At 41.0% G+C, this 137458-nt stretch overlaps 16 protein-coding genes, 2 long non-coding RNA genes and 3 pseudogenes across 29 annotated transcripts; 13 read left to right on the top strand and 8 right to left on the bottom strand.

The window, feature by feature from the left end:
• Positions 1-7286: 7286 nt before the first annotated feature.
• Positions 7287-9542, top strand: LOC115735928. Of its 2 annotated transcripts, none has more exons than XM_030667421.2 (2): positions 7287-7749; positions 8537-9542. In XM_030667421.2, exons 1-2 carry the CDS (start codon positions 7365-7367, stop codon positions 9025-9027), a joined length of 876 nt encoding a protein of 291 aa, XP_030523281.1. In that variant the 5' UTR covers positions 7287-7364; the 3' UTR covers positions 9028-9542. The 2 variants fall into 2 exon arrangements, with proteins under 2 accessions (XP_030523281.1, XP_030523362.1); XM_030667502.2 differs by having other exon boundaries at positions 7291-7749; positions 8540-9542.
• Positions 9543-9554: 12 nt separating this feature from the next.
• Positions 9555-15737, bottom strand: LOC115735700 (calponin homology domain-containing protein DDB_G0272472). 3 transcript variants are annotated; one of them, XM_030667184.2, is made up of 10 exons: positions 15539-15737; positions 13842-15374; positions 12938-13373; positions 12160-12815; positions 11907-12065; positions 11582-11761; positions 11226-11420; positions 10917-11015; positions 10246-10830; positions 9555-10160 (listed from the first exon to the last, which is right to left on the bottom strand). In XM_030667184.2, the coding sequence occupies exons 2-10, from the start codon at positions 15351-15353 to the stop codon at positions 9828-9830; spliced, it is 4155 nt and encodes a 1384-aa protein (XP_030523044.1). In that variant the 5' UTR covers positions 15354-15374; positions 15539-15737; the 3' UTR covers positions 9555-9827. The 3 variants fall into 3 exon arrangements, with proteins under 3 accessions (XP_030523044.1, XP_030522984.1, XP_048129580.1); XM_030667124.2 differs by having other exon boundaries at positions 12938-15374; XM_048273623.1 differs by lacking the exon at positions 15539-15737 and having other exon boundaries at positions 12938-14383; positions 14536-14684.
• A 9181-nt stretch (positions 15738-24918) lies between these two features.
• On the bottom strand, positions 24919-39909 carry LOC125313731. The gene is made up of 3 exons (XR_007197321.1): positions 39768-39909; positions 29451-29455; positions 24919-24929 (listed from the first exon to the last, which is right to left on the bottom strand). It is a non-coding gene; the product is annotated as an uncharacterized LOC125313731 (long non-coding RNA).
• Positions 31577-32137, bottom strand: LOC115736062 (calvin cycle protein CP12-3, chloroplastic-like). Its single transcript, XM_030667597.2, has one exon. It carries the CDS (start codon positions 32125-32127, stop codon positions 31696-31698), a length of 432 nt encoding a protein of 143 aa, XP_030523457.1. The 5' UTR covers positions 32128-32137; the 3' UTR covers positions 31577-31695.
• On the top strand, positions 32510-35915 carry LOC115735840 (mitotic spindle checkpoint protein BUBR1). Its single transcript, XM_030667297.2, has 11 exons — positions 32510-32793; positions 32898-32957; positions 33266-33410; positions 33532-33689; positions 34153-34234; positions 34315-34381; positions 34454-34508; positions 34816-34975; positions 35104-35186; positions 35391-35459; positions 35550-35915. Exons 1-11 carry the CDS (start codon positions 32597-32599, stop codon positions 35611-35613), a joined length of 1140 nt encoding a protein of 379 aa, XP_030523157.1. The 5' UTR covers positions 32510-32596; the 3' UTR covers positions 35614-35915.
• LOC115734386 (splicing factor U2af small subunit B-like) lies at positions 36485-38629 on the top strand. Of its 2 annotated transcripts, XR_004014649.2 has the most exons (3): positions 36485-37651; positions 38326-38374; positions 38455-38629. XR_004014649.2 is itself a non-coding variant. In XM_030665140.2 (2 exons), the coding sequence occupies exon 1, from the start codon at positions 36760-36762 to the stop codon at positions 37603-37605; it is 846 nt and encodes a 281-aa protein (XP_030521000.1). In that variant the 5' UTR covers positions 36485-36759; the 3' UTR covers positions 37606-37651; positions 38326-38629. The 2 variants fall into 2 exon arrangements, 1 of the variants encoding a protein (XP_030521000.1); XM_030665140.2 differs by having other exon boundaries at positions 38326-38629.
• Positions 39910-44101: 4192 nt separating the features above from the next.
• LOC115740107 (bZIP transcription factor 60) lies at positions 44102-46502 on the top strand. Its single transcript, XM_030673487.2, is given in 4 exon segments — positions 44102-44591; positions 44999-45222; positions 46130-46354; positions 46357-46502. Coding segments are annotated over 4 exon segments (924 nt in total). The 5' UTR covers positions 44102-44181; the 3' UTR covers positions 46422-46502.
• Positions 46503-47500: 998 nt separating this feature from the next.
• LOC115740098 (pyrophosphate--fructose 6-phosphate 1-phosphotransferase subunit alpha-like) lies at positions 47501-54369 on the top strand. Its single transcript, XM_030673475.2, has 19 exons — positions 47501-47639; positions 48260-48432; positions 48826-48938; positions 49379-49453; positions 49527-49640; positions 49740-49807; positions 50023-50106; positions 50788-50841; positions 51126-51206; positions 51303-51396; positions 51480-51553; positions 51816-51926; positions 52020-52064; positions 52157-52213; positions 52771-52875; positions 52950-53066; positions 53177-53280; positions 53508-53673; positions 54235-54369. The coding sequence occupies exons 1-19, from the start codon at positions 47550-47552 to the stop codon at positions 54361-54363; spliced, it is 1854 nt and encodes a 617-aa protein (XP_030529335.1). The 5' UTR covers positions 47501-47549; the 3' UTR covers positions 54364-54369.
• Positions 54370-55939: 1570 nt separating this feature from the next.
• LOC115740079 (protein FAR1-RELATED SEQUENCE 5-like) lies at positions 55940-59926 on the top strand. 4 transcript variants are annotated; one of them, XM_030673464.2, is made up of 2 exons: positions 55940-58279; positions 59412-59926. In XM_030673464.2, the coding sequence occupies exons 1-2, from the start codon at positions 56171-56173 to the stop codon at positions 59568-59570; spliced, it is 2268 nt and encodes a 755-aa protein (XP_030529324.1). In that variant the 5' UTR covers positions 55940-56170; the 3' UTR covers positions 59571-59926. The 4 variants fall into 4 exon arrangements, with proteins under 4 accessions (XP_030529324.1, XP_030529313.1, XP_048129593.1 ...); XM_030673453.2 differs by having other exon boundaries at positions 59406-59926; XM_048273636.1 differs by having other exon boundaries at positions 55940-58283; positions 59406-59545.
• A 5024-nt stretch (positions 59927-64950) lies between these two features.
• LOC115740122 (AT-hook motif nuclear-localized protein 25) lies at positions 64951-66535 on the bottom strand. The gene has a single exon (XM_030673515.2). It carries the CDS (start codon positions 65911-65913, stop codon positions 65056-65058), a length of 858 nt encoding a protein of 285 aa, XP_030529375.1. The 5' UTR covers positions 65914-66535; the 3' UTR covers positions 64951-65055.
• Positions 66536-75971: 9436 nt separating this feature from the next.
• On the bottom strand, positions 75972-88067 carry LOC115740142. Of its 2 annotated transcripts, XM_048273645.1 has the most exons (5): positions 88034-88067; positions 80031-80240; positions 79847-79918; positions 79665-79738; positions 75972-76150 (listed from the first exon to the last, which is right to left on the bottom strand). In XM_048273645.1, exons 2-4 carry the CDS (start codon positions 80193-80195, stop codon positions 79685-79687), a joined length of 291 nt encoding a protein of 96 aa, XP_048129602.1. In that variant the 5' UTR covers positions 80196-80240; positions 88034-88067; the 3' UTR covers positions 75972-76150; positions 79665-79684. The 2 variants fall into 2 exon arrangements, with proteins under 2 accessions (XP_048129602.1, XP_030529428.1); XM_030673568.2 differs by lacking the exons at positions 75972-76150; positions 88034-88067 and adding an exon at positions 77459-78392 and having other exon boundaries at positions 80031-80221.
• LOC115740130 (3-hydroxy-3-methylglutaryl-coenzyme A reductase 1) lies at positions 83125-103778 on the bottom strand. 2 transcript variants are annotated; one of them, XM_048273640.1, is made up of 5 exons: positions 103750-103778; positions 86071-87089; positions 85403-85584; positions 84123-84469; positions 83125-83820 (listed from the first exon to the last, which is right to left on the bottom strand). In XM_048273640.1, the coding sequence occupies exons 2-5, from the start codon at positions 87027-87029 to the stop codon at positions 83581-83583; spliced, it is 1728 nt and encodes a 575-aa protein (XP_048129597.1). In that variant the 5' UTR covers positions 87030-87089; positions 103750-103778; the 3' UTR covers positions 83125-83580. The 2 variants fall into 2 exon arrangements, with proteins under 2 accessions (XP_048129597.1, XP_048129596.1); XM_048273639.1 differs by lacking the exon at positions 103750-103778 and having other exon boundaries at positions 86071-87131.
• On the top strand, positions 90776-128541 carry LOC115732264 (cinnamoyl-CoA reductase 1-like). 3 transcript variants are annotated; one of them, XR_007197318.1, is made up of 8 exons: positions 90776-90929; positions 92024-92193; positions 92716-92901; positions 93337-93499; positions 94049-94238; positions 94427-94609; positions 112112-112159; positions 128370-128541. XR_007197318.1 is itself a non-coding variant. In XM_048273641.1 (7 exons), the coding sequence occupies exons 1-6, from the start codon at positions 90818-90820 to the stop codon at positions 94563-94565; spliced, it is 960 nt and encodes a 319-aa protein (XP_048129598.1). In that variant the 5' UTR covers positions 90776-90817; the 3' UTR covers positions 94566-94609; positions 128370-128541. The 3 variants fall into 3 exon arrangements, 1 of the variants encoding a protein (XP_048129598.1); XR_007197319.1 differs by lacking the exon at positions 128370-128541 and having other exon boundaries at positions 94427-94623; XM_048273641.1 differs by lacking the exon at positions 112112-112159.
• Positions 98273-100577, top strand: LOC125313729 (cinnamoyl-CoA reductase 1-like). Its single transcript, XM_048273643.1, has 3 exons — positions 98273-98508; positions 99740-99909; positions 100432-100577. The coding sequence occupies exons 1-3, from the start codon at positions 98391-98393 to the stop codon at positions 100552-100554; spliced, it is 411 nt and encodes a 136-aa protein (XP_048129600.1). The 5' UTR covers positions 98273-98390; the 3' UTR covers positions 100555-100577.
• Positions 102000-105076, bottom strand: LOC115732107 (3-hydroxy-3-methylglutaryl-coenzyme A reductase 1-like). The gene is made up of 3 exons (XM_048273534.1): positions 104986-105076; positions 102765-103599; positions 102000-102267 (listed from the first exon to the last, which is right to left on the bottom strand). Exons 1-3 carry the CDS (start codon positions 105074-105076, stop codon positions 102000-102002), a joined length of 1194 nt encoding a protein of 397 aa, XP_048129491.1.
• LOC115732108 lies at positions 108330-112101 on the top strand (annotated as a pseudogene).
• LOC125313730 (cinnamoyl-CoA reductase 1-like) lies at positions 114405-116725 on the top strand. The gene is made up of 2 exons (XM_048273644.1): positions 114405-114890; positions 116122-116725. Exons 1-2 carry the CDS (start codon positions 114773-114775, stop codon positions 116370-116372), a joined length of 369 nt encoding a protein of 122 aa, XP_048129601.1. The 5' UTR covers positions 114405-114772; the 3' UTR covers positions 116373-116725.
• LOC125313728 lies at positions 118075-120142 on the bottom strand (annotated as a pseudogene).
• On the top strand, positions 123867-128541 carry LOC115732263 (cinnamoyl-CoA reductase 1-like). Its single transcript, XM_048273646.1, has 6 exons — positions 123867-124033; positions 125129-125298; positions 125822-126007; positions 126443-126605; positions 127843-128032; positions 128221-128541. Exons 1-6 carry the CDS (start codon positions 123922-123924, stop codon positions 128357-128359), a joined length of 960 nt encoding a protein of 319 aa, XP_048129603.1. The 5' UTR covers positions 123867-123921; the 3' UTR covers positions 128360-128541.
• A 3063-nt stretch (positions 128542-131604) lies between these two features.
• On the top strand, positions 131605-136916 carry LOC115740136 (annotated as a pseudogene).
• LOC115735982 lies at positions 132526-133085 on the top strand. Its single transcript, XR_007197320.1, has 2 exons — positions 132526-132556; positions 132747-133085. It is a non-coding gene; the product is annotated as an uncharacterized LOC115735982 (long non-coding RNA).
• Positions 136917-137458: the final 542 nt, after the last annotated feature.

Below are 137458 nucleotides of genomic sequence, written 5' to 3'. Positions count from 1 at the left end.
AAAAAAAAAAAAAAAACAAAGAAAGGAAATAAAAGACAAAAAGATAAAAAATAAAAAAAAAATCCACATGAATTTTGGCTAAACGTGAAAATATTTATGACTCAATCGACATAGTTAAATTTTTTAAGATTAAATTGGCAAAAATACAATTGATTTATGACTTTTTCGAAAATTTCTCCTAAGCTAGCCATAACTAACGAGTCTACATCCGGTGAGGTCGAGTCGAGGTAGAACCCTAATTAATTAACTTGCGATTTCGAAGTTTGCTTACTATGTAAACCTTCGAAAGTCTCTGACCCAAAAAAAAAAAAAAAAAAAGACTTCGAAAGTCCGGAGCGGACGAACGCGTGATCGAGGAAAACGAAAAGACCGTTGTACAGCAAAGCGGATGAGGAAAAATGGTCTTTCTGTACCTAATCACAGGACAGACAGCAGGATTGTAGCGTGGAAATACTTGATTACGGCATTTTAGGACAGCCCAAAAGCCATCAATGAGTCAACAACGGGTCTTAACTCGTTCCAAAAAGGCAATCATCGTGCGACCTTCGCCCCCTCGTTTTGACCAGAAAATTGATTGGCCTTGAAGCCCCCCGTTCTTATAGAAATCGATCGACGAATACGATCGGTGTCCGTCGACCCGGATGGGATGGATCGGGGATGGGGTCGGAAGCATTAGACCCGTCTGCCACTCCGATCACATTATTGGTTATGGTCATGGTCTGCACCGCAGGTTATAATAACAAAAAACGTCGGAATAATTTCGGAGTGAATTATGATTTTGCTTGTTCTGTCGGAACAACGAAACGCATGGCCCCGAAGATTGCACGGAACCGACACCAGTCCACCGAAGACTGTGCAGACACTGTTCACGCGACTTCATTTTGCCATTTTCGCAAAATTGTCGGCAAGAAGGCTCCCCGCAGCTCGGGGACCATCTTCGTGGGAAAGATCGCTCGTATGCTATCCAGAAATAAGATCTCCTTTTTTATTTAGGCGTGTCGAGATTTAAGTCGAAATCGATATGGACAAACGGCGCTAATCTCAGCGAACTCAGATACACGGTGGAGTTTTCCTTTCCTTCTTCTTTCCTGGTTCTTTTTGCCGTCGTCTCTTTTGTTTGTCCACGACTAACATCGCCCGAAATCACGAGCCGCAAACCCAACTTGTAATCAAGAACCGTCTTGCTAAATTGGTGGCCCCTCCTTTTGACATGATATAACATAGGCAACTCTACAAAAGGAACGTATCCAATGACGCAAAAGCACGGGGTTTTCTTTCTTGACATGACTTTTTATTGAAGCCAGCAAACAATCATTTGATTGGTTCGCCCTCGCTTCTTTTTTTATTTTTGGCTTATTAATTAGATAAAGCAAGAAAAAGTTAAGAAAAAAAAAGAAATGAAACTAAAATAGTTTTAAGGAACGAGTGGGGTGGGGTTGCTTTGCTGACTGCTAACCATTGCTTTGGAAGGGGGGCAACATTTGGCAGCTGGCGAGGGAAAGAAACGATGTTTTTATTGCCATTTGCCGTTGGACAGTGATGACTTTAACTTGGGTGACCGATTCTTCATTGGCTTTTCCTCTTTTGGTTTTTTTACCATTTCTACCTCTTCTCTTCTCTTTCGCGACGAGCATGGGCGTAAGGCTCCGCCAAATCTGAATGCTCGTGAAATATCATGCAAATCTAAAAATCGGGTAAGTCTGGGCTTTGAGTCATAGTAATTTGCACACGATTGTTGAGATTTGAATAGATGACGTCTCGTTCTCAAGCTAAATATGACCCGACACATTAATCCAATCACCCAGCAATCATCTATTCTTTCTTTCTTTTGCTTTTTCTTTTTTTTTGGGTTTCCTTCTTTTGAATACAATATAGGATGTCGATAATCCATTAGCTCTATCCGGAATTCCTATCAAATCTTTGAAGATAATATATAGCAGCAGTAATATATTGATCTTTTAACTTTATGAACAAACAAGGCGACTCAAGTGCGTATATAGAGATTAAACACACAAGCTCATTTCCAACAGCATAATACTATCTTTCTCTCTCTTCCACTTGATCATTTCCTGCCTTCTTTTGAGCAAGAGGTGAAGGTACTTTCCATTTTTAAGTAAAAAAGAATATCCATTAAAATGAAAAAGAAAAAAAGCAAATAAAGAATGGAAGTTAATTACTTCTTTCGTATTACAAAGAACTCATAAAATAAAAAAAAGGCTACAGTATAAAAGGGCTTTCTTCTTTGTGACATTAGTTCACATGAATTGGGGAAAACCATGAAGGACAATGAAAAAACCGTAGTCCCATTTGTCTATTCTGAGTTTAAGACATTGAACATCCACTTTTTGTACCTTTAGATTTTGGACAAACTTACACTTTGCACTCTCCAATTGTAAAATCCTATAAATATGCAAAACTCCTAACAAATTATGGTTTCAATCCGAGAATCACGTAAATCTCTGATGATTTTTTTTATATTTTATATTAGGGGTGGGTATTAAAGCGTGGGGTAAAGAGCCTTCAAAATCGTAGGATGCAAAGCGTAATATTTTCAGACTTAGGGACTGAGACGTTATCTTTCCTTCCCTGTATTGGACCAACTAAAAAATTTGCATCAGATCAAGGCATCAAAGAATGGGCCTTGTTTACCCTTTTCTTCTTTGCTTCTTCTTTTACCAGCCAAGTCCTTTGTCTTCGGCATGATCTTATTCTTGCCCAAGATGGATCTTGCTCATGTTTAATCCTAGGTTCACAATGCCTCGACCAAACAGCAGAAATCCGATTACATTCACCCGATATATCGCCAAAAGGGAATCCGAGCCCGACAACATATCAAGTCGGACCTACCTTTCACTCAAAAACTCAAGCTGGTGAGTTATGGATCAACTTATATATATTAATTGCTTTACGTCACACTAATTCTCCGATATGAAACTTGTCTAACACAACTCGCATATGCATCCTAACAACTACATGTGTGCCAAACACTATTAATAAAATTGTCTGAAACATCAAATCTCACGAAGTGAAAAAGAAAACATTAATGATGAGGAATCAAGAGTCTTTTCATCTTCAAATCAGCAATCTCTACGCCTTCAAAGCACCCTTTTAATCCTCTTCCTTAGCACTTTAACCGGGGTTGTTTGAGCCCAAGGTCTTAGTTGTTTGACCAAGTACCCTGGTGCGGCATAAATTTCTATAGTGAAATTATGCGATGCTCTCTCTCGTGGACGTATGTCACGCCGATCGAATCACGTAAATTCGATGTCCAACTTGTTATCTCTTGTTCTGTCTATTTTACTGTTCAATCGCTTGCTTTCCGCAACAATAGCGATATCGTAAGAGTCTTTCCCTAGAAGCTGCAAAGATGAGATGGCATGAGTTTGGTCATCATCTTCTTCCAAGAATTGGTTTAGCATAAAGAATCGACCAACTTCACGATGTCATTCATATTGGTTCTAAGGTTTCTCTACAAATCATTCTGAATTGAAAACGACAATTTGTACTGAGCGAAAAAATGTTGCTAAAAATGACAGACAATAAATCATTTATAACAGTTTGAAAGCATCTTGGAGGCTGTCTCGCAACGAATAATCACACTCTACTCAAAATGATCTGAAGATAGGAGATGTCTGCATCTTCGAAACGGGTTCGGAGAGAAGATATTGCGCTTTTTTAGTTACCATATTTCGAGTTCCCTGAGATTGGCGAAGCCGATGTATGGCGAGCAGGCTAGTTCTCTATCTCTCTATTCTCCCATTGAAATGACAAAGAAACCACTGTATTGCGTTTTTCGGAGGCCGATGATCGATTCTCTGAGACTCTTTGATGCATAGTTATGGAGGTACTTAAGACATTGACCTGTCCGAGAAAAGCATGGATAGATCTAGCACTGCTCATTATGAAGTTGGAGAAATATAAAAGCAAGGTGTAACGCAGTTAGTCTAAATTGATGTTCGTGCGGTCACATAAATTAAAAACAGAAACGTAGCTTAACTCGGGCATCCTCATTTCAAGCGTCCATGTACCGGATGTATCTATGGTCCCCGTCTTGAGGGAAGAATCCTTTTTTTGGTCTCGAATTTGGATTGTTAAAGGTACAATGGCGTCGTAGGGACAGGACAGTCTACTTTGAAGGCGGCCGGCGAGAACACGTGGAGGACATCTCGATTGAGGCTGGGGACTTCACGGCGTCCTGTTACCGGGGTCGCGGCGTGCCCCCATGAGGACGACACGGAACAGGCCGCCACTGCGGTAACAGAACACGGTGAAGTCCGCAGCTTCAATCTAGATGTCCTCCACGGGTTCTTGCCGGCCGTCTTCAAAATAGGCGTCCCGTCGTCTCTCCCGAGGGCAGCCTGTCAGGAAGGCACGGCAGGAAACTCCTAGGACGCGGCGTGAAATCAAAGCAGCCGCACGCGAGTCATTGAACGGAACGATTTTGCTGATACGAAAGCAGTTCAGAAGCGAAAGAGTCTCAAGTCATCCTCCTGACCGTTCATCATTCACAACCATCTGCACTTTGAAGATGCAGCAATCTCCATCTTCTTCAGTGGAAGGCGACATTAGAAAGAGAGCAGAAGGACACGTAGGACGTGTTAATGAAGAGGGAGGAGGAGGAGGGGGAGGAGGAGGAGAGGTGGTCAATCTGCTCCTGCTTTAATGTCAACAACAACTTCTCTTCTCCGGCATAGAATGGCTAATGAATGATCAATAAAAGAAGTTGGTCGGAGACAGCTCACCTCTTTACCCGTCGAGAGCTCTGGCCTCCCGTTCCTCACCTCCACCTCTCAATCTTGTCCGTTGGATTTTAGCTCTCCGAACCGCTCGTGCTTCATCGACGGCTCCTGTTCATGGTTTGGTTGGATCATTTCTTTCCCTTTTCCGACAACAGATTATTTGATGTATGATAAATTTGTCCGTGTACTAAACCTCCCTATGAACTACCTCAGATGTTGACGTATTACACAGACAATTTTATCAAACATCCGGACACATCTCGCTGACATAGAAAAGGAAAGGAAACAAGAGAAAAAAAAAAACCCCACCTCGGTTACTAATTGATTTGAACGATTATGGTCTTAAGAATCTACTCGGTGCACAAATTAAGCGCCAGAAGAAAAATCAATGACAATGTAAACGGCCTATTCAAAAAAGAAATAGGAATATATCATCAATTGTTACCATTGAAGATTTTTTTAGATAAGCGCCGGTTTTGGGGTCTTTTCGAAAAGGAGAATGCTTTCCTAACAAGACCGCCAGTTATTTCTGATCATAGATATATACACCATCACTGCGTGTTTTGCATAAAACACTCACTAATTGAAATATCGTGGGGTTAGAAATAATGACAGTCTTTGTTAGATCACGAGCTACCGACTTCCTTTTCCAAAAAGCCGTTCGAAACGAGGGATTCATTGAAATTTTCCCAATAAGATCGATCATGGAATATCTCTCTTTTCCATCTGTTGTCGCCTTTTCTTTTTTGTGTTGTTTTTTCCTTGGCGTGATGAACTAAAAGCACGGACATAGGGAATCATTTGTAAAATACGTAATAACAAGACCGCCGATTATTTCTGATCATAGATCTATACACCATCACTGCGTGTTTTGCATAAAACACTCACTAGTTGAAATATCGTGGGGTTAAAAATAATGACAATACTGTCGGGATGTCGGGCTACCGACTTTCTTTTCCAAAAAGCCGTTCGAAACGAGGGATTTATTGAAATTTTCCCAATAAGATCGATCATGGAATATCTCTCTTTTCCCACTATTGTCACCTTTTCTTTTTTGTGTGGTTTTTTCCTTGGCGTGATGAACTAAAAGCACAGACATAGGGAATCACTTGTAAAACACAGAATAATTATTGGGCATCCGCCACCCCCAAGTCAAGATGTTGCAGAACAGCATCCACTTAAAAGCGGAGGACAATCACAAGATGCCGCCCCCCAACGTAGAAAACCAAGAAATGATGGATTTGCTTCTCTCGTGAATTTGAAAAGAAAGCAAAAAAGGGCTGACGGTCTTTCTTTCTTTTGGTTAAATATTTTGAGACTATAATTGACATCACTGGCCATAAATTGTTAGGGTTTGGCGTACGGCTACAACGAAATATAGCGTAAAAGCGAGAAAGAGAAATTGAGACGTGAGATTTATTTTGATTCAACCTTGAACTCGGGCCACATTCAGCAAAGGATTCCACAATAATTAACACATTCCATCTATTTGTTACAATCCATAACATATAATAATGGCTATTTACGGGCTCAAGCCCCAACTGCTAATAAATTACGGGCTCAAACTATAAAAGCCCTCTAGTAGCTAGAGGTGTTGCCACTCTCACCGAGATGGGTACCCCCGAACCTCCGTTCGGGCGAGACCCTCATGCTTTCCTATTGATGAGCAAGATGAACCACACTCCAACAGAAATTTAGATCCATATAGGAAAGAAAGCATTCCGTAAATTAATGATCAAAAGCCACATGAAAACGCTTGTCAACAACGATTGAATCATGGACATAAGTACGTGCTTAAACTACTTTGAACCCGAGTATGTCCTTAACTTGTTTCATCCGACTTTTGGGATGTAAAATTCGAGGGCATTCCCTAAAATGAGATGAAGAAAAAATATTTTCTCTCAACTTAGAATGGTAACGAAGGAAAGAAAAATATTTTCTTTCAACTTGAAAGGTGACGCTGGAAAAGGTAGACTCCACGTCAACTTCGGTAGCCTTCCGTGCCTACGGTGAGTCATTGGAATATCGGCTCTTGCGTTGTCTACATGTGCTTCGCACGGTGTCTTTTAATCGATTTGTAGACAGCGTATCTCTAGTTAAAAGACACCATAAGTTGGAAGAATAGTTTCATTCTATCTCGAAGAGCGTGCCATGACTTACAAATTTGTTGCTTCTTCTTATTGTCCTCAATTCAAGGGTTGTTCATAGTGTCTTCATCCGCAGATGAGACTCGCTCAACATTTCTCATGTAAGGATGGGGTAGAATGTAATGGAGGATCATCCAAATAGAAACCAAACAAATGATTTGTCAATCGTGATACAAAGAACATATAGCTCGATCGAGTACTCTCGAATTGCTTGTCATTTTCCATCAAATAGGAGGAAAAATTCGTAGCAAAATACTTAAGCACATGCAAATCCAAACATGAAAATAATAATAATAATAATGATGATGATGATGATGAAAGAGTTGGTCTGGCTGGCATCCTCTTTGTGCATGGTTCCTTCTTTGCAAAACAGTACCAATCTTTTCCTCTCCCACGTTAAATATTCTCCTCCCTGTTCTCCAATTTGCGCCCAGGCCCTCACTTTTAGTTCGGAGGGATTTTTGCACATTCCACCACCATGTTGAGAGCAAAGTCCATGATCAAGTCCAAAACGCACAGCCTCGAGAGGTCTCCATCAGCGGAAAAACCTCCCTCCCCTCCTCCTCCTCCTCCTCCTCCTCCTCCGAGGAAGCCACCTCTGGTCGAGTTCCCGACGTCTCCTCAGCTGATTCTCGGGGAGGAGATAATCCACTCCGGCCACCCGCAGCACCTCCTGTCCAAGATCGACCTGCCCGACCTCTTCACGTGCGCGGGGTGCCGGGAGTACGGTGCGGGCAAGCGGTACACGTGCCAGCTGTGCGACTTCCAACTGCACGACTTCTGTGCCCTGGCCTCCCCTTATCAGGTCCGCGAGAGCCATCCGTTCCACTACCAGCACCAGCTCTTTTTCCACTCCAAGCCAGGTGAATTACTGCTTGTTATGAATGTTTAACCCATGCACATGTTGCACTCTGTAGCTGATCAGCCACAGATATAATGTAACGTGAGAGTTTCTCAGACTACATGCAATTCGCGCACAGAGAGGTAGGCCGAGGAATTACATTCGATAGGCTGCCGGCCGCGCACACCCTATGCTCGAGTCTTACCTGCTCAAATATTCCTCAATCTGTCTGTCTATCTATCTATCTATCTGTCTGTCTATCTATCCAGGAGAAGGCCTGGGAGAGTTCCACCCAACTCCACAACATAAACGTAAGATGGGGAAAATAGAAAAGTACAACCTTGGTTGTGAATTGCACTTGGCAGCCCATACCCTTGAGACTTTACGTTAGTACCTTCGAGAAAAGTAAACCTAGATCGGATGGTCGTACTGGATTTGAACGTCTTCGTGTCCTATGTAGGGCCGGCATTCACTCCACTTTCACTTTCACTTTCATATCTGGAACGACCGTCGAATCATGTAGTCAATTTTTCTTTTTTTCTTTTTGTTAGAGAGATGACATTTCTATAAAAACACTCGCGTGTTGAATATGGACAGCCAGGTGAAATATGCTCCATCGAATGACAATATAAGTTCAAGGTGCAAAATGTTAGTTCTCAACTTAGGGATGATACTCTCTTTAAGCGAAGTTAGAAATTCAGCAACCGGAAAGGAGAGATGGTTCGGCAAGTTAATTCTATCGTTTTCATGTTGGCCAATACTTCGTCTGGGACTAATGTCATTTTTGACTTTGCGCTGGAAATTTCAAGCAGTGAAAAGTGGAATAGCAAAATCGGGGTGCCATGCTTGTGGGAAACCCATCAAGGGCTACGCTTTCCGTTGCGGAACTTGTAGTTTCCAGATGCACCCGTGCTGCGAGAAGCTACCGGAGGACCTCGTCTTCTTGAACCATCCTCACACACTGCAGCTTCTGCCATCGACGGCCTCGTCAAGCGCGGACCCTGGTTTCATCTGTGGGGAATGCAGGAGGAGGAGGTCGGGCCGAGTGTACCGATGCACGGCCTGCGACTACCATCTCCATGTGGTTTGCGCTAAGAGCATCGTCAACGGGCTCCACGATCATGGCATCAAAGGAATCGAGAAGCCGAGCATGTTTGGGGCTGCAGCTCGGCTGGCCTCGCGAGTGGTCTTGGACTTTATCGGAGGGCTAATTCAGAGCCTCGGGGAAGGGGTTGGGGAAGCTTTGGTTCAGAATGTCGCCAAAGGGAGGTGCAACAGCAGTAGAAGAAGAGAAGAATAAGAACTGCAAAGATAAGCCCCGACCCATGTGCCGGACCAGTCTCTCTAGTTGGCCAAGTCTGCAAAAGAGCCTCCCAGGTTTTTTTAAGAATGGATTGTCACCATTTCAAAATTTGCCTGCTCAAAGAGGCAGGAGTTTCTAAGATGACAAAAGTGAATCTTGGATCGTTTTACGATTAATGAATCACACCGTGCGTCCTTTTACATATGGATTTTGTTAATGGAAGGATTGTAACTTTTAGCACACTAACTCAATGCATTCGAATCAAAACATTTCATTTATTAAATATACTTGACAAGTGTCCCAAAAGCACACGTTCGCCAGACCCCTTGCACATTTACGTGAATGTCCAGCTGACAGATGACAAATGACTATTCTTCGAGCGATTGTGTGCGCCCTATATACGCGACCAGTAATAGCGAAACAGCTGAAGGCTCACATACCAGTGTTGTTACTGTTGCCTTCAGCTGAAACTTTACATTGCACAGAGGGAAAGAGAGGCACCAGAATTATTAGAGCTCGGAATAATAACAAATAGAAGCAAACAACTTTCTGGTTCCTTTGAATATCTGCTTACAGTAATAAATACTAACAAGAGGACAAGACCAACCAATCTATATGCCGTATGTGAGGGCCAAAAGGCCTCTTTATAATAAAAAGAACACGAGTTTAGCTCAAAACCTTCCCTGAATATATAAAAGAATCACTTGTGTATATCTTACCTATATAATACCCTGATGAAACCCTCATGTAAAACCGAAGTCCAGATGCACTCGCAAAAGCAAACTACCGACCCCTGACTAGAAGAGATTCCAGCCATTGCTCACCAAAAATAGGGCAAGCACAAGCAGCACAGTAAGGACAGCCCACATCCAAGGCTGCATCTTTCTCTTTCCCCTGTTGCGGAGAGTGGGAGGAATGGGCTTTACTTTGGTTTGTTTTACGAAATGCGATGGTTTTTGAGTTCGCTTCACCATCAGTGCAGGCTTGTCTTTAGTATCGAAATCTGCTAAAGCCTCGGCAGTCATTTCCGAGAACGAAGCGGGTTCTCCTTCAATGCCATTGTCTGAAGGCGTTGCAATGGCGCCTCCGCCATTCTTCCTTTCCTTTTTCTTTGCCTTCTTCTCCCTTTCCTGCACAAGAATACGAGGCAGTGAGAATCTTGGTATCAAAAAGAGATAACTACACCCTACGCTAAGTGATATTGAAACGCTTTACCTTCTCCTTCTGCTCAGCTTCCTTCTGCGCCTTCAAAGCAGCTCTTGCGAGGGCCCTCTCAGCATTTCGTTTCTTCCTCTCCAAAGCCTCCTTAGCTTTGGCCTTTTCCTCTAATCGCCGTTGCTCCGTCAACATAGCGGCCTCCTCCGCCTTCCTCAATTCTTCCGCCTTCTTTGCCAATTCCACTTCCTCCTTTGATAGCTTGGGCTCTTCCATTTCCACAGTGGCCACATCTCTGCTTGAAACTGTTACCAAGTCCTCGACCTGGGCAACAGGTTTTGCAGAATTCTTGGCTTTCTGTTTCTTTTGCTCCACCTCTTTCACGGGTAACTTATCATCTGCTGCTGGTCTAGCTTCCACAACAATAGATGCCTTTTCTTGCTCTATACTTGGAAGAGCAGACATGGACTTATATCTAAGTGCTGTTTGATTTACAGCAGTAGGCATAGCAGGCATCACCTCATCGGGTCCAAGGGAACGACCATCAGCTGTGCCGAGTCTCCTTAACGTTCTAGGGTGATTGCATCTAACATACTCTTCCCTGAAATCAATATTTTCATTCCATGATTCCATGACCGTCTCCACCTGAAGAATTATCAACATTATCGATGGTCAAAACCAGGTGGATCATCCAGATAACAAGGACAACGACTAAATAAAATGCACTTTACTTGATCAATGCAGAACCGAGAGAGTGCCTCCCTATCTCCCTTTGACGCCAAGTCAATCGACATCTTCATATCATCCTTGTATTTCCAGAAGTACTTGTTCTGCCAAATTAGAACAGTAGTGTAAACAGTATTTCGCTAAAATTAGCAGCCTTTTCCACATACCAGTTTCTCGAGATCTTGGTTTCAAAGGTTATTGTCGTCATGAAGCTTGTCATGACACTATCTATTTGTTGTGTGTTCTGCAAATATTAATTGACATACCAGCAAGACTGGACAAAATGTCGAGAAAAAAAAATGAAAATCACATACCTTCTCATATGATTGCTTCCTTAAATTCTTTAGATGAATATATGCCTCTTGGCGTATTTTATCGGCATCTCTAAACTGACCCTGCAATTCACGAAGCCTATCTCTCTCATCGGAGTACTTTCTCTTAGCAGATTTCGTGACTGCCTCAGCTTTTAAGACGTTTTCTCTCAGCAGATCTGCTTCCCTCCTAAGAGACTGCATATAAAACCTCACAATTTAGCATCCCATGCCTCGCACACACTGAACGAGGAAGAATGCACCAAGTGTACAAAAGCTATTTCTGTGATTTTATGAAAATATTGTAACGACTTCTGGACCTACTTCAAAAAAGTAATTTGAGGCTATTAACAGGATACCTTCAGACGCTCCTCAGTTTGCTCTCTTTGATCCAAAGCCAGCTTGAGTTCATCAAGCCCTCCCATATTGTTAGTAAGCTGCTCTCGTGAATGCTTTAGTTGCTTAATATCACGGACCAATTGCTTTTCTTCCTTTAAAGGCAGGGTTTCATGCTGTATCTTTTGTTCCATATTCTGTATCTGCAGAAAATACAGACGTCACACATTAAGAAATGCACAAATAGATCCAAAGTATTTTTTTTTTCCTCTCTGCCAGTTCTCTCCTTCTCTGGATTTTCTTTCGTGACTCTGGGAGTTGATGCTTGGAGCAAGAGCAACCACTTACCCTTACATCATAGTCACCCACTGTAATTGCATTCTTCACTTTGTTAATAACAGATTGAACAGACTCTATTTCCTCCCTTTTAGACTTGAACAACTCCCGTGCAGCATTCTCTTCGGATAAGGCAGCTTCAATATTTTCACTGTGCTCCTTGCAAGAAGCCTAGCCATAGAAAAAGTTCAATCAAATAATATCAGAGAGAGAAATCTTAGGGAAGAGATTGTAGGAAATCATGTGATGTAAAAAAGGTTCATACCTTTATAATCTGGATTTCAGCTTGAATAGCATCCCGACTTTGCGTCTTCTCAGTCACTTGCAACTGAGCTTCGTTGATCTGTTGTTTCAAATTTTCGTCATCATATCGGGGAATCTTTATGATAAAGTTAAATAGTTTCTTTTCCCCCTCACTGCCAACATTTTGTTCTTCAGAAGGAGGGATACGAGAAACCTCTGCCAGTGCTGCATCATTCTGGGCAACTCCGTCAACACCTTCTGCTTGTGAACATGGCGGTTTATCATTCTCAATGGTGGATTGATCTTCTCTCTTCTCATCCAATACAGCATCCAGCTCGTTCTTTGATCCCAATTTGCTATCTTGAGCAGAGAAACTTCCATTTTCAGCTGTATCATTTGAAGGGCATTCCGTAGTACGGGTATGATGGCTTCCAGCAGAGTGGGAAAGAGAATCTGAACCTCTTGGCTCTGCAATAATGTCGTCTGAAGGAATGGAAGATATTTCTATCTGGCTGATGGAACCAAAACATATCTTTGTGGTTGCACTTAAATTAGTAGCAGAACAACTTGACGATACATCTACTACAGTTGAATCATTCTCTTCTCTGACTCCCAAATGGGAATCCACACATTGAGGAATGCCAGTCTGGTTTTCTTCAGCATTCACTTCTTCAAGTTCTGCAATTAGTTTCACATTATTAACAGCCAAACAAGAAACATAATTAGTCGGGTTGCAAGTCTTTTTCCTACCATCTATGTCCGACAAAAATCATCATTAGCCGAGATGAGAAAGCCCTTACCAATTTGAACAGGTACATTGCCACAACTGACTGAGGAAGGGTTGCTTTCAGTGTTCTCTGATGTAGGAGCCTCTTCATTTATCTCTTGACTGGAATCGAGGGTGTCCATCACAGCCTCATGCTCAACATTCTTGGAAGCAATATGATCAGGTGCAGAGGCAGTTGGCTCAACATCACCAGTGTCATCAGAAAAAGGGCCAGCCCTCGTGTCCGCCGTAGCAATCTTATTAGATTTCATGCTCATGTCCTCTGGGGCTGCTTGTGAAGAAGAATCATTGACCATTTTTGTTGATGAGTTATCTTTGTCTGAAACAAGTTCCCTCATCGAAATCACTTCAGGTTCAGGATTCTGCTCTGTATCTACGTCTGAACAAGAAATGCTTTCCTCCATAACCTTTTCATCCTCGTTACCAACCCTGTCATCAATCTTGCCGACCTCACCCTCACCAGAGTCTGCAATTGTTAACTCAGACTTCTGATCCTCATCCACTTGGCCAGAAGAGTCCGCTTGGTTGGCCTGTGGAACTTCAACTGTTCTCTCAGGTTCATGGTTCTGCTCTGGTTCAATGTCTGGACAAACAAGTTCCTTCGTCAAAATCACTTCAGGTTCAGGATTCTGCTCTGTATCTACACCTGAACATGAAATGCTTTCCTCCATAACCTTTTCATCCTCGTTACCAACCCTATCACCAATCTTGCCGACCACAGCCTCACCAGAATTCACAATTGTCAACTCAGACTTCTGATCCTCATCCACTTGGCCAGAAGAGTCTGCCTGGCCAGGCTGTGGGACTTCAAATGTTCTCTCAGGTTCATGGTTCTGTTCTTGTTCTATGTCTGGACATGATTTTCTTTCCTCCACAACCTTTTCATCCTCGTTACCATGGTCATCAATCTTGAGGACCTCACCCTCACCAGAATCCGCAATTGTCAACTTAGACTTCTGATCCTCGTCCACTTGGCCAGAAGAGTCCGCCTGGTCGGGCTGTGGGACTTCAAATGTTCTCTGAGGTTCATGGTTCTGTTCTGGTTCTATGTCTGGACATGATTTTCTTTCCTCCACAACCTTTTCATCCTCGTTACCACAGTCATCAATCTTGAGGACCTCACCCTCACCAGAATCCGCAATTGTCAACTTAGACTTCTGATCCTCGTCCACTTGGCCAGAAAAGTCCGCCTGGTCGGGCTGTGGGACTTCAAATGTTCTCTGAGGTTCATGGTTCTGTTCTGGTTCTATGTCTGGACATGATATTCTTTCCTCCATAACCTGTTCATCCTTGTTACCACCGTCATCAATCTTGAGGACCTCACCCTCCCCAGAATCCTCAATTTTCAACTCAAACTTCTGATCTTCGTCCACTTGACCAGAAGAGTCTGCTTGGTCAGCCTGTGGAACTTCAGATGTTCTCTCACATTCAGATGCCACAACAGTTGCATCACAAGACCCTGAAAGTTCTTCTGAAGCCTCCAGAGAGGGATCCACTTCTAAAGAGGACTTCTGATCTCCGCCCATTTGTCCAAAAGAGTCTCCTTCGTCAGCCTGTGGGACTTCAAATGTTTTCTCGCATTTGGATGCCGCAACCATTGCCTCGCATGACCCCGAAAATCCATCGGATATGTCTAAAGAGAACTCCACCGCAGGTTGCTTTTCAATGTGAAAATCCCCCTCATGCAATTTATAGAGAGTAGATTCCGCAATACCCGCCTCACGATTTTGCTCTTCAGCAGAAGTACTGCCAGCCAGCATGCTCTCGATGAATTCACCCTGCGAATCTTCCACTCCAGTGCCATTGTCCACAAGATGATCCTCAACATGACACTCGCCATCATTCAGGTCAACAGCTTTGCCATGACCTGCATCAGTGTCAGCCTCATCAACCACGGTCTCCTCATTTTTTTCTTCAATATGCACATCGTTGCCTTCCTGTTCCACTAGTTCAACCTCGTTCACAACAATATGCTCGTCAAAATGATGGTCCCCATTTTCTCTATTCACCAACTTGCCTTCCCCATCTCCATTCTCTCCATTAACAGCTGCCTGCTCGACATCACAATTACCATTTTCAGCACTAACCTTGGAGCCCCCCACATCAATATCACTCGCTCTACCCTCGACGCTCTCTTCCCTCAGATCGGCATCAACAAAACCATTGCCGACTCCCTCACCAACAGCCTCACTCCCTTTGACGAAAACATTGGCGCCATCAGCATCGTCCTTGCTGTGCCCATTGCCATTCACGATTCCATTATCAACCGCCTCCTCCTCTCGGCGGTGCGACGCGCCATTGCAATCGCCTACGCTCTTCACCAGATCCTGCTGAGCTCTCACGCCCATCCCGCACTCCTCATCGATTTTGCCATTCACCGACGAGACGACCGCGGATGCCTCGCGGTGCCCGTCGACATCGCCCGTCATCCTCGCTCGCACGCGCGATCTCTGAAAACACAGAGGCAACAACTCAAACCAAGTACGCAAAATTCACTAATCCTACAGGCAGCCAGGGCGAATGAAAACGGCAGCGAGAGATCGAATTCAGCGCAACGAACCTCAAAACGAGAAGCGAACGAAAAGGAAAAGCGCGAGAGATCGGGCGGACTTACGGATCGGAGGCTCGAACGCGCCCGTACGAATCGCCAGGTGGAGAGCGAGATCCGCCGGACAGGAGCGCAATGCGGCGAGGCGAAGCCAATCCCCCAGATCGCAGCTCCGTCGGTGGAATCGGAATGGCGACCGGGGAAGAGAGAGAGAGAGAGAGCGAGGAAACAGCTGTGACAGGAGAGAGAGAGAGGGAGAACGAAGATCGGATTTGCGTCGATTTGAACACTAAATACACAAACACATCCCAAACAACGCTCACTCTTTGACGTCTCTCTTTGTCTCTTCACCGCATCTCTCTCGCGCTCCGCTCCCTCTCCTATTTCCACTAGTAAATGGCAAAAAAAGAAAAAAAAAATCTGAAATTTTTAATTAGTTTGGCTCCCGGGTAATTTAAAAATCGCTGGTAATGCTGGTATCATTGCCAATGATTTGCTTTGGGGAGGGCTGTGGGGTGGTGGGGATTAACGCAGATCCGACGTCGTTGTGACCTGTATTCGGTGACAATCCTCGGCCTAAGTTAGATCTGAGGACGAGCGGCATAATGCGTATTGCAATTTTCTTTTAATTCAAATATTAATAATTAGGAGGAGGGAAGTATAAGTAATGCCTATTATTTGGGGCCTTTTCGACGTCACAAGTGACGTCATGCAATTATGACTCGGTTTAGGTGTGTGAACAAGAGCACCCCCTCATCACATGATATTGATAGGAGCTGGAAGGGAGGTGGCCGCTGGCGCTGGCGGACCCTCAATCGCGGCCCATCGACGGAAAAAACCAAAAAAAAAAAACAAAACAAAACAAAACGGAACGGAACGGAACGGAGGTTTAGAAACACGATTCTCTCTTATCCATTTTTTCTCAATTCCAACCCCCCAACCCCACCTTTTCCGTGATTTTGCCTAAGCGGGACATCCCGGTTTCCTCATCAAGTCCCCTTATTGCTTTTCGGATTTTGCAAAACTTATGCGATGAAATATTCATATTTTATCCACGGTTTGATGTCCCGTTGAATTCGAAAGAAAGAAAAATCTAAAGCAGGATCAATCTTACAGTCACGACCCTCACAAGAACGAATCCTAAAATACCCATTTCTACATCGAGCTATCAGTCTGTTCATAGTAAATTTTTCGCATCGAGCGTTTAGCATCACAGATGATTTTTTTTTACGCGAGACATCCGGGATTCTTTATCACACCCCCTTGTTGCTTTTCAGATTTTTGCAAAACTTATTATGTTGAGAGATTGAAATTTTATCTACCGTTCGATGTCCCCGTTAGATTCGAAAGAAAGAAAAATTTAAAGTCGGACCAATCTTACGGTCTCAACCTTCCGTAAACGAATTTGAAAACACTCATTACTATACCAAACGATCGATTGCTCGTGGCAGCTTTTACGCATCGAGTATTTAGCATCACGGATGGAGATTTGCATCGTCTCGTGCCAAGTTCATCAACGACGGGTCTCTTGTGGAAGATTACCGATTTGGATTGGGAATCCAGTTTAAAAAAAAAACTTCGGAGGGGAGCGTGAAGGTTAAGTAGTTTGACAGATTTAATTTAACCCCCTTTGGATGACGGACCGTGTGATTTGGAACAGCGTACGATTCGCGAAAGGATGAAACATAATTGAGTTCGCATGACAATTCATTAGTAAGCGGTCACTTCAGCTTACTGTCCTTTTGTTAATGAGAAAGACAATCAGGAGAAGTGGGCCGCGTACGCACGAAAACGACTTCTCCCGCCGTATAAGTATGGCTCTCCCGACCTTTTCTCATATGGGAGGATTCTAATTCGCTAGCGACCGCCATTTTTATCTATTGATAATCCTTTTATAGTATGGAAAAATTGCCTGCGAAGATACGTGTCAATGCTTAGGAGGTATTTTGAAAATTCCCACATATTTCCGGATGGATAACGATAACAAATGTAAGTTTCGAAAGAATCGATGTAATTCAAAATGCCGAATCGTTTTATAGCGATCCTAATTGAATTCGAGTGCGCAAATGTTCAAAATATACGTCGCATTAAACTAAAATAAAAGCATATACTATTTCGGCGCATTAACACATCTTCTCCAAGTGTCGTGTTCAAACTTTAAATTTTTGAGTGCGACATGAGATATATATAAATCCATGATTTGGCGTAAATTTTCTTCTCCCGAAATAATTGGTACGGCATTTAAATTCTAAATAAATCGAGACAGATGAGGATCAATGCATCCTAAAAGGACTCGTCAATTTCGTTGCAATCAAGCACCTATGAACAAGACTGAGGCACCACTAGCGCATCCATAGAGTGATGTTAGATTCTTTTCAGAAAATTATGAAAAGGTTATATAGATAAACTTACTTGTCAACATTTTAAGAGTCTCGAAAATATGAGAAGTTTCGGATTATAAAAAGATATTCGAAATGCACGAGTCGCAAGATTTTACGATGAATAAAAAAAAAAACCCCGATCGAACATGTCTAAGATTTGCATCCTCACGAGATCTATTTATGTGGGTTGTGCTAAAGTAGCTCCGGCAGATCTCACATATGTCGAAGTTAAAAAGGGATTAAAAAAGCATGTATTTACCCAAACAAAAGTGAGCAATTAATATAAGGTCCCTAAATAAACTCAGTTAAGACTTGATTAATGGGCGAACCCGAATGGATGGGGTCTAATGTCGTGCATGAGAATGATCGCCCAGGTTCCCTCGTGGCTAAAGTCACTTAAGGTTCGATGCCAAATTGGTCGAATTTGGACGGAGGCAGTCCAAGGTGGACACATCAAGCATGAGAAAGGAATTACTTACTTAGGTTCCGTTTGCTTCACGAAAAATGAATTATGTAGAAAATATTTTCCTAAATACATATCGATCGTATCGCTTGACATAATTAGTTAATATATTAATTATCGACAACGAATTACGTTTAAACCTTTTCGTAGACGATGAAATCGTTTTCTATTCATTCATTATCGTGAGCGATTAAATCGATTATTTTTAGAGAACTATTTTTCAAACCATTTATTTTTCACGAAAATAAATATAACATTAAACTTGTCTTTTCCCTTTCGGGCTTATCGGGCCACCGGGTCCATGATGTCAACCAAGTCTCCTCGATTGAAGCACCGTGAAATGATAGCTCATTTTCTCTCCGTAATCATATTTAATACATGCTTAACCTAAATCCTCTCGCAAGCCGCAGTAAATCGCGCGCACGAGATAAATTGAGCCAAGTCTAGAATCCTAAGAAATAAGAATCCCTACTCCAAAATGAATTTATTTACTGAAATTACGATTTTCATTTTTCGGTCGAACCAAAAAAAAAATGAACGGAATGATTTGTTTTTTTTTTTTTTTGTCAAATGAAATACGGAATGAATTAAGTGTCCGTAATTCCCTGCGAAGAAAAAACAATAATAATACGGAGCGGAGATAATGTCAAAGAGCCTTTCAGTTAGATGTGGGGCGGGGTGGGCCCGACGCAAAAACGGGGGGGAAACCGCGTGATAGAGGGGTTGGCCCTTTCTGTGTTCTCGGTGTCAGCAACTTCACAGAAAGCTAAAAAGATGGCCCAGCGATTTTACGGATAAGGACGTCCCATTTTGTAATTTGCCGATAAGGACCTTAAAGAAACCACGAAGGGAAATTACACGAATCGTGTCAATTCTTTTTTTTTTTCTTTTTGGGTCGAAATATTAATCGGGACGATTCATCGTGCTCTAATCTGCGTTAGGTGGGGAGAACCTTAAGATCTGTAGGCCGAGGAGAGGGTCCTCTGAAGATTTAAAATGCAGTCGTTTTAAAAAGGTTTAAGAAGAGGGTCATCTTGCGGGACAACGAATCTATCGCATAACATCAATGGTCAAAATATGCGTATTTTAATGCGCAAAAGCCACTAAAAGCGTCAAATTATATTCCATGTAACACATATACCTTTTTATATATTTTTTAATATACAAAAAACCTTAAAGTTGTACATATGTCACATATTTACTCTCTGTCAAAGTTTTTTCAACAAGCACCTTTCAAAATCTGCAGAGACGTCGGAGAGCATATGGTGTTGACATGGGCACTGGCGTGACTTACGTGATCGTTCTTTTTCATCCGAAAAATTATCCGATGAAATCTCGACGGAGGGTGAGTGTCTCACATGTTTGGTGTTTTTTATGATGCAAGACATAATTTAGGATAAATACGTTACGGAGGACATACTTTAAGATTTTTTTTTGTCACAAAAAACATAATTTGAGGTCATTGTTAATCTTTCTGTAGGAGGCAAAAGGGGTTAAAAAAGGGAAAAAAAAAAACCCTCCTTGGTTGGAGGGAAAAAGACGCGAGTGGGCGGGCCCCGCCAGCTGTCTGGTCCGGTGGTGGTTCGGGTCATCTTCTTCTAGAGGATCTTTTCATTTTTCAAGTTCACATGTTCTTTTGATTTTTTCTTGCCGGGCATGAACATGTAAAATAGTATCAATTGCCGACCCGTTCGTTGTACCCATTCCTTGTCAGTGTCAATGGAGAGAACATTGCTTTCTGTCGTTCGCTTGCTCTTGGATCTATATCACGGACCCAAATACCACTAGCTGACGAGAACCGCATCGATGGCTGTCGTATGTTTTCCCTCACCCTCTTCAGAATTCTTATATCCATATGTTTCTTTTTCGTTTGTTCATTCCATCATGTTTTTTGACTGAATTTAGGCTTTGAATTGTAGGAATCACTAAGTTCCGGGTCTTACGTGATCTCCAAATTCACAAGAACATGGAGAATCGACAAAATTCAAGGATTACAGTGGCGACCCATGCTAAGAAACTTAGATAGATAAAAAAAGAAAAAAAAAGTTTCACCTCGACGAAGAGCTATACTTGCTGCCCTGTGTTCTCTCTATACGCTTATTTTTGTTCCTTAAACTGCCGTTCGTAAAACATATTGAAAGTGAAAGAAAAAGGAATCATGGTGCTTGAAAATTGACCGGAGCCATCCCATAAAGCGAGAAAAACAGAACACATATCAAATGAGATATGTAATAACGTTATTCTTTAGATTCCCGGTGCGAGATCTAATCAAGAGCATCGAGACAAAAAAGAGTGAGCAAACTGATTCGAAAAAGCACATCCTGACAATTTTTATCGTCACTCCATTCAATCGTCATCTTCAGATTTTCTTCCCCCGGTATCAACTCTTTCTGTGTCTGTCAATAGTTGCTGCTCCTTAGAACAGTGATCGTCTAGACCCACGATTTTTAAAATGACATGTGACTATGGGACGAAATTTTTTTTTTTGGGCCGCCTTCTCTAATCTCGAATATTGTCGATCCGCCGTGCCCACCTCTAAATTTGACATGACAGCCCAACGACTTGGCGACAAGTTACGGCATGAGAATATGCAAAGATTAGTCCTCCTCTACCAAAAGTCAAGGCCAACCTCATCTTGACGAGCTCAAGTTGGGGCACAGGACAGTAGCTTAGAGGGGAGGCGACCCATATGAATCGTGACCCTCGATTCCAAAATCCTCCACCTAATTATATCTTTTAGGTGATTTTAAGATTGACCCGATCCCGATCCCATTCAAAAACATGCAAAGATTGACTTTGATTAGGACTCGGAAATATCGTCGCCTTAATCGCGTCCTCATCAATCCTAAATGTCTCTCCACGTAATCGAGTGATTATCTTTCATGGGATGATTTTGCTTTATTCTTTCCATTCATTCGTTTTGACCCTTTCCAAAATGAGGGCCGCTCGTGCCTCTTCAATCAGCGCGTTGATCCAGCCAATCTCGTGCTGTCGGTGGTCGCATTATCGTTCGAAGCTGTATACGGAGACCCGGAAAGTTAGGCGGGACACCCTATTTCTAGACCAAGTACGAGAATTTTGAAAGGTCGCCCATGGAGTTATCTCGCGGAGTCAATCAATCGTGTGAGGGTTGGGTGAAATTGGTAGGTGGGGTCACCAATCTATGTATTTATTCTTAATTTGGACGGTCAAGCTTTTAATTAACCCCAACAGCTTCAATAATGTCCTGGAGATCGTATCTGAAGTGGAGGGCCATCGTAGTCAAGACAAAATTAATGCAGTCCCCCTATGTATACTTTAAATTCTAATCGTATTTTAAATTAAGATTTCTTATGTTGTCTCTAACCCAGAATCGTGGGAAGAAATTTTTTTTTTTTTACACCAAAAAATGATCAACTTTTAATTGTTATCCGGAAGTATTGAACTTAGCCGGTAAGAGCAAAGTTTGGTCAATAATGAACAGAATTATCTACAACTTGAAGGGAATCAAGAACTCGTCGGTGAAGTTATCGGCAGCACAATGTGAAGTTGTTGACGAGAGTGTTGAAGTTTCTCGTAAAATCATCGGTATCGATGGTGAGTGACCAACGCGAAGATAACCATTGGTCGTTTATGTTTTATCCATTCGTGCAATAACTTCCGGTAACCACCGAAAAGGAATTATTTGTTCTTTCTAACTTGGTAATCGTTATGTTTTATCGCCATTTGTAAAGATTATAAATAACCCATATGTACTCTTTGTAAACCTCCTTCGATTAATGATAGCACTCAACGTTATTTACTTTTATCTTTACTTTTCATAGTTTATCTTTTTTCGCAACTTTGCATTCTTGTATCTTTCAATTCTCGCACTTTAGTCCTCGTTTTTTTTATACTTTGTCATCAATTAAATTTCGATGTTGTATCTATCTATCATCATATATTGTCGTTGATTAAATTCTGACAAAGTGTTTTGTACTTCGTTGTCAATTAATTTTCGACAAAGCATGCTCGTTCCTTATGATCCATTGAGATTCTTATCCGGAATCGACATAGAATTCGTCTCCTCTTAAGAAAAATCGAAAATCCGATTTCGGCGAAAGGTATTTCTTCGACGATTGTTTTCAAAGAAACAAGTCTCAAACTTTCACAAGAAATTTCAATGTAGTCCATCCATTCAATTTTCGCCGGGATCGCCGACGTGACGAAGACGACCGGTGATAACTAGATCACTACGTCTGAAATTTTCTTTTTTTGTAATCGAGATTTCCCACGTGCAATGGACAATTCTCGAGGTGGTGGGGGTATGAGCGCCAATGCCACCGGTTAAGTCCTCCAAGACGCGGCCGAGGAGATTCGAACCCGGGACCTCATTAGTTTAACTGTCTAAGGCCTAGAGATTTCACCAACTTAACCAACGCTTCATCGGCAATTCCACGCAAATGTTTATGAGCACAATAATGGAAACCGTGTTGCTTTAATAAGCCCGAACTGCCTCGAGCCTTGTCGCTTTGTCCGTGTAACTCGATTTAATCAGATTGGCGGAAAGTACTCCAAACCTCTTACACATTCTCTATGGTCGAACTTTCCAGCGGGCAGTGAGTGGGGTCTCGACAAGAACAAGATTGCCATATCGATTTCTACTTTTTTTTTTTTTGGTCAGAATATCAATTTCTACTTTGACGACCGCAGCTTATTCAACTTTTATGGTAAAAAAAACAACAACATTCCTCTTGCTAAAAAGCAACGACCCTTGGCGTGGTTGAAGAATTTGTTATTATTCTATGTCATTATGACCATATGATTCCCCGTAAATTGTAATTCTCTGGCAAAATTTGGAATTCTACCTCAATGATTTGGTTGAAGATAGAACATCTCATCTAGCAAAAACAGACGACCATCCATGCATGTGTGTCCCACGACATGTTATGGACAAACCTTGAGCATAAGCAACTCAATCTACCGTTGGTCACCGGAATTAGTTAGTAATTCGATCAAAGGGAATTGATAAGATATTAAAAAATGTCGGTAGCTTATGAATGATACGATAAATTTTTTTTTTGTGGGTTTAAGAGAAGAGAAGTTGATCTAAGAAGAAATCAAACGAAGGTCGCTAGCTAACTCAAATGAGAATTTAAGACACAAAATTTATTGTTAACTTGACTGGATAAATTTGTTATTTACTCAAATTGAGGTTAGTAATTTTTAAGAGGAGTTGATAAAAAAAAATTTTTTTTTTGGTCGAAAGAGTTGATAAATTTGAGGAGTTAGTAAGTAACGCAAATAAAGTCGATGAAGAAGTTGCTAATTCTTAAAAGCTTTAGTAAATGACAAAAAAAAAAAATACTGAAAAATCAGGGGACTGGTATATAGATCTTTTACCACTAATATTTTGATACTTACGCATTCTTTTAAAAGTTTACCAACGCGGAAGAAAACGTAAAAAAAACAAATGAACTAGCACCCTTGACATTTGTCGCGTATCGCATTATTCGTCACGCTCCGTAGGGCTCGACCAACTATATGATCTTCATAATCAATATAGACTTTCATCTTGATTACGATGCCGTTCAACCATCAAAGATAGAGTTCGCGAAACGACATTAGTTTTGGACAAATAACAAGTAACGAGCAAAATATATGTGAAAAAGTTAGTCATTGAATTGAGGGCAAAATTATCAAAAAAGAAAAAAAATCTTAAACTTGTTGTATTTTTTTTCCAATTCGATCATAAATCTTTAAATTGCGCCATTTCGGTTGTAAGCCTTTTTATCGTTTGTTAATCGAGCCAATCCGATCGATTTTGGCTGGAAATCGCCGACATGGACGCCAGATATCCTACGTGGCATGGTAGGCATTGACATAGGAATTTTTTTAATAATATTTTATTTATTTTGAATTGTTTATTTTTTTTATTTTTCTCTTTTTTCCCCCGCCAGCCTCAGAAGAGGGCGCCCTTCGCTAGATCGAGCGAGAGCAGCCCTCGCTTGAGGCCCATGGCATTCACTGGCCATAAATATAAAAAAGAGAAAGAAGCAAAAGAGAAGAACATAAAAACAAGAAAAGAAAAAAATAATTTAAAATTCAAAGATAAGTAAATAAAAATCTATGGGTAATTTCCGGCCAAAATTCAACGGGTATACTCAATTAGCAAAAAGTTGAAAGGCTTATAACTCAATTGATACAGCCAAAAAATTATTGACTTGAATTAATAAAAATACAATAAGTTTCGAAATTTTTTAAATATTTTTTTCTTGATCTAGCCATATCCAGCCCACGATGAAGTTCGAGACAGCTAAAGGATGGTCCAACGTTACGAACGTATGCATCCCACGACCAAAAAGAAAAGAAGAGAACGGGAGAAAAGCTAAAAATATCGGGACAAGGGACCGTGGCAACAGTAGTATCATTCGATCGTCGCGCGCATCCTTTGCGGTCCAAGCTTTTCACCATTCATCACTTCATCAAACACATGCTACTTACGGGTGGAAAAAAAAAAAGAATTCGAAATGCGTGGATTGTTTTGAATTTCCGTACTTTGAAGGCGCCCGATTCATAAAATCATGGGATTCATGAATCCTCTGCCAGAGTCGCAAATCGAAAAACAAAGACAGCGGACCAAATTTCTTTGTGCCTTGCTAGCATAGCAATCTTAGATCTCTTGCGGTCGTATTACCAAGGATTGCATCCCGATAATCTGGATGTTATGAGTCATAAATCCTTAAAAGAATAGACATCATAATAATTTTTAATTAATTTTTATTTGCCTTTTTGCCATCTAAAACAGTCTGTTAGTTTTGGGTGCGCATGAAATCACTTCTACTCCTGGATTTCTCCGCCAGTAGTCAATCTGGCAGGGAAATCCGTTTGGTAAAAACCTTGCCGAAGTAGAAATCCATTTGGTAAAAAAATTGACTTCTGGTAGGATTTTCAACTTTTGGTAGAATTTTCAACTTCCGGCAAGATTTTTTGCCAACTTTGAGAAGTAATTTTTTTTTACTTCTCCACCTTAGAATCACTTCTTCGATCACATTGACCTCCACCGACCGCCCATCGCCGCCCGCCACCAGCCGCCCGCCCGCCGGTCGCCACCCGCCACCGGCACCCGGCCGCCCGCCGCCGACCGTCCGTTGAAGATTTTGTTAATAATGTTCTAGAAGTAGAAATTTTCAATCATAATCAAACGAATTTTTCTGATCGGAAGTTAATCCGAAGTAAAAGTAGAAAAATCATCTTCTGCTTTGAAGGAGAAGTTGAGAAGTTAATCTGAAGTGTTACCATGCGCACCCTTTACGATTATCTAAAAACTATCAAATATTTAATTTTTTTATGATTTTTTTTTGGGGTGTGTGGTGGTGGGTTCGAAAGAGAGGCACGGTGGCCAATGGAATAAAAGTGGCGTACGATGCTCATTAACTTTTGAGTTGGCTGGCTGATCAGGACATGGTGATGATCCGGCGGGACCATTTTGGATTTTTTTTTGTTTTTCCAGAAAAGCAACGTAATTCGGATGTGAATTCATCAAAGGTCGATTTTTGGGTTACTTATGGCTTCCAACATCGTTGCGTCACCCATGAACTCCCTATGTCATATTCTGTGCCACCTTGAGTTCATGATTTTTTTGTGTCCGGCTTCTTTGTACCTAGCTTTTTGGATGATTAATACATACTTACCTTATCAAAAAAAAAAAAAAAAACATCGTTGCGTCACTCTACACGTCGGTCTCTGGCACGTGGGCTTTGGCCACTGGTCTAGGTAGCATTCCGTTGGTTTCACGTGTCTTCGTGCTCTCCTAATCCGACGCCCGTGACATGAATTAGAAGCAACAAAAAGAGGTTCGAAAGCGAGGGATCTTAATAATCCCGCAAATGGTCCCCGCGGGTCTTGTCCCTAGCGTTGTTGCTTCACGCCTCAAAAGGCTCCATCGCAGACAAGGCCCACACGAGTACACGCGGGAAAGTATTTCCGGGTGGTGAACCAAACTCAATTGCTTTCTAATACGACCATCCCGATTCGCATAAGTCATGTCGTAACGGATTTTCGAAACCAAACTACAAGTTTTTTTTTTTTTTTTAAATTTGTGAATTCTTCACCAAAGCCGTTAATAGATATATAGCGAGTGGGATTTTGTAATTTCCGAGCACGTTTTATCGAGATTGATATGAGTGAGAACTAATGTGCAGTGATTTCACGAGATTCTTCGAAAGCGATTCATCTTGTACCTCAATAAAATCTTACTTTGTGTCGAAGTACTGATATTTTATTTCCTTGATTGAGTAAGAAGAACTCTTGAATGGTATCATCATTTGGGAACACGAGTGGAAGGATAACCGCAGTCTTATGTCTACACGATCAAGATCATATCCTCATTTGTGCTGTATTTGCCAAAAATAAAATAAAATCAAGGGGCATCCCTTTTTCACTCGAAAGGGTTTTTGGTCTCTCCTTTTTCAAATTCTAAATTGATGTGCCCTTTAAGAAAACCGCGACTCATCATGCCATAATAAATTAAACCATTCTCTAGATAAATCGATTGAATTTATCGCGAAATGGCTTATGCATAATCAATGTGACCGAAGATAATCCTTACAACTCTTTACGATTGATTGAAAATCAACACACGTAAGTAAGTATCGATTGGATCGAAGAAATTAAGTAAGATGTTTCAAAAATTTGTCTAATATTATAAGAAGTAACATTTTCCTTTATTTTATGAAATAAGGCTGAACTTGAATATAGAAATTTAATGTCGCAAATTTAGTATTTCTGTCATCATAATTTTTCATGTTCTTTGTGATTTTATGTGGGAGTTGACACTCAGGCTGTCTAATCTCGAGCTAAAGAGTAAAGAGCCACCAAAAACATCGAGCGCACGTCTTTCGCACGTCAAATTGCACGTCATCGTGCTAAGATCGGGGAATCCGTTCGAAGGATTGCTTCCGAGTATCTCCCTGCATGATGCGCGTATTTTTGGAGCGACAGAAGTATTGATGGAGAAGCACACAAAGTCGGGGCTGTTGAGGGACCCACTTGGAGCTACTACGTGGCTCCTCTCCGGTCATGTGACGAAGCGGGGAGGAGAGAAAAAAAACGTGTTCTCTCCAGCGAGATCTCGCGCCTGCACGGCCCCACATGGGCCTTCGAAACGTGTTGCTGCATCGCACTTAGAAGAGGTTGGCCTCGGGAAGCCAATTTTGAGAAGAATTATAGAAGAAGTCTTGAATTTATTATAATTATTTCAATTCATTTTTAAATCTCTTATAATTGTGCTAATTCAGTCTATTCAATCGGCCAGTATTGATGTGGCCTCGCCGACGTGGTAAAATTTTAATAATATATTAATATTTCACGAACTATCAAATTATTCTTTTATGCTTTAATATTTTTTTTTTACTTTTTTTTTCTCTCTTTTGGATTTGGGCTGGCAGCCTCCTTTCGGCCACCGGCCCAACAAAAAAAAAAAGAAATGAGAAAAAGACAAAAAAATTATTAAAAAATTATTTAAAATATTGAAAATATTAATATGTTATTAAAAATGTGCCACGTCAGTATCGTTCGGTTAAATTGGCTGAATTGATATAATTATAAAAGTTTTAAAATTGAATTCGTATAATTACAATATGTTTAAGAGTTTTTTAGCAAATTTTCTAGCTAATTTTCCGACAACGCATTCAAGTGTTCCTCGCGACATCGTGTCGTCCATCACAAGCGATGTTTCAGACCAGAGGCATGGCTTCCCACGTGAACACACGTGAAATTCAAGTTCTCTCCACGACCCGCCGCGGAATCTGCATCGACTCGCTCCAATCTCGTTAATCAAGTTTTCGTTTTTGGTCGACGTTAATCAAGTTCAACGTAGCAAAATATGTGTGAATTCGCGTGTTGAGATGCCGCGATCCAAGCCCCGTATGTTGTCATTTCGGGCCCCATTTTTTTAAAACGAATCCCCGATCTAATGTTCGGAGAATGCGCTTTTGCACAGTCGCACTGCGGTCCGGATCCGGCGGGATCCAGATTCGGAATTTGACTGTAACCAGCTTATTTTATTGGACGATGCCAGCCATTTTTTTTTTCTTTAACCAGTGATCAAGAGATTCTCTTGTCTCCGCATTGTTTAGCAGTGAGTCAAGAGTGCATGACAACCATTCTATTCTAAAAATAGATTTCTAACAATTAATACATTTTTTAATTTCTGCTTCCGGACGAGTTTTTTAGCAAAAAAATGCGTTTGACAACGACATAAAATTTCTAATCCTGGAACAGAAGTTCATTTGACAACAGTAGAAAATGTATACTTTTAAAAATTATTATTTACTATTTAAAATTAAAAAATTATTATTTATGTTTTGTTCCGACGATGGTTGTTGCGACAAACGGAGGACCGTAGTTGGTGGGTGGCGGCGGTTGGCGGCGAGGCGAGGGGTGATGACGGGTGGCGGGAGACAAAGGACAGTGATTGGTGCTGGTGAAGGTTGATGACGGCGGTTGGCGATGAGTCAGGAGGCAACCGAGGGCGGCGGCATGTGGTGGTTGGTGGCGGCCGGTGGGCAACCAAGGGTAGTGGTTGGCGGCGGGGAAGGTGGATGGTGGGCGGTGGTTGGTGGCTACTTTGCCGGCGGTCGGCCATGGTTGAGGTTGTCGATAGAGGTTAAGGGCGGGCGGCGATGGTTGAGGCGGCCGGGGGAGGGTGGCGGTAGTTGGCAACCGCCGGGGATGGGTGGCGGCGTTTGGCGAAGGGTGGCGACTGCTGGCGGTGAGGCGGGGGACGACGATGGGCGGCGGTGGTTGGTGGTTGGCGGCAACGGGTACTTGAGAAAAAGTGAAGTGTTATTATTTATAGTTTCTGTTTCTCTAAGAAGCTAAAATTTTTTGTTTCTAATTTCCCTTCCAAATTTATTCTTGGAACAAATTTTTGTTTCAGAAATATAAGAATATAATTACATTACCAAACAAGTTTCGCTTCCAAACCTATTCTAGAAATAGGTTTGGAATAAAAATAGAGAAGTATAATGGTTGGCATGCATCCCCTCAGTGACTAGACCCGTTTGTTGGGTTGAGTTTAGGGTCGATCATAAATGGGCCGATCCGAATAGACCCATTTAACCATTCTATGATTTATTTTATTGCAATGCAAATGTAGTGATTCATACCCGACCCGACCTATATTCCTAAATTAAGGGTGCATTTGTTTTAGAGAAAGTATATTTCAGAATTAGTTTTCCAGGACTTTCATCCGTTTAGTTCACGGGAAATGATTTAGTCGGCGGAAAGTATTTTTCGATCATTAGAAATTTCATGCATAAAATTAGGAAAGTGAATTCTTAAATTTAAAGAGGTGAAAACACTTTCCAAATGTGTTCCTCTCGATGCTTAATATTATATATATTTTATTTTTTGTAATTTAATTTAATTTAATTTATTTATTTTTTCCCTCCTCCACTCGCGACGGCCGGCAAAGCCACGAGCGAGCTCAAGCTTGAGGTTCTTTAGCGTTGTCGCAATGGAGGAAGTAGAATGAAAAGAAAAGGAAAAAGAAAGAACAAACAAATAAATAAAATAACCAAAATACAAATTTTTTTTGCTTGAGATAAAGTCATGAGATTGAATCATTTTTCAAATGGAAACTAAATATAAAAAAAAAAAATTTCGGTCACATATTACAGATTAAAGGACGAGAAATCATTTTTTTAGAAGATGATTTTCGAAAAATCATTTTCCTTTTTCTTGAAGTTTTTTCGTGAAACAACGGCGCCCTAAGATTTACACTTTTAAACGGACAAAATTAGAGGCGAACTTGATTTCGGGGTAGAATCTAGAACATGAAATCGGACTGGTGGGGAACTTGCTTGGTTCTAAGTTTTAAGATATGCGGGATAGGATTCGAGTTCTTAAAAAAAGAGGACTTGTTTTGGCTGATAGGTTTTAGGTTTCAAATGAAATTTATATGGACCTGAAAATGCTCCCTCGTAGTTAAAACTTTTCCGTATAACACGGAATTAATTTTGAAAAGGCCAATGTTAGTGGCTCGATCCGAGCTTGTTGAGAGTGTATTGTTCGTGGCCGCTCGGTCAAGCGCATTTCCACATATACCAGGGGTATTTAGACAATTTACATTCTTAACTAGTAATCTCTAAATGGTGCCATCTCAAATGCACCTAATGTATATTCATGCTAAAAAAACATAATGCACGTAACGTGGACTCGTGCTAGGATAGGTAATGTCTGGAGAGCTCTTTGGGGATTCAACTGGTCAACCCTCCTATCGTGTTCGTCCCTCGTTTTGCACACTCGTGCGCCTGAGGATTGGGTTGTTGTGAGCTTGAGTTGGCTAATGTTCTACGTGGGACCAAGGGAGGACAATGCATGTGGCTCGGTCCTTTGAATTGGATCAAATATGTGGACCATGGCATTTGTATTAGAACTACAGTCACAACGAAAGACTTCGGAATGTTGCCGACACTTAGACTGATTGAAGATCGAAAAAACTGATTGAGAATTTGGAAACTAAAGTGAATGCCTTAGACGGCCTAGGGCAATTTCATGGAACTTGACGAGCAGATCGAGTTTATTGAGGGATCGCATTATGCTGGAGAACGATTGAATGGGTATTCTTGAGGACGGCATTCGAGAGACTGTTCACACCTGGAGTGAGGAGATAACACAAATTGATTGCGCAGTCGTTGTACCGGACGCGAGCCCCAAGTAATGCACCACACTTTGATGTAAATCGCAAACGATGGAACGATTGATTGACTATTGCTTCGAGAAGAAACATAAAAACTCCAGTGTTTCAAATTTGAGTAGGAAGAAGTCGTTCAATCTAGAGCAAATTCAAGAGTGCCAAAACCCAGCAGCAATGGATCAAGTTAGGAATTCACGCCTAGGGATTCTGTACCCGAGAAATGGCAAGATCCCGGTGAACAAACGGACACGACTACTACCTTGCTTCATATGTAATAAATCCTACAAAGTCCCGGAATGCGTGAAACATGCAGTGCACATAATCTTCACTCATTCGATTCGATTTCCTTTCGATCGGTGAATTTGATGGCTGTTTCAATCTCTTTACCTTTTTTTTTTTTTGGTGGTTGTTGGGATGTCGAATTCCAGCTTTGTGTAAACCGTGCGGGAAAGTAAAACAAGGCGATCGTCCAGTGGAAATGTGAACATTCGCTCCATTATCCGAAAGAAACAACTTACCATCTTCCCCCTTTTTCCATGTGAATCGTACAAGGGATCAACGCGAGTTGCATTACACACCCAAAAAGTAAATATATTACACATTCGGTTCGGGTTCACCAATCAAATCCATCCAACGGCCCACATCCTCCGATGCTTTTCATCACCTTTCACCAAATGACCGCACGATCACGCATCATCCATCGGTCCACCGGTCACTCTCACTCCTCGTCGCCGTCGAAGACGTGACACTCGTCGGTCTCGGGGTTGTCCCCACAGAAGGACTCGAGGGGATCCTGGCGCAGCACCTCCAGCTTGAGGCGGAGGTGGGCCTTGGCCTGGCTCGCCTCCTCCACCTCGTCCCACGCCACCCTGCACTCCGCCGACGCCGCCGCCTCCCCCTCGCACGCCTCCTTCGCCTCCGCCACCTTCTCCTCTATGATCTCCCTCAGTCGCGCCTCCCTCATCTTGGTCCCCTTGTACTTCGCTCCGCCGCCTCCTCCTCCTCCCATGGCCTTCACCGTCGCCGCGCGCGGCCTCTTCTCCTGGCGGCGAGTCGCGGCGCCGAGCGATGTGATTGTGCTCGGGGAGAGGATCGGCCTCGAAGAGAACGATGAGGAGAGGTTGAGAGGCGTGATGGATGAGGATGCCATGGCGATGGAAAAGAGCGAAGTTGCTCAATGTGATGATGGAGGCGAATGCAAGGTGGTGGTGTGACTGGCGTCCCTCTCCCCTCCATTTCTCGTCTCCTCCGTCGACCCGATGAACGACAAAGAGGGGTGAAAGGGGAAATTTGCTATGTAGAAATGCCAGTCTGGGACTCTGGAACATCGTTGTGGATTTTCAGATACAGTCAACAGTAAAACATTTTGGGCCTCATGGATTCAGCACGAGTGAGCCCCACGTTCTGTTCTTCCTCACAAACAGGCCCATCTGGAAAGAGCGAAGAAGCCCAATAACAATCCACAGTGCCCTAGACCTCCACTGCCAACGGTTATTAGGAAGCCACTGAAGCTCCCCTCATTTCAAAACATTTGAAATCCCTCCCCCACTTCTCTCCTCTCTCTCCTGTTCTCTCTACTCTCGCTCTCTACGAGTGCACAGGGACAGTCGACGTCGCCAATGGAGGACGCTCGGATCCAGAACGCGGACCCAGAAACGGCGTTTCTGGCCTCGAAACGGCAGACCGGCAACGAATGGGAGCTGTTCAAGGAGAACGTGAGGCCCCTGAAGAGGGGTCGCAACGTCAACCTCCTCAACGACTCCCTCAAGTCCCACACCGACAATCACCTCAAGAAATCCCTCCTCGACAAGCGAAGGTCTCTTCAACTTCACCTCGCAACCCTTTTCTTCCTTCCTTCCCTTTTTAACGTTTCGTGGCATCATTTGGTTTTTTTTTTTTTTCAATCATTGGGTTCTTTAGGAAGTTGATCGAGGCGATCGATGATTACAAAGGGGACGATCCTCTGCAATCGTGGCTTGAGTGAGTTATCATCACTTCCTCCATAGCACCGATCTTTTAAGCTTCTTTAGGGCGGTTCATTTTGAGCGCGCTTTAACGATTTTTCGAGATGCTCATTGCTTGAATTCGTGCTTGACTTTTGTTCTTGCTTGTATAATCAGCTGATAAGTTAGCCTAGGTCTAGCTCCGAGAGCTGAAGCAATTAATGGTTCCTCTAATTTCTTTTGATTAAATTTTAGTTTTGAAGTTCTAAGATTTGTAGCATATGTGGCGAATGGGAAGCGCTTTTGTGCAGCGGTTTTTATTTTCTGTTAAACTAATTTTCAAAGGTGTATCAAGTGGGTTCAAGAGGCATTTCCACCAGGTGGCGACTGCTCAGGACTACTTGTGATATATGAGCAATGTGTTCGTGCCTTTTGGCATTCGGACCGCTACAGAGATGATCTCCGCTATCTTAAAGTCTGGCTGGAATATGTAGGTTCTCATCACCAGTTGTCTGTTGGCTTTTGTGTATCGACTGCTGCATGTTTCAACAACTCTTCAAAAATGATTTAATTCATCAGTTGATAGGTGCTTGACTGGAATTTTACTGCAGGCTGACAACTGCCGTGATGCAGAAGTTATATACAACTTTCTGGATGCCAATGAGATTGGGAAGCCACATTCTCTGTTCTATATATCTTATGCTTTGCACATGGAAGCCAAGAATAAGATGAAAACGGCTAATGAAATTTTTAATCTCGGGATATCGAGGTAATTATTTCTGTAGTTTAGTGTGCGTGATATGCCATCTGCTTCTCTAGGCTATATGACTGGGTGGGCAATTAACCAGTAAATAATCTTCTGTCGTAGTAAGGTTGCATATGCTCTTTGATTACCATCTAGAGTGGCAATACTTAATAACCCTCGAAAGAATCTGGCTGAAATTCCATGCAGCATTGTTGAAAAAGCGCCTGCTTTTAGGGGAAACGCTTAGAATAAACATCTCTAGACTACTCATTCGATGTTAAGAGTAAAGAAGGCTGATTGCGGTGAGCCTTGCAGTATACTTTTGGGGACTATGTTATACTCAAAAGTACAGTCATGCACTTCTTTTTTCGTTACCAATCTTCTTATTCATGCACTCGTCAAATTTTCTCCATATCGAACTCAGGTTCATTATTTCATGTCTGTCACTTGCATAAAGTTTTGACGGTTTGTTTGTGCATTTTTATAGGAATGCTCAACCGATTAAAAAGTTGGAGGATGCTTACAGAAAGTTTTTGGCACGCTCAATGAGAAGACCGTTAGCTATAGATGTATGTAGCATCTTATTGAGAACTTATCGGACAAGTATTTTACTCCAGGTCTCTTATGTCTATGTTCTTGCATTGTCTAGGAGGAAAAAGCAGAGAATGGGCTGCCCGCACGAAGTTTTGGAACTGTCCTGGCAAAAGGAGAAAAGAGTAATCCTCATTTTGCTCTTTGTTTCTATTATGCATAACTTATTCTTAAGCCATTATTTTATGGTTTTGTAGCAAGGCAGGCTACATTGAGTTCCGATCTTGCCAGCAGGAAGCAGAAGCCTGAGAGGTGTGTAATTGTTCATTAACTTGGCCACATTCCACATTCTCCTGTAGTTTGGGAAATTTGGCAGATTGAAAATTTCTGTGTTATTGGAAATGCAGATCTTACAGAATTCTAAATTTTCACCCTGTTGATTGTCACTTATCATATGATATGTTTCCCCTTACCAGTCATCGAGACAAAATTAAAGCATATTATTATAGGAGCTTTTGATGTAAATTACACAACTTTTGCTATGATAGCTAATATTTGTATAAGTTGTTATACACTGTTGCTTTCCTACTTCCAATTTTCATTTTGTTACTTTATGTAGGGTTCCATTGGCCATTTGTAAGGATACAAATGTCGATAAGTCCTCGAGTCATCAGCCTGATATATCAAAGAAGGAACCGAATTTCTGGAATAATCTTGGAGGTCGAGCAGAGAGAAACAAAGAGAACAATGCACAACCTGCAAAATGGACATCATACAAGGTTCTGCCTCTCTCTATCTCTCCCTCCCCCCAAAGTAAAACCTTAGATATATTTCCAGATTTTTCTGATACTTGCAGTTTCTTCATTTCTTTTCAACCCCTAACATTTACCCCCTTCCTTTCTTTCAGATACCCCAGAAACTTGGGCAGAGGACTGGAGTGGCTGCAGCTAGTACCTGTATAGAGGTGTTTGTCGACGAAGAATGTGCAGAGTGAGTGACCATCACAGCTTTTGATGTAGAACCATGTTGCATCTGCAAATAAAGTAGTAGCGTATCGTTGAACATTTTACGCTTTTTCAATGATAGTTGTCAAATAATGCAGCAATTGATTGTGAAAAGTTATCCAATTTATACATAAACCGTCATGCTTCAAAGAGAAAAACTTTTGACCTCTGATTAAAAAAACTTGACCAGGACGGGCAAAGGTGGAGGCAAATCATCAACCTTGGAGCTCAGGCAAGGCGATGGCAAGGACCTTAAAGAGTAAGTCATCGCTGCGATGGCGGTTTCCAAGTCGATCACATACCTAAGTAATTCTGCTGACTTATGCTTATCCTGTCGAGTTTTGCGTAGGGCAACGGAGCTACTCAGAGAGAACCCGTTGCGCAATTTCCCTCCCAACAGTCTTCCCAGGTGATTAGACAGGCAAAATGGGAGGCTTGTTGTATACTATGTATTTATTGGGGTCAGCTTTTACCTCTAAGGCTGATTCAAACATGCCATTCATCTTGAGAAGGAATCTGGACATCCACCTTTCAATTTTTTCCCTTTTCAATGTTTGTAAGCAAGTCGAGCTAGCACATCTGTGCTTGCAACACAATGTCTGTTTATTTGGTAAGGTGAAGGATGTTTATGCCTCTGCATGCTGTTGCATTCTTGTGACTTGGACCGATAGTTCGAATTGGTTTAATGCAGCTTGTTCCATCTTTTTTCTCCCTTCACATTTGATCAAGGGCACATGGTTCTCGCATCTGATTGTAATGTGAATCGGAATATGTCCTTATTTCCTTTCATAGGATATAGGTGCGATGATCATCAATTTACACTGTGAGAATTTGAGTCGATTGGAAGAGCTATGAAGAATCACTCCTCTTTTGAAAAAAATTACTAAAATCGTATGGAGTAACTTGGTCGACTAATAGTGCGGGGTAGTATCATGCACAAAATACAGGCGGTCAAATCTAACCCGAAATTTCGAATTTTTTTAAAAAAAAATCACGCCCAAAATATCGAAATGAATATAATAATAGTTCACACGCTCGTTGCGGGCCTTAATCCAACAACTTATGGCACGAGGGGACGACGGCCATGCACGTGCTGAGTTCGCCTTAAGTTTGAACCTCTTGAATAGTAGGCCGAAAGGTAAAATGGGCTCCAATTCAATTGGGCCTCATCTTACCAACTGGGCCAGCTTCACTTTAACGTAAAAAATGCAGATGCACTCTACGGCCGCGATGCCTCGCACGCTTGACGCGGGACACGCATCTCTCTCTCGCTTCTGGCTCGTCTGTCTCTCAATCCAATACGCGCACAAAACCAGCAAAGTCGAGCAAAGAGATTTCGAAACTCGAGCGTCGAGCCTTCTCGTCCTTTCTTCTCTGTCCAATCTGAAATTAGGGTTTGGACCTGCGCGCAAACCCTAGAAAACCACCCCAGCTCACCTCCTTCACCTCCGATGAGATAGCTTGCTCAATCAATCATACGGTACGCGAATTGCCTTTTCACTTGGATTTCAGCTCAATCAATCTCCATTAGGGTTTAGTCTTCGCGGAGGAACCAGACCATGGCGGAGCACTTGGCATCGATCTTCGGCACCGAGAAGGACCGCGTGAACTGCCCCTTCTACTTCAAGATCGGCGCCTGCCGCCACGGCGACCGCTGCTCCCGCCTCCACAACCGACCGACCATCTCGCCGACGCTCCTCCTCTCCAACATGTACCAGCGGCCCGACATGATCACCCCCGGGGTCGACGCGCAGGGCCAGCCAATCGACCCCAGGAAGATCCAGGAGCACTTCGAGGACTTCTACGAGGACATCTTCGAGGAGCTGAGCAAGTTCGGCGAGATCGAGTCCCTCAACGTCTGCGACAACCTCGCCGACCACATGATCGGCAACGTCTACGTCCAGTTCAAGGAGGAGGATCAAGCTGCCGCGGCGCTGCAGGCCTTGCAAGGGAGGTTCTATTCTGGTCGCCCGATTATTGCCGATTTCTCGCCCGTGACTGATTTCCGCGAGGCCACGTGCAGGCAATTCGAGGAGAATAACTGCAACCGGGGTGGTTATTGCAATTTCATGCACGTCAAGATGATCGGAAGGGAATTGAGGAGGAGGCTGTTTGGGAGGTACTCATATCGTGGTTATCGAGGGGCAAGGAGCAGGAGCAGGAGTATGAGCCCTACTAGGCATAGGAGGGATCAGGAACGGCGTGAGAGGGACTATAAGGACCGTGATTACCGCGGCAATGGTAGGCGCGGAAGCAGGGAGCAGTATGATAAGCACGAGAGAGATGGAGGAGGTAGGAGGCATCATGGGAGCCTGAGGAGGAGCCGTAGTCCGATTAGGGAAGGGAGCGAGGAGCGTAGAGCCCGGATTGAGCAGTGGAATAGAGAGAGGGAAGAGAAGCAGTGATTTGAAAGTGAAGCTGGAGTTTTCATTTCGGTTCTTGAACTTGATGGTAACCATCCTAGGTTCGTGTGTTACTTTTTCGTTTTCCTGTTAATGTTCGAAAGCTGGAAGTTATTCTGTGCTGAGTAAGGCAGTGGGAACTGTTAAGCTGGTGGTTTAGCTGTGATTGGTAGATTCATAGTTGGTCGTGAGGATTTGAGTTGTCGGGACAACTCTTATTTCACGTGCATCGCGAACTCTATGCTCATTCAGCTGTCTTTGAAAACTCTGTTATTGAGCCCTTTCTCCATGCTAATCTGAGGAACTGGCATGTTTCACGGGCATCGAATACTCTATGCTCATTCAGCTGTCTTTGGAAACTCTGTTATTGAGCCCTTTCTCCATGCTAATCTGTGGAACTCAGCTTGTTTATGAGTGACTGTCGATGTTAATTCTCTTGGTCATTTGGAGCCTATCCTCAGTGAGATTATTGTGCCAATGTGGTGTATAGAGTTGGCCCATGTCTCTAAACCCATCCGACTGGGCGGGGATTGGACCTTTTTTGGGGTTGTCCTTACATATTGTTTTCTTTTCTAGTCCGATGTTAGGTGTAGTTACAACTTTGACTCTCTGTTCATGTGACTAGATGCTGTAAAGATAATAACTCAACTAAATACGCCATTTAATTTCTTCATCGATTCTTGGTTGAAAATTGGGATTGATCCTGTTGCATACATGTTGCAGCAATTTTTAGGTGTCACCGGGATCTCAAAGTTGGTGCTTCATGGACAGAGTATTTTATTTCTTTCCTCGCTTTAACTTGACTTTTCTCTGTTTTTTTCTTTCTCTAATATCGTTTCACCCATCTTTTAGGGCCATTTTTGGTAGCTTTCAGAGTTGGTTAGGTCGACACGAGTGGGTTCAAAAAGGAGAGTCGTCCCTGGTATCTGCTGTATATTATGATCCTATATCCTCCCGATCTTGAAACTCTGATTTTGCAGGGCACAGATTGACCTAGTGTTCTTTCTTAATACAACCTATCCATGTTCAAGTTTTTCCCTCTAGTCGCAGACAGGTTTTCAGGTTTTTGATGCTGAGAATTGTTTCCATTGCAAGGAGCCCATTTAAGTGCTGACTCTTTCTGTGTCTTTTAGCTGCAGTGCAGCAGTAGGATCATTTTTAAAGAGGCCAAAAGCTATGGCGCAATTTCCCTCCACAACTTAATAAAGTTATAACCTCCCTCTAATTAAAGCTGCAGAGGCTGTTCACTCCATCATCTGGACAAATGAGGTTAAAGGGAAGATGCATTTTATTGCGCTTTAGAACAGTGGGGGTTGGTTAATAAAGGTTGTGTGAGAAATGCAATAACCTCCTGCCGTGAGAGATGTTCAGACTAGTGAGTAATGATATCTTGAAAGGAGGACAGGCATGGCGGCGTAGTAGTCTCATTTCCTTTCCTTTTCTTTCCTTTCCTTCACTCTGGCCTAGACATCACTTGGCCACCCAACCGGCATTTCTTTCTTTGAAACGTATATATTCGAATAATTTTTTTGCACTACTTTCCTAATTGATCAAAATGAATTTTTTGTTGGTAGTGAATGGATTCTTGAGGTTTGATAAGCTCTTCTTCTTACTGTTTAGCAAAATTCATTGAATGCCATTTGAATGGTTTTTCACTTCCGGAAAAGGCCTCGTGCAATTTGCTGCCCACTGCTCATTATTTTGAGTATTGTTCGGTTTAGTAAAGCACCAAGTTCACAGCATTTACAACCCTCGATTGTTTACAGTCATTTTCCTTGTGAGACGCCTTTGTATAATTCGACAGCTAACATTGCCTGGGTATCTGTTATCGTTCTTAGGGGCATTGCTGGATAATTTAACTTTACTTGTTCTGAAACACCTGAAATTTGGACAATATAAAAATGTTGATTTGTAAATGAACATGTGATTTTTGGATAATTACTGACATTTTAATTAGATTAAAAATTTGGGAGGGAATGGAAAAAACTAATTTTGATTCTCTGTATGTTTTTCAGCAAGTCTTTGCTTAAGCCAACTCCTCTACTTATTTTCCTGTGTGATTTCTCTCTCTTTAACCTCTGCGAAGGATGTCACGTTGCCATTTTTACGCTCTTGTTTCTGTTGGAATTGCGATTTAGCCCATATGAGATCGTTGTTGGTACAACTTCTTGACTTGATGCATTATTCGTTGTGATTTCTGTGTTGAGTTTCTTCTGCTAAGTTTGGCGAGATGTATTAGCATTTACCATTAAAGTATGATTAACTTTAATGCAGTCGTGATAAGTCTGACATCAGTTTCTTCTCTAGCGATTCGCAGCTAGAATTTGAGCCATGGTCATTGGATTAGGTCCCTTCCCTTGTGCGTTCATTAAGTCCTGATCTCTTAGAAAATTTTTTGCCCCGGGTAAGTCGCAAGTCATTTCCTTCAGGATCATCTGTGGGACTGAGGAGCGTGTGCAGAAGACGTAAGTGTGGAGTTTGAGCAAGGATCAGAATGATGGTCTCTCTCCCATTTTTTATTTTTTATGTTGGTCAAAATGGTCTCTTTCCCTTCAGTAGTTAAAAATGGTCAAAACTTTTCAGAGTGGATGAGTTTGAAGGGCAGATAAATATATGGACGTTGACAGTGTTATGGTGTCTGGATAGTTATTTTCAGAGGGCCGGACGTCAATAGATGGTTGTGATATCACGAAGAATTGAAGTTAGGTTACGTTTGTCGATGTCAAATGTAATGTTGCACTACATTCGTCTTTGTAGAAAATTGCGGTTTCTTTATTTAAAGCTTTTTTAATTAGAGTTAATATCATGAAAAATCTTAAATTGGTAGTATATTTATGACAAATTTACCTCACAAAAAATTTCAAATTAGTATATTCGTGATAAATTTATTCTAAATTATTTTTTTATCACGAAAAATTTCAAAATGGTACACTTGTGATAAATTTACTTAAAGCTATTCTTTTGACCACTAAAAATCTTAAATTGATATATTTGTGATAAATTTATTCTAAATTAATTCTTTTGAGCTTGAAATATTCTAAATTGGTACATTTTGTAACAAATTTATTTCCCGTTAAATTGGTTTAATATTACGAAAAATCTCAAATTGATAAACTTGTGACAAATAGGTCAAAACCTCATATTGGTATATCCGTTAATTGTTACGTGTCACTAAATCAGTAATTTGATAGTTAAATTTAACGAAAATTAATGAAGGGTAAATTTGTTACAAGTGTACTAGTTTATGATAAATTTATCTTAGATGTACTAGTTTGAGATTTTTTGTGGTCGAAAAAATAGTTTGAAACAAATTTGTTACAGGTGTATCGGTTATTAACCCTTTTAATTAATGTCGCAAGAGAATGCAGCAAGACTCTGCGACTTTGCTCATTGACATCTCTCTTCTTTGAGCACCTATCTCTAGCGCCTCACAACAATCCGTAATCTAATTTTGGTCATCTAATTTGTGCACCCACGGATGCCGTCCTTCCTCGTGCATGTCCTGCCGACGACCTCTATTGCGTACGACGGGACATGTATAACGTGGGTGATTAGCACTCGCCGGCGCAGGGCGATGGATGCTGTACATGCAAGAAACACCTTTTGAGATGTGGAAGATGGCATGGCGAGGGTCGTCTCTGCATTATGTTTATCCGACAAGTCGAAAGCCAATAATAGTTGATGCGATAAGGAAAATTTATCTGCCTTCGTGTTGCGGTGTTTATGGCAATGGAGGTTTGATCCTGTTCCGAGGAATACAGTAGCGATCCGAGAAGCCGAGCAAGCAGCGGTTGGCGGGTTTTTACATGGGTGAATTTAATCCGATTTTACATTTCTCGACCGACAAAGATTAAGGACCTCTTTGCAAAAAAAAAAAAAAAAAAAAAAAAAAAAAATTCGCTTTCTGGTCAAAATTTAAAATACCATCTGGTGGTTCCGCATTTGAAGAGATTAGAAATGCATCATCATAAGTGAATTTGCATGAGGACATTTGTTATGAAAACGTTTAAGTGCGTCCGTCATGATATGTAAATTAAATATCAAGCAAAAAATAAAAATATGTATGTAGGGATGCCCTAAATGACATGGATTGCAATCGAATATGATATAGATTGGTTTAGTAGCATGTCTAGTAAGAACTATAATGTCTTCCAATGTCCGTATTTTTTATTTTTTTTGGCTCGATGATGTTATAGTAAAGAATGAACACGAACTCATATATTTAGCTCCTTACCCAAAAAAAAAAAAAAAACTCATATATTTAGCGTGTATACGTGAGGGCTGCAAGCGAGGTGCAACCAATATAGCTCTGTCTTTACACTTCAATTTAAGTCGAAGTGCTTCTTTTTTCTTTTTGCACCATGAAATATTATCATAGTTTTAAAAGATTATGAAGCATCGTTGCTATTTTACGTGTCGACTTTTATGTATTACAAAATTTTAGAATATTTTGATTGTCTCTAATGAAAAATTAAAACAGTTATAATTGATCCCGACACTCCAAGCTTTTTGATTGACTCTAAGGAAAAATATTTAGCGACAAGTATTCTCAAGACATTTATTAAGGGGAAATTTGTATAAAAATTACAAATCCTATTGTACTTTTGCCAATTCAGTTCTTAACCTTTTCGAATTTTGTTGACAGGGTCAATCCAACCAATCTTGACGGGTAATTGCTGACGTGAACGCCACTGCCTGTGGCGATGTAGATAATTTTAATAACATTTTAATACATTTTTCTTTTTTCTTTTTTTATCACTTTTTATTTTTTTGCTATGGCCGGGCTGGTGAGACTGGTCTTGCCCAAATCTTTGTGAGGCTGGTCTAACCCGCTGCCAACAAGGGCCTGGTGACCTTCATTGGCCACAATGAAGAAAAGTAAAGAAGAAAATAAAAATTTCGAAAATATATTAAAATATTATTAAAAATTGTCAATGTTAACTATTTTCGATCGGGATTGGGTAGATGGACTTAATTTTCAAAACTTTAAAAGATTTAAGACCGAATTAATCAAAATACAAAAAGTTTAGGATTTTTTGAGTAATTTTTTCCTTATTAAGGGATCTCGGTTTTTTGATGGAAAAAAAAGAGAAAGAGTGGGGGGGAGGGGGGGGTTTGCGATATCAGTTTTCCCTTTTTCTCCGAAAATCTAACTCACAAACTTTTTCTTAAGCATTTTACATGGTGAAAAATTCCCGGGAAAAATCCAAAAAAGGGCCCAAAGCCTTTATGTTTTCTCAAATAAGGACCTCAAGTGAATACTGCTTCAAAAAAGGGCCCGAAGTCCTCATGTTTTCTCAAATAAGGGGCCCAAGTGAACACTGTTTCAAATAAGGGTTTGAAATGATCATAAAATCTATAAAAAAAAATGATTTAAGGGTATGTTAGTCTTTTTACTTATTTAATTTTTTTTTTCTTTTTTATTATCTATTTTCTAAAAAAAAAAAAATAAGGGAGAAAGTGGACGTTCACAAGCGTAAAGGGTCGCCGGCGACCTAGCCAACTAGAGGCGAGGGCCAAAACCGGGAGAGGGTAGGGCCCTCTCCCGGATTTGGGTGAGGCCGGCGGTCCCCTCCCGCATCGAGGGTTGCCGGCCGTTGCCGGGGATCGGGCCGAGGTCGCCTTGACTAGGCGACCCCCTACCGGCGGCGGGGCGATGGCCGGCGGTCCCCGATCCGGGCGGGGACCGTTGGCCTCACCTAGATTCGGGAGAGGGCCAGAGGCCCTTGCCTTTGACCGGCGGGGTCTCCGGCGACCCCGCCGACCTTCGCCGCGCCCGCCGACCCCCCACCGGGGGTGGGTTGGCGGCCATAGACGGGAGGGGCAGCCCTCCCGCCCGTGCGTAGTTTTTTTTTTTTTTTTTTTTTTTTTTTTTAAATCAGGAAAAAGAAAAAAATAATAAAAAAATTAAAATGTTAAATGACGAAAACGTCATTCAGGCCAGACCCTTTTTTGAAACATTATGACCACTTCGGGCTCTTAATTGAAACGTGCTATGTCACTTTGGGCCATTATTTGAAACATAGTTTACTTTGGGCCTTTATTTGAAAAAACAAGAGAACTCAAGCCCTTTTTTGGATTTTTCCCAAAATTTTTTTATCTGAAAAACCACGTGACTATGTAATAAATTTTAACTCCATCATAATCGCTAATCAATACACTTAATACAATTTCTGTTTGCTATATCTCTTTGCATTTTTCAGCTTTCAAATCCTTAATAATTTTTCCTAATTGCATTAGTCCCTCAGTTCTCAAATTCATTGGACGCGTATCGTATGGATGCTAAGAATCTTTAAAATGAGCGAGGAACGTCAAAATATCAGATAATTTTGTCCTTCATTGGTAATTTCGAAGAAGTTTCCAATTCCTTGCTCTCGAAGTATCCGCACATTTTTTATTGACCGAAAAAAAAGAAGAAGAAAAGTATCCGCGGACGCGTTTTGTTTCTTTCCTCTTCCTTCTTAATCTTAAGTTCCTAGCGTCAAACGAGACTCTACAGCTTTTCTTCTTCACTTTATTTTATTTTTATCTTTTTTTTTTTGTTGCTTCTTCTTCTTCTTCTTCTTCTGCTGTTGTTCTATGGAGAATCTAGAGTTACCAGGAGATGACCTAGTATTGGAATTCGATTCCCAAAACCTGCTCGACGAATTGTCACCGGATACTGGGAGCCTGCTCGATGCCGGCGACGTCAATGCTTCGTCTCCCGACTCTCTGTCTTGGTGGATTGGCGAGATCGAGAGCCTCTTGATGCAGGACGACGAGCAAGATGTCGCTTTCGAACCGGGTCAGGAGGTTTTTGATCGCTTCTGCGCCGACTTGCTCGTTGATCCCGCCGAGGGTGGACCGTCCGAGGTGGCTGGCGGCGCGAGCGACAAGGAGTCCAATTCATCCGGCGGCGGCGGCGGCGAACGAGAGGAGAAGCCGGTCGCCGGATATAACGAGCTCTCTGAGGACGCTGATGACGATCCTGTCTCTAAGAAACGGAGAAGGTACCAGTAATTCGTGTGTATAGCTTTGTTTCAACCGTGGATGCTACCATACGAAGCTGCTGTTGGTTATTTCCCTAATTTTGCGTGTCGTACTCTGTTTGGATGACGATGGTCTTTGCCTCATGTCAATATTGTCTGGAATCATTTTGATTTATCTGCTGATGTTAATAATTAGGGTCCCCTGTAAAGGACTTTTGAGTGAGGTTTCGTAGTAGTAATAACGAACATGCTACAGCTACTGCTTCAATACTGGATATGATTTTTAAGAACCATATAATGCATCGTGTGATTCTATGAGCTAGTTTCCTTTGGTTTAGGAATAATTAGATGGCGTGGAGAATCTGTATTTGAAAGTGCATATTAGGTGTTTCCACGTGATATTGAGGACTTGTGGGGGATTATTTCAGGCAGCTCAGAAATAAGGATTCGGCGGCTAGGTCGAGGGAGAGAAAGAAATCTTTCGTGAAAGAGTTGGAGATGAAGAGCAAGTATCTAGAAGGGGAATGCCGGAGACTGGGGCGGTTGCTCCAGTGCTTTATGGCTGAGAATCAAGCTCTACGTCTCAGTTTGGAGAATGGCAGCGCATATGGTGCTTCCATGGCCAAGCAGGAGTCTGCCGTGCTCTTGTTGGGTATGTTTACACTTTTGCTTTGGAAGCATGTGGAAATCAATATATTCTTTCTTAGACTCCGTTATAATGAATTCTTCATTTGATTTGCGGAGTTCATGTGATCAAAAAAGCCACTGGTTGCAGTCTTGAGCACAATATTCAACAGCACGCAATAGTTTGAAGTTAATTTCTGCCTTCTGTGAAGTCATCGATTATAAAGGGCCAAAAAAGATTGACCATTCTCTAGTGAAGTTGAAACTGAAACCGAAACCGATAAAAATCGTCAGTTCCTTTGTGTCTCTAACAGATTATGTCTGTATATATGAATCTAAGCTCCAGATGTTTGGTGCAGCTGAGACTTGAAAATCGAGTTTTTCTTGACTCTGCTCTCGGCACGGAACTTTCCATAAGCACCCATCTTTTATTTTCCTTTGCCAACTTAAGGATGCTGGTCAGTTTGTAGTTTCTAGGTTTATGGAAGAAACATGATTTTGCAGACCCTTTTGCAACAATCTGCTTTTAAACTGACTCCTTGCATCTGCACTGTTGTATTGACAATTACTTCCTAATTGTGACATGGAGGATCTACTATCTACTCGTATTGGGATCCGACTTTCCCTTTCTCTTAATTTGATGCATCTTCCTGGGAGGGTGGTTAGAAGTTGTCCATTGTTCAGTGTGTAGGATCTTTGGTTATGGTGAAAGTTCTCATGCTTTCAGTTTGGAATCTCTTCTGATATTAACTTGGAGAAAAGCCCGATTTAGGGAGAAAAGGTAAAACAAGAAGGGAGTGAAGGTGTGGAACAGAGAATAGAAATCGAGGATAAGTGCTTAGGAAGTTAGGATTTGGTACATGGTTTGTACATCTAATTTTAGAGTAACGCACGCATTTCGTTTTGTCTCATTTGTTTTTGGGTTCTTGATACAGAATCCCTGCTGTTGGGTTCCCTGCTTTGGTTCCTGGGCGTCATGTGCCTGTTTACCCTGACCATGTCTCTCCAATTGCGGCTGGTGGCGCTGCCACTGGAAAACGTCGGAGAGAGAGATCTGAGAAGTCGGGCTCCAAGAGGAATGCGAGGTCATGTGTTTGAAGTATCGATGGCACAATCTTTCATCATGACCAGGAGATGCAGAGGTTCGAGGACAAAAATGAAACGTGCCATTTTCTTCCTCGAGCTTTGGCACGACGTGATCTTTCATACATGGGATGTCACTTTTGATGGGTGTCATCTAGAAACCAACCTAAAAGAAGTCGTCCAGGCTCTTGTTTAATTATGTTTTTCTGCTCGGTTTAGTAAATGGAGTGACTTGAGATGCAAATCTATGGCTGTTAGCATAAACATAGAATCGGCGATCCTGCCTTTTCTTGGTTCGTCTTGAGTTATCGTCACCGTGCTATTTAAAACTTCATGCAGAGGGTATTTTGTGAAGTCACGAATTGAAAGACACAGAAGCTCCACTCCTCTGAAAAACCATCTCGTTGGTCTTTGGCATGCCGGATTTCGTCACAGGTTTTGCTTATCCAAAACAAGGGGAAGTCCCATGGATTATTAGGTCGCATTGGAACCGCGATGATGGAAAGATTAAAAACTGGATCAACATTTTCTACGGGTATTTCGATGAACAATCAACCGACTGTTAAAAGCGTTTAATTTTTCGCTGTCATAGTTTGCAAGTTCTCGTTTAAACATTTGACCACAGCAGTTGTCACGTGGTAGATAGGCGTTTGCTATCCTGTCCTCGTTAAGCCCCTTCTTAATGAAATCGGAAAAGAAAAGGAACATATCATCTTTAAGACAAGACAAATGAGAAAGACAAGAATAATATATGCGAATGTTGGGCTTGGCGCTGATTAATCATGTTATCCACGTGAGCATGACTCGCCGCGCGCACGCATCGTAAGGCAGGACGTTGTTTTGCAGCGATCGAAGGACCTTTCCGCATGAAACCATGCGATCCAATTCGTGCTCGGCGTTTGACCAAAGAAAAAAATTCATGCTCGACGTTGGTTTGTGATTCAATGGGCTTACCTATTGAAAGTACCAGAATATCCTCTTGCTTGGGGATATTTCACGGCCGCTTTGATCAGTGATCAGATAAATTGGCTTTATGGACAATCAAAATCGATGGTGGCACGCTCGTAATAACGCGCAAAACGGAGGTGAATTCGCTAGGAAAACCCCCGGAGCACGCCATGAACAAACTGGTGTGCTCGGCTCCGCGGGTTCTGCTCTCTCTCTCTCTCTCTATATAAAACCAGCCATTTCGAAGACGACGAAACGCGCACGCACGACCCACTCTCTCAAGGACTACGACTCTGCAGCAAAACTCACGCACCAACGGCGACAATGGACTCAGATTACGGCATTCCCAGAGAGCTCTCCCACCTCCAGAAGCAACGATCGCTCTACCAGCCCGAGCTCCCTCCTTGTCTCCAGGCACGTCCCTCCTCTCTCTCTCTCTCTCTCTCTCTCTCTCTCCCCTTGTCTCGTTCCGCCTGTGCTTTTTGGCCCCGCTTTGCCTTGTTTTCTTTAAGCTCCCGGCGTTCCTGCTCCTGCAAAGTGTGATCGCCGGTTGCGCTCATACGTGGTTTCGTTCGTCGAGCGTTTCGAGGGTTTTTGTCGCGAGAATTCGATGCCGACGAGTGTGATCATAGCTCGTTCTATCCTCCTGCTAAGGAATTATCTAAAGCAGTTTGGCGATGTGCTTACGTACTTGAATCGACGGTTCAGCTACGGTGGAAGGGAGCAATCGTTGGTTTCCGAGGATCGTTTTGGAACAAGTTAACGCAATTGTGCCACGTCTATCGGTTTATTCAATCTGATGGATGATTCGTTTTCCTTGTGAATGTGGATATGGACATGACTGTGAAAGTGCTAGCAATGTCCAGCCGTAGAGCTCGCTAGTGCTAGCAGCTTGTGCTTCTGTCGTTAAATATGGAGAAGGAAGTACTCGTTCAACATTGGTAACCAATTTGCTTGGTCGATGGCTCTCAGTTTGTGGTGAGAGTAGTTTTGCTAAGAGTGGACACTTGCTGATAGGGTCGTTCTCCCTGCAGGGAACGACCGTGAGGGTAGAATATGGTGACGCTACAACGGCAGCAGATCCTGCTGATGTTAATTCCATCAGTCGATACTTTCCGCACACTTATGGTCAGCCTTTGGCTCACTTCCTTCGGGCGACGGCGAAGGTCCCTGATGCTCAGATTATAACAGAACATCCTCCTATCAGGTACTTAATTTGAGACTGCTTTTGTCATTCCTTACTCTTAGTTATAATTAGATGATATAGTCGTATTTGATTATCTCAGTTTTCCTGTCTGTCAATGATGATGATTTTATCTACTGAGAGTTAGGAAATTTATGCCTCTTGTTTAAGCAGTGACTTAGATAATCTTCAGTCCATCTGCTAAATGTAAAGCCTTGAACTGAAATGCAATAGTGAAGCAATTGTATGCGCTAATTTCTTTGTTCTGTGGTTTTTCACACTTGATTGATGGAATGCAGGGTTGGCGGTATTATTTGCTAGGTGGATAGGTTATGCCTTTCGTAATTATTGCTCGGAATTCATATTTTCATGTCTGATGTAGCTTTAGTTGATGCTATTATGTGACTTCTAATACAGGGTGGGTGTAGTATTCTGTGGCAGACAGTCTCCTGGAGGACATAACGTTATCTGGGGTCTTTACAAGGCTCTGAAGATCCACAACCCTAAGAATGTGTTGCTTGGATTTCTTGGTATGCTGCAAGTTTCGCTTCATTTCTCCTTGTGCATGAACATGTCTGACTTGACTTCTTTAAAAATTGTTATAATTGTGAGCAAGTTTCTTTGTTTTCACTAATACGGGTTGATTTTCATTGGTCTTTTCTATCTTGTATGTTTGCCCGAATCCTCATGTATCCTTCACAAGTTATTTTCTTGGCTGTCGATTTATTATGATCGGCTTATGTAGTGTTTTGTATATTTTGTGTAACAATTTGAGAGAAACTAAGATACCTTTCCTTTTGCATAATTAGAGGAAAAACACTCTGCTGGCAAAAGGTTGTCAGATTGGGGATCTAGTATCTTTCTCCATTATCATTAAATAATTTCTTTGTGGATGTCTCGAATATGGTTCATCCTCTTCTTTTGCAGCCTTACATTAATGGCATTGACTGATTCTTGTTGTCCTGAACAGGTGGTTCTGAAGGTCTTTTTGCTCAGAAAACTCTCGAGATGACGGATGACATCCTCTCGACATACAGAAACCAAGGTATATTTGGGCCTGAGAAATTCTTTTCTAAATATGCCAATTTTATGAATTTTGACATGGTTGTTCTCATCAGGTGGGTATGACTTGCTTGGTCGGACAAAGGATCAAATAAGAACAACGGAGCAAGTTAATGCTGCACTAATTTCATGCAAGGAATTGAAATTGGATGGACTCGTCATTATTGGAGGTAATGATTTTATATCACAAAAAAATTTCGAGATGTCTTTCATCTCTTATTCAGAGTAATTTTCAGTTTCTAAGCTTTGTATTTGTAACATCTGTAAAGGGGTTACATCAAACACAGACGCTGCTCAGCTTGCAGAAACATTTGCTGAAGCAAAATGCCCTACTAAGGTATTTAATCTGTGAGCCTTGAGAAGCATGATATTTTGAAGTTTATGATATGAAGTGGTCGTTCTGTACCGTTCTACCAGAGGGGCAAACTTTACCTCTTGTTTATTTTTCAAGGCAATATGAACTTAGTGGTTCTTTTAGAGTGGGGACATCCAAAAGATACATAATAGAGTATCCTGCAGCACAATGTTGTTAGTTCTAATTAATTCTTGCAGGTGGTTGGTGTTCCTGTGACGCTTAATGGAGATTTGAAGAATCAATTTGTGGAAACTGACGTTGGTTTTGATACAATCTGTAAGGTACTGAAGGGCACTCAATTTTCTTTTTCTTTTCGTTTTCAAATTAGTGGTTTGTTAGGTGCAAGAGGCACTCATATAGTAAGATGGAAACTGGGTTATCAGGACTGGGGAATATTACCGCATTTTCCAACTTTATTAATTTGGAGTCGTTGAGATATTATATTGGTCAAAATGCAAGACCTCGTGGATGACGTCAGTAATGAATTAGTTTTTAGTTGGAATCTTGAACAGATTATTATAAGAATGGGTGTTTGTCTTCATGGTGTAAATCCTTCTTGAGGTATACCTACAAACAATCCCCCCCCTCTCTCTCTCTCTCTCTCTAGGGTGTTGATTGCTTTCAAAGAAAAGGCTAATGGCACAATAGAGCTGGGTGACGTTTCACAAACTAGATATATTTTTTTTCCATATCTATTTGAGATCACGTTTACTAGTTCTGAGGGTGGCATTGGCATTTTGGATGCACTAAGTAAATTTGAACAATGAGATTTTTTATCGATATGTTCCCAGCGTACATGATCCGTGATCGCATTTTCTTTTGCATACAAAACTGCATTGGGGGTATCGTATGCTTCCTGTCTCTGGGTGAGATTCCAGTTAAAGCTGTGTCTACTCAAAGCCTTTTGAAGTTGCTCTTCTATGAATGTAAGTTAAAGCTCCTTGTTTGTTTTCTACATTCAGGTGAATTCCCAACTCATCAGTAATGTCTGCACTGATGCCCTTTCAGCTGAGAAGGTAATTAGATGATTTAAGTTAAGCGAAGCCTCTTATTAAGCATCAATTGTAATGTCAAATGTTTCTGATGCTTTTGAAGTAGGGTAAATGTAGAATTAACTGTCATAAAAACTTTTCCTTTTCTGTTTCTCTACATGAATCGTAAATTCTCCATATATTAATGCATGTTAGCCTCATCTCTCTCTTTCGTTGAGGTTTGCTGGACATCATGTGCATGTCAGTTGCTTTTGATGATCTTTTTCCCTTTTGAGAAGATATTAACATTTCTTTACATTTATTTGCAGTACTATTATTTTATCCGACTCATGGGCCGGAAGGCATCACATGTAGCTTTGGAATGCACTCTCCAGTCCCATCCAAATATGGTTAGCATGTTCAGTTTGCCAGTTTATGATTAGAAGAGAGAATTTCATGTATTACATCTTACTCAGAAATTCTCTGTTTCTTTCCCCTTCCGTCAGGTGATTCTTGGAGAGGAAGTTGCTGCATCAAAGCTTACTCTCTTTGACATTACAAAGCAAATCTGTGATGCAGTTCAAGCTAGAGCAGTGCAAGGTTCTTCTCCTGCTATATTCATGTCATATTTTGATTGTTCATAGTGGACTTTATCTTACTGAATATGTATAACTTTTATCCAGAAAAGTCCCACGGGGTCATCCTATTGCCAGAAGGGCTCATAGAGAGCATTCCTGAAGTTTATGCTCTTTTGAAGGTAATACCTGTGAAGAAGAGAACACCCAAGAGGGAAAAAGAAGAAGAGAACAACCAAAAATAAATCAAACAAAAAACAAACAAACAAGCATAAAAGAAAAGAAGAGAACGCCCAAAATGATATCAGGAAATTAGAGGTAAAAATCAAAGGGATACTTTCTGCTCCTCTTGATGCTATGGTTGGTTCTTATTCAAAAGGAGCTTCTCCTTTCGAAGTTAAAATTTTGAACTCATAGTGTAATAACAGTAAGTTCTTCTGTCAGGAAATTCACGGATTGCTCAAGCTAGGTGTTTCTGCTGATAACATTTCCTCTCAACTTTCGCCCTGGGCATCAGCATTATTTGAGTTTTTGCCACCCTTCATCAGGAAACAGGTACAGCTATACCTTGTAATCGTTCAATAGATTTTTCAATACTAAAGAATGATCTACGATTCCATCTCTAAACTGAGAGCTTTGATATTACAGCTGATCCTTTTCCCTGAATCAGATGACTCTGCTCAGTTGTCCCAGGTAAAGGAGTAATCTACTTGCTTACGATGATTGAACACTTCATTGAAATGTATAATTTGTTTTAAGTGATACATTTTTGATTTTGTTTTCAGATTGAAACCGAAAAACTTCTAGCACATCTGGTGGAGGCAGAAATGAATAAGCGGATGGTAAGATACTGTGATTGGGTCAGGCATCATGGTTCAGCACACATTTGAATTAATCAGCAACAAAAATAATGCCTGTCAGGAAAATCAAACCTTTTCTCCCTTTACCTTTTATTCCCTATTTTCATTAGCTTTTCTTTTCTCCCTTAGGTCTTTGTATTATTCAGGTTCTCTAAGCTGGGATTTGAGGGAGTTGATGGTTTGCAGCTTTTTGTGATATATTCAACTGCATGAGTGCAGATGAGGTTATTTTGCCCGAGTTTTATATCTAGGGATAGAATTATGAGACAGTGTTTGTCATTCACATGACGAGCTGATGCTTCTACAGAACAATGGGTTTTACATAGACCAGTTTCTACTAATTTAGTTTAGATTTTGGAAGATTGTGGAATATTTGAACATTATGTTCCCATTCTATTGTTTTCTGAGACTCTGCAAAATAATGTTTTTGCTCTTCTCATCGCATTCATTGGAAAAGGATATCAATATCCCTTTATTCCAGAATCCCTCTTCTATCTTCATGAGATCTTCAGTCTGTGATGTGCCTTGGTTTTGAACAGAAAGATGGAACATACAAGGGGAAGAAATTCAATGCTATATGCCACTTCTTTGGTTATCAAGCTCGGGGATCTTTACCATCAAAATTTGACTGCGATTATGCTTATGTAAGTGGTCTCAAGGAGCATTCGGTCTCTTTTGTACATGTTAGTAAAGTGATTATGAAATATTTTTTGTTTAGGTTCTTGGGCATATCTGCTACCATATTCTAGCTGCTGGCTTGAATGGTTACATGGCTACTGTAACTAATCTGAAGAATCCTGTCAATAAGTGGCGCTGTGGTGCTGCCCCCATAGCAGTATGTTCATCATTTACTGACATCTGCGAATACTCTGAATTTCATAATTGCCATTAGAATTCACATAAGAGAGACAATACTCATGTCACCAATTTTAATGTCATGACTAGTCAATGATGACCATCAAACGATGGGCACAAAATCCCGGGGCCTCATCCATTGGGAAACCTGCAATTCATCCAGCCACTGTGGATTTGAAAGGAAAAGCCTATGAGTAAGTCTCTGTTGTCTATGAGTCTTGATAGGCTTGATTAGTTAGAGTTCTCTACAATGCTGAAAAATTCTGGTTTGGTTGGTCTGCAGTTTTGTTGCATCTTGCTACCATTTTTCTCTCTACTGAGCCAAGCAACAGGAATATATCCCGGTGTTGAGACTTGAGATGCTTGTATAGTACCTTGAGTCGAATTATTTCCCTAGTTTTTAAGTGGAGCATTTGTGCAGGTTGCTGAGACAAAATGCAACAAAATTCTTGACGGAGGATGTCTATAGAAATCCAGGACCCCTTCAGTTTGATGGCCCTGGTGTGGACTCTAAGCCAGTAACTTTGTGCGTGGAAGACCAGGACTATATGGGCCGTGTTAAGAAGCTCCAGGAATATCTGGTTAAGGTATTCTAATTTATCTATTAAGACATGTTATAGCCTCTTGCCCTGCTTGGCATAAAACAAGCAAACTGAAAATTGGGTAGAATGTTTAACTGAACTTGAACAAAACGCCGAGCTCATTAGCTTAATATGTTGATGGTTCTACTTGGGATCATGGAATTATACCGTAGAAAGATCAGGATTTAGAAGGTAAAAAAAAAAAAAAACCAGAAATAACTATATGATCTCTCTCTCTCTCTCTCTCTCTCTCGTAGCAAGTGCATGGTAGTAGCAGTGATCTTACAATGTAATCAAACATTAAATAACAGGTCACAGCGAAATGTGAAAAAAATCCTAAAATGGCCTTCAGCAAGGACTAAATCTTGGTGTGCTTATGTGGATATAATTGAAAATAGCACAAAAATAAGAAAGCTAACTTTGGCGTATTAGGTAAAAAGAGAGTTAGTCGTTTTGCAGTATACACAGAAAATAGAGAGATTCCCTGTCACCTCATTTCTTGCCTCATTTGGAGCACGACTACATTTGCACTCACCTCTCGGTGCCTCTTTTTTTTTTTCGTTCCAGGTCCGAACTATTGTAAAGCCAGGGTGTTCGCAAGACATTCTGAAAGCAGCTCTGAGCATTATGGCTTCCGTCACTGACGTTCTCTCAGTTATGTCCATGCCTTCCTCCGATGGCCAGATTCCTCTTTGAATGGACGGATTTGAGTGCCCCGACCCTTGTACAGTTGTAGATATCTTTCTTTTCCTCTTCGTTTACATTTTGAATCAGGATTGCGGTGGAGTTACTTTAAGGTGGTGGTAATAAATTTAGGTTAGCCGTCTTTCTCGGTAGCAATTGTAACTTGCTGTATCTGGAGAGAAAATCCAGAGGATTGTTCTGCAAATTTTGGGAGACTCGGAAAGTTTTGCAAAGTTCGAAATCACTGTTGAGTCCACGTTCCGATCTATAGGTAAATCTGTAGAATCGTCTGTTAGAGTTCTCACCCAGTAAATTCCTAATTGAAGTGCTACGAGCTAATCTGAGATGTGGTAATGCGAGCGCCAGCTTCTCCCGTGAATTTGTATAGCTCGTGATATTTGATTCTCGATCCCTCCAACCAGAGACAAATATAGGAGAAGCACTTCATGAATATATTTGTTTGACACGAGAACGGTCGAACTTTGGGGGTGGCGGGGCGTCACCCTGGCCTCCTCACGTGGCTCGATCCTTGCTTTCGAACGCTTGAGATTATGGGTCGCCCCGCGCGGCCCCGGGGGGTCGCGGGGGTGCGTTGGTTTAATTTTCAATTGTTTCCTTTGAATTGGAAATATGAGCTTCACCTTCGAAGGTTAATAGTAGCACGTCGACTAAAGTCGCCTTGATTATTACACCCGCCAAAAAGGAAATACCAAAAAAGTTGACTTGATGCATGCGAATGCTTTCAAATGCTCGCTACTCGACTATCACTCATTTTCTGGTGACGCGTCTAGATCTTCTAGATAATTTGAACGTCCCACTAATACTGATGGTACCCATATGTTCTCGTAGCCGAAAAGTAGCACCTGCACGTTAAGTGCAATCTTAGTTACCAAACTCATTGTTGAGACTTAGTTTATTGATTATTTCATCGTATATTCGGTTCACAATGAATAATTTGCCGGGCTTAACTTATCAATTACGTAGTCGTTTCTTAGAAAAAAACAAACAATACGGGTTTCAAATAGATCTTTTCATATAATTTTACTAAGTTAAACAGCATTGGCAAATTTGAGAGTCCCAGTGGTAGTGTCTCCCGCTTCCCTCTTAGGATTCCAAATGGATTTTCGAAAGTGATTTGTAACTTTTGAGAGGAAATGGTAATCTTTCAAAATGTGTTAATTACCTTCATTATTTCTCTATAGCAATTAAACATAAAATTTCAAAAGCAGAAAACACTTTAGTCCTCCTGAACTTAAAATTCTTGATCTGTCGTTAGGAGACTTTGAGCTGAAATTGGGGCATTTTTTCGAATATGGCTAATAATTTTCAAGAGAGGGCGACAATTGTTAGATGGGTTGGTGACTTTCTCTCCTCGATTAGTAGTTTGGTAGGATCATTATGTAATTATTTACTGTTTTAAGTGCGTCAACGAGTAGTAAATTATCAGAAATCATCCCCGATTCTGTCAGCGCTGGATCGGACGGCCCGCAGTACGCGATCGGACCTCCCGTCCGCACTCGGTCACGACCTATCAGCATCTCTCCCTCGCCACCCCCACACCCAAGTATTTTCTCCCCAACTCATTTTCCCTCCTCTCTCTCTCTCTCTCTCTCTCTCTCTCCATGCTTCATGCTTGAGATCGACTCCCACTACGTTACAACTGTTGCTGTGCCTTCTCGGGGTCGGGCTTCACTGTTCTGCAGATTCAATTTTCAATCTTCGGGTTAGTATGATCGGCTCTCTCACTCTGCCATGCTTGCTCATTTGTATAAGCAGAATGGTTGCCAGATCAATAGGACCTTAGCCCTGCTGCTTGGTCATGGATTTTGAGCCCCTGAGCATAGGAAACGAGGTCGTAGAGTTTGAGGTCGGTGATTCGGCCGGCGAGGACGACGGCACCGGCCTCGACTTACGACACCCTGACGATTTAGTCGAGAGGTCCGCGTCGTCCGGTGCTGGTGACTTGTCGAGTTCCGATGTGGACCCTATTCTGGAGCCTTGCGAGGGCATGGAGTTCGACTCCGAGCAGGCCGCGAGGATTTTTTACAACTCGTATGCTCGCCGAACAGGTTTCGGCACCCGGGTCAGTGTGTACCAGCGGTCGCGGCGGGATGGCTCAATCATGTGCCGCCACGTCGTGTGCTCTCGTGAGGGGTTCCGTCGCGGGGGTAGCGAGAGTAAGTCCAAGCGGCGGCGTACCGTCACTAGAGTTGGGTGTAAGGCTCAAATAACCGTGAAGAAGCAGAGTTCTGGGAAATGGGCTGTTTCGAAATTTGTCAAAGAACATAATCACGAGCTTGTGCCGCCTGATAAGGTGCATTGCCTACGGTCGCATAGGCATGTTTCTGGTCCTGCTAGGAGTTTGATAGATACTCTTCAAGCGGCGGGAATGGGACCAAGCGGTGTGATGTCTGTGCTGATTAAGGAATCTGGTGGCGTAAATAGTGTTGGCTTTACTAAAATTGATTGCCAGAATTATATGAGTAGTAGTAGGCAGAGGACACTTGGAAGCGGGGTTCAACTTGTCCTTGATTATTTGAAGCAAATGCAGGCTGCGGATCCTGGTTTCTTTTGTGCTGTCCAGGGTGATTTTGACAATCTGGCTGGGAACATCTTTTGGGCTGACGCAAGCTCGAGAAAGAATTATGCCTATTTTGGAGACACGGTCAATTTCGACACCACGTACAGGATGAATCGCTACCGAGTCCCATTTGCCCCATTTACTGGGTGGAACCATCATGGACAGCCTGTATTATTTGGATGTGCCTTGCTCCGCAATGAGTCAGAGTCATCATTTATTTGGCTATTCCAGACATGGCTTGATGCTATGTCGGGTAGCCATCCTGTATCTATCACAACAGATCAGGATAGAATTATTAGGTCAGCAGTGGCTCATGTGTTGCCTGGAAGTCGTCACCGCTTTTGTAGGTGGAATGTATTTAGGGAAGCTCGGGAGAAATTGTCAGATGTTTACTGCTCACATCCAAATTTTGAAGCGGAGTTTCAAAGGTGTGTAAATATCACAGAGACTGTCGAAGACTTTGAATTATGTTGGGAATCCCTCCTTGAAACATATGGTCTCAGAAATAATGAATGGCTTCAATTGATGTATAATGCTCGGCAAAAATGGGTGCCTGTTTTTCTAATGGATACATTTTTTGGAGAGATGTCAATAATGCAAGGAAGCGATAGCATAAACTCCTACTTTGATGGATATATCAATGCATCTACAAGTATCCAGGTATTGATAAGGCAATATGAAAAAGCAATTGCCGGAAGGCACGAAAAAGAAATCAAATCTGATTATGAGACCCTACATACTGCACCTGTTCTGAAAACACCTTCTCCTATGGAAAAACAAGCAGCAAATGTCTATACAAGAAAGATATTCAAAAAATTTCAGGAGGAATTAATTGAGACTCTGGCTTATCCAGCAACCATCATTAAAGACATGGAATTGGAAGCTGTGTATCGAGTTGCCAGATTTGGGGAAGACCACAAAGCTCACTTTGTTAAGGTTGACGTTTTCAGCAAGAAAGCTTGTTGTAGCTGCCAAATGTTTGAATTTTCTGGTATCATGTGTAGGCATATACTAGCGGTTTTTAGAGTAATGAACGTCCTTACACTTCCACCTCAGTATATTTTAACTCGGTGGACAAGAAACGCCAAAAGCGAGTCATTACCAGATGACTATATGGTCGGATTCCCAAGTAATCTGCAGGAGTCCTTAACGGCATGTTATGAAAATTTACGCCGCGAAGCCATCAAATATGTAGAGGATGGGGCAAAATCCATACATAGCTATACTGTGGCCATGGATGCTCTACAAATAGCCGCACAAAAGGTTGCTGCCTCTAAGAAGTGTGGTTTGGGACTTGAACAGAAAACATTGATAAAAGGATGCCAGATTCAATCATCTCGCTGTACAGTAGGTTCTGAAACTTTCTGAAATTTTCAGGTTTATTTTTCAGAAGTGCTGGTCATTTATCTGATTTTCTGCGCTGTATGATGAGGATCCTTTGCTTGAAATCTTTCTGCATAGTTCACTGAAGTTATTGCTTGTTGGAGAAAAAGTCTCACTTCATCTATTTCCTTCTGCTGTATTTTTGAGTTATTGAGGCACTATATATATATTTGGTTGAAGGGCACTATATTCACATTGGGTGGGTTTCTATATGATTACTATGACCTTTTTGTTATGATCCTTTAATTTTTTCCAGTAAAAGTAGATTTAATAAAAGATATTATTATGTTGTAGTGGCGCGCAATAGAAATATCTTAGGTTGAGATGATTCTTTAAATACATCGCAAGAGCTATGTGCCCTCATTATCTATGGCATGAGTCTCCACTTCACCATACCGAATGCTTGATTTTCATGATCTTTCAAGAATTTTATTTGTTGCTTGTAGGCTGCAACTCAGGTCTGTCTGTATCTCTTTCTTAATTTAGGATAATTTCTGTCTCTGCTGATGCCGATTTAATACTCATTATTCCATTACTTTAATAAAACACCTATGGTATTTGCTGCCAGCAAGATATGTGAGTTGCATCATAGCAAATATCCTGGCAATAAATCCTCCCATGATGCTTGACTCCTGTCTCTATCAGAAGAACTCGCATTAGAGAGAGACATATGGCCCTGTGTTTCTCTACGAGCCCTCAACCCCTAGTCTGAAGAGCAGGATGACATTCCGTATGCATTTAGAAGCAGTATAGTAAGAATATTGCTAATCTTCCCAGCTTTGGGCTCCTGCATATTTCCATTGGAATTGTTTCTGAAGGGGCTTTTTATGGAACTTCAGTTTTTTGTTCTTCGGCTAAAGCTCATTTGAAACCTTAGTCCTGCTTGAGGTAGCTTGTGGATCAATGTCAGTCGCCATTCTGTACAATCATTTAATGGATGACCAGAATGTTATTTGCTTGCTTTGGTCTTGAGTGTAACCTCAGCCAGAGCTGCTTGTGTCAGGAATGCTGTCAATGTGGGAATGTGCTCTTTTACCCTGTTTCATATTGAGCTCATGCCATTGTCAAATAATGTCTCTTTCTCATGTAGGAACAGGATGAGAAGATACAGGAACTTACTTCTGAGTTGGCAAATGCAAGTCTGCAATGTGAAGAATATCGAAGAAAATTACTTGCAGTTTTGAAAGACATGGAGGAACAAAAGTTGAAAATATTGGTAAAGGTTCGAAACGTGAGGCTCAATCTAAAAGGCTGAATGAAAGGTGCAATGTCATTCCGCTCCTCTGTAATATAGTGTAGCATAGCAGATTTGATTTGCTGTACGTTATTGGGTTAAGTTCTTCCCCTTCGACCCCGTCCTGTATCATCTAAGCTTTGGAGACCACACTATTCACAAAGTTTTTCCCCTTTGAAAGGAATAGGAAAGTACTTACCCATGGCAGATCAACGGATGTAAAGTTAGAATAACTTTTGTGATGGGCGAAGATCGGATGTTGCAGAATGTAGGTGGTGTTGACGGTGGCTGTTCACTGTAATTTAGCCAGGTAATCCACTCTGCACGGTGTACTTGTACCTGTTTCGTATAGTTATAAATATAACAGGTTTTGTGAAGCATGAGTGCATGATTACAATTTTGTGGAAAATAAATGCCGCTACTTGCTTGCTTATTGTTCACTGGCAATGACAACGGCTTCTGTTGCCTGCCGGAGCTGGTTTCAGATGTTGCGAATGTTTGCGAGTCTATGAACTTTCAAATGTTTCCTGCATTCTGTCTATACAGCCGGATCACTTGGTGTCCGAGTTCCATTGTGTTGATGGAGGTATTCGCCAACTGTCCACAATCTGGTGCTCCTTCGATAAACGCATTCTTCACTACTGGAAAATTGCCGCCCAGCGTTGGAGAACAAGAAGAACGTGCTGAAACGAAGTGCTTGTTGACAACGGTATCCTAAATGTGACCTGAAAGGCTCAGAACAGTTGGTGCTTCATTGTATGTCATCAAATCAGTTACTGTTTCCTCATCTCATAGATGATCCATCTGAAATCGTGGAACCAAAAGTGTCGGCCCGGGCCGGTCGGGTAGGATCCCTCAATGTCACGGCAGCCAAAGTAATTACATCCAAAAAGCTTGGTTTGAGTAATTAAAGAGTCATTGAGGAGGTTGGGCAGCCAAAACCAAGCAAGAAAAGCGATGGTAGATCCGAATTATAACGCGATAATGAGAACATCGGGTCATCCGAGAACAACGCAGAGATGATTCGCATTTGCCTACTGCGTGTTGAAGAATGATAGCTCAACGTATGTAAGACAGAAAAATAGAATAAAAGAGGGTCCGCGGTGGTTTGTTGAGGGTTTACTTATTCTACTGCAAATATTGCTGCTCGTGCCGTGTGGTTTATGCATGGCATTGTGCCACAAACACGGACTCGTGACAACTTATGTTTGTGTGTTGGAATATGATTATGCATAATAACACTTTTTCTTCTGGACAAATGCATAAGAAGTTAGCTAAACAAGCTAATGAATCCCTTGAAATTGAAGCGTGGAACGACTACTAAGTGTTGCGATGACGAGCTCAATCGCCGGCATCACTTCGCCGGACGCCGTATATACCAGTTGTTGTGTCATCCCTACTGCCTTTTTTTTGTTTTTTTTGGGTCTTTTGGAGGGGGGATATGTAGTTAGAGGTCAGCATATACGAGATCAATATCGACGTTCATTTCGTGATTCGTCAACGGTGAATCATAACGTGCTGATTTTTTGAGTAAAACTTTCGAATCTTATGAGTGATGAATTGATTGTATTTCTTATCTTGTTCGTATCAGATCATCTTCATTTGACTCGAAGTTTGGACCAGCAAATGGAGCATTAGACAAGGAACACCCTCAACTGTTAAAATCCCTTTAAGATTTGACAATTGTCCCTTTAAGATTGACATTGAGAAGCAGCATTTACAATCCTTGGCTGCTTCTATCTTCCTTTTGTCGACACTAACACGTTCTAGTTTAGTGTGTGCTTTACACATTATCTACTTTTTTTTACACTTCTTGTTTATAGACAAATTAGACTTGGGATTAGAGTATGTTGAAATAGATGGCCGGCCATTATCAAACATGCTCTTCATACAATTTATATAATACCGGAATCGTATTTAAGCCCTAATAGCTAAAAAATTAACATCTCTAGCTTGCGGGGAAACAAAAAAGTTCATATCGCGTGGCAAGTTTTCTGCGCGATGAAATTGCCGGCTGTTTCGAACTCCTCAAGTGATCCAATGTCATCGAACGAAAAAAATCAGCAGCTACAAGCAAAAACATCACCATAACCCAAGGCGATTATACTCACTTGCATTTCCAGGAGAATTCCAGACCTGAAGATTAAGTAGCATCTATGAGAATTTCAGAAACTTGCAATTCTCTCCAAGACAAAAGAGTTGCGGCTGAATTGTGGTTGCGCCACCACAACTGCTACAGGTCACTGTGCCTCCAAAAAGAAAAGCTTCTGGTTTCTACCAGTCCTCTATATTATGACTATGAGCACCCAAGTGCATCGATTTCCTGTTTTCCTTTTTCTTTTCTTTATCAGTTAGTATCGACCGATTCGATTCGATTTTCTCTTCAAAGCTGTATCCAATTCCAACGTAATCGAAAGGTTATTTGAAAGAAAAGTCGGTTCCTAACTTGTAAGTCATTGCCCAATCTGCAACTCGTCTGGTGTTCCCATGGAAGTCAAGCTCATTCTAAAACCTTCTCAAATCATCATCCCCAATCTAGCGTTCCATCTTGCTTCCAGGAAAAAGGGCATGTATTTGATTGGGTTATTGCATGAGAGTGATGGAGAGTCGTTCTAAAACCTTCATTCTAAAACCTTCTCAAATCACCTTTCTCAATCTAATGTAGCATTTTTTTTTTAATCAAAATAACATTTCGTTCACTTACTCGAAATATAAGAGAGAAATATCCTAGTTCAACTACAAATCAAGACAAATCCCAAACAACTGCAAAACACAACAAGCTTCAGATAACAAGAGAAATTATCTAAACAAGGTTATCCGCCACACGCTCAAAGAACATATATGTAACTTTTTCACACCAAAATCGGTGGCCGTTCACCGAATCCATCTTAAAAAATGAGCATACACCGAAATCTCTATCTGTTGCTACGGTTTTGCCTTTCGGCAATGTGAGCCTAGGTTTGGTTAGACCAATACCTTCACCGAGCAAAGTAAAAAGGTTGAACGAGTACGTCGACACTTGTGTGACCGAAACCTTCAAAAAGCTCCTCCGATCTCCTTTTAAACTGGATTTATTCACCAACAAAACCCGATGAAAGTGAAACCCCGAATATATACATGCAAAAAAAATCCCCAAATCTAAACTAGATTGGGATAGAAATCTCTCCGAAAATGAGGGAGAGAAGCTTCTAGATCTAGACTAAATTGAAAGAGAAAAGCTCCAAAATGGGATAAAAACAAAACAAGAAAAGAAAATAAAGAATCCAAACAGCCTAAGAAAAAAGGGGAGGGGACGGAGAGATCTAGCTCAAACCCTCCCCTCCATGGAGGTTGAAGAAAAAAATGTGTGAAATTAAGAGAGAGGCAGAGAGAAGAGAGAAGAGAAGAAGAAAAAAAAAAAATTAGGGTGGCAGAGTCTCTTCTAACGTACCATCTTGCTTCCAGGAAAAGGGCATGTTTTTCATTGGGCTATTACATGATAGAGAGAGCACGCGTGCACAAATTGTTAGGGTTTAGCGCACAACCACAACGAAATATAGTGTACAAGCAAGAATGATAAATCGGGATATAAGATTTATCTTGGTTTACCCTTAAACTAGGGTTATATCCACCGGAGGATTCCACTGTAATTAGCATCTCGCACCTCCGTTACATCACTCAATTACTAGCGAAAAAAAGTATATATAGCAGTAGTTGTTCATGAAGTCAAGTTCAAACTACTAAATAAGAACTTAAATTATAAAAGCCACGTGCTTCCCTATCGATGGGGAGTAATTGCATCCCAACACAAACAAGCGGACAAATATCTTGGAACTAATGACCCCCGACATGCCGTATAAATTATGTACCAAGGTAAAATCCCTGGGAACCAATCTCTCCGAGAAAATCTTATTCATCTCGTAGTAGTCAAAGGGCAAAGAGCAAAAGGATTGCAATTTCAAAATGACGAACTTTCAAGCCAAGAGCAAGATGAAAGCAAAGACAAAAGAAAAACACAAAAGGCCACGAAACAGTCAAGACCAAGACCTCTACTTTTCCTCAATATAGAGGAGTATATCTCACCGTACGAGACGAGACCATGCATTTCTAGAACAAGCCAAAGTTAAGATGGACTGACCAACCAAAGTTCTCCATGCAATTCCCAAGAAGTCACATATTTTTAAGTCTTTTCTTCCCACCACCCTTTTCAATTCTCAATGCAGTAAATTCAACCACGTCTCTCAGAGCGATTCCTTCGGTTCCCCAACTCAAGATGCAATGGCCAAAAGGTAAGAGTGCTCTTCAGTTTTCCTATCAGGGGATCTGAGTAATCATCCAGACCGTCGAAATGCAAAAGATTAGTTAGGTTTTGGAAAAGGACTTCCATCTTTGGCCATTTGCTTGTAACAATAGCTCCAAAAAGGCAGTTTAACAGTAGTTTTACTAAGTGATATAATAAGCCTCTTTAGCGTTGGATCACGTCTCAGTTTTGTCCATTTGATCATTCGTTAAGATTGCAGTACCACCTTAATTATCAAAAATCATGTCTGATCAAGTTTTTCTAAGATTGCGCTTAATATAGTGAGTTTCAGTGCTTCCTGAAACCCTTCCTCTTCATTTGTGGCTGGCAAAGTGAACTTTCTTCTCAGAATTCATACAAATTAACCTTCATATTACGCAGCGTTGGTAAGCCGGTCGACCAACAGGTCATCAGGAGGTTCGGTTTCAATGGCAATTGAAGTTCCCATGATTTTCTCTAACAATCAGAACTAGGCTTTCTCTTATATCAGATGAGAAAACAAACTCATCTTCTGGTTCTGCAGCTTCGTTTAATTAATCAACTAATTAACCAGAGCCACCAAATCAAAAAATGAGATTATAATATTGAAGCCCTACGAAAGCGACTTGTAGTTTGTTTCTATCCTCTGGATAAATTACTTTCAAAAATCGTAAAATTCAACAGAAAGGTAACGAAGAAGAAAAGCTCCATATCATATAGAGCGAGCTCATCCAGCTTGCCAGGAAAACCAAGTACTACACAAAAGTGATAGGAACGCTATAATTGACCCTAGAAAATGTGCATAGCTTATAAATCACTTTTTTTGTTTTTACATTCACAAGACTAGAAAGATCATTTCAAACCCCCTTGGAAAAGGATCATCAGAAGCCGAAAAAAGTGTAACCAAAGCATGAAGAGGAAAGGCTTACAGATGGGTTAATTAGTCTGCAGATGAACGAAATTACCCCAAAGAGTGAAGATTAATCTCTCCAAAATCTCAGCAGTGGGGTTTTCTCTTCATTTCCATCATCTTATAACTGCAAGGCCTTCTCCAAGATATGAATTCTTGTTTTTTTCCCCCACTCAAATCTCCACCTAAATTCTCCTTCATGGAGCCATTGAGAGAGAGAGAGAGAGAGAGAGAGAGAGAAGACCTGATGTCATTCATAGTTTACTCCATGTCACACTAATAATAGTTATAACACCAGCTGCCAACAACCTTATCGAGGTCTGCCTTGATAATCCAGGCTAAAATGGAGGCCTAGCAGCATTTCCTCCCCATCCACCAAACAACTGATCACCTGAAAATGGGAAGTTTCCCACATTAAACATTGAAGCACCGCCACCGGCTCCGCCTCCAATGCCACCGCCGCCTGCTCCGCTCCCATCGCCTGTCTGTCCACCTCCGGTGACACCAGACGACTGAGACGCCGTCTGTTGGACTTGGACGGGCCCGTCATCTTCTTCGATTGGCAACCTCTCAAAAACAGCGTTAGCAAAGGATGCAGCCATCAAAACCACTGGGCCGGACGCCACCAGCCTCCCCACCACGCTCCCTCCCACTACCTGGCCCTGGCCGCCCGACAAGAATATCGACAACCCTCCCGCTCCGGGCGGCGCAGGGGGCGGTAGCACCGTTCCCGTGAGGGATAGTATCTCGAACCTCCCGTGCAGTGTCACCACGCTCCCGGTGGGGGCCGCCGGCTGCCGGAGCGTGACGTTTGCCACAGTCCCCCCGCCGCTGAGCACGCAGATGCCTCTTCCCCTCTGGCGGGCGTAGTTGGTCACACTCTCGACGATGTCCGAACCTGAAGAAACTTCAAGGACATGCGACCGGAGGGCGTTCGGACTGTCGCGAGTGACGATGATCGGAGGTTTCGGTTTGTTCTTGGAGCCAGGAGGGCGACCCCTAGGGCGGCGCGTGGGGCCGCCGGAGCCGCTATTGGTGCCGCCCTCGCTGTCGGCGGACTTGGGGTCCTTTTGGGGCGAGTCTTTGGGATCAGAGTGTTGTGGAGGGATCGAGGAAGGTCTCTGAAGGTGCAGTTCAGGTCTCAAGAGTTGGTGGAAGTAGCGAGAGTTTGGGTTTGGCTCAAAACCTGCCATCATACCCACATCCACTCTTCTTGAATTCCGCTAGACAAAAAGAAATCAACTTTTCCCCCCCTTCAAATCCACGTCGAAAAACACATGGTTTTCGAAGGTTGGCTTACCGGTATCAAATTACTTGCTGGTTTTACATGCGTGTGTGAACTTGCCTGAGCTTGAATTATATGTACTTCAGAGAGAGAATCGATCGGCAAAAAGGCTGCATTCACCTTCAAATCACCCAATGAACAGCAGAGAAAGATTGCCGCAACAAGAGTTCGATCCTACCGATACTTATACATAACTTGTTTTCTGTCAGACCAAGGAATGATGAGCCCAATGAAAACCTAGCAAGGCTTGAGAGAGATCTTCAAAGGGTTACTCTTTTCTTGAACGATGGATTCTTATTTTTCAGCAAGATCTTGAGAGAACTAACAAGAAAGAAGCCGATCAGAGCTTATATGGAGCGACCCAGAAAACAAAAGGCAAGAATAAGAGAGACTTGAAGATGAAGGAAGAAGCCGAAGAGAGGAAGTCTGTCCGTGAATTTTCTCCGAAGTGTTGCTCTGAAGAGAGAGAGAGAGAGAGAGAGAGAGAGGAAGGAAAGGAGAAGGGAGACTAGAGAAGAGAGAGAGAGCGAAAAGACAAAGGAAGAAGAGTATAAATGATTTGTTTTTTAGGATCCACACGCTTAAACATGTTGGGAAATGAGAAAATACATCAGATTATTTTGTTCCAATCTAGTTTAGATCCGAAAGTTTCTTTCCCACTTCAAGGAGCTTTTTTAGTGTATGTTTTTCGGAGTCCTGCCTCCCTTGAATTTCATTAGTGTACAAGTCCAGTTTCAAATATGATCGGAGGAGTTTCATGGAGGTTTTTACCCTCATTATCATATCGGTACTTGTTCAATCTTTTTATTTTGTATGGCGATGGTGTAAGGAACGCCGAATCTAGGCGCGCACCGCCAAAAGGCAAAGCCATAGTTACGAATGAAGATATTGATATGTGCTCATTACCAAAGACGAATTCGACAATCGGCCTCCAATTTTAGTTTAAAGAAGTCATAGATTTGCTTTTTGGGTGCATGTGACCCTATCTTTGTTCCAATGATTCATCTTATTATCTCAATGTTATTTTGTTTTGAAGTCGTATCACTTTGACTGCGATGTTTCACTCTATTTTTTTGCGGTTATGAATGAAATGTTACTTTGGTAAAAAAAAATAAGTAAATAAAACAAAAATATTTTCTAAAGAGCATTTAGTATTCAATTCGTCCATGCTCATGAAATGTTCTTTTATTGCACACGTGACACGTAATCCATTTCATAAAAATGGTAGAAGTTTAATTACTTGATAAAAATATATGTATTTTAATAATGTTATTTGTCCCACAAATGTTTGAACTGTTGTGATCAATTGCTAGTTTACCCAGTTATGGAATTAGTGCTTTCAAATCACCCAGAAAGTGCAATTAATCAGATATGCAAAGACAAACTCGACAGGCTACATTGGACATAATGACAACGGAATTCAATTCCATTTTTCGGGATAGATTTTTGAATACGAACGAACTGCCCAAAAAAGGGACGTAGGTTAATTATAAGATCGGGTGTTTTACTTTAGAATCACAGCCAGTTTCAAAGTTCATGAGAGCACTCAAGTCGTATTTCGGCGACTCAATTTCTATCTTCTTCGCAATAGAGATTAGAAGGTATCTCCAGCCAGATTTCATGGATTAGATAGTTTAAGCAACATTTCTCGTACGTGAAATTCACTCTTAATTGACCCTTCCTATAGATTAAGCATCCTCAAAATTGGAAATTTTTTCAAAAAGTCTTAATCCTATTATAAGGCAACCGATTCAATCCTAAACTTTTCTGTTGTGCCTATCTAATTTTAAACCTTTTAACAATTTGTGATTTTAATCCTAACCTTTTAATTGTGCAAATTTAGTCATGAGCATTTTAATGATTTACCAATTTAATCCTAAACAATTTAACGATTTGTCAATTTAGTCATTTCGACTAATTTTGATCGGAAATAGCTAACATTGCGATATAGTCGGCATGGGCCTTCCTACGTGACATGGCCAGCATTGATGTGGACAATTTTGTATTTACTTACTTTTTTGATTTATTATTTTTTTTTTCATTTTTTCCTTTTCCCTCCCGTCACCTTAGATGAGGCCCGCTCTTGCTGGATCGGGCAAGGGCAACGCTCGATTGAGACCAACAACCTCCCCTAGCCATGGCTGTCGGCCGTTCTATGTAGCAAGCCCGGAGCTAACTAGACCGTCACGTCAGCAATTTCTTATCAAAATTAGCTAAAATGACTAAATTGACAAATCTTTAAATAAAATTGGAACTAAATTGGCAAATCGTCAAAATGTTCAGAACTAAATAGGCACAATTGAAAAGTTTAGGACTAAATCGGTCGCCGTATTTAAGATTTTTTCGACAATTTTTCCCCTGTCAAAACAATTTATGAGCACATTTTCTAACATTTCTTGTTCACCGACATATTTGCACGTATGGGACACAAGTACAAACGATCTAACAAAATATTTACGTCCTTATCAACAGCACACGATTTTTCATAAAACTTTACCATCATCCTTCGCCTATAGCTCTATCCAATATATCATATCGCTAGGGACACAACGGTTGATAAATATCGACAATATACATCTAATACGATTTTAGGTATTTTGGTGGAATTTCAACAAATGATACTAATGCTCCGTTTGTTTCACGGAAAATATGACATTTCCGGAAAATATTTTCCAAGAAGTCATTTTCCAGGAAAATGACTTCTTTTTCCGATGTTTGGCAAAAACTTGAAAAAGTTCCAGAAAATACTTTCCACCGTTTGGTAAGGAAAATTCGTCTTATTTTAAGTTCGGAAACTTGATTATATTAATTTTTTAATTAATGCCCTTCTGATAGCAATTTCATGAAAAAAGTTTAATTTGGCAATTTCGATGAATTCTGACTTGAAGTTCAAAGGTGCAATTTTTTGGATTTTCTTTTTATGATTTTTTTTTATATTTTGAAATTAAAAAATAAAGGAAATTAAAGTGAATTGGTTCAAGGTTACCTTTCAGAATTTGAAACAATATCAAATCAATTCAATCCTACTTGCGGATAGGGTCGGCGATGGTGCGAATGGCGGTGTCTCAAGCGAAGGAGCCTCACGGTTCATGGTGAGTTCAGGGGATGCTTCGGCAATCTCAAATCAAAATCAATTCCGTATATCAACTTATTGCACCCACGGAAATTGCCACCTTGCAAGGCGGGGGACTCGCAACCGTGCTCTCTATTGTGGCCGTGAAGTCTTCAATGAATTTTCACGGCCTCAAAAGTCTCCCGTGATCAGAATCTGCGGGAAGAGTCTCCCGGTTGTCGTCACCGCTTAGTAAGGGAGCTCATGGGTGATCGCTATGAATCGTTTTCTCGGCGAATGTTCACCATCGGGCAAACTTGTGAAAATAGAGAGAATGGAGCTTCGCTTGGCAGTTAGTAAAAGTGTGAGAACAGAGGGAGAGAGATGCACCTCTAATTTTTGTGGAAACAAATGAAGGTGGTCCCCGTCGACTACGCTGCGGAGGTCTCGCACCGCCTCCCGGAGGCTACCCTTGGCGGCGACTCGAAATCGACCTTTGAATGCCTTGTCGACCCACTCGTCGACATCAACTACGTTGAGACGGTGAGCCTCAAGACCGGAAGGCCGACGTCATCCCGCACCGCGAGTCCGCGGCCGAGCTCTGCGTGGAGCACGAGAAGTTCGGGACGGACATCACAACTTTGTTCCTCGCTATAGCTTTCCTTGCTTGAGGTTGGAGCCACTAGCCGAGGCCGTGGCCGGCAACCCGCCGAGAGAGAAGAAGGAATACTAAAAAAAAAAAGACAAAAAAAATAAATAAATAAAGTAAATAAAAAAATAGATTTTATTTGAAAAATAAAAAATGAAATTTTTGAATTTTGAAAAAATAAATGAAAAATGAAAAGAAAGCAAAAAAATAATTAAAAAGAAAAAAATAGTTGAAAGAGAGGAGGAATGAAAAGTGTGGAAAATGTTTTCCTCTTCTCTAAATGAGGAAATCATTTTCCTTAGTTTTAGAAGGTTTTTTTTGTTGACCGGAAAATATTTTCCATTGACCGCTCATTTTCCGCCCCCCAAACACCGGAAATTGCGGAAAATGTTTTCCGGAAAAATATTTTCCGTGAAACAAACGGAGCCTAAAGCGGATCCAATTTCCGTACAAGTCTTATCTTTCTCGTTTGAATGAAAGCATGTGCAACACGTCGAGTTAAGGGGTTTTCTTTACTACGGGAGAAATTGTCAAAAAAAATCCTAAATTTATTACACTTTCGTATCCAAACGAAACGCGAGGTTGTACATTCGAATCCTCTTCTCCATAGAAAAATTGTTGCAGAAAATCTTAAACCTATTGTACTTTTGTAAATTCAGTCCTAAATCTTTTAATTTTGTCAATTAATTTTTAAAATTTTTCACGTTTCACCAATTGAGTGCATCTAGTCAATTTTGGCTGAAAATCGCTAACGTGGACGCTGGTCATCCTACGTGCATAGCCGATGCAAGCATGGACAATTTCATCAATATTTTAATTTTTTTTCAATTAGTTTTTAATTTTTTTTCTTTGTTTTTTTTTTTTTCTGATGTGGCTAGTGAGGGTCGTAGCCCTTGCCCGTGCCAACGAGGGCATCACAGCCGTGACCAACACCCCATGACCCTCGCATGGTGGCCGGCGAGGGTATATTAAAATATGAAAACTTATCCACGTCGGCCGTGCCAAGTAGGACGGCCGATTAGCGTTCATATCAATGATTTCTCGCCAAAATTGACCATATGTACTCAATTGACAAAACATGAAAATGTTTAGATTCAACTTACAAAATTAAACGGTTTGGGATTGAACTTGCAAAAAGTATAATAGATTTATGATTTTTTGGACAATTATTCTCTGGAGAAGAGGATTCGAATGTTCGACCTCGCACTTCGTTCGGACACAATGTTTCAATGGTTCTACGCTATGTCGATGATTCTTTCTTTATTCCTTTCATCACAAAATTCAAAATCATGAATCGATTTTTCCATGACAGCACACGTACATCAGTACACCTCGCGGGGAATTATAAATTAGGAGCACCATCAAGCTTTTGCTTCATCGAATGCATGTATGGGAAAACATCATTATATCCTACGACGATGTGATAGGCGGATGAGATGAGTTTCCGCGCGTTTAATGATGTTTTTTTTTTCCTTCATTTTTTTTTTCCATTGGTGATGGTGTAAAGGCCCGATTTCGCTGGAGACTTAACCTTGGAGCTGACACTGTCTAGCATGCGCACGTGCATGTCCGGGGATGGGCACGTGCGGTCAAAAGGTCGGAGGGGGGAAGGACGTGTCAGACCACGTGGAAGATGTCGGGAGGTTGGCATCGGAACTTGGTCAGCCTTATCTCTCTATCTCCCCCTCCGCCACTCTGGCTTAAATCCCGGCGCCCTTCGATCCCCCACAAAAAAAAAAAAAAAAATCCCCTGTCGTCAAATAATCAAGCAATACACCGCAAATGCAGCAACCAATAGAAACGAAGGGTGGAAAAAAAAAATAGAAATAAAATAATCAAGGGCCTAATAATAAAAGTAGTATTAACTATAAGCACAAGAATTTATGTCCCTATTGATCAACCAAAGAAAAACTTAATGAGTATCTCGAAAAATATAATAATATAGGAATGGAAAGTTGGTAAATCTTTTCAAGAAATAATCCCTTTTAACAGCCAAGTTGAATTCTCTTTATTATTTTCCGACAACCTTTTTATGTATCGTTTTACAGGTGAATTTACTAGGAATTGCTTTAGTTAATAATCTGAATCACTTACGGGTAAATGACGAATTCAGACAAAGAGAAAGGAGAAAGAAACCCTAGTTTTTGTTTGTCGCTAAAAGGACCCGCAAGAACAGTTTGCGAGAACCCCGTCCGCAGAATTATGGAGGCAAGCGAGAGCGGGACGTTCATGCACGGAACGATTCCGCGGTGACGCACCGCCCACCAAAATCGGGGAGAATCCAAGAGAGACTCCCATCTTTGGAAAGCTCCTTTCGGTCAATTCTGAAACAACACACATTTGTCAGAGTCAAGTTGCTTATGTGGTCGACAGCGAGTGACCGATTAGATTTTTGCCTTGAACGGCATTTCGTGTCTGTTCAACCAATTCGTTCGCAGCCCACCATCGGTGACGCACACGCACACGCAGACTTCAGCATTGCGGCTGCACCATTACTGCATGAAGTGCCCTTTCTATCTTTCCAAGGGTCGGGTTTGATTTGATCGAGCGGCAGGAAGATGTCTCCCATGTTTTGAACTCTACTTTTCTGGGGGTACCGTCTGTTAAACTTCCTTGCGAGTGACGATTTTGGATGAAGGTTGGTGACTTGTTAATCATGCGTGTCTAGGGTTTAATAAGTTGGATAAGCAGCAGCTTTTTTTCCATCTTGGAACCATTTTTCCATGAAGATTGTCGTCGTAAAATGTTGAAGACATACAGTTCTGTTCTGTTCCGTTCCGTCCTACCAAAAAATTGTTTGAGAAGTGTAGTTCTGTTTTCGTCCTACCAAGCTAATTTTGACAATTGGAAAGGGACTATCCCAATCACATCACAACTCGACCACGCAAATACCAAGTTGCAAAGCACTTACTTAGTAATTAGCTGGCTAGGGACTAGGGTTATCAATCCATCTTAACGTGCACGACTTTTCTGGCCGTGGCGTCTTCACACAGCCGCACAAATGGACGCGACGTCAGAAGGCTCACAAAAGGGAGAAAAAGAAGAAAAGAAAAAAAAACCAAAATCTTCTTCCGAATAATTCCATATATAAATAAGTCTATGTACCTTTGTTTGGGTCGTCTGGTGATAGGCCTTGGAAATGGTTTCAACTCGCCATTGATCGAGTGCATGGTTTGACAAGGGACGAGTACTCTTCTCCAACGTGACTGTGCCTAAACGAGATCCAAACGGTGTGATTGATCAAGCCTCGAAGCCACCATCTTGTCCCTAATTATCGTCCCTAAATACCTTAAACCAAGCATTAAGGTATTGACCTCGGCGAGCGTTATCGGCCGGAGACGTCCGTAGCAAAATGCACGACCTTACGGCAAAAGCATCTTTAAGGAGAGCCACGCTCATGCACGCCAGGATGCGGTACATCATTGAACATTTACTCGGCGCGCGTCCTCGACGTATCGATGAAATTCATGAGTCGACATGCATAAAATATAATAATTACTCACACTTTGACTATCTTTTCACACAACATTAAAGAGATTTAAAAACTTAATTCGTCTTTTAAAAAGAAAGCCAGAAAACTTTCTTGGAAGGTTGATTATACTATCATCAAGCATCTACGGGCGATAATGTTGTATTCCAAGTCCCGGGCTTTCAAGATTTTTAATCTTCATTCATAGATCAGGGGGCACCAAATAGTTTCATCAATGACATGCAATGTCAGCATCCAATCCCAACCCCAAGTTGGGTTTGGGGTAGGTTCGACATTGGGTCTGACGTGGCGCAGTGCGTGCCAGGTGGCACGTCAAATCGCACGTTTTAGTCCACCTCCGTGGGGCCCCCGCCGCTCGGTGGTCGTGTGTCCCTTCGCCTCCACGACAGCGACCCCCGAACACTTCGATTCTCCCAAAAAACGCATCGTGCGCGTCCATTCTTCGCGGCACTCCACAGTAAAGATTTGAAGCACATGTTTGGAGTGGTTTTGTGAGGAATGGGATGGGTCCCCCCATTCTCAAATCCCCCCCTTTTAATTTGCATACGAACCTCCCTTTAACTACTGTAACGAATTTGGACAGCTAAAGAGTCAAGAGACCGATTTACTAAGAAATGAATGAACGAGAAATATTTTCATTTTTTATGAAAATGTATGGACATAAGATGTTGTCGATAATGAAGCATTTTTCATCGACTGATTATCTCTAGCGATTATTTTTAGAGAAATATTTTTCGGATGATTCGTTCTTCGCCGAACAAGCTGAGCCTTTGATATTTAATGAAATCCGCGAATAGATAGAGTCATAAATCCATATCCTTAGGAGTCATTACTTTAGGCAGAAAAATGGACCACCTCAAGGATATGTATTAATTTAGGAGAAAGAACCGTGAATAGGTTATTCTATTAAATTCCACTGGATAAGAGAGTAGTTCAAGCGAGATCGACGCAATGATATAGTTTGTGCACTTTGTCATGGTATATACAAATGATTATATTCGAAAGTTAGTTATATCCGAACCTCCGTTGTTCTTCTGAGGTTTACAGCCAATCAAGTTTCTTAGCATCTAACATCTAGTTCTTAATTCAATCACGCCCTTCAACTTGAACGGATATGGTGATGAGCGGATGATTAAGGATTAACGGGGAGACCATAGGGCGATATTTGATGTATCGAGACGCGCAACTAACTCGACGCGAGTTGCTAATGCGTGCGCATGCATGCAAAGCCGATATCGTTATGTAGCGGTCCGATGAAAATTAGGATGTGGAGTTTAAGTTGAAATCGCGAGATTCGGGACGCTAATAGCGTTTAAAAACACAGTGATAATTAGAAGTTACAATCGTTGGGGTTTCATTCGAAACTCTCCACGCAAATGGTAAAGTTTGGTTCGTTTATTATAAGGTAAGGTACTTAAACATGTGCGAATCTATTTTAATGGGGTATGTCTGAGAATAGAGGTGGTGATGGCGCTTAAGCAATGGGTTTATTTTAATCTGCCCTTGGTACGGGGGAGCATAGTAAAAGAGATTCCGCGCCATCGAAACCATCCGATGCTGGCTTTAGACCCTTGAATAAAATCTGCCGATGGGATTTTTATAGTGATATCATGTCGCGGGAATTTCAGTGGGACATCGTCCCCATAAAGAAAAAGCCGGTGCTCTCGACCGGGGGGGACCACGGAGCAAATAATGTAAGCTTGCGAAATGTCACTAAACACCATTAGCGCGCCCCTAATTATCGATTAAGTAAAGCACATGATCAAGTTGAGAGGGGCCCACAACCAATGGCCACATGGTCTACACCGACCCCAATTAACTTGTCATATTTCTTCCACAAATCTCTATCAGTCGCCATCACCTTGACAAACGCCATCCATTCACTTCGGATAAAACGGGTTTAGCTCTCTCTTTCTTCTTCTTTTTCTAAGTTTTTGGGTTGACCTTTACCTAATCTCGTGATTAGCATTATTTAAAAGTTGTGGACCAAAAATTCACCCGGACGAGTCTGAAATTGTTCTCTCTACATTCGCCGATCACGCAAGCTGACAATCGCGAACGGGAAGTTGCTGTCCACAAGTCCTTAGCGTCGACCTGTGTCTTTTTTTATTCGCACAAGCAAATGGTGTCCAATGAGTTGCTACGCCTATGTCAAAGGGGTTTCGTACAAAGATGATATCTAAGGTCGTCTAAGATGTTAACGGAGGCCAAGAGAAAAATTGGACTATCGAGAGCAGTCGATGTCCATAAGTCTTGATGTATCGAGACCAAAGCGCTCGTTCTTCCCTTCCCCAAATGGAACTTGGGATCTTTCTACTGTGTCTCAAATTGGAAAAGCAGAACCGGTTGGGAACTTGGGATCCGGATTGTTTTGCGCACTCGTCTTGGTTGTTCCTATATGAAGGAAGATGCCACTGGGAGGACAGGGGCGACACGTGGCGGGGAAGGAGAGGGGGCGTTCACGTGGGCCAAGCCGTCCAACTTGGACAAGTAAGTGGCTGGGGACGGTTGAGGCCAATTAAAGGGCGACAACGTGGAGGGGGAGCATCGAATCCCGTGGATTCAGGCCCAAGGTGGTCCGGGCCCCATCCGCCCATGTGAACATGTCATCGCGCCGTTCGGTGGAGCCCGCACACCCGGACGTCCAATCAGATCCAAAAGCTTCGACAAGCTACGATGACGTCGGCTCAAGTTGGTGCGTTGAGTGAAATTCGAGAAAGGTATAGCCGAAAAGGCAAAACAATAATAATATATATATACACACATAAACATAGATACTCTAAGAAAATATGGTAAACACTATGTATAATATAACCCCGCAAAATTCTTCCGAAGTCATCATGTACATTATTGATGGTATAATGCAAGTTTATTTATCTTTATTCATCATATTCTGGTAATCTGGGTGCTGATGCGGATCTTCCAGTGGAGACACCAAGGCAAAGAGAGCATCGGCCCTGTGGAAGAACAAAAGAGAAACTCACGTCAAAGAGCGTTTACGAGACATCGGATTGGAAAAGAGAGATCAAGCCACCAAAACGAAAACTTCACACCAACTGATAACAAATCACCAATCAGCTAGAACTCATCCATGGCAGTATGGAGGAAAACCAGGTTTCCCAACTCTTAGTAATTCGAAAGTGTAGGGATCCCCTTAATATACCAGACCAGTCCAGTCCACACATCGATGACATAAAAGTGATCTAATCTAAACACTACAACATCGCATGATGAACCAGGACACAAATCATCAAGACAATCTAGGAAAGGAATAGACCGATATCGTGACATTATCTCGATGAGGGTTATCCTAACAGACAAATATCTGCCGCTCAGAGCCACGAACTACAAAACATTTAGCTATCCGAGTGATTACTCATTAGTAAAGATGACATGCTCTAGGTTAAGGCATTTTCATCATCAAGCAAGGGGTAAATGTGCCAAGCCACAATAGCTCAACACCGTTTGTGGGAGAGCTAATTTATTTTTAGATATGAGGCGCCAAGTTCACAATAAAGTTGCAAGAGAGACAAGCTACCTATGAGTTCCAAGCAAATGGAGGTGGCTGAAGGTGGAAGAAGTTATAAGCAAATGGAGGCTAAAACATCTCTTCTTAAGATAATCAGAATTCGATATCACCACAAAAGAATTAAACCATTTCTATCTTGTTCTTCATACATGACATTCTAACAATGGATTCACAGACGTACTCATAGCAACCGAACAGCACTAGCAATGATGATAAAAACAGGTCAAGAGTCTCTCTAACACCAATTTTTGAAATTTTTGGTTTTGAAATTTTTATAGTTTAAGGGAGTGTTGGAACATAAGCATAGGTAACTAATAACAATCTTAAAAATTGCCCAAATATACATTTCTTATAGCAGCAAGCCAGTTGTCAACTGTTAAGGGTCAACGGTGACAACATTAACAACAAGACCTTCATCCCTGTATGCCAGAACCTGAGTTTTTAATAACATAAAATGTTATGAACACACAAAATCACAGTTTATATTAATGCAAAGAGAGATCAATATTAGAAGTAAATTGGCGTAAAAGCTGAGGCCCCTCCAGGTAAATTCAGTGAAAGCACCAATGAATAAGAAACCACTCCTTTCCACGGTAATCTACTGCAGGAACCCAAGGGGTGGATAGTAACAAAGGACATGATGATTGATAACAAAAAGAGACAATTAACAGCATGTAAATGACAACAGGCGAAAGCTGAAAACAGAACTATAACAGCCAAAACTAGGGTTTCTTCCCAATAACAGAGGCTATTAACTACCTATAAATGACACAGGCCAGTCTCACGCAGAATAACCCCCGATAAATTTCTCACCCACCACCCTACCACTCTAATATAGGGTTACAATATCAGATGGCATCTGTAAAATGTCTTAGATTCCGAACATCTATGACTACAAGATAAATGCCAAAACTGGACTGTGCATTAACTCCATTGGCTGGTCAACTTCAGTATATCGTAAAAAGATCTCATCACCAAGAATGAACAGATTTCTTGCACTACACTCCTTTCTTTTCTAACACATGGTTTTTGAAGATATGTGAAAAATTATTAGAATTCCAGTGAGAAAACCAGGCCTTGCCATGACGAAAAAGAAATGACAGTCAAAACAACAAAAAATGCCATGTAAACCCTTCTACTGAAAGAACCAATACGGATTTCCGCAAGTGCTCCTTATCATCCTTTCACCTTAGGATTCTAAGAAATCTACGTACTTCAATTTATGCTTATTTTATTTACACACAACATATCTGATTTAGCTGTGTTCTGCTGATTTAGATAAATTTCAAAATGATAGTGATGGTAAAGCCCAAGTGTTATATTTGGTTATTTATTACCCTCCGTGAACGAACATTGCGGAGGAACCCTTAGGTTGCTTGTTATCCAAGAACTTGTTCAGAAATATTCACTGCAATCGTTTAAATCATGCGGCATGCTTTTTTCCAGTTCTCTAATATGTCGAGCATATAAAAGGAAGGACCTTAATGCCATGCAAACCCACCCACCACTTGTTAAAGCACTGCAACAATTTAGACAGTACCTCTCAAATGAGATGTCCTACATTAAGCAACAATACTAGAGTCCGCATAAAACCATTCATTCAACACAAATCAATGGATGCAAATTGCTTTGTATGTCATCATAATGCCCACAAACATATTTGCACATCCCTAGATTCATCAAAAGCAAAGTAAAGCTGACATTTGCAAATAGAGGATTTTTATGAAAGAAACAAGGTCAGCTTTGCTCATGCCAAACAACTAATGCTACTGCTGCACAAACCTCCTTGTTAGAAAGATAGAATAACCAGCTAATAATTCAGAAACTTGATATACGTTCCACCAAAATTTGACATCAGAGATAGAATGTACTTTGATAAAGGAAAATCAGTCTTCTATTTTCATGATAGTGAACCCATCTGATTTTTCGTATTCAAATGAAAAACTCTCCGAAGATAATCTGTTTCTAGTGAAATCAAACTCTCTCTAGTTTTCACCTAAATGACCTATCATCCAGAAGACATCCCAAAGATCCTTTGCGAGATTTCCTCCTTCCAACACCTATCTAGCATAACACTTAATGCACACCCATTGATTTTCCAACGCAAGGAACCTTTAGAGTCTGAAATTTAATATCCCATACTGGAACTATAACACAATAAATGTTTTTAAAACATATTTGTTTCGATAAATGAGTACCGAGTCACGGATTAGAAGCACCATAAATTAGGTTCAACGATATCTGCCGAGCATACAACGGCAAGTTATTATCAATAACCTAGCTTGCATGGTTAAACAAGTGATGATTTTCCTTACGAAATATTCATGTGAGGTCATCATTACTACTAGATTTATGGACGCAGGAAAACTTTAGAGTCTGAAAGTAAAGATCCCATACCAGAGCCATAACACAATAAATGTTATTGAAACCAATTTGTTTGGATAGTTGAGTACTAAATCATGGATTTGGAGAACCATAAATTAGGTTCACGATGTCTGCTGCGTATCAACATGGCAAGTTATTAACAACCACCAAGCTTGCATGGTTGATTTTACTCATGAATAATCTCATGACGTCATCACAATGCACATAGTGGCACCTCCCAACAACAAACTTGCACAACAGACAGCCATAATTGTGCAGTAGCCTTGTAAATGGAAAATAACAAAAGGAATTAAGACAAATCTGCCACCACCACACCATTTTTTGGCCAAACTAAGCACAACAGGGGCTTTGGTTCTCAAGTATGTAAGTTACAAGCACTCATTATCCACTTGATTCAGAAGACAGTAACCTCAACAGGTTCATGCAGAAGTCATCACACTTTCAAACAGCAAGTCCCAACAATATCAAGGCATACTCAATCAAGAGAAGAACAGACAAATATCAAAACTTCAATCAAAGCTATTTAACCTCAACCACACAAGAGAGCTTGGACTTACTACATACACTGTATATCCAGCTATTCCTTGGGTTTTTCAGTTCTGTTCTTGTTGCCGTATATCAAACCATTTTGCTGCGGACCGACCCAATATTCAGCGTCAGTAGACGACACAAACAGATCCGCATTAGCAAAGGACAACATAACAAGCTAACTAGAACTGATTTATGACCTAGGACTAACCTGGGGATCACCTATAGGCCGGGTCCGTTCGACGAACTTGTAAGGGTCTGAAGCCGCAATAGCCGCCCTCTCCTGCAACCGCAATAACAACACCACTAGAAACCCAATCCTCTCCAACATTCGACTAAACCAAAAGATCAAGGAACAGCTTCGACAGAAATGAGGGAAAAAAACTTAGACTAACCTCTTGCTCGCGCTTGAGGTCGCGAGATGGCTTGACCCAGAGGAAATAGGCTAGGGTCCCAGCAACGACCCAGGAAGCCAGATTGGCGCCGCCTCGGAGGCCGCCTGTCGCATTGCTGACGAACGACCGGACGTTCCCCACCGTTCTCCTCCAGCTGCTCGCCATTGGTGACTGACCTCGCCCCCTACCTCTCTCTCTCTCTCTCTCTCTAGGGTTCCGGAATTTATTTGGCCAGTTATGGAAAGGAGGGAAATTGAAGTAGGTTGGGGATGGGCTTCCAAGTTAGAATTCGAAACCGAAGCAAAGAGACGGGGGGTTTGCGATTCGAAAGTGAAGAGGGAAGGAGGGATTGAAGAATTTCACCGAGCAGAACTACCCAGCTCGCGACGCCGACCCGACATGGAAAGTACGGACTGAGTTTTGCTCTTTCGCTTGTCCGTTCGGCGACCAGAGGCAGAGGGAGTCGGTGAATGCAATCGAACCGAAAATTTCGCAGTTCTTGCGTACGAGGACGCCATGTGTGCACGTATTAAGGCAGGAGGGCAAAAGGAAAGCTCCCTTTTGAGGTGCTCTTGCAAAAAACCTCGTTTTCCTCACGACTACTGTACTAACAATGTTCAAGACAGACAAGTAAGATAGACCGCTTTGTTCCGAAATATTCCGAAACTTTTGTGAGCTTCGACGAGAAAACAACGAAAGATCGCTTTATTTTAATTGTTTGATTAGATCAAGTTCAATGAGACGAGAGGATGAAAAAATTATCAATTATTTATTTATTTATTGTACTTTTATCAATTGAACTCTAAATGTTTAAACTCTAAACTTTTTGATACTTTATTAATTAAGTCTATCCGATTAATTTTAATCGTAAATCACTGACATAGATGCCGAACGTCCGACGTGACACGATCGACGCCGATACGGGCATTTTTTAAATGTTAAATATTTTATTTTTTACTTTAATTTTCTTTTTCCCCCTTTACCATACCTCTCTGTTTTTTTTTTTTTTTTTGGGGGGGCGTCAGCCCTTGTCGGCTCTAGGTGAGGACCGAGAGAAAAAAAAACTTAAAAATAAAAAAAATTAGATAATAAAAAAAATCTAAAAAATATAGAAAAATTAAATATTACCAAAATGTTATTTAGAAATGTCATGCCCCTTAGATAATAAGCAAAGTGTCTTTTCTCGCTCATTAGTGTTAGGATTCGATGCACATACCAAGAATGAAGTAAAGAGTAAAAGCAAGAAAAGAAAATTGAGACACAAGATTTATCCCGATTCACCCTTAAATTAGGCCTACGTCCAATAGACCATTATAATTATCACGTCTCATTATATCACTCAATTACAAACGAAAAAGAGTATATATAACAGTAGTTATTCATTGACGCAAGCCTAAATTACTAATGAAAAATTCTCGATTCAAATTATAAAAGCTCTTTGATGTCCAAAGGGTGCAGTTCCCTTAAGACCCCTATCGAGGCCGCTCTCCTGGACCTTCGCTCGCTTGCTGTAGAGTAGGACTCATGTGTCTTCCTATCAATATGGATTATAAACCTTACCCCAATAGTTAGCGCACCCACTCGTAGCCATAGTTGCTTATTTCAGCCATCTTAGGTAGCTCAACAAGCACTAGCCCTTATATTCGTGAGTAAATAGGGTCTCTCGGTTAAGCCATCTATATGCCGGACTTGTTCAATTGCTGAACCCGAGAATGCCGAGTTTTTGTTATTCATATTGGCTGAAATCCATTTTCAATCGTTGCAAATACGGGAGATGCTACTAAGTGAACTAGCACGTCCCCAATTTTCGATCAAAATTAGCTAAATGGAATCAATTAACAAAACATGAAAAGGTTTATGATTTAATTGGCATAATTGAAAGATTTAAGATTAAATTGATAAAAATGAAACAAGTTTAGAACTTTTTTGATAATTTTATTGTGAAAGAGAATTCATATTTATAAAACATGATCCTAGTTAGACATGGCCACGGGTAGTGAATTGCCGGTTCGGGTTCGTGGCCATGATGGAATCTGAACCGGCCCTTGAAGGGGCGGTTCCGGCTCCGGTTCCGGTTCAGCTTTGGAACCACCGGTTCCGAGCCGGTTTAAGGCCCGATTTTGGTTCCAAATTTTAAATTTAATTTTAGATAATAAATTATGAAATAAAAAAATAAATTATCAATTATAAATTATAATTAAATTGTACATTGTAATCAAATTTGAGGGGAAAAAAGGGAGAGGGAATGGGCTTGAACTTAATGAATTATCATTAAGCGCCTACATGTCTTCTTGGGGATAGAGGAATCAAAGCTCAAGTAGTTCTTTTACCTTTGATAACCCCAACTTACCTCATTGTCAAGCCGGGATTAAGCGGATTGAGAGGATTTGAAAGAATTGAAAGAATTGAGAAATTTTGAGAGAAATTGTGAGAAAAAATAAAAGGGGATGAATGGTATTTATAGGAAATTTAGAAAGAAAAAAAAGTGGGGGGGAGGGGAGTTATAATTGCAACTGCTCGTGATCTTTCCCCTTTTTTTTTGGGCCGGTTCCTAATTTTTAAAAACCGGAACCAACCCCCGAGAGGCCGGGCTGGTTCCAATTCGGAATCGCTGGTCCCGGTCAACGGGCCGATTTCGGACCCAAACCGGCCCGTGGCCATGTCTAATCCTAGTGAGAAAAAGAACGAGTTAGCATGGCGATCCGTACATTATGTTCGTGATGCCACATTCTAGTACAATATTCCATTTTTTTTTGGCTCCCTAAAAATAAGTTCCTGCACGGATTGAACTTAGGCGAGAATTGCACTAAAATCGATCTCGTCAAATGTAGATATATAGCAACTCTTCAAAAAATTGTAGATATACAGGTATATCGAACCCATGGTCACTTCCACATTTGGTGCTTTATAATTAGAAGCATTCGGACAGATAAAAAAGGACCAAATGGAAAATTTGCCCACAGAGAAATGCTATCCTAGTACCCAGTCAGAAACAATCACAGGTTCATCGGCGTTTTGAATATGTAATGATGACCTGGTCCCTTATCTCTATTCCTGCAAAGATGGAGTACTAAAGAAGAGAACAAAAGAAAAATTAAATAAGAAAAAAATCGTCCATAATATCACCAGGCCAGGATATCTCAATAACTAGAAGACGATAACGAGCTGACAATTATAAAGCTGCTAGGACCAATGTTACGCGATCTGGTCCCATGTTACAAACAATCAACAGATTCATGGTCCAGTGGATGCCTTTGGTCCCCAGTTCATATACAACACAAACCCAGACAAACTGACTAAAACGACCTTGACAAATGGCAATCGGGGAACGCGATCAAACGAACCTTGGTGGTCACAGAGTACAAGGTCACAAGAAGATGCAGTAACAACGCAAGGACACAGCAGGGCAGGAGAGAAGCTGGTGTAATGGAACCCGCCATGTCGAGCCCTATGTGTGACCAGGAATCATCTCACATGGGTGCAGCTCTGTGACTTTCTGCCATCTAATTCCTCATTGTGATTAGAGGCTACTAAAGATCTTTTGTCTATATCAACAGACTTTGGTGACATCCCTGCTCGATCTGTTGTACTTCATGTGGCTCTTGACAAGCTGCCCAGCTGCGATGGCAGACAGCAGAGAAAGCTCCCCTGCAAGAACTGAACCGGCTACAATGGTTGCCAGGAGCCTTGCATTAGCTCCAGGGAACTCTTTGCTTGCACCTTTGACGCCAAGCATGTTCAGGCAAGCAGACTGAGATGCAAGCTGAGTTCCACCTCCAACAGTGCCAACCTATAAGGACGAGCATCTGTGGTTATCAAGTATAAGGAAGGACTATAATGTCGCCCCGGCAGTTATGTTAGATTCCCATATATTTAAATGCTGCACAACTTTATGACCATTCTCCTAAGTGCATGGCAAAGTACAAAAAAGGGAATAATCATATTGCAGAGAGCAAAGTGAAAATTTCGAAAACAGACAAGTTCCCCATGTGACTGCTGAAAACAAGCGGATGCATTTCAAGTTCCCGAATATAAGAAGGGAAAGGATTAACGATACAAGCTCTCGATGCTGGAAAAAGAACGCTCAACTACCTCTATGGAAGGCATGGTGACAGATATGTGAAGATCCCTTCCCTCGTTAACAGCTTCCATCATGGTGATGCAATGAGAGCTCTCGACATTCTGAGCTGGATCCTGTCCAGTTGCTATAAATATTGCAGAGACTATGTTGCTCGCATGGGCATTAAAACCACCAAGAGCACCAGCAACTGCGGATCCAGTGAGATTCTTGAGAATGTTGAGTTCGACAAGGGCAGCTACATTGGTTTTCAGCACCTGCTTCACCACATTGTCCTTTAGTAGAGCTTCACAAACTACTGATTTTCCCCGGCCTTCAATCCAGTTCACAGCAGCCGGTTTCTTGTCAGAACAGAAGTTTCCTGCCACGATTGACTGTTAAAGGCAAGAAAGACCCACAAAGGTGCTGACATTGGCAACAAATTGTCGAGTTAAAAACAATAGCACACTTTCAAATTGGACGGACGTAAGGCGAGCCGAGAGAAGTTGCAAAAATGAAAGCTCCAATAAAGACTTTTCTTTCCTTTCACAAGCATATAGCTGCTTGAAGAAAAACAAAGAGAACGGACAAAGTCACATTGTAAATTGAAAAATATCCCTTCATGTCATTTTCCTTAATGATGCTAGTAACATTCAATTATTTCATCAAGAAGTGTAATGTACGTGATTGAGACCTTGACACAGTAACAACACGCTTGAATTTAAAATGCCGTCACTGATTTAACTTCACCCAAAAGCATGATCTACTCAGAGACAGCCAAAGGAAGATGGACTGAAATATCATAAATATTATGAGCAGGAAGGAAAGCCTGCATGCACTGCCAGCAACAGGAAAGATTACAAGAAGTGATAAATTAAATAAAACGGACCATATTAAGCCTAACTCATCATGAAATCAAGAGATGAAGATGGAATCGTATCTGTTCATGATTGAGGAGATAATCATGAAATATGGGACATGTATTTAACATGTAGAGACAAGTAAATCCCATTTGTCAACTGTCAACCATGTGCACATGGGGCTTACTAATGGAAATAGAATGATGCTCCGCACCAGCTCACTGAATGGAAGTAACAACAATGTAGAAACTACCCAGCAAATAGAAGAAAATGCATACACAAAAATATCTAACTTTCTAGGCCTAGTTTGGTATTTCAAGAAGAGTATTAAAATAATGAAAAAACCAGAAAAAAATTGAGAATTACAAATTACCAGAAAATTATCCCCAATCCAAACATGGGGGAGTAGGGGTCCAAGAAAAAGCCAAAGAAACTATGGAGCAAAAGAAGCTTACCAGAGATGCCGATCACATCCATATCTGGGAAATCATTTTGGAGGAACTCCAGGACATTCTGAACCCCTTTGGAGACCATGTTCATCCCCATTGCATCTCCAGTGCTGCAAGTGAACCTCATATACAGATTCTTCCCAGCAATAGAGCACTTTATACACTGAAGCCTCCCAAACCTACTTGATCTGCCACAAAAAAAGAAAAAAAGAAAAAAAAAATGAACGTACAGAATCATGAAAGGAAGTCCTTACATAGCAGTCTTTCTGATGATTTTACTTAATATGACCCAGTTAAGCACGTGGAATTTGATAGAAAGGCAAGCCTCTACAAAGCACCATAGAATCGTGGGTTACATCAACAGAATGTCCGGATTGCATTCCAAATTCGACAAACGGAAAGTCATATACTAGTTTGATGATTCTCAGATCTCCCTCTCCAAATTAAATAGTTATGAATACAAAATCTCGGGTAGCGAGTACAGTTTCTCATCCCTATCATAATTGAAAAAAACCATACTCGGTTAGTAATGACGGTCAACCTCAGCAAATCAGGGACGGATCGATAAAAGAATGACTAGACAAAATAGCAGACAACTAAAGCCACTATACATAGAACTCAATTTCTGAAGCATGAAAGCCCACCAAAAAAGTAAGCAAATCAGAAGAGCTGACCTGTTAAACACAAGTGCCAAGGTATCAAAATTGATCGGATCCTCCAAGAAGAACTTCAACTCCGAGGCTCTCTTCACATCACCGAACCTCACGACTGGCGCTCTCGTCATGCCGTCCCTTAACAGCACGCTCCTCGCTCCCCCAGACGCATAAATCGCCTTACAGCCTCTGTTCGTACTCGCCACCAAGCAACCTTCGGTGGTAGCCATGGGCACATAATACTCGAGTCCATCAAGCAACAATGGTCCTGCAACTCCGACCGGAATCTGCACGTATCCGACCGGCATTTCACAGCACTGCCCCAAAATCGACTCGTAATCAAATCCTTCAAAGGGCAAATCGGCAAGCGACCTCCCAGTCGTTGTCTGCAAAGCCTCGCGCCGAATGAAAACTGCTCTTCTGCAGTTCCCGAGCTTAGAGTCTAGCGAATACGAAGGAATTGTACCGTCCACGACGGATTTGACGATCTCTTCATCTTCGGCAGAGGACAAAGCCGAAATTGCCGGCTCCGGATCAACCGGTTGCGGAAGCGGAGCCACAATGTCCGTACAGCCGAAGCCGCGGTTGACATCGTCGTCGAGGTCCTCCCACGCATCATGAGAGGCGCGCGATATGAAGGACTGGACGAAGCCTATGCCGAAGAAGCCGAGGAGGTAGATGAAGGAGGCGATGAGGGAGACGATGGAGGCGATCTCCGGGAGGGTGACGACGTGGAGGGGGACCGAGTCGCGGATCTTGTCGCGCCACCGGTGAAGGAGGTAGTAGGCGACGGAGAAGAAGAGAGTGAAGAACACCGCGTTGGTCAGGTACAGAGGGAGCGGAAGAGCGTCCGATGCTTTCGGCGGCTCGAGGGGAGGGGAAGATGAAGTGGAGCTTCTTCTCTCGTCGCGGAGGTCGCTTGGCCCGCCGCGCGAGGCGGAGGGGAGTGGTGGTTTAGGTGGCCGCCGGCGGACGTCCATTCGGGAATCCGACAGCGGAAGAAAGTTGAGCTGGAAATGGACGTGGACTTCACTACTGAGCTGCAGAAGAGTGAACGAAGGAAAGAGGGAGTCGCGGAACGTTTAGGCTTTTTGGGAGGTGAAATTTATACACGAGTCCGCGCGGGCATGAAAACATTAAAAAAAACTCGATAAAAAAAATCGAAAAACGTGATAATCTATACTTCTCGTGCATCAGTCAATTAGCAAAGGGGAATTACTTGCATTTTCAGAGATATGATTCCGATATTTCTCATATAGTATATTTTCTAAAACTTGTCACGAAAAAGATGTATTTAGCAAAAGTCCTAAAATTTATCACGAAAATAAATTTGAGTACTACAACTTATAAAAAGTATAATCGAGCTCGAAAAATTATCAAATTGATGCAATCGAGTCTTAAAACTGAAAAAGATATGTTTTGTAGAAGCAATAAAATTTATCATGAAAGTGCAATTGAATTATGAAACTTGTAAAAAGTATAATCAATCCTTAAAACTTGTCAAATTGATGCAATTCAGTCCTAAAACTAAAAAAAAAATATGTTCAATAGAAGTCATAAAATTTGTCACGAAAGTGCAATTGAGTCCTAAAACTTGCAAAAAGTGCATTCAAGCCCTAAAACTCATCAAATTGGTGCAATCGGGTCCTCAAACCCGTCAAATTTATGTAATCGAGTCATTCCATCAACACCATCCAAATTAGCTAACGAAAAATGATGAGGTGGTTTTTTAAAATAGTTTCTCTCTTACGTGGCTAAAACGACTCCGTTTTTTATCTAAATCTGATTTTTAATATAATTTTAATGTAAATTAACTTAAAAAATAAGTATAAAAAAAAAAAAAAAGAACGAAGAAGAAGACAACAGAACCAAGCTGCAAGGGCTTCAAAGCTCTCGTTGCCGCTGCCCCACTACCGTAAAAAAGGGCCGGCGTCGATGGAAAAGTGATCGACGGTGTCACCGGCGCTCACCAATGGATAGCGAGCTCTCTCTCTCTCTCTCTCTCAATTCTCTTGCGACTCTCTACTCCAGCATCTACCTCGTGGAAAATTTGAAGGCTCCGACATGACATCACCGCAGGTAAGCTCCTCAACGGGTCCCCACGTTTCTCGCCGGTCGATTAGATCGCATTTTCTTTTTTCGTGGCCAAATTATTGCTGAATTAATAGCAATTGGATTTTCTCTTTGCTTCTAGCTCGTACAGTTTCAAATTCGACGCATTCTTCATGGATTGGGCGATTGGAGATATTCGCCATTCGGTTGCCCCCCGCGTGAAATCACAAAGCGAGAGCATCGACGCATTCTTACAAGATTCTCGCGATTGTGCTCTTTGGTTATGTTGATGGTCGCCGGCCCTCGGCCAAGGATCGGCGATCCCCATCAACCACTTCCCCACCATCGCCGGCCTTTTCCGGCGACGGTGGGGCAGCAAGCTCCAGCCGCCGGTTTTGTTGTCTTCTTTTTCATTCTTTTTTCAGTTTAGCTTATTTTTCAATTAATTTAAATAAAAATTATATTAAAAATCAGATTCGGACTAAACCGACGTCGTTTTACCCACGTCACCACTTAAAAGAGTGAATAATTTAAAAAGCCATGTCAATGTTTTTCATTAGCCAATTTGGATGGAATTAACGGAAAGTTTTGATTGCAAAAATTTGGCAAGTTTTACGACTCGATTACATTTTTTTGTAAATTTTAAGATTCAATTGCATTTTTGTGACAATTTTTAAAACTTATAGTGAACATATTCCTAAAAATAAATTTAAAATTTAAAATAAATAACACAATAAAAATTATTTAAAAATTCGATGACTAAATTCTTTTTTTTTTTTTGCAAAGTCATCAAATTAAAATCATTTTTCAAATGAGATTCAAAAATTGAAAAACGTTTTCAGACACATTTCACTAAACAAAGAAAAACTAATTATTTTCTTGAAAAGTCACGTCCTAGAAACTTTTTTCATTTAGCATGGAATTTTTCACAAAACAAACACATTCTAATAAACATCCGGCTTTTTTTTATTAAAAAAAAAAGTCCGGCTTTTGAATTCCGATATATTTTCAATTTTAGTCCTAAAATATTGAAATTTTCAAAATTGACTCAGTGCATGTCGAGATTTTTTATTCACATGTCGTTACGTGTCCAAGAAAATTGCCACATTTCGGAGCATGCCGGATGCGTGTTAGATATCGATACGTAAATCCCGCAAAGTAAAGTGTTTGTTCGACTCGCGTTCGACACCGACACGAAGAGTGTCCGTGCTTGGTCTCGAAAAGGCGAATAGCCAAACGGGCTGTCCGATCGACCTTTTGAATTGTAGTTAATGGGCGTGAGATGTCAATCAAGAAAGCAATGGCGGAAGATTCAAGTTCCTTCATGTGCGCGAGCTTTTGATTTTCTAGAAAGAGCGAGCACTCTTTTGCTTTTGATGCATTTGACAGGCACGGGATTCTAGACCAATCGAACTATAAGTTATTACAACGTACACAATCGGAATCTTTCAACAACAGCATCAATTATTGGCAAATCAATAATTAGATTGTCGTTTGGCACGATCCACCCGATTAACCGCTTGATGGCTATATATGAAACAAAGGCGATTGCATGATTTTATCTCAAATTAGAATTTTAAAAAATAGCCCTTTAATTTTGACTCAATATATAAAATTATCTATAAACTTTCAATTTGTTCAACATGATCCCGAAACTTTAACCCAACGTCGTTCCTAAATTTATATTTATTTGATGTGTTTTCATGGACTTTTAATACAATGTTTAAGTTGGACTAAATGGGCCGGAAAGATGATTCTCTTCCCCATGTCCGGCATTTCGTTTCATTCTCAAATCCCACAATCGATAGTCAATGTACGTTCGAACAGCTTTGACCTAAAATCGAAAGGAACCGAGTTAGACCCAAAAGAGCAGGTAAGTAAGCCGGACTCCTTCATTGCTTTACGTTGGGTCGCTCCTTGCACGTCCTTTGACTCCAGAGGATTACTGCCTAGCTGTTCATTTGGTGTGCTGTTACGATGATTCGGTCGATACAATTTCTTTGCACAATTTAAGATTTCACGGGCGACGCATTTGGCCCGAGATAAGTTCCCGAGATGCATTTTGAGGGGTCTTAATTTCAGGCCCAGACTGAGCAGCAAGCGTGCCGAGAAAAGAGAGAAGAAGATGAAGCCCAAGACGGTGATGGGGCTCTCTAGTCTCCGTATTATTCTAGATGCAACCTCGTTGAGATCATCGCTGACGCTCGACGACCTCGTTAAGTCAGTCCCACAGTCGCAGCGGTAGTTGTAACGTAGTTTGTTTTCCCACCAAAATCATACGATAGGAACAACAATCAGATGGGTACTGCATGAAGCGGCGCGGATAAATTCTAGACGAAAGACGACACCTTCAGCCTCTTGTCGTCAATGCCCGCCTTCTCCTTTGACCGATGCTTTCATCTGGAGCCCGTTTATGCGTAAAGGATTTATGGATGAAGACAGAAAAGTTTTTTTATTCTTAAATTTAGCTAAAAGCAAGCGGCTTGGCTCATTGTGATTGGAATCAGTCTTTTTCGCCACATTGAGTATAACGGGGATCGAACAAAATTTCAACGTCCGTATGTGTGACGCTGTTAGATTAGTGTCCAAGCACCAGCAGAAGCAATAAAAGAATTTTAAAGAATTTCTGGTCCATTCAGGCTGGCGCACGAAGACCGCACTGCAGAGCCATTAGAGTGTTCGAGCTCGAGTATCTGCGTGCACAGAGAGAGAGACGATGGCGGAGAAAACATTGTGCGTTACCGGAGCTGGAGGCTTTCTTGCTTCGTGGGTCGTCAAGATTCTTCTCTCCAAGGGCTACACCGTCCATGGCACGGTCAGAGATCCCAGTAAGTCCTTCAACTCCTCCGGTTACTCTCCTCAGTTCATCAGCTGATTATTTTGCTCTTGGTTTTCTCTCTCGGTCTGTTCTGCTTTCTGTGTTGTTCTGTGCTCGAGCTTTGATTGCCGACATCCACCGCTCGATTCTCCGAGCAATGCTTTGCGTGTTCACGACGATGAGTTCTTCTCTGCTCTGGGACTCTTCTTATGGGTATTGTTTGGATTGAGGGAGGTGGAGGGAAAACTGGAATTGTTTCGTTTGTTTGGGTAGTTAACCTAGAAGGATATGAATACAAATAGGGGGGAAGTATACCCTTTTTCTTTTTCTTTTCATTTTCTGACTACCCGCTTCACGAGCATCGGCCAAGACCGCCTCTGAGGTTATTCTGAGTGGGAGACTCTCCCACCGAGTCGAACAGGGCATGTACCACCCGGCGTTTCTTGTGAATCTAATTCATTGAAATTCGGTCCAGTAAAAAGGAAGAATCATAAGTTTCTAAGATAGTAGAAAGGAATGCTGTAAACAGAGCCATTGCAACACCCATCAAAGGTCCGCTCCCACATCCAAAACCAAGTGCTTGAATACTCAACGAACCAACCCTTGAAAAAATCACTGCGAATAGGGGCAGGAGTTAGGTAGTTCCTACCCGAGCAGAGCCAGGCAACATTCTTTTGAAATTGTGGGAAGGGTGAGGCATGTTTTTCCAGTCAAATAACCTTGTTTTCCTTTCGACATCATCCTAGCAACCGAAGCTCTCTCTATTTTCTCCCTTCCCTCCTCTTTTCCCTTCGAAGTAAAATCAACCGATGGGGCTATCTCCATTTCAAAGGAAATTTCTCTTTATGTGATGCTAGGAAATTGGGTCCTTGCATATTGTCACAAGATCAAATCGAAAGTTTGGGTCGTTAAAGAGCAACAGAAGATTGCTGCGTTAAGAAATGGTTTTGGCTACAAAATTTGGCTGTTGGGGGGGCTTTGTTTGTTGGATTGGGTTAGGCAAAGCAACTAATAGCCTCAGTATCTCTATCTAGGCCGACTATAGAACAATAAATCCTGTGGTCTTCCAATCTCGGGACTGAATTGGTAACTTTCTCTGTGCAGGTGATGCAAAGAATGCTCACTTGAAGGAACTAGATAAAGCATCTGAGAAATTGAGACTCTTCAAGGCGGATTTACTTGATTACGATTCGCTCCGCTCGGCAATTGAAGGATGCTGTGGGGTTCTCCATGTTGCTTCTCCAGTCCCTCCCTCCTCTGTGTCAAACCCTGAGGTGAGAGTTTCCCTGGCAATTGCTTTGTGACTATGTCAAATCCTAAAGCTTTATTTCCACAAACAGTGTTTAGATATTGACGTGCATGCATTTGAATCTATAAGAATGAATATATACTGTTCATATGTATACGTGGTTGCTTTTTAACACTGCTTGTGAAAACTGAATTTACCATTCGCTGCCTTCCTTACTTGGACCCATTGTCTATTCAAGTATGATGGTTCTACACATGCAAATAAAATGCCCCTTCTTAGTCCTGTGGAATTATATCAATGTAAGGGAATACGTGAAGATGGGATCAAGTCAAACTTGATTAAGCTAGTAAGAAGCAGAAGGTTTGAGGTATAGTCTAGACCAGTCATCAAAATGAAACTGAAAGGCTAAAAAACAATGTCATGGTGAAAGCCATTAGTCCTTGTAGATCTGCCTCTCATGATTGGGGACTTAATACATGATATGACTGGCGAATTTATTAATGGTTATAGTCTCCGCCTCCTCTATTTTTTAACAAACTTTTTGCAGGTACAACTGCTTGCACCTGCAGTTAAGGGAACACTTAATGTACTGAAGGCATGTTCTGAAGCGAAAGTTAAGCGAGTTGTATATGTGTCCTCGGTTGCTGCATTGATGATGATCCCAAGCTGGCCAAATGGTCAAGCGATGGACGAGTCGTCTTGGTCCGACAAGGAGTACTGTCGCAGGACTGAGGTGATCTGCTTATGAATTGATTCTGGTGAATTATCTGCTGTAGCCTTCTGGGGCTGTGTCAACATTCTTAATCATTGCCATTTTTCCATGAGTCCAATGTTTTCTCTAAGTAATATTATTGACGACATAAAAATAGTTAACAGGTCTTAGCAAGATAGTTAGAAAATTAGTATTTAAAGGATAATACTTACTAGAGACTTGGAAAAAATGCTCCGATATTGTGTAAAGTTTCCGTCACGTTTCATACAGCTTCTTTGGCAAATGAATAAATATATTACAAAGCTGCAATTGAGTTTGTGTTGCCTTGCTATAGTTGGCTATCCATCAGCTCATCTCTATAGAGCAATTATACTTCCATATCTAAGAAAAGCATGTACTGGTTCTTTGTCGTAAGTTCCTTCATTCCCTGCTGAACATTCCCTCTTCTTGCCACAGAACTGGTATTGCCTTTCAAAAACTGAAGCAGAAAGTGAAGCTTTAGAATATGCAAATAGAAATGGGCTCGACGTCGTATCAGTGTGTCCCAGTTACATATTTGGCCCAATTCTGCAGCCAACACTCAATGCAAGCACAATGGTCCTCTTAAATGTTATGAAAGGTATGATGCTTGCAAAAAGTAGTTATACATTGCCACTACCTTCAGATCTGCTGTAATACATGAATAGTTTAGTGAAAGTCATATACATTTTATTTTACGATGGATTTTGTTAACGCATCCTGGGGGCACTTGTTAAATAGCCCATTTAGGAAATTATACAGTTCCAAATGCACTTGCTGTCGTCGTGTTATGCATAATCAAAACTTTGAAAATTGAACTATTCCAAATGAAGTGTGCTTAACAAGTGTTCTGGTGGCAATCGTTGACAAGACCTTTTTAAGAGTTCCTATATAGAAAGAGACATAATAAGCATGTATCCTCTCTAGAACATTCCATGTTGTAGGGTTTTCTTTCGATCTGAAACAGTTTCACATGTGTCCAGAGTGCTGGGAAATGATTTGTGTTTCTGAATTATCTGGCATTTGGATGCACTTTTCTTACCCTTCTAAATCGGGAGAAAATGACTGAGGCTGTCCTTTTGTCTTTGTGGTGGTTCTAACATTGCCGGACCTAATTCTGCTAGCAATATTTTATGCGATGTAATAACAGGAGGGCAGGAGTCAGTGCCAAACAGGTTTAGGAATATAGTGGACGTACGTGATGTCGCTGCAGCTGTAATTTTGGCATATGAGAAACCTGAGGCCGAAGGACGATATATATGCACATCTTACTGCATTAAGACACAGGACTTGGTGGAAAAGGTGAAGACTCTGTATCCTAACTACAATTATCCCAAAAGGTAAGCTTCAACGTCCCTGTTAATTATGCGGTCGAAATGATCTGGGATCTACTTCTCCATTTCCCGTTCTTTTCATATCGGATCAAGGAATAAAAATAAATAAATACATTGTTAATAACTAAGGCATTGATGTTTCTTCTTGGTTTATATATTTGATGAATCTTGAATGCATGCATGTTAATTGGCAGCTTCACTGAGACTGAAGAATGGGTGAATATTAGCTCAGAGAAGTTACGAGGGCTTGGTTGGACTTACAGGGCATTGGAGGAAACTCTAGTTGATTCAGTTGAAAGCTACGGCGCGTCTGGCCTACTGGAAACGAAGTAGTTGCGTGGTCGGGTTAGTTTCTGCCCCGGGATTGATCACCGCCTGATTGTTGTCCGATAAGAACACTGTATTCCAGCAATCAGACATTGTTTTGTTGTAGCATAGAGGTCGCCGCCGTGGTTCAGGCTTGTTATAAGTTGGAGCTGAAATAAGGACGGGATGATCTGGATGGTTGCGATGTGCAGAGAGATTTTTTCTTTTCTCATGTCAAATTTTTATTTTCCCTCATCGTGCAGTGATTTTTTGTTGAGAGACCTCGTGAGAGTGGCCATCGCATAACAGGTTAACAGCATCTTGACAAACGCTATTTAGGCCCTGCATGGCAATGATTTTTGGGAACGATTTTGGTTCTTTAATAATGTTCTTAGAACAAAAAAGAATGATTATTATGTTTTGTAACACAAATGATTTTGATTTTGATTCTATTTTCGGGAAATCTCTCATTATTTTTTACTCGATCTAAAGCATAACGAGGTCTCATTTTTAAATAAAAATATATCAAATAATAAAATAATAATTCTAAAAAATAAAAAATAGGAAAATTTTAAAAATAGAAGAAGTTTAAATTAGGCCAATTTGACATCATTTTCATAAATTTGGGCTTAGATTTTCTAGATTTTATATATTTTATTCTTTTTTATGAAAATCATAAACACCTTTGAAATTAAATCTGAATCACATTTCTCTAAGCCCTTAGGACTTTATTAGGGTTTTATGAGGGGTTTTTTGCAAAATAATTTTTTTAAAAAATATTTACAATTTTTTTTAAATATTTACGGATTTAGGCCTCGCTCGGCATTTCGGTTGCAGAGTGGGGCGGCTTTGTTTTTTTTTTTGTTGTAAATTTTGTATTTTTTTAATTATTGATTCTTATAATATTTAATTTATTTATAATTTTTTTCTTGTGAAGCTTATCTTTATAACATAATTAGCAATAATTAATGTAAAAATTTATTAAGATCTTTGCTTAATTTATTAAGGAAAAGTTCTATAGGCATTTCCAAACTACTAGGCAACATCCAGATTAATTCGTCCAAGATTCAATGTACTTCATAACGAACAACGTCTTACCTTTAATTGCTCAATCAAAATGCAATAGAGGGTGAAGCGTTAGATTGAAGAGCACCGTTAAGATCATTCACACTAGGTATAGGTTTAGTCAAACATTTTTGCACGTATGTACTCTCTCCCCTACGAGAAGAAATGAATTTTGGTGAACCCTCGTAAATGATTTTCACGTGGCAACATGTCTGTCCATCCCATCCATCACATCATAGAATAAAGGGTGGTGCTATAATGTAATATAGCCGCAAGAATATGTTAGAAACCACAGTAATAGATAGATGGGAAACCGCAACAAAAGAGTTAAAAACCACATGGAAAGATTAAAAACCGCAGTAAAAGAGTGGAAACAAGTAAAGAAAGGGGAAAATTTTGGAAGAGCATATATCATCGCTCGGGCGTCCGTTTGGGAAGATTTTTTTTTTATTTCACGTAATTTTTCAAGATGAATCTGTCGTAGGCGGTTTGGCCCGGCTTTTTCCCCAAAAAACGCTGTTTTCCTTATCAATTTTGCATTTTCTCCCTCCGGTGCCACTTCTTGATATCGAATGAACCCTCCTTTCCCTCTTTCCTCTTTCAATCTTTCCATGCCGGACTCATTAAATATTAAAAGTATCAATAATTAAAAAATAATGAAATTTAAAATAAAAAAAAAAGCAGGCCTACTCGGCGGCCTAGCTGCCGAGCAAGGCCCAAATCCGTAAATATTTTTTTTAAAATAATTTTGTAAATAATTTTTTTAAAAAAATTAATTTGGAAAAAAACCCGTTTTATGATGCAATTTATCAATATCATGATTCTTTGATTGCACACTTGATTTCATTGGTTGTGATTTGTCTAGGTTTAAGTAGTTTATCCTTAGTCTAGTTTTAGAAAATTTAGAAAAAGGCAAAAACAACCTGCGTGAACACTTAGTATTGACTTACCTTATAGGTTAAAAAATGAATTAAAAATTAGCATGAAACATGTTTAGAAAGCACTCAACTTCGGTGTCAAAAAGGCATCGATGGAAACATCTACGTAACCAAGTCCCTAAATCCTAGATTTCTCTAATTGCGTAGAATCGAATGGTTTCTCCCAATCGTTTGATAAAGTTCCAATCTACCTTTCTCAAACACTGGTGGCGACTCTATTTGCATGTACATACACACATGCCATCAATCATACTAAGATTGAATTTGATATTCCTTCGTTGCGATTTGATATAGGCTTGCAAGGGGGCCCGAATTAATCCGAAATCATATATTAACCCCACATGGTCTATCCTTTTTTAGCTTAAGATGACTTGTTATAGAACGACAATTAGACGGAATAACATGAAAAAATATTGTATTCAATATGTTATATAAGATAATTAATATGAATTAATCTTCAATTAATTCGAAATGTATGATGAAATTTCACAAAGTAACTACGTAATTATTTAACTTAAATGAAAAAAATTGAAAAGAGAAATTATTTTTGGGAATAAAAATTTTGTGTAATTACCAAACGTGTTTCTGTTCTAGGAACAGAAATTTTGTGAATTTGTTAAACACTTCTAATTCTCTAAAACTCATCCACGAAATAAAATCAGAAAAAATAATTATAATCGGAATTATTTTTTCGAATTAGAATGGTTGCCATGTAGGCCCGTAAAGTGAAACTCATCGACAAGCTCAGGGACCACCGAACAAGTGAAGGTTGGATAAAAACAATGGGATTTAGCTGTCAATTATTAAAAGAAAAACGTCTTTTTTTTTTTTATAACTAAAATATGCTGTAGTTTATAGCAATGCATCCACGGAAAGTTCGACAAGGCTTCCAATGGTTCCCTAGTACTCGTAGAAGAAAATCTTTCTCGTGCAATAGTTGTATAAAGTCGTGTTCTCAACGCGGATGGCCTGCCTTCAATCACATTAGAAAGGTGAGCATGGTCCATGGGAGAATCACTCCATTACAATACAACAGAAAGGTCGAAAAACGCAGAACTTTAAGAAAAGTGAGAAAAGGGTGTCCTTGCTGACAAAGCTTGGGAGATTGTCCTGTTCTACATTTCCTGCATCAGCTCGGCAGGCGGCGCGAAGAAGATATGGGTGTCAAACGGCTCTGATTGAACTGTGAGACAGAGAGATATGGAAGAGAAGAGTGAGAGGGAAAGAATTTGTGTGACAGGTGCAGGAGGTTATGTGGCTTCAATGGGTTGTGAAGTTTCTTCTTTCCAAGGGCTACAAGGTCCATGGCTTCATGGGTTGTGAAGTTTCTTCTTTCCAAGAGTTAGACTCAAAACGAGCAGGTGGGTAAGCCGGACTCCTTCATTGCTTTGCGTCGGATCGCTCCTTACACGTCCTTTGACTACAGAGGGTTACTGCCTAGCTGTTCATTTGGTGTGCTGTTACGATGATTTGATCAATACAATTTGTTTGTAGGATTTAAGATTTGACGGGCAACGCATATAGCGTGAGATAAAGTTCGGTGTGCAGTTTGAGGGGTCTTAATTTCAGGCCCAGACTGAGTAGCAAGCGTACTGGAAAAAGATAGAAGAAGCTGAAGCCCAGGACGGCGATGGGGCTCTCTGGTCTCTGTATTATTCTGGACACAGCCTCGTTGAGATCGTCGCTGACGCCCGACAACCATCGTATTATACGACTCTGTTCTCCTAGTGTCCAGGCAGAAGCAATAGAAGAATTTTAAAAAGCTTTGGGTCCATTCTCGCTGGCGCACGAAGTCTGTAGAGCCATTAGTGTCTTCGAGCTCGAGTCTGTGCGTGCCGAGAGAGAGGGGATGGCGATGGTGGAGAGGACATTGTGCGTGACCGGAGCTGGAGGCTCTCTTGCTTCGCGGGTCGTCAAGATTCTTCTCTCCCAGGGCTACATCGTTCTCTGCACAGTCAGAGATCCCAGTAAGTCCTTCACTTCCCTTCGGTTTCTCTCTTCAGCTCATCAGCTGCTTATTTTGCTCGACTTTCTCACTCAGTCTGTTTCGCTTTCTGTGTTGTTCTGTGCACGAGCTTTGATTGCCGACATCCACGCTTGATTCTCCGAGCAATGTTTTGCATGTTTACGACAATGAGTTTTTCCCTCCTCTGGAGCTCTTCTTATAGGTATTGTTTGGATTGAGGGAGGTGGAGGGAAAACTGGCATTGTTTCGTTTGTTTGGTAGTTAACCTAGAAGGATATGAATGCAAATAGGGGGGAAGTATTCCTTCTTTCTTTTTCGACTACCCGCTTCATGAGGATCGGCCAAGACCGCCTCTGAGGTTATTCTTAGTGGGAGACTCTCCCACCGGGTCGAACAAGGCATCTACAACGTGACGTTTCTGGTGAATCTAAGAATATAATTCATTGAAATTCCATCCATTAAAATAGAAGAATTATAAGTATTTAAGATAGTAGATAGGAATGTTGTAAACAGAGCCATTGCAACACCCATCAAAGGACTAGTTCCCCATCCAGGAGCTACTTTTGCCATATTCTGAATTCAACGGTTTGCGTAGGCATAAATCCTATTTTGTATTGGTTGAGATATATTGACTTTGTATGCCATTCCGTCGTAAATAAATGGTCTCAGCATAGATCCATTTTTGGTCCGCTCCCACATCCAAACCAAGTGCTTGAATACTCAACAAACCAACCCTTGAAAAAATCACTGCCAATAGAGGCAGGAGTTAGATAGTTCCTACCCAAGCAGAGCCAGGCAACATTCTTTTGAAAATGTGGGAAGGGTAAGGCATGTTTTTCCAGTTAAATAACCTTGTTTTCCTTTTGACATCATAGCAGCTGAAGCTCTCTCTATTTTTTCCCTTGCCTCCCCTTTTCACTTCGAAGTAAAATCTACCAATGGGCCTGTCTCCATTTCAAAAGAAATTTCGCTATATGTGATGCCAAGAAATTGAATCGTTGCATATTGTCACAAGATCAAATTGAAAATTTGGGCCATTAAAGGGCAATAGAAGATTGCTGTGTTAAGAAATGGTTTTGGCTACAAAGTTTGTCTGTTGAGGGGCTTCATTTTTGAGATGGGGCTGGACAAAGCAACTAATAGCCACGGTACCTCTATCTAGGCCCACTATAGAACAATAAAACCTGCGGTCTTTTAATCTGGGGACTAAATTGGTAACTTTCTCTGTGCAGGTGATGCAAAGTATGCTCACTTGAAGGAACTAGATAAAGCATCTGAGAAATTGAGACTCTTCAAGGCGGATTTACTTGATTATAATTCGCTCCGCTTGGCAATTGAAGGATGCTGTGGGGTTCTCCATGTTGCTTCTCCAGTCCCTTCCTCCTCTGTGTCAAACCCTGAGGTGAGAGTTTCCCCGGCATATAGCTTTGTGACTATGTCAAATCCCAAAGTTTTATTTTCACAAACAGTGTTTAGATGTTGATGTGCATGCGTTTGAATCTAAAAGAATGAATATATACTGTTCAGATGCGTACGTGGTAGCTTTTTAACACTGCTTGTGAAAACTGAATTTACCATTCGCTGCCTTCCTTACTTGGACCCATTGTCTATTCAAGTATGATGGTTCTATACATGCAAATAAAATGCCCCCTCTTAGTCCTGTGGAATTATATCAATGTAAGAGAATATGTAAAGATGGGATCAAGTCAAACTTGATTAAGCTAGTAAGAAGCAGAAGGTTTGAGGTATAGTCTAGACCAGTCATCAAAATGAAACCGAAAGACCGAAAAACAAGGTCTTGGTGAAAGTCATTAGTCCTTGCAGATCCGCCTCTCATGATGGATAATCGATACTTGATATGATTGGTGAATTTTTCAATGCTTATAGTCTCCGACTACTCTATTTTTGAATAAATTTTTTGCGGGTAGAGCTGCTTGCACCTGCAGTTAAGGGAACACTTAATGTACCGAGGGCATGTTTTGAAGCGAAAGTTAAGCGAGTTGTATATGTATCCTCGGTTGCTGCATTGATGATGAACCCAAGCTAGTCAAATGGTCAAGTGATGGATGAGTCGTCTTGGTCTAACAAGGAGTACTGTCGCGGGACCGAGGTGACCTGCTTATGAATTGATTTTGGTGAATTATATGCTGCAACCTTCCGGGGCAGTGTCAACATTCTTAATCATTGCCATTTTGCCATTAGTCCAATGTTTTCTCTAAGTAATATGATTGACGACATAAAAATAATTAACAGGTCTTAGCAAGATAGTTAGATAATTAGTATTCAAAGGGTGATACTTACTAGAGACAAGGAAAAAATGCTCCCATATTGTGTAAAGTTTCGTTCAAGTTTCATACAGCTTCTTTGGCAAATGAATAAATATATTACAAAGCTGCGATTGAGTTTGTGTTGCCTTGCCATAGTTGGCTATCCATCAGCTTGTCTCTATAGAGCAGTTATACTTCCATATCTAAGAAAAGCATGCACCGATTCTTTGTTGTAAGTTCCTTTGTTCCCTGCTGAACATACCCTCTTCTTGCCACAGAAATGGTTTTGCTTTTCAAAAACTAAAGAAATGGGCTCGATGTTGTATCAGTGTGTCCCAGTCTCATATTTGGCCCAATTCTGCAGCCAACACTCAATGCAAGCACAGCGGCCCTCTTAAATGTTATGAAAGGTATGGAGCTTGTAAAAAGTAGTTATACAATGCCACTACCTTCAGATATGCTGTAAGCCACGAATAGTTTAGTAAAAGTCGTATCCATTTTATTTTAAGATGGATTTTGGTAACGAATATCCTGGGGGCACTTGTTAAATAGCCAATCTAGGAAATTATACAGTTCCGAATGCACTTACTGTCGTCGTGTAATGCACAATCAGAACTTTGAAAACCGAGACATAAGCATGTGTCCTCTCCAGAACATTCTATGTTGTAGGGTTTTTCTTTCAATCTGACAAAGTTTCACATATGTCCAAAGCGCTGGGAAATCATTTGTGTTTCTGAATTATCTGGCATTTGGATGCACTTTTCTTACCCTTCAAAATCGGGAGAAAATGACTCACGCTGTACTTTTTTGTCTTTGTGGCGGTTCTGACATTGCCGGAGCTAATTCTGCTAGCAATCTTTTATGTGATGTAATAACAGGAGGGCAGGAGTTAGTGCCAACCATCATGAAATCAAGAGATCAAGATGGAATTATATCTGTTCATGATTGAGGAGATAATCATGAAATATGGGACATGTATTTAACATGTAGAGACAAGTAAATCCCATTTGTCAACTGTCAACCATGTGCACATGAGGCTTACTAATGCAAATAGAATGATGCTCCGCACCAGCTCACTGAATGGAAGTAACAACAATGTAGAAACTATCCAGCAAATAGAAGAAAATGCATACACGAAAATATCTAACTTTCTAGGCCTAGTTTGGTATTTCAAGAAAAGTATTAAAATAATGAAAAAACCAGAAAAAAAATTGAGAATTACAAATTACCAGAAAATTATCCCCAATCCAAACATGGGGGAGTAGGGGTCCAAGAAAAAGCCAAAGAAACTATGGAGCAAAAGAAGCTTACCAGAGATGCCGATCACATCCATATCTGGGAAATCATTTTGGAGGAAGTCCATGACATTCTGAACCCCTTTGGAGACCATGTTCATCCCCATTGCATCTCCAGTGCTGCCAGTGAACCTCATATACAGATTCTTCCCAGCAATAGAGCACTTTATACACTGAAGCCTCCCAAACCTACTCGATCTGCCACAAAAAAAAAAAAAAAAGAAAAAAAAATGAACGTCCAGAATCATGAAAGGAAGTCCTTACATAGCAGTATTTCTGATGATTGTACTTAATATGACCCAGTTAAGCACGTCGAATTTGATAGAAAGGCAAGCCTCTACAAAGCATCATAGAATCGTGGGTTACATCAACAGAATGTCCGGATTGCATCCCAAATTTGATAAACGGAAAGTCATATACTAGTTTGATGATTCTCAGATCTCCCTCTCCAAATTAAACAGTTATGAATACAAAATCTCGGGTAGCGAGTACAGTTTCTAATCACTGTCATAATTGAAAAAAGCATACTCAGTTAGTAATGACAGTCAACCTCAGCAAATCAGGGACGGATCGATAAAAGAATGACAAGACAAAATAGCAGACAACTAAAGGCACTATACATAGAACTCAATTTCTGAAGCATGAAAGCCCACCAAAAAAGTAAGCAAATCAGAAGTAACTAGCCATGAGCTGACCTGTTAAACACAAGTGCCAAGGTATCAAAATTGATCGGATCCTCCAAGAAGAACTTCAACTCCGAGGCTCTCTTCACATCACCGAACCTCACGACTGGCGCTCTCGTCATGCCGTCCCTTAACCGCACGCTCCTTGCTCCCCCAGACGCATTAATCGCCTTGCAGCCTCTGCTCGTACTCGCCACCAAGCAACCTTCGGTGGTAGCCATGGGCACATAATACTCGAGTCCATCAAGCAACAATGGTCCTGCAACTCCGACCGGAATCTGCACGTATCCGACCGGCATTTCACAGCACTGCTCCAAAATCGACTCGTAATCGAATCCTTCGAAGGGCAAATCAGTGAGCGACCTCCCAGTCGTTGTCTGCAAAGCCTCGTGCCGAATGAAAGCTGCTCTTCTGCAGTTGCCGAGCTTAGATTCTAGGGAATACGAAGGAATTGTACCGTCCACGACGGATTTGACGATCTCTTCGTCTTCGGCAGAGGACAAAGCCGAAATTGCCGGCTCCGGATCGACCGGATGCGGAAGCGGAGCCACAATGTCCGTACATCCGAAGCCGCGGTTGACGTCGTCGTCGAGGTCCTCCCACGCATCATGAGAGGCGCGCGCGATGAAGGACTGGACGAAGCCGATGCCGAAGAAGCCGAGGAGGTAGATGAAGGAGGCGATGAGGGAGACGATGGTGGCGATCTCCGGGAGGGTGACGACGTGGAGGGGGACCGAGTCGCGGATCTTGTCGCGCCACCGGTGGAGGAGGTAGTAGGCGACGGAGAAGAAGAGAGTGAAGAACACCGCGTTGGTCAGGTACAGAGGGAGCGGAAGAGCGTCCGATGCTTCGGAGGCTCGAGGGGACGGGACGATGAAGTGGAGCTTCTTCTCTCGTCGCGGAGGTCACTTGGCCCGCCGCGCACGGCGGAGGGGAGCGGTGGTTTAGGTGGCCGCCGGCGGAAGAAAGTAGAGCGGGAAATGGATGTGGACTTCACTACTGAGCTGGAGAAGAGTGAACGAAGGAAAGAGGGAGTCGCGGAACGTTTTGGCTTTTGGGAGGTGAAATTTATACACGAGTACTCGCGGGCATGAAAACATTAAAAAAACTCGATTAAAAAAAAACGAAAAACGTGATAATCTATATTTCTCGTGCATTAGTCAATTAGCAAAGGCGAATTACTTGCATTTTCGGAGATATAATTCCGATATTTCTCGTATATTTTTGGAAACTTGTCACGAAAAAGATTTATTTAGCAAAAGTCCTAAAATTTGTCACGAAAGTACAATTAAGTACTAAAACTTATAAAAAGTACAATCGAGCCTTAAAACTTATCAAATTGATGCATCCGAGTCCTAAAACTGAAAAAGATATGTTATGTAGAAGTAGTAAAATTTATCATAAAAGTGCAATTGAATTCCGAAACTTGTAAAAAGTGTAATCAATCCTTAAAACTTGTCAAATTGATACAATTCAGTCATAAAACTAAAAAAGATATGTTCGGTATGAGTCGTAAAATTTGTCACGAAAGTGCAATTGAGTCCTAAAACTTGCAAAAAGTGCATTCGAGCCCTAAAACTCGTCAAATTGATGCAATCGAGTCCTAAAACTTGTTAAATTGGTGCAACCAACTCATTACGTTAACACCATCCAAATTGGCTAATAAAAAATACTGACGTGATTTTTTAAAATATTTTCTCTCTTACGTGGCTAAAATGACATCTTTTTTTGTTTGAATATGATTTTTAATATAGTTTTTATGTAAATTAACTTCAAAAATAGGCTAAAAAAAAAAGAACGAAGAAGAAGATAGTAGAACCACTGGCAAGGACTTCAAAGCCCTCGCCGCCACTACCCCACTACTGTCGAAAAGGGATGGCGACGGTGGAAAAGTGATCAACGGGGTCACTAGCGCTCGCCGATGAATGGCGAGCTCTGTCTCTCTCTCTCTATTCCAGCATCTATCCGGTCGAAAATTTGAAGGCTCCGACGTCACATCACTGCGAGTAAGCTCCCTAACGGGTCCCTGCCTTTCTTGCTGATCAATTAGATCACATTTTCTTTTTTGTGGCGAAATTATTGCTGAATTAATAGCGATTGGATTTTCTCTTCTCTTCTAGCTCGTGCAGTTTCAAATTGGACGCATTCTTCATGGATTAGGTGATCGAAGATATTTGCCACTCAGTCGCCCCGTGCATGAAATCGCAGAGCGAGAGCATTGACGCATTCTTACAAGATTCTGTTGATTGTGCTATTTGGTTATATCGATGGTCACCAGCCCACGGCCAAGGACCGACGATTCCCATCAACCACTTCCCCACCATCGCCAACCTTTTATGGCTATGGTGGGGTAGCAAGCCCTCGCCGCTAGTTCTGTTGTCTTCTTTTTCATTCTTTTTTTTCAGTTTAGCTTATTTTTCAATTAATTTAAATAAAAGTTATATTAAAAATCAGATTTGGACTAAATCGACGTCGTTTTACCCACATTCCCACTTAAAAGAGTGAACATTTTTAAAAAGCCATGTTAGTAATTTTCGTTAGCAAACTTGAATAGAGTTAATGAAATGTCTTGATTGCATAAATTTGGCAAGTTTTACAACTCGATTGCATTTTTTGCAAATTTTAGGACTCAATTGCGCTTTTGTGACAAGTTTTAAAACTTTTAGTGAACATACCCCTAAAAATAAATTTAAAATAAACAAATAAAACAATAAACATTATTTTAAAATTCGATGACTAAATTCTTTTTTTTTTTTTTTTGCAAAGTCATCAAATTAAAATCATTTTCCAAATGAGATCCAAACACCGAAAAACATTTTTAGACACATTTCACCAAACAAAGAAAACCTAATTAATTTATTGAGAAGTCATGTCCCATAAAGTTTTTTCATTTAGCATGGAGTTTTTTGCAAAACAAACGCATTCTAATAAACATATGGCTTTTTTTTTTTTACCAAAAGAAAAAAATAAACATATGATTTTTAGATTTTGATAGATTTTCAATTTTAGTCCTAAAATATTAAAATTTTCAAAATTGACTCAGCGCATGTCGAGATTTTCGATTTGTGTATTGTTGCGTGTCCAGTAGAGTTGTCACATTTTGGAGCGTGTCGGATGCGTGTCCGATATCGATACAAAATTCTCATAAAGTGTTCGTTCGATTCGCGTTCGACACCGACACGAAGAGTGTCCGTGCTTGGCCTTGAAAAGGCCCATAGCCAAACGGGCTGTCTAATCGACCATTTGAATTGTAGTTAATGGGCGTGACATGTCAATCAAGAAAGCAATGGCGGAAAATTCAAGTTCCCCCATGTGCGCCAGCTTTTGATTTTCTAGAAAAAGTGAGCACTCTTTTGCTTTGGATGCATTTGACAGGCACGGGATTCTAGGGGTCCGCATGGTAACTATTTTCATTCTCCGATTCTCATTCCGATACGTAAAAACTGATTCCGGTTCAAATGAATTTTTTGATTATGTTCTTGAATGAGTTTTAGAGAATCAGAACGTGTTTGATAACTGCACAAAATTTATATTTCGAAAAAATGATTCTTTCCCTATTTTTTTCATTTAAGTCAAATAACTATGCAGTTAATTTATAAAATTTCATCCTAAATTAAAGACTAATTTTCAATGCACACTCAAATAATTTAAAATACATTATTTTTTAGCATGTCATGAATGAAATACAAATTTTAATACATAATGTTTAAAGTTCTTTAAATGTTGCGTTTTCTAAATACATAGAAACATCTTGTGATGCACGGCTACTAGTATGCATATTGGATGCCCTCATCCTCTGCAATATTCTTTGTAGGAGAGTGAAATCTATAAAATTTAGGCCCAACTTTATGAAAATAAGGTCAAACTAGCATAATCTAAACTTTTTCTATTTTTTAGGATTTTCTAAATTTTTTGTTAATTTTTTAAAGAATTATTTTTTATTTTTATTTTATTTTATTTTTATTAGGTAGAGGGGAAAAAATGATGATAAAATTACAAGGAAAAAGTAAGAGATGTGAGACTTCATTCTGTTTGCTATTTTCAAAAGTCATTCTTTTCCCAGAAGCAACTTTTTTTTTGCTTCTTGATTTTACTTTAAAACCGATTTTGATTCTCCAAAACCGATTATGGGAACATAATCAGAATCAAAATTATTTAAGTTACCAAACAAGATTCTCATTTTTTACTGTTCGGGATGAGAATCGAGAGAATGAGAATGGTTACCATGCACACCCTAGACCAATCGAACTATATGTTATTACAACGTACACAATCGGAATCTTTCAACAACAACATCAATTATTGGCAAATCCATGATTGGATTGTTGTTTGGCATGATCCACCCGACTAACCGCTTGATGGCTATATATGAAATAAAGGCGATTGCATGATTTTATCTCAAATTAGAATTTTAAAAAGTAAAAATAACACAAATAACCCTTTAATTTTGACTCAATATATAAAATTATCTATAAAATTTCAATTTGTTCGATATGATCCCTAAACTTTAACCCAATGTCGTTCCTAAATTTATATTTATTTGATGTGTTTTTATGTACTTTTGATACAATGTTTCATTTGGACTAAATGGGCGCAGGAAAGACAATTCTCCCATGTCCGACATTTCGTTTCATTCTCAGACCCCACAATCGATAGTTAATGTACGTTCGAACAGCTTTGACCTTGAATCGAAAGGAACCTAGTTAGACCCAAAAGAGCAGGTAAGTAAGCCGGACTCCTTCATTGCTTTACGTCAGGTCGCTCCTTGCGCGTCCTCCGACTCCAGAGGATTATTGCCTAGCTGCTCATTTGGTGTGTTGTTACGATGATTCGATCAATACAATTTCTTTGCACAATTTAAGATTTGACGGGTGACGCATATGGCCCGAGATAAGTTCCCGAGGTGCATTTTGAGGGGTCTTAATTTCAGGCCCAGACTGAGCAGCAAGCGTGCTGAGAAAAGAGAGAAGAAGATGAAGCCCAGGACGGTGATGGGGTTCTCTAGTCTCCGTATTATTCTAGATGCAACCTCGTTGAGATCATCGCTGACGCTCGACAACCTCGTTAAGTCAGTCCTAAAGTCGCAGCGGTGGTTGTAACGTAGTTTGTTTTCCCACCAATCACACGATAGGAACAACAATCAAATGGGTACTGCATGAAGCGGCGCGGATAAATGCTAGACGAAAGACGACACCTTCAGCCTCTAGTCGTCAATGCCCGCCTTCTCCTTTGACCGATGCTTTCATCTGGACCCCGTTTATGCGTGAAGGATTTATGGATGAAGACAGAAATGTTTTTTTATTCTTAAATTTAGCTAAAAGCAAGCGGCTTGGCTCATTGTGATTGGAATCCGATTTCCTCTTGATTAAGATGGGAATCAGTCTTTTTCGCCATATTGAGTATAACGGGGATCGAACAAAATTTCAACGTCCGTATGTGTGACGCTGTTAGATTAGTGTCCAAGCACCAGCAGAAGCAATAAAAGAATTTTAAAGAATTTTTGGTCCATTCTGGCTGGCCCACGAAGACCGCACTGCAGAGCCACTAGAGCGTTCGAGCTCGAGTCTGTGCGTGCACAGAGAGAGAGAGAGAGAGAGAGAGACGATGGCGGAGAAAACATTGTGCGTTACCGGAGCTGGAGGCTTTCTTGCTTCGTGGGTCGTCAAGATTCTTCTCTCCAAGGGCTACACCGTCCATGGCACGGTCAGAGATCCCAGTAAGTCCTTCAACTCCTCCGGTTACTCTCCTCAGTTCATCAGCTGATTATTTTGCTCTTGGTTTTCTCTCTCGGTCTGTTCTGCTTTCTGTGTTGTTCTGTGCTCGAGCTTTGATTGCCGACATCCACCGCTCGATTCTCCGAGCAATGCTTTGCGTGTTCACGACGATGAGTTCTTCTCTGCTCTGGGACTCTTCTTATGGGTATTGTTTGGATTGAGGGAGGTGGAGGGAAAACTGGAATTGTTTCGTTTGTTTGGGTAGTTAACCTAGAAGGATATGAATACAAATAGGGGGGAAGTATACCCTTTTTCTTTTTTCTTTTCATTTTCTGACTACCCGCTTCACGAGCATCGGCCAAGACCGCCTCTGAGGTTATTCTGAGTGGGAGACTCTCCCACCGAGTCGAACAGGGCATGTACCACCCGGCGTTTCTTGTGAATCTAATTCATTGAAATTCCGGTCCAGTAAAAAGGAAGAATCATAAGTTTCTAAGATAGTAGAAAGGAATGCTGTAAACAGAGCCATTGCAACACCCATCAAAGGTCCGCTCCCACATCCAAAACCAAGTGCTTGAATACTCAACGAACCAACCCTTGAAAAAATCACTGCGAATAGGGGCAGGAGTTAGGTAGTTCCTACCCGAGCAGAGCCAGGCAACATTCTTTTGAAATTGTGGGAAGGGTGAGGCATGTTTTTCCAGTCAAATAACCTTGTTTTCCTTTCGACATCATCCTAGCAACCGAAGCTCTCTCTATTTTCTCCCTTCCCTCCTCTTTTCCCTTCGAAGTAAAATCAACCGATGGGGCTATCTCCATTTCAAAGGAAATTTCTCTTTATGTGATGCTAGGAAATTGGGTCCTTGCATATTGTCACAAGATCAAATCGAAAGTTTGGGTCGTTAAAGAGCAACAGAAGATTGCTGCGTTAAGAAATGGTTTTGGCTACAAAATTTGGCTGTTGGGGGGGCTTTGTTTGTTGGATTGGGTTAGGCAAAGCAACTAATAGCCTCAGTATCTCTATCTAGGCCGACTATAGAACAATAAATCCTGTGGTCTTCCAATCTCGGGACTGAATTGGTAACTTTCTCTGTGCAGGTGATGCAAAGAATGCTCACTTGAAGGAACTAGATAAAGCATCTGAGAAATTGAGACTCTTCAAGGCGGATTTACTTGATTACGATTCGCTCCGCTCGGCAATTGAAGGATGCTGTGGGGTTCTCCATGTTGCTTCTCCAGTCCCTCCCTCCTCTGTGTCAAACCCTGAGGTGAGAGTTTCCCTGGCAATTGCTTTGTGACTATGTCAAATCCTAAAGCTTTATTTCCACAAACAGTGTTTAGATATTGACGTGCATGCATTTGAATCTATAAGAATGAATATATACTGTTCATATGTATACGTGGTTGCTTTTTAACACTGCTTGTGAAAACTGAATTTACCATTCGCTGCCTTCCTTACTTGGACCCATTGTCTATAAGTATGATGGTTCTACACATGCAAATAAAATGCCCCTTCTTAGTCCTGTGGAATTATATCAATGTAAGGGAATACGTGAAGATGGGATCAAGTCAAACTTGATTAAGCTAGTAAGAAGCAGAAGGTTTGAGGTATAGTCTAGACCAGTCATCAAAATGAAACTGAAAGGCTAAAAAACAATGTCATGGTGAAAGCCATTAGTCCTTGTAGATCTGCCTCTCATGATTGGGGACTTAATACATGATATGACTGGCGAATTTATTAATGGTTATAGTCTCCGCCTCCTCTATTTTTTAACAAACTTTTTGCAGGTACAACTGCTTGCACCTGCAGTTAAGGGAACACTTAATGTGCTGAAGGCATGTTCTGAAGCGAAAGTTAAGCGAGTTGTATATGTGTCCTCGGTTGCTGCATTGATGATGATCCCAAGCTGGCCAAATGGTCAAGCGATGGACGAGTCGTCTTGGTCTGACAAGGAGTACTGTCGCAGGACTGAGGTGATCTGCTTATGAATTGATTCTGGTGAATTATCTGCTGTAGCCTTCTGGGGCTGTGTCAACATTCTTAATCATTGCCATTTTTCCATGAGTGCAATGTTTTCTCTAAGTAATATTATTGACGACATAAAAATAGTTAACAGGTCTTAGCAAGATAGTTAGAAAATTAGTATTTAAAGGATAATACTTACTAGAGACTTGGAAAAAATGCTCCGATATTGTGTAAAGTTTCTGTCAAGTTTCATACAGCTTCTTTGGCAAATGAATAAATATATTACAAAGCTGCAATTGAGTTTGTGTTGCCTTGCTATAGTTGGCTATCCATCAGCTCATCTCTATAGAGCAATTATACTTCCATATCTAAGAAAAGCATGTACTGATTCTTTGTCGTAAGTTCCTTCATTCCCTGCTGAACATTCCCTCTTCTTGCCACAGAACTGGTATTGCCTTTCAAAAACTGAAGCAGAAGGTGAAGCTTTAGAATATGCAAATAGAAATGGGCTCGACGTCGTATCAGTGTGTCCCAGTCTCATATTTGGCCCAATTCTGCAGCCAACACTCAATGCAAGCACAATGGCCCTCATAAATGTTATGAAAGGTATGATGCTTGCAAAAAGTAGTTATACATTGCCACTGCCTTCAGATCTGCTGTAATACATGAATAGTTTAGTGAAAGTTGTATACATTTTATTTTACGATGGATTTTGTTAACGCATCCTGGGGCCACTTGTTAAATAGCCCATTTAGGAAATTATACAGTTCCAAATGCACTTGCTGTCGTCGTGTTATGCATAATCAAAACTTTGAAAATTGAACTATTCCAAATGAAGTTTACTTAACAAGTGTTCTGGTGGCAATCATTGACAAGACCTTTTTAAGAGTTCCTATATAGAAAGAGACATAAGCATGTGTCCTCTCCAGAACATTCCATGTTGTAGGGTTTTCTTTCTATCTGAAACAGTTTCACATGTGTCCAGAGTGCTGGGAAATGATTTGTGTTTCTAAATTATCTGGCATTTAGATGCACTTTTCTTACCCTTCTAAATCGGGAGAAGATGACTCAGGCTGTCATTTTGTGTTTGTGGTGGTTCTAACATTGCCGGACCTAACTCTGCTGGCAATATTTTATGCGATGTAATAACAGGTGGGCAGGAGTCAGTGCCAAACAGGGTTAGGAATATAGTGGACGTACGTGATGTCGCTGCAGCTGTAATTTTGGCATATGAGAAACCTGAGGCCGAAGGACGATATATATGCACATCTTACTGCATTAAGACACGGGACTTGGTGGAAAAGGTGAAGACTCTGTATCCTAACTACAATTATCCTAAAAGGTATCCTTCGACTTCCCTGTTAATTATGTGGTCGAAATGATCTGGGATCTACTTCTCCGTTTCCCGTTCTTTTCATATTCGATCAAGGAATAAAAATAAATAAATACAATGTCAAGAACTAAGGCATTGATGTTTCTTCTTGGTTTATTTATTTGATGAATCCTGAATGCATGCATGTTAATTGGCAGCTTCACTGAGACTGAAGAATGGATGACTATCAGCTCAGAGAAGTTACGAGGGCTCGGTTGGAATTACAGGGCATTGGAGGAAACTCTAGTTGATTCAGTTGAAAGCTACTGCACGTCTGACCTACTGTAAACGAAGTAGTTGCGTGGTCGGGTTAGTTTCTTCCCTGGGATTGATCACCGCCTGATTGTTGTCCAATAAGAACACTGTATTCCGCCAATAACACAGACATTGTTTTGTTGTAGCATAGCGGTCGCCGCTGTGGTTCAAGCTTGCTATAAGTTGGAGCTAAAATAAAGACGGGATGATATGGATCGTTGCGATGTACAGAGAGATTTTTTCTTTTCTTATGTCAAATTTTTATTTTCCCTCATCGTGCAGTGATTTTTTGTTGAGAGAACTCGTGAGAGCGGCCATTGTATAACAGGTTAACAGCATCTTGACAAACGCTATTTAGGCCTGTATGGCAACGATTTTAGGCAACAATTTTGGTTCTTTAATTTTGTTCTTAGAACAAAAAAGAATGATTATTATGTTTTATAATACAAATGATTTTGATTTTGATTCTATTTTCGGGAAATCTCTCGTTATTTTTGACTCGATCTAAAAGATAAAAAGGTCTCGTTTTTAAATAAATAAATGTAAAAATAAAATAAAAATGAAAAATTCTAAAAAATAAAAAAGAAATTATTTCCCTAAAAATAGAAAAAGTTTAGATTAGGCTAATTTGACCTTATTTTAATAAATTTGGACCTAGATTTTCTAGATTTCATATATTTTATTCTTTTTAAGGAAAATCATAAACACCTTTGAAATTAAACCCGAGTCAATTTTCTCTAAGTCTTTAGGATTTTATTAGGGTTTTATGATACAATTTATCAATATCATGATTCCTTGATTGCGCACTTGATTTCATTGATTGTGATTTGCCTAGATTTAAGTACTTTATACTTAGTCTAGTTTTAGAAAATTTAGAAAAAGACAAAAAAAAAACCTGCGTGAATACTTAGTATTGACTTACCTCATAGGTTTACAAATGAATTAAAAATTAGCATGAAACATGTTTAGAAATCACTCAACTTCGGTGTCAAAAGAGCGTCGGTGGAAACATCTACGTAACCAAGTCCTCGGACCCTAGATTTCTCCAGCTGCGTAGAATCGAACGGTTTCTTTCGACCGTTTGATAAGGTTCCAATATACCTTTCTCAAGCACCGGTGGCGACTCCGTTTACATATACATATACACATGCCATCAATCATACTAAGATTGAATTTGATATGTCTTCGTTGCGATTTGGTATAGGCTTGCAAGGGCCCAAATTAATCCGAAATCATACACGAACCCAACATGGTCTATTCTTTTTTAGCTTAAAATGACTTGTTATAGAACGACAATTAGATGGAATAGCACGAAAAAAATATTGTATGCAATATGTTATATAAGAGAATCACTATGAATTAATCTTCAATTATTTCGAAATGTAGAATGAAATTTCACAAAGTAACTACGTAAGTATTTGACTTAAATGAAAAAAAAAATTGGAAAGAGAAATTATTTTTGGGAACAAAAATTTTGTGCAGTTACCAAACGTGTTTCTTTTCAGGAACAAAAATTCTGTGAATTTGCCAAACACGTTCTGATTCTCTAAAACTCATCTAGGGAATAAAATCAGAAAAAAAACAATTCTAATCAGAATCACTTTTTTGAATTAGAATGGTTGCCATGCAGGCCTGTAAAGTAAAACTCATCGACAAGCTCAGGGACCACCGAACAAGTGAAGGTTGGATAAAACCAATGGGATTTATCTGTCAACTGTCAAAAGAAAAAAGTCGATTTTTTTTATAACTAAAATATGCTGTAGTTTATAGCAATGCATCCACGAAAAGTCCGACAAGGCTTCCAATGGCTCCCTAGTACTCGTAGAAGAAAATCTTTCTCGTGCAATAGTTGTATAAAGTCGTGTTCTCAACGCGGATGGCCTGCCTTCAATCACATTAGAAAGGTGAGCTTGGTCCATGGTAGAATCAATCCATTACAATACAACAGAAAGGTCGAAAAAAGCAGAACTTTAAGAAAAGTGAGAAAAGGGTGTCCTTGCTGACAAAGCTTGGGAGATTGTCCTGTTCTGCATGTCCTGCATCAGCTCAGCAGGCGGCGTGAAGAAGATATGGGGGTCAAACGGCTCTGATTGAACTGTAAGACAGAGAGATATGGAAGAAAAGAGTGAGAGGGAAAGAATTTGTGTGACAGGTGCAGGAGGTTATGTGGCTTCAATGGGTTGTGAAGTTTCTTCTTTCCAAGAGTTAGACTCAAAACGAGCAGGTGGGTAAGCCGGACTCCTTCATTGCTTTACGTCGGATCGCTCCTTGCACGTCCTTTGACAACAGAGGGTTACTGCCTAGCTGTTCATTTTGTATGCTGTTACGGTGATTCGATCAATACAATTTGTTTGTAGAATTTAAGATTTGACGGGCGACGCATACAAACGTGAGACAAAGTTCGGGGTGCAGTTTGAGGGGTCTTCATTTCAGGCCCAGACTGAGTAGCAAGCGTACTGGAAAAAGAGAGAAGAAGCTGAAGCCCAGGACGGCGATGGGGCTCTCTAGTCTCTGTATTATTCTGGACGCAGCCTCGTTGAGGTCGTCGCTGACGCCCGACAACCATCGTATTATACGACTCTGTTCTCCTAGTGTCCAGGCAGAAGCAATAAAAGAATTTTAAAAAGCTTCGGGTCCATTCTCGCTGGCGCACGAAGTCTGTAGAGCCATTAGTGTCTTCGAGCTCGAGTCTGTGCGTGCCGAGAGAGAGGGGATGGCGATGGTGGAGAGGACATTGTGCGTGACCGGAGCTGGAGGCTCTCTTGCTTCGCGGGTCGTCAAGATTCTTCTCTCCCAGGGCTACATCATCCTCTGCACAGTCAGAGATCCCAGTAAGTCCTTCACTTCCCTTCGGTTTCTCTCTTCAGTTCGTCAGCTGCTTATTTTGCTCGACTTTCTCACTCAGTCTGTTTCGCTTTCTGTGTTGTTCTGTGCTCGAGCTTTGATTGCCGACATCCACGCTTGATTCTCCGAGCAATGTTTTGCATGTTTACGACAATGAGTTTTTCCCTCCTCTGGAGCTCTTCTTATAGGTATTGTTTGGATTGAGGGAGGTGGAGGGAAAACTGGCATTGTTTCGTTTGTTTGGTAGTTACCCTAGAAGGATATGAATGCAAATAGGGGGGAAGTATACCTTCTTTCTTTTTCGACTACCTGCTTCACGAGGATCGGCCAAGACCGTCTATGAGGTTATTCTTAGTGGGAGACTCTCCCACCGGGTCGAACAGGGCATCTACAACCTGACGTTTCTGGTGAATCTAAGAATATAATTCATTGAAATTCCGTCCATTAAAATAGAAGAATTATAAGTTTTTAAGATATTAGATAGGAATGTTGTAAACAGAGCCATTGCAACACCCATCGAAGGACTAGTTCCCCATCCAGGAGCTACTTTTGCCATATTCTGAATTCAACGGTTTGCGTAGGCATAAATCCTATTTTGTATTGATTGAGATATATTGACTTTGTATGCCATTCCGTCGTAAATAAATGGTCTCAGCATAGATCCATTTTTGGTCCGCTCCCACATCCAAACCAAGTGCTTGAATACTCAACGAACCAACCCTTGAAAAAATCGCTGCGAATAGAGGCAGGAGTTAGATAGTTCCTACCCAAGCAGAGCCAGGCAACATTCTTTTGAAAATGTGGGAAGGGTGAGGCATGTTTTTCCAGTTAAATAACCTTGTTTTCCTTTTGACATCATAGCAGCTGAAGCTCTCGCTATTTTTTCCCTTGCCTCCCCTTTTCACTTCGAAGTAAAATCTACCAATGGGCCTGTCTCCATTTCAAAAGAAATTTCGCTATATGTGATGCCAAGAAATTGAATCGTTGCATATTGTCACAAGATCAAATTGAAAATTTGGGCCATTAAAGGGCAATAGAAGATTGCTGTGTTAAGAAATGGTTTTGGCTACAAAGTTTGTCTGTTGAGGGGCTTCATTTTTGAGATGGGGCTGGACAAAGCAACTAATAGCCACGGTACCTCTATCTAGGCCCACTATAGAACAATAAAACCTGCGGTCTTTTAATCTGGGGACTAAATTGGTAACTTTCTCTGTGCAGGTGATGCAAAGTATGCTCACTTGAAGGAACTAGATAAAGCATCTGAGAAATTGAGACTCTTCAAGGCGGATTTACTTGATTATAATTCGCTCCGCTTGGCAATTGAAGGATGCTGTGGGGTTCTCCATGTTGCTTCTCCGGTCCCTTCCTCCTCTGTGTCAAACCCTGAGGTGAGAGTTTCCCCGGCATATAGCTTTGTGACTATGTCAAATCCCAAAGTTTTATTTTCACAAACAGTGTTTAGATGTTGATGTGCATGCGTTTGAATCTAAAAGAATGAATATATACTGTTCAGATGCGTACGTGGTAGCTTTTTAACACTGCTTGTGAAAACTGAATTTACCATTCGCTGCCTTCCTTACTTGGACCCATTGTCTATTCAAGTATGATGGTTCTATACATGCAAATAAAATGCCCCCTCTTAGTCCTGTGGAATTATATCAATGTAAGAGAATATGTAAAGATGGGATCAAGTCAAACTTGATTAAGCTAGTAAGAAGCAGAAGGTTTGAGGTATAGTCTAGACCAGTCATCAAAATGAAACCGAAAGACCGAAAAACAAGGTCTTGGTGAAAGTCATTAGTCCTTGCGGATCCGCCTCTCATGTTGGATAATCGATACTTGATATGATTGGTGAATTTTTCAATGCTTATAGTCTCCGACTACTCTATTTTTGAATAAATTTTTTGCGGGTAGAGCTGCTTGCACCTGCAGTTAAGGGAACACTTAATGTACCGAGGGCATGTTTTGAAGCGAAAGTTAAGCGAGTTGTATATGTATCCTCGGTTGCTGCATTGATGATGAACCCAAGCTGGTCAAATGGTCAAGTGATGGATGAGTCGTCTTGGTCTAACAAGGAGTACTGTCGCAGGACCGAGGTGACACGCTTATGAATTGATTTTGGTGAATTATATGCTGCAACCTTAAGGGGCGGTGTCAACATTCTTAATCATTGCCATTTTGCCATTAGTCCAATGTTTTCTCTAAGTAATATGATTGACGACATAAAAATAATTAACAGGTCTTAGCAAGATAGTTAGATAATTAGTATTCAAAGGGTGATACTTACTAGAGACAAGGAAAAAATGCTCCCATATTGTGTAAAGTTTCGTTCAAGTTTCATACAGCTTCTTTGGCAAATGAATAAATATATTACAAAGCTGCGATTGAGTTTGTGTTGCCTTGCCATAGTTGGCTATCCATCAGCTTGTCTCTATAGAGCAGTTATACTTCCATATCTAAGAAAAGCATGCACCGATTCTTTGTTGTAAGTTCCTTTGTTCCCTGCTGAACATACCCTCTTCTTGCCACAGAAATGGTTTTGCTTTTCAAAAACTAAAGAAATGGGCTCGATGTTGTATCAGTGTGTCCCAGTCTCATATTTGGCCCAATTCTGCAGCCAACACTCAATGCAAGCACAGCGGCCCTCTTAAATGTTATGAAAGGTATGGAGCTTGTAAAAAGTAGTTATACAATGCCACTACCTTCAGATATGCTGTAAGCCACGAATAGTTTAGTAAAAGTCGTATCCATTTTATTTTAAGATGGATTTTGGTAACGAATATCCTGGGGGCACTTGTTAAATAGCCAATCTAGGAAATTATACAGTTCCGAATGCACTTACTGTCGTCGTGTAATGCACAATCGAACTTTGAAAACCGAGACATAAGCATGTGTCCTCTCCAGAACATTCTATGTTGTAGGGTTTTTCTTTCAATCTGACAAAGTTTCACATATGTCCAAAGCGCTGGGAAATCATTTGTGTTTCTGAATTATCTGGCATTTGGATGCACTTTTCTTACCCTTCAAAATCGGGAGAAAATGACTCACGCTGTACTTTTTTGTCTTTGTGGCGGTTCTGACATTGCCGGAGCTAATTCTGCTAGCAATCTTTTATGTGATGTAATAACAGGAGGGCAGGAGTTAGTGCCAACCATCATGAAATCAAGAGATCAAGATGGAATTATATCTGTTCATGATTGAGGAGATAATCATGAAATATGGGACATGTATTTAACATGTAGAGACAAGTAAATCCCATTTGTCAACTGTCAACCATGTGCACATGAGGCTTACTAATGCAAATAGAATGATGCTCCGCACCAGCTCACTGAATGGAAGTAACAACAATGTAGAAACTATCCAGCAAATAGAAGAAAATGCATACACGAAAATATCTAACTTTCTAGGCCTAGTTTGGTATTTCAAGAAAAGTATTAAAATAATGAAAAAACCAGAAAAAAAATTGAGAATTACAAATTACCAGAAAATTATCCCCAATCCAAACATGGGGGAGTAGGGGTCCAAGAAAAAGCCAAAGAAACTATGGAGCAAAAGAAGCTTACCAGAGATGCCGATCACATCCATATCTGGGAAATCATTTTGGAGGAAGTCCATGACATTCTGAACCCCTTTGGAGACCATGTTCATCCCCATTGCATCTCCAGTGCTGCAAGTGAACCTCATATACAGATTCTTCCCAGCAATAGAGCACTTTATACACTGAAGCCTCCCAAACCTACTCGATCTGCCACAAAAAAAGAAAAAAAAGAAAAAAAAATGAACGTCCAGAATCATGAAAGGAAGTCCTTACATAGCAGTCTTTCTGATGATTTTACTTAATATGACACAGTTAAGCACGTGGAATTTGATAGAAAGGCAAGCCTCTACAAAGCATCATAGAATCGTGGGTTACATCAACAGAATGTCCGGATTGCATCCCAAATTTGATAAACGGAAAGTCATATACTAGTTTGATGATTCTCAGATCTCCCTCTCCAAATTAAACAGTTATGAATACAAAATCTCGGGTAGCGAGTGCAGTTTCTCATCACTATCATAATTGAAAAAAGCATACTCAGTTAGTAATGACAGTCAACCTCAGCAAATCAGGGACGGATCGATAAAAGAATGACAAGACAAAATAGCAGACAACTAAAGGCACTATACATAGAACTCAATTTCTGAAGCATGAAAGCCCACCAAAAAAGTAAGCAAATCAGAAGTAACTAGCCATGAGCTGACCTGTTAAACACAAGTGCCAAGGTATCAAAATTGATCGGATCCTCCAAGAAGAACTTCAACTCCGAGGTTCTCTTCACATCACCGAACCTCACGACTGGCGCTCTCGTCATGCCGTCCCTTAACAGCACGCTCCTTGCTCCCCCAGACGCATAAATCGCCTTGCAGCCTCTGCTCGTACTCGCCACCAAGCAACCTTCGGTGGTAGCCATGGGCACATAATACTCGAATACATCAAGTAACAATGGTCCTGCAACTCCGACCGGAATCTGCACGTATCCGACCGGCATTTCACAGCACTGCTCCAAAATCGACTCGTAATCGAATCCTCCGAAGGGCAAATCAGTGAGCGACCTCCCAGTCGTTGTCTGCAAAGCCTCGCGCCTAATGAAAGCTGCTCTTCTGCAGTTGCCGAGCTTAGATTCTAAGGAATACGAAGGAATTGTACCGTCCACGACGGATTTGACGATCTCTTCGTCTTCGGCAGAGGACAAAGCCGAAATTGCCGGCTCCGGATCGACCGGATGCGGAAGCGGTGCCACAATGTCCGTACATCCGAAGCCGCGGTTGACGTCGTCGTCGAGGTCCTCCCACGCATCATGAGAGGCGCGCGCCATGAAGGACTGGACGAAGCCGATGCCGAAGAAGCCGAGGAGGTAGATGAAGGAGGCGATGAGGGAGACGATGGAGGCGATCTCCGGGAGGGTGACGACGTGGAGGGGGACCGAGTCGCGGATCTTGTCGCGCCACCTGTGGAGGAGGTAGTAGGCGACGGAGAAGAAGAGAGTGAAGAACACCGCGTTGGTCAGGTCCAGAGGGAGCGGAAGAGCGTCCGATGCTTCGGCGGCTCGAGGGGACGGGACGATGAAGTGGAGCTTCTTCTCTCGTCGCGGAGGTCGCTTGGCCAACCGCGCGCGGCGGAGGGGAATGGTGGTTTAGGTGGCCGCCGGCGGACGTCCATTCGGGAATCCGACGGCGGAAGAAAGTTGAGCGGGAAATGGATGTGGACTGGAGAAGAGCGAACGAAGGAAAGAGGGAGTCGCGGAACGTTTTGGCTTTTGGGAGGTCAAATTTATAGACGAGCACGCGCGGGCATGAAAACATTAAAAAAACTCGATTAAAAAAAAAACGAAAAGCGTGATAATCTATATTTCTCGTGCATTAGTCAATTAGCAAAGGCGAATTACTTGCATTTTCGGAGATATAATTCCGATATTTCTCGTATATTTTCTGAAACTTGTCACGAAAAAGATTTATTTAGCAAAAGTCCTAAAATTTGTCACGAAAGTACAATTAAGTACTAAAACTTATAAAAAGTACAATCGAGCCTTAAAACTTATCAAATTGATGCATCCGAGTCCTAAAACTGAAAAAGATATGTTATGTAGAAATAATAAAATTTATCACAAAAGTGTAATTGAATTCCGAAACTTGTTAAAAGTGGAATCAATTATTAAAATTTGTCAAATTGATGCAATTGAGTTCTAAAACTAAAAAAAAATATGTTCAACATGAGCTGTAAAATTTGTGATGAAAGTATAATTGAGTCATTAAACTTGTAAAAAGTGCATTCGAGCCTTAAAACTCGTCAAATTGATGCAATCAAGTCTTAAAATTTGTCAAATTGATGCAATCGAGTCATTCCGTTAATACCATCCAAATTGGCTAACGAAAAATGCTGACGTGGTTTTTTAAAATATTTTCTCTCTTACGTGGCTAAAATGACGTCTTTTTTTTTTTTGTCTGAATCTGATTTTTAATATAATTTTTATTTAAATTAACTTAAAAAATAAGCTAGAGAAAAAAACACGAAGAAGAAGACAGTAGAACCATTGGCAAGGGCTTCAAAGCCCTCGCCGCCGCCGCCGCCCCACTATTGCCGAAAAGGGACGGTGACGGTGGAAAAGTGATCGACAAGGTCACTAGCGCTCACCGATGAATGGCGAGCTCGCTCTCTCTCTCTCTCTCTCTCTCCCTCTCTCAACTCTCTTGCGACTCTCTATTCTAGCATCTATCTCGTCGAAAATTTGAAGGCTCTGACATCACATCATTGCGGGTAAGCTCCTCAATGGGTCCTCGCCTTTCTTCTTGGTCAATTAGATCACATTTTCTTTTTCGTGGCGAAATTATTGCTGATTTAATAGCGATTGGATTTTCTCTTCTCTTCTAGCTCGTGCGGTTTCAAATTCGACACATTCTTCATGGATTGGGTGATTGACGATATTCGCCACTCAATCGCCCCGCGCATGAAATCGCAGAGCGAGAGCATCAACGCATTCTTACGGGATTTTGCTGATTGTGCTCTTTGGTTATGTCGATGGTCGCCCGCCCTCGGCCAAGGACCGTCAATTCCCATCAACCACTTCCCCACCATCGCTGGCCTTTTTCGGCGGCGGTGGGGCAGCAAGCCCTTGCCGCTGGTTATGCTGTCTTCTTTTTATTCTTTTTATTCTTTTTATTCTTTTTTTTTAGTTTAGCTTATTTTTCAATTAATTTAAATAAAAATTATATTAAAAATCATATTTGGACTAAATTGACGTCGTTTTACCCACGTCGCCACTTAAAAGAGTGAACATTTTAAAAAGCCACGTCAATATTTTTCGTTAGCCAATTTGGATGGAGTTAACGAAATGTCTTGATTGCATAAATTTGGCAAGTTTTACGACTTGATTGCATTTTTTACAAATTATAGGACTCAATTGCGCTTTTCTGACAAGTTTTAAAACTTCTAGTAAACATATTCCTAAAAATAAATTGAAAATTGAAAATAAATAAAAAATAAAAAATATTTAAAAATTCGATGACTAAATTCATTTTTTTTTTGCAAAGTCATCAAATTGAAATCATTTTCCAAATGAGATTCAAACATTGAAAAACGTTTTCAGACGCATTTCACCAAACAAAGAAAAACTAATTATTTTCTTGAAAAGTCACGTCCTAGAAAGTTTTTTCATTTAGCATGGAATTTTTTGCAAAACAAACACATTCTAATAAACATCTGGCTTTTTTTGACAAAAAAAAAATGTCCGGCTTTTGAATTCTGATATATTTTCAATTTTAGTCCTAAAATATTGAAATTTTCAAAATTGACTCAACGCGTGTCGAGATTTTTTATTCGCGTGTCGTCATGTGTCCGGTAAAATTGCCACATTTCCGAGCATGCCGGATGCGTGTTAGATATCAATCCAGAAATCCCGTAAAGTAAAGTGTTCGTTCGACTTGCGTTCGACACTGACACGAAGAGTGTCCGTGCTTGGTCTCGAAAAGGCGAATAGCCAAACGGGCTGTCTGATCGAACTTTTGAATTGTGAGATGTCAATCAAGAAAGCAATGGTGGAAAATTCAAGTTCCCCCATGTGCGCCAGCTTTTGATTTTCTAGAAAAAGCGAGCACTCTTTTGCTTTTGATGCATTTGACAGGCACGGGATTCTAGACCAATCGAACTATATGTTATTACAACGTACACCATCGGACTCTTTCAACAACAACATCAATTATTGGCAAATCCATGATTGGATTGTTGTTTGGCATGATCCACCTGACTAACCACTTGATAGCTCTATATGAAATAAAGGCGATTGCATGATTTTATCTCAAATTAGAATTTTAAAAAATAAAAATAACACAAATAGCCATTTAATTTTGACTCAATATATAAAATTATCTATAAACTTTTAATTTGTTCAACTTGATTCCTAAACTTTAACCCGACGTCATTCCTAAATTTATATTTATTTGATGTGTTTTTAAGGACTTTTAATACAATGTTTCATTTGGACTAAATGGGCGGGAAAGACGATTCTCTTCCCCATGTCCGGCATTTCGTTTCATTCTCAGTTCTCACAATCGATAGTCAATGTACGTTCGAATAGCTTTGACCTCTAATCGAAAGAAACCGAGTTAGACGCAAACGAATGAGCAGGTAAGTAAGCCGGACTCCTTCGTTGCTTTACGTCGGGTCGCTCCTTGCACGTCCTTTGACTCCATAGGATTACTGCCTAGCTGTTCATTTGATGTGTTGTTACAATGATTCGATCGATACAATTTCTTTGCACAATTTAAGATTTGACGGGCGACGCATATGGCCCGAGATAAGTTCCCGAGGTGCATTTTGAGGGGTCTTAATTTCAGGCCCAGACTGAGCAGCAAGCGTGCTGAGAAAAGAGAGAAGAAGATGAAGCCCAGGACGGTGATGGGGCTCTCTAGTATCCGTATTATTCTAGATGCAACCTTGTTGAGATCATCGCTGACGCTCGACAACCTCGTTAAGTCAGTCCTAAAGTCGCAGCGGTGGTTGTAACGTAGTTTGTTTTCCCACCAATCATACGATAGGAACAACAATCAGATGGGTACTGCATGAAGCGGCGCGGATAAATTCTAGACGAAAGACGACACCTTCAGCCACTAGTCGTCAATGCCCGCCTTTTCCTTTGACCGATGCTTTCATCTGGACCCCGTTTATGCGTGAAGGATTTATGGATGAAGACAGAAATGTTTTTTTATTCTTAAATTTAGCTAAAAGCAAGCGGCTTGGCTCATTGTGATTGGAATCAGTCTTTTTCGCCACATTGAGTATAACGGGGATCGAACAAAATTTCAACGTCCGTATGTGTGACGGTGTTAGATTAGTGTCCAAGCACCGGCAGAAGCAATAATAGAATTTTAAAGAATTTCTGGTCCATTCTGGCTGGCGCACGAAGACCGCACTGCAGAGCCATTAGAGTGTTCGAGCTTGAGTCTGTGCGTGCACAGAGAGAGAGAGAGAGAGAGAGAGAGACGATGGCGGAGAAAACATTGTGCGTTACCGGAGCTGGAGGCTTTCTTGCTTCGTGGGTCGTCAAGATTCTTCTCTCCAAGGGCTACACCGTCCATGGCACGGTCAGAGATCCCAGTAAGTCCTTCAACTCCTCCGGTTACTCTCCTCAGTTCATCAGCTGATTATTTTGCTCTTGGTTTTCTCTCTCGGTCTGTTCTGCTTTCTGTGTTGTTCTGTGCTCGAGCTTTGATTGCCGACATCCACCGCTCGATTCTCCGAGCAATGCTTTGCGTGTTCACGACGATGAGTTCTTCTCCGCTCTGGGACTCTTCTTATGGGTATTGTTTGGATTGAGGGAGGTGGAGGGAAAACTGGAATTGTTTCGTTTGTTTGGGTAGTTAACCTAGAAGGATATGAATACAAATGGGGGGGAAGTATACCCTTTTTCTTTTTTCTTTTCATTTTCTGACTACCCGCTTCACGACCATTGGCCAAGACCGCCTCTGAGGTTATTCTGAGTGGGAGACTCTCCCACCGAGTCGAACAGGGCATGTACCACCCGGCGTTTCTTGTGAATCTAATTCATTGAAATTCCGGTCCAGTAAAAAGGAAGAATCATAAGTTTCTAAGATAGTAGAAAGGAATGCTGTAAACAGAGCCATTGCAACACCCATCAAAGGTCCGCTCCCACATCCAAAACCAAGTGCTTGAATACTCAACGAACCAACCCTTGAAAAAATCACTGCGAATAGGGGCAGGAGTTAGGTAGTTCCTACCCGAGCAGAGCCAGGCAACATTCTTTTGAAATTGTGGGAAGGGTGAGGCATGTTTTTCCAGTCAAATAACCTTGTTTTCCTTTCGACATCATCCTAGCAACCGAAGCTCTCTCTATTTTCTCCCTTCCCTCCTCTTTTCCCTTCGAAGTAAAATCAACCGATGGGGCTATCTCCATTTCAAAGGAAATTTCTCTTTATGCGATGCTAGGAAATTGGGTCCTTGCATATTGTCACAAGATCAAATCGAAAGTTTGGGTCGTTAAAGAGCAACAGAAGATTGCTGCGTTAAGAAATGGTTTTGGCTACAAAATTTGGCTGTTGGGGGGCTTTGTTTGTTGGATTGGGTTAGGCAAAGCAACTAATAGCCTCGGTATCTCTATCTAGGCCCACTATAGAACAATAAATCCTGTGGTCTTCCAATCTCGGGACTGAATTGGTGACTTTCTCTGTGCAGGTGATTCAAAGAATGCTCACTTGAAGGAACTAGATAAAGCATCTGAGAAATTGAGACTCTTCAAGGCGGATTTACTTGATTACGATTCGCTCCGCTCGGCAATTGAAGGATGCTGTGGGGTTCTCCATGTTGCTTCTCCAGTCCCTCCCTCCTCTGTGTCAAACCCTGAGGTGAGAGTTTCCCTGGCAATAGCTTTGTGACTGTGTCAAATCCTAAAGCTTTATTTCCACAAACAGTGTTTAGATGTTGATGTGCATGCATTTGAATCTATAAGAATGAATATATACTGTTCATATGTATACGTGGTTGCTTTTTAACACTGCTTGTGAAAACTGAATTTACCATTCGCTGCCTTCCTTGCTTGGACCCATTGTCTATTCAAGTATGATGGTTCTATACATGCAAATAAAATGCCCCTTCTTAGTCCTGTGGAATTATATCAATTTAAGGGAATACGTAAAGATGGGATCAAGTCAAACTTGATTAAGCTAGTAAGAAGCAGAGGGTTTGAGGTATAGTCTAGACCAGTCATAAAAAATGAAACTGAAAGGCTAAAAAACAATGTCAAGGTGAAAGCCATTAGTCCTTGCAGATCCGCCTCTCATGATTGGGGAATTAATACATGATATGACCGGCAAATTTATTAATGCTTATAGTCTCCGCCTCCTCTATTTTTTAACAAACTTTTTGCAGGTACAACTGCTTGCACCTGCAGTTAAAGGAACACTTAATGTGCTGAAGGCATGTTCTGAAGCGAAAGTTAAGCGAGTTGTATATGTGTCCTCGGTTGCTGCATTGGTGATGATCCCAAGCTGGCCAAATGGTCAAGTGATGGACGAGTCGTCTTGGTCTGACAAGGAGTACTGTCGCAGGACTGAGGTGATCTGCTTATGAATTGATTCTGGTGAATTATATGATGTAGCCTTCTGGGGCTGTGTCAACATTCTTAATCATTGCCATTTTTCCATGAGTCCAATGTTTTCTCTAAGTAATATGATTGACGACATAAAAATAGTTAACAGGTCTTAGCAAGATAGTTAGAAAATTAGTATTTAAAGGATAATACTTACTACAGACTTGGAAAAAATCCTCCGATATTGTGTAAAGTTTCCGTCAAGTTTCATACAGCTTCTTTGGCAAATGAATAAATATATTACAAAGCTGCAATTGAGTTTGTGTTGCCTTGCTATAGTTGGCTCTCCATCAGCTCATCTCTATAGAGCAATTATACTTCCATATCTAAGAAAAGCATGTACTGATTCTTTGTTGTAAGTTCCTTCATTCCCTGCTGAACATTCCCTCTTCTTGCCACAGAACTGGTATTGCCTTTCAAAAACTGAAGCAGAAAGTGAAGCTTTAGAATATGCAAATAGAAATGGGCTCGACGTCGTATCAGTGTGTCCCAGTCACATATTTGGCCCAATTCTGCAGCCAACACTCAATGCAAGCACAATGGTCCTCTTAAATGTTATGAAAGGTATGATGCTTGCAAAAAGTAGTTATACATTGCCACTACCTTCAGATCTGCTGTAATACATGAATAGTTTAGTGAAAGTCATATACATTTTATTTTACAATGGATTTTGTTAACGCATCCTGGGGGCACTTGTTAAATAGCCCATTTAGGAAATTATACAGTTCCAAATGCACTTGCTGTCGTCGTGTTATGCATAATCAAAACTTTGAAAAGTGAAATATTCCAAATGAAGTATACTTAACAAGTGTTCCGGTGGCAATCGTTGACAAGACCTTTTTAAGAGTTCCTATATAGAAACTAAGTAGCACCGATACCGACACCGACAACGACACGCGACACGACACGACACGCCGATACGTCATTTCTCAAAAATAGAAAAATCCGACACGTCGGGGACACGTTATATTAAATATTTTTTTTAAATATAAAAAAATAAATAAAGCCAAAATAGGTATTATATGCACTGATTTTAATCGTAGATGGCGAGCTTTCACTTACGTCAACAATTCGACAAACTCAAGAATTGTAAAAAATAGAAAGATATCATATTCTGGAAAACTTAAAAGCATGGCACCATAAAAGAATTCCAAACGAGATTAGAAGGTTTTATTTTTCATAAAAGATCTGAAAGTTAGCATTGCCGAGTAGTTAAGGCTAAATTTTTAGAAGATGGATCAGTCCCACAACTCGGAGAGAAGGAAAGGGAAAAGCGACGACGGGGGTCGCAGTTCTATAATATCTAGGGTTCCAAAGTCTAAACTGTCGTTATTCAGTTTTTTATCTTTTTTAATGAACTTCACATGTCCGACACGCTGGACTCGGGTGTCGGCAAAGTGTCGACCCCATTGACCAAGTGTCGAAATGCCGATACGCGGTCAACGCGACCGACACGGGTGTCGGGAGGTGTCAGACGGGTGTCGGTGTCGGACACGGTGTCGGACACGACACTCTCACTTAGGAGGAGTGTCGGTGCTACATAGTATAGAAAGAGACATAAGCATGTGTCCTCTCCAGAACATTCCATGTTGTAGGGTTTTCTTTCGATCTGAAACAGTTTTACATGTGTCCAGTGTGCTGGGAAATCATTTGTGTTTCTGAATTATCTGGCATTTGGATGCACTTTTCGTACCCTTCTAAATCAGGAGAAAATGACTCAGAATGTCCGTTTGTCTTTGTGGTGGTTCTAACATTGCCAGGCCTAATTCTTCTAGCAATATTTTATGCGATGTAATAACAGGAGGGCAGGAGTCAGTGCCAAACAGGGTTAGGAATATAGTGGACGTACGTGATGCCGCTGCAGCTGTAATTTTGGCATATGAGAAACCTGAGGCCGAAGGACGATATATATGCACATCTTACTGCATTAAGACACAGGACTTGGTGGAAAAGCTGAAGACTCTGTATCCTAACTACAATTATCCTAAAAGGTAAGCTTCGTCTTCCCTGTTAATTATGCGGTCGAAATGATCTGGGATCTACTTCTCCGTTTCCCGTTCTTTTCATATCGGATCAAGGAATAAAAATAAATAAATACAATGTCAAGAACTAAGGCATTGATGTTTCTTCTTGGTTTATATATTTGATGAATCTTGAATGCATGCATGTTAATTGGCAGCTTCACTGAGACTGAAGAATGGGTGAATATCAGCTCAGAGAAGCTACGAGGGCTCGGTTGGACTTACAGGCCATTGGAGGAAACTCTAGTTGATTCAGTTGAAAGCTACTGTGCGTCTGGCCTACTGGAAACGAAGTAGTTGCGTGGTCGGGTTAGTTTCTGCCCCGGGATTGATCACCGCCTGATTGTTGTCCGATAAGAACACTGTATTCCGGCAATAACACAGACATTGTTTTGTTGTAGCATAGAGGTTACCGCTGTGGTTCAGGCTTGTTATAAGTTGGAGCTAAAATAAAGACGGGATGATCTGGATGGTTGCGATGTACAGAGAGATTTTTTCTTTTCTCATGTCAAATTTTATTTTCCCTCATCGTGCAGTATTTTTTGTTGAGAGAACTCATGAGAGAGGCCATCGCATAACAGGTTGACAGCATCTTGACAAACGCTATTTAGGCCCTGCGTGGCAACGATTTTTGGCAACGATTTTGGTTCTTTAATTCTATTCTTAGAACAAAAAAGAATGATTATTATGTTTTGTAATACAAATAATTTTGATTTTGACTCTATTTTCGGGAAATCTTTCATTATTTTTTACTCAATCTAAAACATAACGATGTCTCGTTTTTAAATAAAAATATGTAAAAAAATTCTAAAAAAATATAAAAAAAATTCGGGAAATCCCTAAAAATAGAAGGAGTTTAGATTAGGCTAATTTGACCTCATTGTCATAAATTTGGGCCTTGATTTTCTAAATTTCATATATTTTATTTTTTTTAGAAAAATCATAAGTACCTTTGAAATTAAACCCGAACCACATTTCTCTAAACCCTTAGGCTGCGTTTGGTCGTTGGGATTTCTAGTCGGGATAGGATTGGATAGGATATGATAAGAAATCTAGGAATTTGACCATATCCTATCAATCATTTGGTGAACTACTGATTTAAAGTCGGATATTCTCATATCCTATCCTATCCCGCATTTGGTAGAAACCGTATATCAATATAAAGGACGTATATGCCCTACGTGATGCTCATGGAATATTTCGATCTTATTACTATAAAAATAATGTTCTCATACACAAAAAAAAATTGAAAATATACACATTTTATTAGATTTTCAAACCTCTTTGCAAAAAAATAAAATAAAATGAAAATAGAAACAAATGAGACAAGAAAGTTAGCTTTTATATAACGGATAAGAGAAATCCTATCCGACCTTATCCTACCCCCTCCCCTAGGATTTTTTTATCCGGGTTATATCCCACATATATCCGATATTATACTATCCGGGACACCTACCAAACACGGGATAGGATAAAACATATCTTATCCCGAATTTTATACGGACGATCAAACGCAGCCTTAGGACTTTATTAGGATTTTATGATCCAATTTATCAATATCATGTTTCCTTGATTATGTACTTGATTTCGTTGACTTATCTCATATGTTTAAAAATGAAATTAAAAATTAGTATGAAACATGTTTAGAAAGAACTCAACTTCGGTGTCAAAAGGGCGTTGGTGGAAACACCAACGTAACCAAGTCTCTGGATCCTAGATTTTTCTAGTTGCGTAAAATCGAACGGGTTCCAATCTACCTTCCTCAAGCACTGGTTGCGACTCCATTTACATGTACATATACATATGCTATTAATCATACTAAGATCGAATTTGATATTCCTTCGTTGCGATTAGATATAGGCTTGCAAGGGCCCGAACTAATTTGAAATTATATACTAACCCAACATGATTTATCCTTTTTTAGCTTAAAATGACTTGTTGTAGAACGACAATTAGACATAATAGCACGAAAAAAAATATTATATGCGATATGTTATATAAGAGAATCAATATGAATTCATCTTCAATTAATTCAAAATGTATGATGAAATTTTACAAAGTAACTATGTAATTATTTGACTTAAATGAAAAAAAATTGGGTAGAGAAATTATTTTCGAGAACAAAAATTTTGTGCATCTACCAAACGTGTTTCTATTTCAAGAACATAAATTTTGTGAAGTTGCCAAACACGTTCTAATTCTCTAAAATTCATTCGGGGAATAAAATCAAAAAAAAAAAATTCTAATCAAAATCATTTTTTCGAATTAGAATCGTTGCCATGCAGACCCGTAAAGTTAAACTCATCGACAAGCTCGGGGACCACCGAACAAGTGAAGGTTGGATAAAACCAATGGGATTTATCTGTCATTTGTCAAAAGAAAAAGGTCGATTTTTTTTTTTTTGTATAACTAAAATATGCTGTAGTTTAATAGCAATGCATCCACGAAAAGTCCAACAAGGCTTCCAATGGTTCCCTAGTACTTGTAGAAGAAAATCTTTCTCGTGCAATAGTTGTATAAAGGTGTTGCGCGTCGAAATCCCTCGACAGGGCTTTGCTGGTTATGGGTTCTAGGCCCAAATTGACTATGGCCCAAAAAGGGTTAGTTACGCGAGAATCTTTTATCGAACTTAATCCGTTCGTCTTCCGAAAAGGAATTCCGGGTCGATTTTGGACAGAGAGTGTCAAATGCAGTAGATTTACACGAAAGACGCGTTACAAACAGGCTTTCGATAACCCGACTGGCCCAATATGCGCAATAGTAATAGTATGTAACAAACTTCGACGCGACCTTGGAATTGAATCGACGGAATCGGGGATGATGTAGGACACAATGCTGGAATTTAATCAACAGCACTTGACGGGGGATTGTAGGACACAATACCGGAATTGAATCGACGGTACTTGACTAGATGGGTGAAGGGTGCAATACCGGAATTCAATCGACGGTGCTGAACTTGGTGAGTAGACGTCGGAATCTAATCGACGACACCTAACTCTGGATATGATGCTCGCCGGAATTGAATCGACGACGGGAATCTAAAAACTATAACTAGGCTAGGCTAAAGGCTAAAGGCTAAGAGCTTAGTTGAAAATGCAAGTGTTTTGGATTTGTTGTGTGTGTATCTTGCTTATTGCGAGGTATTTATAGGCAAGCTCTTTGATAACCGCCGAGCGGTTGCTTCCTTTGGCTCCACGCTTTGCTCTTTTCCATAAGCCACGTGGATGACGGTTTCCCAGTCTTCGCACCTTTTCTTTTTACCTTGTGGGGATTACCGCCAACCGCCTCGATTGTGGCCTCCCTCCGCGCGCTTTTTCTTGCTCTAGAAGGAAGTGGCGCCAGAGTTTACCCCGACACGTGGCACCTTTCTGATTGGTACATACCTTGCTTCGGTGTTCCTTCCTGTAACTGATTATCGCCTCCTCACGTGCTCGTCACGAGTCTTTCTTGGATTATTTTAAGTGTCAACAAAAGGCATGTTCTCAAAGCGGATGGCCCGCCTTCAATCACATTAGAAAGGTGAGCTTGGTCCATGGTAGAATCACTCCATTGCAATACAACAGAAAGGTCGAAAAAAGCAGAACTTCAAGAAAAAAATTAGAAAAGGGTGTCCTTGCTGACAAAGCTTGGGAGATTGTCCTGTTCTACATGTCCTGCATCGGCTCAGCAGGCGGCGTGAAGAAGATATGGGGGTCAAACGGCTCTGATTGAACTGTGAGACTGAGAGATATGGAAGAGAAGAGTGAGAGGGAAAGAATTTGTGTGACAGGTGCAGGAGGTTATGTGGCTTCAATGGGTTGTGAAGTTTCTTCTTTCCAAGGGCTACAAGGTCCATGGCTTCATGGGTTGTGAAGTTTCTTCTTTCCAAGAGTAAAGAGTCAAACGAGCAGGTGGGTAAGCCGGACTCCTTCATTGCTTTACGTCTGATCGCTCCTTGCACGTCCTTTGACTACAGAGGGTTACTGCCTAGCTGTTCATTTGGGGTGCTATTACGATGATTCGATCAATACAATTTGTTTGTAGGATTTAAGATTTGACGGGCGACGCATATAGCGTGAGGTAAAGTTCGGGGTGCAGTTTGAGGGGTCTTAATTTCAGGCCCAGACTGAGTAGCAAGCGTACTGGAAAAAGAGAGAAGAAGCTTAAGCCGAGGACGGCGATGGGGCTCTCTAGTCTCTGTATTATTCTGGGCGCAGCCTCGTTGAGATTGTCGCTGACGCCAGACAACCATCGTATTATGCGACTCTGTTCTCCTAGTGTCCAGGCAGAAGCAATAGAAGAATTTTAAAAAGCTTCGGGTCCAATCTTTTATGTGATGTAATAACAGGAGGGCAGGAGCCAGTGCCAACCAGGGTTAGGAATATAGTGGACGTACGTGATGTTGCCGCAGCTGTAATTTTGGCATATGAGAAACCGGAGGCCGAAAGACGATATATATGCACATCTTACTGCATTAATAAGACACGGGTATCCAAACTACAATAATCCTAATAGGTAAGATTCGACTTCCCTCTTGACGATGCAGTCGAAATTATCTGGTATCTACCTGTTCTCCATTTCCCATTCTGTTCACATAGGATCAAGGAATAAAATAAATAAATACAATCTCAAGATCTAAGGCATTGATGTTTCTTCTCGGTTTATATATTTGACGAATCTTGAATGCATGCATGTTAATTGGCAGCTTTACTGAGACTGAAGAAGGGATGACTTTCGGGTCAGAGAAGTTACGAGGGCCCGGTTGGACTTACAGGCCATTGTAGGAAACTCTAGTTGATTCAGTTGAAAGCTACCGCGCGTCTGGCCTACTACTGGAAATCAAGTAGTTCCGTGTTTTGTTTAGTTTCTGTCCCGGGATTGATCATCGCCTGATTGACATTTCATTCCGGCAATAACACACAGACATCGTTTTGTTTTAGCATAGAGGTTGCCGCTGTCGATCAGGCTTGTTACAAAGTTGGAGCTAAAATAAAGATGGAATGATCGGGACCATTGTGAAATACACACAGATTTTTTTTTCTCATGTCAAATTTTATTATTCTCTCATCGTGCGGTGATCTTTTGTTGAGAGAACTCGTGAGAGCGGCCATTGCTTGACAGGGTAACAGCGTGTCGACAAGTGTTATTTAAAGTGAAACTCGTTGACAAGCTCAGGGACCACCGAACGAGTGAAGGTTGGATAAAACCAATGGGAATTATCTGTCAATTGCCTAGTTTATAGCAATGCATCGCCGAAAAGTCCAACGACGCTTCCAATGGTACTCTAATGCTCATAGAAGAAAATCTCTCTCGTGCAGTAAATTTGTCTAAAGTCATGTTCTCAACGCGGATGACCAACCTTTGATCACATTAGAAAGGTGAGCTTGGTCCATGGTAGAATATCACTCCATTGCAATACAATAAAAAGGTCGAAAAAAGCAGAACTTTGAATAAAAAGTGAGAAAAGGGTGTCCTCGCTGACAAAGCTTGGGAGATTGTCTTGTTCTACATGTCCTGCATGAGCTCAGCAGCCGGCATGAAGAATATATAGGGGTCAAACGGCTTTGATTGAACCGTAAGACAGAGAGACATGGAAGAGAAGATTGAGACGGAAAGAATTTGTGTGGCAGGTGCAGGAGGTTATTTGGTTTCATGGGTTGTGAAGCTGCTTCTTTCCAAGGGTTTACAAGGTCCATGGCACTGTCAGAGACCCTTGTACGAGCATCTTCATCTCGATATGCCCATTCTTATTTCTGTCAATGTTCGTCTATTCTTGAATTGTCGTTCTGTCCTCATGGCTAAATACTTAGTATGTATTATGGTGGTTCTCTCAATGAACTCTATCGGTATTGACAGTCGATACCTTTCCACTATAATCCATTTCAGCTGATCAGAAGAATGCTCATTTGAAAGAATTGGAGAACACTCAAGAAAGTCTGTCTTTTCGCGACCGACCTGCTGAGCTATGAAGGTCCTTGTGCTGCCATCACTGGGTGCACGGGCGTTTTGCACGTGGCCAGCCCTGTGCTGGTTGGAAAAGTACAAGATCCTGAGGCAGGTTCAGCAAAGATGATCCAGACCGATGATATTATGAATGAATCTGGAGATATTTACGCCAATTCTCTTTGATGTTCTCCATGGATTAGTACGAAGGTTCTGTGGTCTCACTCCGAGTCAAATTTTGTATAGGTAGAACTGATGGAGCCAGCTATAACGGCCACGAGAAATGTGCTGAATCCTTGTTTGAAGGCGAATGTGAAGAAAGTTGTGGTTGTGCCGTGCCGTCAATCGGAGCTGTCGTGGTGAATCCAAACTAGCCAAAGGATCAGGTCATGGATGAAAGATGCTGGAGCGAAAAAGGAACACTGCAAGAGTATTATTGAGGTAAAGGGTCAGCCCTCGATTCACATTCAATCATTTGTATGCTAGTCTTTGCATTGTTTTATACCTGAAGCATTACTCTTATAGGAATTAGCGGATTATCTGGCTCTTCAGTTACTCAATGACCTGGCCATGTCCTATGAATTCCAGCTATGGTATTGCGTTGCCAAGACTACGGCGGAATCTGAAGCTTTGGATTTTGCAAAGAGGACCAAGCTCAATGTAATAACTGTTTGCCCCTCGCTCGTCGTTGGACCTATGCTGCAGTCCACCTGGAATTCCAGCAGCTTATATCTCCTCAATTTCTTGAAAGGTTTCCATCAGTACTGCATTTCTGAATCCGTAAATACGCATTTGATGTACCCAGAAAGTGGTTTTCTTTTTCCAATCTTAGCAGTTAATTTTGCTCCTAAATGTCTTGTTCTTGTGTCTCATGATGAGCCTTGCCTCATACTTCTGTGTCGCCAAAATTAGAGGGTTCTGAACCAGCAGATAAGGGAGTTGTGCTTTTGTGGACGTGCGCGATTTGGCTGAAGCCATCTTGCTGGCATACGGGAAGCCTAAGGCAGAGGGAAGATATGTATGCTTTGATCTTATGGAATTCACACTCAAGATCTGGTGCAAATGATGAAGAGATTCTATCCAGAGTACGGTTATCCTAAAAGGTAAATGACCCAAACCAGTGTGTCTGATTAAGGAAAAAAAAAAAAAAACAGCAAGGAAAATTGAAGCCAAATCATTTCTCCGTATGCTGGAAAATGAATGCCTGGCTGTACATGTCAATAATCTGGGGTCATTTTGATGCCTCTATGAACAACGAACACATGGAGAGTTGGCACTAAGTGAGGAGTCAACTTAGACATATTTCCTACTCTTGTGCATGTTAGCGATACGAAGATATTTAGTTTATTCTGCACATCTGTCAAGATTATGCATAAATCTCCTTTGATATTGTATATGCTTGATTGATTATTTTTTATATTATGTATATGCTATTTCCTTAGACAGTCCTCTAATAAAGCCTATAAATAGGCTCTTCAAGTACTCTTTTCAATATATCAAAATATATTAAAATTTCTCATTTCTCCTTCCGCTTTATATTATTCAACTTGGCATCAAAGCTACTGATCTTGTGGGCGCGGTAGTTACGCTTTCGATGCCGGCTGCACGAGCCGCATCGCTCGTTAACTATTTCCTAAGCTAGCCGGATAGGCCGCTTGATGCTACGACGTGTGCCGTATAGGCTGCGTCGCTTGGTTCTTGTTTTGCAAGCCGTTCGCATTGGCCGCTTGCTATTTCCCCTCCGATCCTCGACCTTTCATGCCGCTTGCTATTTCCCCTCCGATCCTCGACCTTTCATGCGTTGTTTCGAGAAGTCGACCCCACCACCAGATTCGTCGCCTTCGGACAATCAACATATTGAAATCTCGTCGTCAACATAAGCTTGGATCTATCGTGGCCGACGTTGTTTAGTACCGATTTCGACCATTTTCGCTATCTGATTTGATGGCAATCGAAGATTTGTTTTGGACATTGTTCATATTGTTTTTCAAACTCAAGTTGATTCAACTCACCTTGTGTTTGAGGGGAGATGTTAGCGATACGAAGATATTTAATTTATTATGCATATCTGTCAAGATTATGCGTATATCTCCTTTGATATTACATATGCTTGATTGATTATATTTGATATTATATATCTGCCATTTTCTTAGACAGTGCTATGATAAATCCTATAAATAAGCTCGTCATGTACTCTTTTCAATATATCGAAATATATTAAAATTTCTCAGTTCTTTATTCGCTTAAATTGTTCGATGAAAGCGTGGTCTAATATTTATATATTCCAACAGTGCACTCTAAATTGAAATTGTTCCATGAATTTCTGGTGATGAAGTTTCAAAGAGGTGGAGTCGCATTGGATGCTCAGCTCGGAGAAGTTGCAGAATCTGGGGTGGAAGTATAGGGCCATTTGAAGAGACGATCATCGACGCCGTCAAGAACTATGAAGAAAAAGGCGCCCTCTGCAAAAACATTCCTGCTGCCATCCGATTGGTCCCAAAATAAGGTACATTGGGAACTTGTCAATTGTAGCAACATTCACGTTTCGTGCTGGTCAGCTGAATAATTTCTCGGAGCTTCGTGGGTGTTTCATGAATAGGGGACACCTTCAGTCACCAGGCCTGATAGACAACGAGCTGAGGGTCTAGCGGGTTATTTCCTCCGATTGAATAAAGGATCTTCGAGTGAAGTAGTTCATGTACATCTAGACAAATTCGGAAGCAGGCTCCCATTAGTTTCTGTAATCGAATGATGAATTGCTTGTCAATCCAACCTGGATTATATCTTAGTGTTGTTTCTGCTGCCTTCTCAAACTGAATAATCAATCAGAGAAATTAACGAATTGAGTAGATAGTTTGAGTGATGGATTGATTGCACGTGATCATAGACAGGACATGGTGAGGATTTGCTGCTACTGGCCATGGTCAGTCAGATTACTGGAGATCAGCTCGGCCCTTCGAACGGAACACTTTCAGTCCAGTGAATGAAGCCACTTCTGCATCATGCAGGTCAAAAAAGGAGATGCTTTCCCGATTATTCTGGTACGTTCTTGGGGATATTGTCAATACCATCTCACGACTCTGATGACGCGATTGATACCGGAAACATGGGACAAACAGAGATAGTGGCAACTGAAGTACACGATCAATCAAATAACTGGAAACTGTGAAGCCCATGAAGCCGCCTGCTCAGGGATCAATCTCAAACACTGGGTTTGGACGCGATGTCGCGGTCAATCTTATTCCCCAGTAAAGTGCTTCAGTAAGTAACTTATCCAACTGTCGTATCCGTGCCAACTTATGTAGTGTTTTGACCAATATTCCCTCAAATTCATGAAGAGAACCCAACAACTTGAGACTTGGTCGTAACTTGGCGAAGCAAGATTGACCAAGCTTGATCTTCTGGGAAAAAGTTTGGCAAAAACCAGAAAAAGGTGGGTCACCGGAGAGTTATACAATCTTTGAATCACCAATC

The sequence above is a fragment of the Rhodamnia argentea genome, chromosome 2 (assembly GCF_020921035.1).
Source record: "Rhodamnia argentea isolate NSW1041297 chromosome 2, ASM2092103v1, whole genome shotgun sequence".
NCBI lineage: Eukaryota > Viridiplantae > Streptophyta > Magnoliopsida > Myrtales > Myrtaceae > Rhodamnia > Rhodamnia argentea.
The sequence above is the reverse complement of the archived record's forward strand: the minus strand, read 5'-3'. Positions and strand labels throughout refer to the sequence as shown.

What these genes read in the sequence shown, in the direction of transcription:
- LOC115732263 (XM_048273646.1), top strand. Translation starts at nt 123,922, where the DNA reads ATGGCGGAGAAAACATTGTGCGTTACCGGAGCTGGAGGCTTTCTTGCT. An exon ending in TGGCACGGTCAGAGATCCCA is followed by an intron (nt 124,034 to 125,128) that starts GTAAGTCCTTCA and finishes TTCTCTGTGCAG; the next exon opens with GTGATTCAAAGAATGCTCAC. An exon ending in CCTCTTAAATGTTATGAAAG is followed by an intron (nt 126,606 to 127,842) that starts GTATGATGCTTG and finishes ATGTAATAACAG; the next exon opens with GAGGGCAGGAGTCAGTGCCA.
- LOC115735840 (XM_030667297.2), top strand. Translation starts at nt 32,597, where the DNA reads ATGGAGGACGCTCGGATCCAGAACGCGGACCCAGAAACGGCGTTTCTG. An exon ending in TCCCTCCTCGACAAGCGAAG is followed by an intron (nt 32,794 to 32,897) that starts GTCTCTTCAACT and finishes TGGGTTCTTTAG; the next exon opens with GAAGTTGATCGAGGCGATCG. An exon ending in GATGGCAAGGACCTTAAAGA is followed by an intron (nt 35,460 to 35,549) that starts GTAAGTCATCGC and finishes AGTTTTGCGTAG; the next exon opens with GGCAACGGAGCTACTCAGAG.
- LOC115736062 (XM_030667597.2), bottom strand. Translation starts at nt 32,127, where the DNA reads ATGGCATCCTCATCCATCACGCCTCTCAACCTCTCCTCATCGTTCTCT.
- LOC115732264 (XM_048273641.1), top strand. Translation starts at nt 90,818, where the DNA reads ATGGCGGAGAAAACATTGTGCGTTACCGGAGCTGGAGGCTTTCTTGCT. An exon ending in CCTCTTAAATGTTATGAAAG is followed by an intron (nt 93,500 to 94,048) that starts GTATGATGCTTG and finishes ATGTAATAACAG; the next exon opens with GAGGGCAGGAGTCAGTGCCA. An exon ending in AACTACAATTATCCCAAAAG is followed by an intron (nt 94,239 to 94,426) that starts GTAAGCTTCAAC and finishes GTTAATTGGCAG; the next exon opens with CTTCACTGAGACTGAAGAAT.
- LOC125313730 (XM_048273644.1), top strand. Translation starts at nt 114,773, where the DNA reads ATGGCGATGGTGGAGAGGACATTGTGCGTGACCGGAGCTGGAGGCTCT. An exon ending in CTGCACAGTCAGAGATCCCA is followed by an intron (nt 114,891 to 116,121) that starts GTAAGTCCTTCA and finishes TTCTCTGTGCAG; the next exon opens with GTGATGCAAAGTATGCTCAC.
- LOC115735928 (XM_030667421.2), top strand. Translation starts at nt 7,365, where the DNA reads ATGTTGAGAGCAAAGTCCATGATCAAGTCCAAAACGCACAGCCTCGAG. An exon ending in CTTTTTCCACTCCAAGCCAG is followed by an intron (nt 7,750 to 8,536) that starts GTGAATTACTGC and finishes GGAAATTTCAAG; the next exon opens with CAGTGAAAAGTGGAATAGCA.
- LOC115740079 (XM_030673453.2), top strand. Translation starts at nt 56,171, where the DNA reads ATGGATTTTGAGCCCCTGAGCATAGGAAACGAGGTCGTAGAGTTTGAG. An exon ending in TTCAATCATCTCGCTGTACA is followed by an intron (nt 58,280 to 59,405) that starts GTAGGTTCTGAA and finishes TTTCTCATGTAG; the next exon opens with GAACAGGATGAGAAGATACA.
- LOC115740098 (XM_030673475.2), top strand. Translation starts at nt 47,550, where the DNA reads ATGGACTCAGATTACGGCATTCCCAGAGAGCTCTCCCACCTCCAGAAG. An exon ending in AAGCAAAATGCCCTACTAAG is followed by an intron (nt 49,808 to 50,022) that starts GTATTTAATCTG and finishes TAATTCTTGCAG; the next exon opens with GTGGTTGGTGTTCCTGTGAC. An exon ending in CAGAAATGAATAAGCGGATG is followed by an intron (nt 52,214 to 52,770) that starts GTAAGATACTGT and finishes GGTTTTGAACAG; the next exon opens with AAAGATGGAACATACAAGGG.
- LOC115740142 (XM_048273645.1), bottom strand. Translation starts at nt 80,195, where the DNA reads ATGGCGAGCAGCTGGAGGAGAACGGTGGGGAACGTCCGGTCGTTCGTC. An exon ending in ACCTCAAGCGCGAGCAAGAG is followed by an intron (nt 79,919 to 80,030) that starts GTTAGTCTAAGT and finishes TTGCGGTTGCAG; the next exon opens with GAGAGGGCGGCTATTGCGGC. An exon ending in GGCCTATAGGTGATCCCCAG is followed by an intron (nt 79,739 to 79,846) that starts GTTAGTCCTAGG and finishes GTCGGTCCGCAG; the next exon opens with CAAAATGGTTTGATATACGG.
- LOC115734386 (XM_030665140.2), top strand. Translation starts at nt 36,760, where the DNA reads ATGGCGGAGCACTTGGCATCGATCTTCGGCACCGAGAAGGACCGCGTG.
- LOC115732107 (XM_048273534.1), bottom strand. Translation starts at nt 105,076, where the DNA reads ATGGTGGGGAAGTGGTTGATGGGAATCGTCGGTCCTTGGCCGTGGGCT. An exon ending in AGCACAATCAACAGAATCTT is followed by an intron (nt 103,600 to 104,985) that starts GTAAGAATGCGT and finishes GAGCCTCCGAAG; the next exon opens with CATCGGACGCTCTTCCGCTC. An exon ending in TTGGCACTTGTGTTTAACAG is followed by an intron (nt 102,268 to 102,764) that starts GTCAGCTCATGG and finishes TTTTTGTGGCAG; the next exon opens with ATCGAGTAGGTTTGGGAGGC.
- LOC125313729 (XM_048273643.1), top strand. Translation starts at nt 98,391, where the DNA reads ATGGCGATGGTGGAGAGGACATTGTGCGTGACCGGAGCTGGAGGCTCT. An exon ending in CTGCACAGTCAGAGATCCCA is followed by an intron (nt 98,509 to 99,739) that starts GTAAGTCCTTCA and finishes TTCTCTGTGCAG; the next exon opens with GTGATGCAAAGTATGCTCAC. An exon ending in CCTCTGTGTCAAACCCTGAG is followed by an intron (nt 99,910 to 100,431) that starts GTGAGAGTTTCC and finishes AATTTTTTGCGG; the next exon opens with GTAGAGCTGCTTGCACCTGC.
- LOC115740122 (XM_030673515.2), bottom strand. Translation starts at nt 65,913, where the DNA reads ATGATGGCAGGTTTTGAGCCAAACCCAAACTCTCGCTACTTCCACCAA.
- LOC115735700 (XM_030667124.2), bottom strand. Translation starts at nt 15,353, where the DNA reads ATGACGGGCGATGTCGACGGGCACCGCGAGGCATCCGCGGTCGTCTCG. An exon ending in CAATGTACCTGTTCAAATTG is followed by an intron (nt 12,816 to 12,937) that starts GTAAGGGCTTTC and finishes AACTAATTGCAG; the next exon opens with AACTTGAAGAAGTGAATGCT. An exon ending in CTGAAATCCAGATTATAAAG is followed by an intron (nt 12,066 to 12,159) that starts GTATGAACCTTT and finishes TTCTATGGCTAG; the next exon opens with GCTTCTTGCAAGGAGCACAG.
- LOC115740130 (XM_048273640.1), bottom strand. Translation starts at nt 87,029, where the DNA reads ATGGACGTCCGCCGGCGGCCACCTAAACCACCACTCCCCTCCGCCTCG. An exon ending in TTGGCACTTGTGTTTAACAG is followed by an intron (nt 85,585 to 86,070) that starts GTCAGCTCTTCT and finishes TTTTTGTGGCAG; the next exon opens with ATCAAGTAGGTTTGGGAGGC. An exon ending in GGATGTGATCGGCATCTCTG is followed by an intron (nt 84,470 to 85,402) that starts GTAAGCTTCTTT and finishes CAATCGTGGCAG; the next exon opens with GAAACTTCTGTTCTGACAAG.